The 144,179-nt window shown below is 43.1% G+C and overlaps 1 protein-coding gene across 1 annotated transcript; it reads left to right on the top strand.

Annotated features, from left to right (window-relative positions):
* Positions 1-12,521: 12,521 nt before the first annotated feature.
* VIPR1 (vasoactive intestinal peptide receptor 1) lies at positions 12,522-116,727 on the top strand. The gene is made up of 13 exons (XM_089533721.1): positions 12,522-13,357; positions 48,098-48,194; positions 69,829-69,936; positions 82,208-82,314; positions 85,896-85,993; positions 86,678-86,810; positions 98,351-98,504; positions 99,567-99,627; positions 100,371-100,437; positions 106,256-106,347; positions 113,653-113,791; positions 114,198-114,239; positions 115,951-116,727. Exons 1-13 carry the CDS (start codon positions 13,301-13,303, stop codon positions 116,140-116,142), a joined length of 1,347 nt encoding a protein of 448 aa, XP_089389847.1. The 5' UTR covers positions 12,522-13,300; the 3' UTR covers positions 116,143-116,727.
* Positions 116,728-144,179: the final 27,452 nt, after the last annotated feature.

Below are 144,179 nucleotides of genomic sequence, written 5' to 3' on the forward strand. Positions count from 1 at the left end.
AGTTTGCATTAAACTCAGCTGATAGGGAAAGGGCACACGGTGGTGAAACCTTGCCCTTCCCAGTAGACTTTGCAAAAGCAAACCACTGCAGGCTCTCCTAGCTTGTGTGTTCTTCTTTTGCTGTCTTGCACTGATGTTGTTTGGTACCAGTTTCCACCTGTAAAATGTTGAAGGGTATAAACCTTCTCTTCAGGTTTGAAGTGATTATCTGTTATTTGATGAGTGGGTTATATAATATAATGGTCATTGGTATAGTGGTTTGAGTGCTGGACTATGACTGGAGACCAGGGTTCGAATCCTGACATGGCCAAGAAACCAGCTAGGTGACCTTGGGCAAGTCACATGCTCTCAGCCTCAGAGGGAGGCAATGGCAAGCCTCCTCTGAACAAATCTTGCCAAGAAAACCCCATGATAGGTTCACCTTAGGGTTGCCATAAGTTGGTTTCAGCAGATGCCCTCCCATGCCCTTTTGTGGTGGTAGTTTTGGAACTACAGAGGTCTAGCCCTTCCAGAGGCTCAGTCTTTCCTTTCTCTAGAACATTGCTTCTCAAATTGCTATTCTTCAGCTACTTTGAACTTCATTTCCCAGAAACACTAGCTAACATGGTCCACGGTGTGGGATTTGGGAGCATAACAAACGCTAGCAAGCATAGTCCATGGCATGTGATTTGGGAGCAGAGGTTCTCACTTTTTGGCTCTCCAGGCGTTTTGGAGAACCAAAAAATTGAGAACCTCTGCTCTAGAAGCAACCCAGGTTCCCTCTTAAAGTCCAGATCCAGACACTTGAAGTTCTCAGTGAGCTGCAGTAGCAAAGAGAGAGAAGGGGGTTATGCTGGTGTATTAAATCCAGCTGGGGATGGAGCCAGCAACTATTTTCAGAACTCTAAGGAGCAAAACCACCATTGCCAACATCAGAGTTATCGGTGTGCAGTTAAAGCCATATTTTTAATTTTAATTTTATTTTGGGGGTAAAACCTCTTGCCAGCAACACAGAGAATTCATCATGTTAATGACAGCATTTATTTGGCCTACCATTGGCACCGGATGTGTGGAGAGAAAAACAGGGCAGTAGATATCCATTATTGATGCTGGGCAAAGATTCAAGCTAGATGTGCTGAGGAATCACAACAACTTTGTGAGTCCAGCTCACCCCTGTTGCATCCTTTGCATTACAGACTTTGCACTGGAGCAAGAAACATTGTTTTAGAAGTCCATCATACCAATTTAATATGTATCAAGTGGTCAACATGTCAGTGAGGCAGTAAATCTGATTCAAGTTTATCGTCCAAACTTTGAAGGAGCTTGCTGACAAGTTGAGCCTCTTCCTCAAATTAGGGTCAGTAGTTTGGATAGCAGTGTTAACATTTGGGTTCAATCCTGTTTTGCCATCCCAAGTGTGTGAGAGCCACAAGGTGCATTGACCATGAACATCTTTGAAAGTTTTTCCTACACCCTTAAAAAAAGCCAGTTGTAAAACAATTGTTAATCTGCCCTAGAGATCAGAGATGGGTGGATGATGTATCACTGGGTATTAATAAAGATAGAATTAAAATAAACCTAGAAGTATAGAGTTAAAAAGGCCACCCAATACAACCCCCTGCCATGCAGAAATATACAATCAAAGCACCCTCAACAGATGGCCATCCAGTCTCTGTTTTAAAACCTCCAAAGAAGAAGACTCCACTACACTCCAAGGCAGCGTCTACCACAGTCATACAGCTCTTACTGTCAAGCAGTTCCTCCTAAGGTTTAGGTGGAATCTGTTTTCCTGCAGCTTGAATCCATTGCTCTCTGTCCTACTCTCTGGAGCTGCAAAAAACAACAAAAAAAACCCCCAAAAAACAAGTTTGCTTCATCTTCAATAATGGATGAATAATATTTAAACACATCTATCATGTCGTCTCTTAACCTTCTCTTCCCCAAGCTAAAGAGACTCATGTTCCTGAGCCACCCATCCTTGGCACAATTTCCAGACCTTTCACCATTTTGGTCTCCCTTCTCTGGACATGTTCCTTCTTGGAATTGTGGTGCCCAGAACTGGACACAATCATAGTGGGGAAAACAGAGGAGAATTGAAAGCAGCTATCTCAGATACTTAAAACCATCCATACAACCATATCATATAATCACAGATTCATAGAGTTGGAAAAGACCTCAAGGGCCACCAAGTCTAATCTCATTCTGCCATGTAGGAAGACACCATCAAAGCACTCCCTGTTTCCAATGGCCATTCAGGATCTGTTTGAAAACCTCTGAGTAAGGAGACTCCACCACACTCCAAGACAAGGCATATTCTACTGTCAAACAGCTGTAACTATCAGGAAATTCATCCTAATGTTTAGGTGGAATTATCCCTGAAACCCAAAACAAATGCACAGCCATGGAAGCCCCCAACAGCCATTGCCAGGAGCTAGTTATGGCAAACAGTGCTAATCACAGATCCTACGGTTCTCAACCGAAAAGGACCCCTTCCTCTCACATCTTGCCTGTGGGCTTCCCACGGTCATCTGCTTGGTCATCAGCAGGAAATCATATGAGAGGAACCACTAGCCTGATCTAACAAGGCTCTCCTTGTATTCTTTCCCAAAACACTGAGGAGGCGGCCACTTAGAAGTGCTTGCAAGGGATGGGTTTTCTGTCCTACATGAACCTCCAGCTCCAGGATGCCTCTATATACAGAAAAGCATTATTTGTTTCAGCATTTGTCAGAGTTGTGGAAATTGCTGCTTTTCCTCTGTTCTTCTGCTTCCTCATCAAAAAAGCACAGAAAAATATTCTCCTTCCCCTCCTCTCCCTCCCCATCTCCCTTTCTTCTTCCTCCTCCTCCTCTTTCTTTTCTTTCTTCCCCCTCCTCCTTTTCCTCCGTTTTTCCTCCCTTCCCTCTCTCATCTCCTCTGCTTCTTTTGTTGTTGTTATCCACCCTTGAGTCTATCTCAACCCTGCAAATGAGACATCTCCAAGACTCCCTCTGCTCCACTGCTCTGCTCAGGTCCTGCAAACTCATACCCATGACCTCTTTAATAGAGTCCATCCATATAACATTGTGGCCTTCCTCTCTTTATGCTTCCCTCTACCTTTCCTAACATTATTGTTTTGTCCAGTGAGTCATGCTTCCTCATGATGTGGCCAAAGTACGACAACCTCAGTCTTGTCATTTTGGTTTCCAGCGAGATTTCTGGATTGATCTGCTGTAGGACCCATTTGTTTGGTTTCTTGGCTGTCCATGGTAACCTCAGCACTCTTCTCCAGCACCACATCTCAAATGGATTTATTCTCTTCCTATCCGCTTTCTTTTTTTAAAAAATTATAATTTTTATTTCCATTTTTTAAAAAAACTTCCCCTTTAAGTTCTTTCACTCCTCTAACCTTCAGGCAGCTCTCAAATTCTTTCATTGCCTTTTCATCCAGTTTTCTCTCAGCCTCTGCTTTCTCATCCTGTATTGTATTAGTAAAAATCACCTCCAGAGTTAATGTTTTTTCCTCTGCTTTGTATATTCTTTCCTTTACATTATTCATATCTTTTGTTACTTCTTCCAAAGATTGTCTTATGTCCTTCAGTTCTGCCTTCATATCTTGTTTTACATCAGCTCTCAACATATTTATTTCTTTGTTCATATTATTCTTCATCACTATTTGTATCCTTTTTATTTCCTCCAAAACTGATGTCTGCTCACTAGATTGTCTTCTTTGATATTGTCCTTCTGTTTGTGTGAGTGTTGTAGCCACTTTTTTCAATGAGACAGCCATTGTTTAATCTTTGAGTTTTTGTAGTCTTTAACAACTTTTCAGTCCCAGCTTTTCTTTTTCTTAATCTCTTCCAATCCAGGTCAATCTATCTATTCCAATTTAACATATATTTTTAACAGATGTTTTCTATCAGTTTTATTTTCGAACTGCAAGAGGAATTTTCTCCTTCTCCCTATCTCAATTTTTTGACTTCTTATTTCCTGGTCTTTATATAACTCTTTATGATTCCCATCATTGGTTCTTAATTTTTATATCAATTTCTCCTCCCCCCCCCCCCCCGGTCTCTTAGCTTTTCTTGCTGTCTTCCCTCTCTTTGACTTTGGTTTATTCTCACCTCTTTCTCTTTATCTTCTTCAAAATCTGTTTCATCTTCTCCTAAGAAAAGTTTTCTACTTCCCCTGCTTTTGTTCCTCCACCTCCACCTCCTCTTTCTCTTTCTTTCTTTCTTTCTTTCTTTCTTTCTTTCCCTCCCACCCTTCTTCCTCTCTTTCTTTTCTGGAAAACAGTCTGTTCACTCAAGACTTTCCTCTACGTTGGAACACGTTTTTAGTTCATGTGTTGCATCTTCGTGTGTGTGTGTGTGTGTGTGTGTGTAGAGGCAGGGAAGGATGCCGTGTGTATTCATGTTGTCTCTAGAATCATCAATCAGCATCCTTGTAAACTATGAGACAGGCCCTTGCCTGCTGTCAGCAATGCTCAGATTTCTTAATAAATGAACTACAACAAGAGCCTCAGCACTTCAAGTAAAACACACACACACACACATCTTCTCTGGAATATTCCACTCCACTGGAAGAATGAGCAAGGAGGATTGCCTATTTGGGAGACTGCAGCTGGAATTCAATCATCTGCAGCTTTCTTTCAAGAAGGCTATGCAGCTTTATATAAACACTGGGCCATCTTGTCACGATACCCCTTTGCAGTCTGTCATCGCTGGGTCCAGCTTCTGTTTTCCTTTCAAGCAAAACTTTCTTCTGTGTGTTGAGTTTGGAAAGATCTAACAACTGATGGCACTTGCTAAGTTGCTTATTGAGTCAAGCTGCTAAAAGACCTGCATTTATAACCTATTGCAAAGTGTGTGCAAGGCACACCTAAAATCATCAGCTTTTGATTTCTTCATGCATAGAACAACATTTCTTACAGTGTCAGTATGCATAGCCATAACTTTGTCAGTTACCTCCCACTCATCGTCTACTTTCTGAAATTGTGAAGCCGCAACCAGCAGCAGGACTTTCCATCTGTTTACCTGAGATGTGGCACTGTGCAATTCCTAGTGGCAAAGTGTCCAAAAATCAGTTCCTTCCGAAGTTGCTTTGGCCAACCAGAGTTGTTGCTGTTTCAAAGCACAAACAAATACAGAAGGGCAGGGTCTCATCCATAAATGCGTAAACCACAAAAGAGCATCACAAAAACCTCGATGAAACTATTACAGAATAGGAGAACAAAGATGATACTTACAGAGAATATGTATCACAAATAAATAGAAATTTTGGTAAATGTATGTATGTATGTTTCTATTTGCTTGTCATTCACGTATATACATTTCTATTTATTTGTCATTCATATTTTCTATAAGTATCGCCATTATTATTCCATTCTGTAACAGTTTCATCTGTGTTTTTGTGATTATCTTTTGTATTTTATGTTTTTAAAAATCACAGCAGAAAAGAGCAAGAATGACAAGGAATGCCCCAAATAGCCTATAAATAAGCTGGTTTTGATGACTTTGCGTTCGGGTTATTTTCGTGTTATTTCTCTTTCATACAAACGTTGTCTGAAAAAATCCCACAAATGCAGGTTTTTTTCAACTTTCTGTTTGGATCAATCCTGAACGTTGTCTGAAAAACAACCTGCAAATTTGGTTGTTTTCAGTTTAAATTTAGTTTCTGCATGGGATTCGTCCTGTGTGATAAACTCCATTGAATCTATAATTCTACATGTCAAAAATTTAATATCTCAGTCCACAGAGGAGAAGACAACTTAACCAAAAGCATAATTCAAAAAATTCAGCTCAGCAAGCATGGTTTACAGGCAAGCGACTGACATAAATTCAAGAGAAACAGGAGTCCAACAGAATGAGTTCTATTAAGTGATACCATGTACATAAATACTAAATACATTAGGTGCCAAACTTCTATTAAAGTCTTTGATGGCCAAAACAACCCAACTAATTAATGAGCTAAGTCAGCTGGAAAAATGTCAGAATGAGCATAAATCAAAAGGTACAATAGAAACAGTGTGAATGAAAAGGGGAAATATGAGACTCCGTGTACAGGTAAGTGTAAGAACAACTGTCAATCCCAGACCCTGAAGAGCCTACCACATGCTTGAGTAGTGTTACATCTATACTGGCATAATGACACAATGGTTGTGCTACATCACCATTCTGTTGAATATTGATGTTATGCAAGTGATCCCTGCCGTTTGTCTTGTTGTGATGTTTCTTGCCATGCCAGTGAATCAAGTGGTACATGGAAGGCACTGGCAAATAGCTATGCACCATCCAAGAATGCACCTGCATGGCCGGATTCCTGTTGGTCAGTCCCAACTAGAATGTGTCCACAAAAGGGTGATTTAGGCCCATGTGAAATTGTTACACCTGTGCAATTTCACTGATGCAACCAAGAACTGAATGTGGCCATTGCACAACAGCCAAAAGAGAAACAGTTTGCATGTATAGGGGAGCGCACACCAGTGTAGGACAACAATAGGATTCTGGCCATAGTCTATGAGAAATTACCACTCTGTGAAACTTTTAGCATCATTTCAATAGTCTTCATCAAAACAGATTTGAAAAGGGCCTACTCTTTTTAAAGCATCATCTGCAAGTTGCAAACATCCTAGTAAGATTCTCAGGTGTCTCAGATGTATCAGACAAGAGATAGTCCAGGAATTCTTGGGGTGGGAAATAAGGGACCACAAATGAGGCTTTTGGATCACCTGTGGCCACACGTTACGCACTCCTGTTCAAAAGATAGAGTTCTGCATTCTTCCTGTTAAACCCACTAGAGTAAACCCTTTGAATAATAGTTATCAGGTAATTGACAAACCAAAGATACAACAATATCCAAAATCCACAAAATTATTGTACTTTGTTATTGTACTTTGCTAAATGGCCAACACAGCTATTCCAGATATGTTTCCTTGTAAACCAACTACAACAGGGTCCTCTACATTTGAAATAGATACACATACTGTGTTTTCTGGCATTCCCCAGAAAGAATTGGTAAGGATACTTCTTTGGCAGGCTGCTGAATGATGCGTCAACATTAAGGCAAATCTCACTGATTCAAGGGGTTCACTCTAATAGAGATATATTAGTAGGACTCAAGCTAAACCTCTCACCTGTCACCCTCTAAACTGTTGTAGCTGAACTCTTGGGGTTTTTTGTTCATCAGTTGCGTAGGTGTGATGGTTTAAGTAGCCTTTGTTCTGCAAGTTGAAAATTCTTTTATGCACATTACCACTCTACTACTAGTAGTGTACTAGCAGTAGAGTATTCTACTGTTAGTACTACTCTACTACTAGTAGGAGTAGAGTAGAGTAGTAAGGTGCAACAAAGCATTTTCAAGCTGTGCAACAAAGGTCACTTAAACCATCAAACCAACACAACCTGTTAGCTTTTATTGCACAGCCTGAAAATGCTTTGTTGCACATTACTACTCTAATATCAGTACTGCTCAACTGCTACTACTAGTCTGCTAGTAATAGGAGTAGAGCAGAGTAGAGTAGCAATGCTCAACAAAGAATTTTCAAGCTGCACAATAAAGGCCGCTTAAACCATCAAACCAACACAACCTGTTAGCTTTCATTGCACAGACTGAAAATGCTTTGTTGGACATTACTATTCTACTAGCAGTACTGTTCAACTGCTACTATTACTCTACTAGTAGTAGGAGCAAAGTAGAGTAGCTATGGTGCTATACAGACAGGCCCTATGGGGCACTGTTGTTATGTGCGAGGGACGACACTTCCAGACGCGACTCGCCCCACGCACGTGACGAGGGCGTCAAAATGGCGGCGCCCTGTACATATGGGCGCCACCATTTTGACATGATGGACGCCTAGCGTCTGCACGTCCCAGTGCCTTTGTGATGCTGCAAGTGCGCCATTGGCGCCTTGCAGCATCACAACCGTGCCGCAGAAAGAAACGGCTTTTTGCGGTTTCTTTTTGCTGCACGAGGGAGCTGCGCGGTTCTTCCGCTGCGGCTTCCTCATGCTGCAAACCAGGGCGGCGGGAGACTGCCCTTTTTGGGCAGTCTGTATCCCGCCAATATTCAACAAAGTATTTTCAAGCTGTGCATCAAACGCTACTTAAACCATCATACCAACACAATAGTAATAGTAGTAGTAGTAGTAGTATATCCTGCCTTTTTCCCCGACAGGGACTCAAGGCTACATACAACAATGAAAAAATCACGTCGTATAAAAGTTAAGAATAGAACTGAACTATCAATAACAATAAAAAGAAATTAAAAGTATGACCATTAAAAAGAAAACGTTGAGGAATAACATTACGACACATTAGGGATGGTCCTTTCTTCCAGAACAAGCAACCTTCAGAGGCCAGGTGAAACCAAAAAGGAAGGATAGTAAAGAGGGCACTAGTCTGGTTTCTCCGGGAAGGGAATTCCACAGCTTGGGAGCAGCTACCAAGAAGGCCCTCTCTCATATTTCCATCACGTGGGAGGTGGAGTGGGATTGTGACAAGGGCCTTTTCCAGGAGATCTTGAAACCAAGGAAGTCTCATATGGAGGAATATGGTTCTTCAGCTAACCTGGAACTCAGCTGCATAGAGCTTAGAATCCTAAAACCCTAAGACTGGAAGAGACCCCAGGGCCATCCAATCCAACCCCCTGCCATGCAGAAATATAGAGTCAAAGCACTCCTATGTACAGCATAAGTTATGATCTATCTTTTCTGTACAGCTTAGTTTTAAACTGCTTTTTAGAATTGCTTGGAAAAAGAAGATGGGGGCAAGATTCTATTTGTAGTAAAAAAATATAAATATATTCCCATTTCCAAGCTCTGTTGTTGTTGTTCTAATATTATCAGCTGCTTCCTCCAAATGCCTTGGCACAAAAGAAGGGGCATAAATATTTTAAGTAAGCAAATAAACAACTATAAACTGGAAGAATGAAGACCTGCCCAGAACAGCTTCCAGTCATCCGTGACACCAATAGATCGTGAGCTATTTATTATGACTGAGATGAGAAGGGAGGGAGGGAAAGATGGTTTGTACACCTGTGTGTGCTATCTCACTTCACAAACCTGGTCGCTTCCAATAGGTATGTCAGCCATCCAGCAATCTTGCAAACGGAGCCCCTGGGTGCCAAGCTGATGAATGATAAAATCAATATGCTACCTATTTTTAATACCAGAGGAAGATGCCAATGCAGCTTGCATTCTAGCAACCCAGACTGTCTACCAATTCCAATAATAACAAATTCAGTAATGAGCGTTTGCTTCCCTTTTGTGGCAGCCAGAATCTGTGCTGTGGCTAATGCAAAGGTGGGCAACTGTGGAACGTTAGGGGGGTGCATTTGCACCCCACATGAGGCTTTGGAGAGCTGTACCTCTCCACCACACTTGTTTCAGCAAAATTTAAAAAAAAAGTTTTGCCCCCAAAAGTTTGCCACCTCTTCCACTTCTGGGGAGCACTGTGTCCAGCCCTGGTCTAAAGGTAGGTCCAGCCCTGTATCAAGAGCGGAATGGATTCCTGATAGGATCATAAGGAGCTGCCTTAGCCAAATCCTTGACCCATCTGAACCAGTATCGTCAGTTCTGATTGGCAGCAGCCCTCCAAGGTTTCAGACAGGACTGTTTTCCATGCTGTTCTTGAGGTGTGCCTTCCAATAGTTCTGCTGACTCTAAGTTGTGCAAACCTCTTCTGGGGTTTTCTTGACATGATTTGTTCAGAGGAGGTTTGCCATTGCCTTCCCCTAAGTCTGAGAGAGAGTGACATGCCCCAGGTCACCCGGGGGTTTCCATGGTCGAGTGAGGAATCGAACCCTAGCCTCCAGAGTCATAGTCCAACACTCAAACCACTATGCCATGCTGGCTCTCATGTTTTCCATGCCCTCCAACATTTCACAAATTAAAACTGGGACATGTGTGACCAAGCAACATCACAGGATGGTCAAGATAACAAAAGGTATTAAAGAGGAAGAAGACACAAGCTAGAAGAGGCTGCAGCAGTTTACTTTTGCCCACATTTACAGGGAAGGGCAAGATTCTGCCTCCTCTCTTCTGCCCCGTGCTGAGTGAACTGAGGGCAAACACTTTGGTGCTTCGAACTCAGTTTGCAGCAATGGAAGTAAACTGAGGCTGAAAGGGGAAAGCAAGAGAAGGAGAGAGAAACTGGGACATTTAAAAAGGTGGGACATCATAAGATTAATCAGGGATGTCTGTGCCAAACTGGGATAGTTGGAAAGTTTGCTTTGGTGGAGTAAAATCCTTAGCCCAGTACTGTCAACATCCTTCTGCTGAAAATTGGCATTGTGCCCCAACTGGTATATCTGCCAATGTGTCTGCTTAATGTCCTGTTGTGCCACGGGAAATCCCAGTGAGGACAGTGCTACATTAAACACACTGGCAAATAGTTATGCACCTCCTGAGGATGAGCAACTGCATGCAAAATGGTTACACTTTTGCAAGTCTGCTTCTGCAACCATGAACTGAATAGATTTGATGCACATTGTCCAAAAAAAAGGTACCGTACCCTCCAACATTTCATAGATGAAAACTGAGACACATGTGGCCACGTAATACCAGAATGTGGTCTAGAGACAGTGTGTCATAGTGGTGTGGGTGCTGGACTACAACTCTGGAGACCAGAGTTTGAATCCCTGCTCAGCCATGGAAATTACTGGGTGACCCCTGGGCAAGTCACATGCTCTCAGCCTCAAGGGGAGGCAATGACAAATCTCCTCTGAACAAACCATGCGAAGAAAACCTCATGATAAGTTTGCCTTAGAGTTGGCAGAAATTGGAAACAGCGTGAAGGCACACAACAACAACAACAACAACAAAAGGGAGGCTGTTTCAGTTTGCTTTTGCCTAAGCCCTACAAAGAAGGGCAAGAGTCCATGAGTCCTCTCCTCTTGCACCTTGAACTCAGTTTGCAGCAACTGGAGGAAACTGAAGTCAGATGAGGAAAGTGGGATTAAGAGAGAGAAATTGGGACGTTTTAAATGCAACTGAAAAGGTGGGATGGCAGTGGATTGATTGGAACAGTTGCTGCCAAATGTGGACAGTTGGAAGGTATGAAGTACAATTGCATGTGTAAAGGAACTTACACAGGTGTAGGATGCCAATAGGATTCTGGCCGTTGTCGTCACATTATTTTGCCCTGGTTTCTCCATAAATGTGCCCAGTTTAGACGCAGCATGTTATCCTGATGGCCTACCTTTGAAATGCAAACCTCTTAGAAATGTTAGCCTCTTGCACAATCGTCTTTAATACGAAATGAGTATTCCAGATCCATCATCTGCAGTCCAAGGTGGATAGGGACAGAATCATGTTGTGTTTTCCTGGGAGGGGATAGATGATGGAGTCTGAATGCATTCATCTTGGCTTAAAATAAGCTGAGCTAGGTCCCCAGCAGAAGGATGTAAATAGCTTGCTTTCTTCTTAGTCGATCCAGAACAAGGCTGGGGGAAGTCAGCCGTTACTAATTCATCTGCTTCAGAGAGAATGACTTCAGCCGAAGCCAATTCTTCTGTTTCAGCATTGTTTGTTGGATATTTGGTCCTCATACGGTAGATTAAGCTGGAAACGTTCCCATATTGATTTGTGCGTTGTGTGGTTCCCCCCTTCTTTTATCTTGAGAAAAGATTCCTGTTTGACATCATTTGTTCTTCCATCTTCATGCCCTTTCCTCCTGAGATCCTGAAGGCAAGAGGGATGTACAGTCTGGATTTGCCATTATGGCTCCACTTTAAGTGTAATGGTTCTATCGTATTGGACCTGACCAAGCAAGGTCAGGTCACCAGACTTACCAGGTTATATTCAGAGGAAGGCAAGAGGAAAACACTTCTGAATTAAGTTTGCTGTAAGTCAGACTTTGCTTGAGGGCACATAACAGCATCTCTAAAACATTGTCCATTGCACCATTAAAGTCACTTTCTTCTCAGACATAGAACCATAGAATTGGAAGAGATCTCAAGGGTCAACAAGCCCAACGCACTGCCAGGGTCGAAATCTAATGTTAAAGCACTCAGGAGAGATCACCATCCAAACTCCATTTCAAAACCTCCAAAGATCTCTTTCTACTTTCTACTTCTTTTACATTCATACATCCAATCTGAGACCACTTTAACTGCTCTGGTTCAGTGCTAGGGAATCCTGGGAAATGTAGTTTATTGTGGCACCAGAGCTCTCTGACAGAGGAAGCTCAATGTCTCACAAAACGACAGTTCCCAGGATCTCCTAGCATTTAGCCAGGGTAGTTAAACTGAGAACTGCAAAGAATGATCTGAGGAGGAGGATGACACGGTTCTGTGCTGGCTTAGGGCGTCCACAGAAAGAAAAGGGCTTTCTCTTTAGGAGCTGCTCTTTGCAAAGCTCCTTGTGCTTCTGTCGCCCTCTTCTGCTCCAGCCTCTAGTCTAGTCTTACCTGGCCCTCAGGTGCCTAAATGGGAGGCAGCTACGCCTCCTTTCTTCCTATTGGTCGGCCCGCCCACCTGGCCCCGCCCTCGGGGGCGGAGTCTAGAAGTGGGCGAACCATGCATCCAGGAGGCGCGCCGGTGAAATTCCCATTCAGTGAGGAGGCTTTGTGGAGCGGAAGGTGGGCTGGGTCGCTCCTCCGGTCCTGGGTGCGAATCCCGAGGAGATCTGGTTTAGTTCCTTTGGGAGTCTGCTGTCCAAAGAAAGGAAAGAAGAAGTAAAGGAAGGAAGGGAGATTCCGGGTGTCTGCTTTGGTCCTTTTGGACTCTGCTGTGGAAAGGAAGGAAGAGAAAGAAAAGGGAGGGAGGAAGGAAGGGAGATCCCTTGTTCCTTTAGCTTGCTGTTGAAAGAAGGAAAGAAAGAAAGAGGAAGGACGGAAAAGAAAGAGAGGGGGAAAAGGAAGCAAGGAAGGAAGATCCCGGGGAACTGCTTTGTTCCTTTTGGAGTCTGCTGTTGAAGGAAAGAAAGAAAGAGGAAGGAAGGAAGGAAGGAAAGAAAGAAAGAAAGAAAGAAAGAAAGAAAGATTCCGGGAATCTGCCCTGTTTCTTTTGGAGTCAGCTGTCAAAGGAAAAGAAGGAAGGGAAGAAACAGAAGAAGTGGCCCCTGGCAGCCTTGAACCCTTCTCTTCGCAGCCTCTGGGCTCCGCTTTGCCAGCGAGGAAAGGATGGGAAAGCTGCCTCTCTCTCCTCCTCCTCCTCCTCCTTCTTTTCCTTCTTCTTCTGCATGAACTTCAAAGTCGACGTTTGATTTTGTTTTTCTGCATCAGCAGAGAGAAGGAGCTTGCGGACTGAGTTTGATTTAATTCCGTACATATATATATATATCTGAAAGAGACGAAAAAAGGAGCCATTTTGCTTGTGTCGGCCTTCTGGCTCTAAGGCGCACGATGGGCCCTGCAGTGCTGGCGCTGGGGCTGACACTGTCCAGTGCCCTCCTGGCCCAGGTGAGTCTCCCTGCTTTCCTCTGCTGCTGCTGCTGCTGCTGCTCTCTTCTTGCTTTCTCCTCTGGCAAAGAATGTTTCTTTTTTCACAGCCCCCCCCCCCCCCCAGAGCTTCACTTCCTAGATCCCAGCTGACAAGTATAACTTTGGGGGACTACAGCTCCCAGCATTCCCAGGCCAGCTCCAAGCCTAATACAGTACTTACTTACTCTCAGCATCACCCAGTCCAGCCCATAGCCTAATTTTCACCTGCTATTGGTGCTAGGAAGGGTGGCTTAAGAGGATTTCAGTTCCCAGCATCCCCCAGGCCAACACATAGCCTAATCTTCACTTATTGTTGGTGCTAGGAAGTGTGGTTTAAGAGGGATTGCAATTCCCAGCATCCACAGGCCAGCCCATATCCTAATATTCACTTACTGTTGGTGCTAGGAAGTGTGATTTAAGAGGGATTACAGTGCCCAGCATCCCCAGCCCATAGCCTAATCTTCACCTAGTTGGTGCTGGGAAGTGTGACTGTGGAGTAATACACCTGCTAGCATCCCTAGGCTAGCCCATAGCCTAATCTTCACTTACTGTCAGTGCTGGGAAGTGTGACTTTGGGGACATTGCAACACCCATCATCACCTAGCCCAGATCCTAATCTTAATTTACTTTAATTGTAGCAAAGTGTGATTTTGGAGGCATTGCAACACCCATCTTTGCCCAACCTAGCCCAGATTTAATCTTAATTTACTACAATTGCTGGGAAGTGTGATTTTGGGGACGTTTCAACTCCCAGCATCCCCCAGCCTAGCCCATTTACTAATCTTCCCTTACTGTCAGTGCGAAGAGGTGCAACTTTGGGGCCACTACAACTCCCAGCACTCTCCTGAGGGATGCTGGGAGTTTTAGTCACACTTCCCAGTTCCAAGTGGCCTCTTAAAAGGTACCTTTTAGGTATTCCATTTTATGCCAATGGGACTGTCGGAGGGGCCAGGAACCCTATTTCCACCACTTGGAAAAAGTTACTTCTTTTTTAGACCACGATATCAGTTGCTCCAGTGTTTTCAGGTGTATGTCAGGTTTGTTTGGTTTCTTTTTTTCTTTTTCTTTTTTTTGAATGAAATATTATTTTCTTTCAACTACTTTTAAGGGTTTTATGACTTGGTGTGTGTGCCTGACTGAGAACCCGAGTCCCTAAAAGTAACTTTTCCAAGCCCTCCCTCTTTTAAACACTGGAAGAAGTGGGTAAAAACCGGGGCATCTTTTTAAAGTGTCAGAGAAGGATTGTCTCTAGAGGAGAGGCTGCATTGAACCTAAATATTGCACAGCGCCTGGCACATTGTTGGCACCTAAGGCCTGGCAACCGAAGCAGAAGTGTGTTGGCGTTTCTTCCGAGGCTTTAAAAGAGGCTGCTTTGGAGACATATTGCCAGGCTTGGTCTTTTCCCTTGATCCATTTCTGGACCGGGGGGGGGGGGATGGGAGCTCACGTTTTTCCTAATCTCAAAGCTTCTCCTCCCTTCAGGGGTGGCGAACCTATGGCACGAGTGCCAGAGGTGGCACTCAGAGCCCTCTCTGTGGGCACACACACTGTCACCCAGCACAGAGTTCGCCAGAGTTTGTTACTAGAAATCCAGAGGGATGTGGCACTTTGCGATAAATAAGTGGTTTTGGGTTGCAGTTTGGGCACTCGGTTTTGGGTTGCAGTTTGGGCACTCGGTTTTGGGTTGCAGTTTGGGCACTCGGTTTTGGGTTGCAGTTTGGGCACTCGCCCTCTAAAACGTTCACCATCATCAGTTTCCTCTTTGTAGTAACTTGGTTGTGGCAAGGAGGGGGGGGGAACTCTGCATGTGCCCTGAGGGCCTTTTGCATTGATTTTTCCTTTCTGCGCCTTCCAAGGGCTCTTGCTAGTATTGGAAATGACAGATTGGTCTTTGCCAACAGGAGCAGAAAGGCAGCCCTAGACTTTAGCCAAGGGATTCCTGCAGGCAACTTTTTAATTATTCCTCCTTCTAGTTGCAGCTAGAAGGGGAAGAGAATTTGTGTTCCTTCCCCCCCCCCCCCCCCCCCATGGAAGGAATGAGGCAAAGTGTTCCTTTTTCTACCCATTGTGCATGAGAAGTATATTTGCAAAATCAAGGTTCGCTTTTTGGAACCTTGTCTGAATATTTTCAAGCCGTGGATGAAGAATCTGTGGATACAGAGGGCTGACACTGGAAAGATTTAAACATGGCTGGATTGCATCCTATCATTTGCATCAGCCGTCCCCAACTTGGTGCTTTCTGCTGGACTGCGACTCTCATCATCCCTAGCCAACATGGCCCGCTGGGATGGGAGTTGTAATCCAGCACACCCGGAAAGTACTGAGTTGCGGACGGTAGCCCTGGAAGAGGAACAGTGGAATCCAATTGGAAAGCATTTTTTGGACAAGCCCCCATTGAAATGAATGGGCTCTGCATTGGAGTGTGACTGATCTCTAGCCTGGTTCCCTGATGATTTCAGCGGGAAGTGGTTGCATACAAAAATTCCCATATGGAGAGCATCAGAGTTTGGAATTTTTTCCTTTAAAAAGAAAGAAATGCAGTTGTAGAATATTGGTATTATTCCAAGGTTCTGCTGAGTTATGCCTCTAGTTTTTAAAGTATTGGTTGTTGTTATAAGGATACAAATTCATCATATGTGTGTACAAATTGCATACTACAGCGTGGCATAGTGGTTTGAGCCTTGCACTAGGACTCTGGAAACCAGGGTTCGAATGCTGGCTGGGCCACGGAAACCGATTGGATGCCCTTGGGCAAGTCACGCTCTCTCAGCCTCAGGGGAAAGCAATGGCAAACCTGCTCTGAAGAAAGTTGCCAAGAAAACCCCATGATAGGTTTTCCTTCGGGTCATCATAAATCAGAAATGGCTTGAAGGTATGCAACAACAAATAATGCACCATAATAAAATGAATTATAAAATAACTGCACCCTAAGCATAGGTAGAATTTAATCTCCAGTAATTAAATCCCACTAAGTTAAACCTATTTTCCATTTCCCCCCTATTATTTAGTCTATTATCCTACCTCATTGTCTGCCCTATTACATATCTCTTATATACTGTGGCAAGAAAACAGAAGGTCTCAGAAACTAAATACTATATGATTATAGAATGCCCAAGTAAATTTATACCAGCATTGTAAAGGTTCTGTGGTTGGTCAGAGTTATGTTTTTTTTTTTTCAAGTATCCAATAAACGGAATCAAATTGGGCATCTTTTGGGTCCAATGTAATGTACTTGAGCTTATGGGCTAGAATCCTATTGATGAGTCCCACTTGGAGTAAACCTGTTGAATCATTTGGGAATAATGACTTAAGTAAAGACGTAAGTAAATTAAGTTGACCTAACAGGTTGATTTAATTCTTCTAGTTGGGATCAAGAATAGGATTTACCAGTAGGCTTCTGGGCACTGGGTGACTTCAAGCAAGTAACACACTCTCAACCTCGGAGGGTGGCAATGGCAACCCCCCTCTGAACAAACTTTGCCAAGAAGACCCTGTGATAGGGTTGCCATAAGTCAGAAATGACTTGAAGGCATGCCACAAGAACAAGTCAGCTTTGCCACTAACCATACTGGGGTGAAGCAGGGATGCCTAACTTGCAGCTTTCCAAAGGTAGTTGGACCCTGCAGCAGCCTCCAGTGGTCAGGGATGATGGGAGTTGTAATATAGCAGTGTCTGGGTGGCTGCCGATTCCCTACCACTGCTACATGCCATACCTTGTGAAGCCATTCCTTTAAGGAAGGAATTCCATCTCAGTCCTTCTTTTTGCTGCTTTTAATAGTCGCCTCATCATATCCAAATCTCCCCTTTATAAGACTTCCTCGAGGCCACCCAGACATTGCTAGACTACAACTCCCATCATCCTTGACCACTGTAGGCTGTTGCATTACACTCAACAGGTTTGTGGGAATGGAATACACAGCTGTTTACTTACTCTATACCATTTACCCCAGAAACAGCATGGCGTAAGAGAGCCAGTGTGATATATTGGTTTGAGTACTGGTCTGTAACTCTGGAGACCAAGGTTCGAATCCTTGCTCAGCTACAGAAACCCACTGGGTGACCTTGGGCAAATCCCACTCTCTCAGCCTCAGAGGAGGGCCAAGGCAAGCCTCTGGACAAATCTTGCCAAGAAAACCCTGCCTTAGGGTCCCCATAAGTTAGAAACAACTTGAAGGCACGCAACAACAACAGCATTATAATTTTTCCAGAAACATCATTTAAAAACAAAACAAAACCCAAACGGTCAAATCTAGTATGAATAAAATCAAGATCATTTCACTCCACATTTCCAAGACATGTTAATGTATAAATGTTAACTTAAGCTGCAGTCAATTTTGGCCGGCTCTGTTGGACACAAAATATATTTTGATTTCAGAACATGCCAGGTGTTAAAGATGGTGTATTGTTATGGATAATATATAGCAGGGCTGGGGATTCGGTCGTTTTCCGGATGTTACTCAATTGCAAGTCCAAGCAGCCCTAACCAGTCGAAAGGATGCTGGGACTTGGAATCCAACAGCATCTGGACATCTGATTCCCATTCCAGAATTTCTCACCCTGTTTATCTTGTACACTGAAGAAATAATATGTTGGGATACAGCAGGTTTAGACTTTGAGGAAGGAGGCTTGAAAACTGGAGGAAGAAACATCTAATGCAGATGACACCATTCTGTTAGAAGAAAATAGCAAAGACTTGGAAGGATTGCTGAAGAAAGTCAAGAGCAAAAGTGCAAAGGCAGGTTTGCAGCTGAACATTAAGAAAAGAAAAGGAAAAAACCAAAAAGCATGACCACAGGTGACTCACATAACTTTCAGTGAAGACAATGAAATAGGTCAAGATTTTCCATACCTTGTCTCGGTCATGAATCAGAATGGAGACTGCAGTTAAGAAATCAAAAGAAGGCTAGGACTTGGAAGAGTCGCTAAGAAGGCACTAACAAGCCCCTGAAGTGTAAAGTTACAGTATACCACTGAACACTAAGGGTAAGATTGTCCATGCCATCGTATTTCTCAGTCTTTGTCATTCCTATTGGATATGATAGATATAGGAATGAGGGACACTTGGTTTGACAACAGTACATGATCTAGGAAGCCTAGTAGAACATGAGTCAACAGTGTGATGTGGCAGCTAAAAAAGCCAATGCAGTTCTAGTCTGTATCAGTAGAAGTATAGTGTCTAGATCAAGGGAAGTAATAGTGCCACTCTTTTCTGCTCTGGTCAGTCCCCACCTGGAATACTGTGTCCAGTTCTGGGCATCACAATTCAAAAAGGACGTTGAGAAGCTGGAGCGTGTCCAACGGAGGGCGGCTAAAATGGTGAAGGGCCTGGAAACCATGAAGCCCTATGAGGAGAGACTTAGGGAGCTGGGGGTGTTTAGCCTGGGGAAGAGAGAGTTAAGAAGGGACATGATAGCCCTATTTAAATATTTGAAGGGATGTCATATTGAGGAGGGAGCAAGCTTGTTTTCTGCTGCTCCAGAGAACAGGACCTGGAAGAATGGATACAAGCTCCAGGAAAAGAGATTCCACCTCAACATTAGGAGGAACTTCCTGAGAGTAAAAGCCATTTGACAGTGGAACATACTCCTCCCTCAGAGAGTGGTGGAGTCTACTTCTTTGGAGGTCTTTAAACAGAGGCTGGATGGCCATCTGTCAGGGGTGCTTTGAATGTGAGTTCCTGCATGGCAGGGGATTAGACTGGATGGCCCTTGGGATCTCTTCCAACGCTAACATTCCATTGATATGCCAGGCAGCAGTGACATCTGGAACCTGGAAATTTGAAGCCTATGTTCCTGAAGTGAGCTTCATTCCTGAAGTGAAGGAAAATCTGATGGGTGGTGGGAGTAAAAGGAAAAGAGTTTACAGTACTAAAAAAATGCTGGTTCTTAGACCGCAGAATCAGATCAAATCATTCAGCTGCTTTTAGGACAAGACCTAGAGAACAAAGGCATCTACGCTAAAGTTTTTCAGGGTGGCAAGGGAGGGAATGAGAAAATGGTAAGATATTTTAGAGCAGGAGAATTTCCTGGAAGTGTGAGATCTTGCACATAAGAAACAAACTCCCAAGAGAACATGATGCTTCCCTGCAGAAATGTAAACCTACTCTAGATAAAATATGAGGTTACGTAGCCTGGGAACCACACACAGTAAATCATTGGGCTTTTGGGCCTTTCTCTGCAAAGATTCTTGCATCAGGCAGAGATTTCTTTATCGTTTCTGCAAAGATCCCTTCCATAACCTCCAGGTGTGTTGGAATGCACCTTCCATCATCCATAGCCAGCTTGCTGTCTGGGAGCCTGAGGCTGATGGGGATTGTAGTTCATCCGGCAGCCCCCACTTTGGTGCAGACCTACATAAGGGCAACACAGTATCAGAGTGGAACAAGCATGGCTGCTGTCTCCATCTTGAATGGTTTCCATCAGGCATTAACAAAGTGTGTCTCTCTAGATGGCATTGGACTGCAGCACCCAATAGCTCTACTCAGCATAGGCAATGGTGAAGAATGCTGGGAGATGCCATCCAGTGACAGCTGGAGGTTCAAGTTTGACCCACCCCTGGTGTACCCCATTGCAAGAGACCATTTTTCTTCTTGGTTTTATTTTAGTTTCACTACCGTTCCTTTTTTCAAACATTCCTACAAATTAATGCTTTGAGCCGGCCCTAGCATTAGGCCAAGAGAGGCAGCTGCCTCAGGAGTCAGATTCTGGAAGTGGTGGCAGACTCTGTTCCTCTGAGCCATTCCTCCACCTACAAATTTGGAGAGCAAGATTTGAATCCCTGTTTAGCCATGAAAACCCACTCGGTGACCTTGGGCAAGTCACATACTCTCAGCCTCAGGAGAAGGCAAGCAAACCTCTGAACAAATCTTGCCAAGAAAACCCAAGTATAGGGCCACCATAAGTTGGGAAATAACTTGAAGACACACAACAACAACAACAACAACACAGCTTAAATGCAGCAAGGATGGCTTCACCAATCCATAGAATTATACTGTAATCCCATCACTATCCTTTGGGTGCAGAGGGACCTCTGTTCTGCCCTAGACCCAGAGTAGTAAAGTAGTCTAGTGTCTGAGTATGTAGCCACACTGCAGACATGAAATGGTTTGACACCACTTTCATGGTCATGATAACTGTCCAGTGGAATTCTGGGATTTGTAGTTTGGTGAGGTAGTCAGCCTGGTCAGTTGAATCCTCTGCTCCTTTCTTAATTAAAACTCCTTCCTGCAAATGCTGTTTCCATTGAGAAACAACAACTCTGTCCAAAAACTGCAAAATGTGCTTAGAGCCACAACGGCTTTGTCGTTTACTGAGGGGCTCTCTGTACACTTATAGTCTTTCTCCATATGTGGTGTTGTCCCTGAGTTGAACTCCAACATCAGAGCGTGGTCAGGGTTAGCAATGGTGATTTCAGTGAGAGGTGGGAGCACTCTGTGTATGCTCAGAAGGATTCTTCGTACGGTTTCTTAAAATTCAGGATGTTTCTAGGACTGGTCCTGGCACAGATCCCTTCTGTGCTGGAACTCAGCCTTGCTGTGTGTTGGCTCCAGTGAAACCCCTGCAGCTTGCCAAGTTAATGTTCCGTTTTTCATCTCCCAAAAAGTTGTGTTTAGCTAATTGCCTAATGAGGAAAGATGCCAGAGGTGTGTATGTAGGTTGTTGTTTTTTCCAAATGGAACCGTATTTTATTCTAGCACGTTCTGCTCTTTTCCTCCCTCTCTTAACAAACCTCAGAGATGGATGGCTTTCCTTTTCTCCTATTCTGACCATTTCTGTGTGTGTTGTGTGCCTTCAAGTCATTTCCGACATATGGCAACTGTAAGGCAACACTATCTTTGGGTTTTCTTGGCCAGATTTGTTCAGAGGAGGCTTGCCTTCCCTGCAGCTGAGAGCATATGACTTGCCCAAGGTCACCCAGTGGGTTTCACAGACGAGTGGGAATCAAACCTTGGTCTCCAAAGTCGTAGTCCAGTGCTCAAACCACTATGCCATACTGCCCATGGCTAGTGCTAATTGCTATTCAGTTTTGGTTAGTGGAATGTCACAGTCAGAATTGGGTGGCTTAAACCAGTTTGGTTTAAACCATGGTTTAAAGCAACCTGGTTTAAACCAGCCAACCCTGGCTGTGACATTCCTTTAGCCTAGGTTTAAACCAATGGTTCCCAAGCTTTGATCCTCCAGATGTTTTGGACTTCAACTCCCAGAATTCCTTACTGTTGGCCAAGCTGGCTGGGCCTTCTGGGGGTTGAAGTCCAAAACAGCTGGAGGGCTAAAGTTTGGGAATCGCTGGACCAAACGGCTTTTACTTTTTAATAAAACGACTTCCTATTTTTTAAAAATGGATTATTCTTGTTGGGTTTTTTGAGTCTGGCCATTATTACTCTTTTCCAACCCTCTTATTAGAACAACAATGATTGGATTTAAACCAATTAACTTTAATGGTTTATTGGCAATTGTTCATTGTTAGACCAGCGGTCGGTTGCTTCTTTTTCATCACTTTGTTTGCAAAAAATGCCATTCAGAAACAAATCCTTTAGTTATTGTAAATTCAACCAAAACAACATGCTTTAAAAGAGCATGTTTTAAAGAACAATTATTGTTTAAGCCAGTGGCTATAACATCTGAATTGTATTTTGCTAAAATGGGTATTTTGCTAAAATGGGAGCACTGCAACCTATTTTTAAAAAAGGTAAAAGTGAGGAGAGGCAATCCAAATTTATGTATGTATGTCAGAAAATTTAATTATGTAAAATAAAATGCGGTCTGGAGAGTCTGGAGAGATTTAAGGGCCAGAAAAACAATTTTAAAGGTTACCTTTTACCCATCCCTAGTTTAGAAGGTGAGGAGGGCGTTTTGGAAAGGTTGAGAAATGCTAATTTTATACCGATTTATGCAGCAAGAAATCCTGTAACTGTAGTTATCCCTTTTGTTCTGGGGATGCGGAGAGAGATAAGAGAGCAAGGGTACGATTGTGTTTTTTTTAAAGTAAAGAGGTAAAGGTGATTTATGTAAGTAAGCCAAGCTGCATGATGTGGGGGGGAGGCCTGGCTCCTAATTTATTGACCAATCTGACCTGCAGAAGTGGAGGGAGGGAAATTCCTTCTGACTCTTCCGGAAAATCATTCCCTTGTATTTTATTTTATTTTATTTCTCCCATGCAACACACCCGCGCAGAGAGTGTTATTTTCTCTAGCAGAGCAGCTTCTCGGCGTGATAGAACTGTGCAACAGGCAGCTGTTTGACAGGGAAAGTATTTCTCAGTATAGCTGTGCAACAGAGGCCCCATTCCCACTGGGCGAGAAAGCAACAAATCTTGCTGTGAGTCAGACTCGGAGGGAGTTCACGAGTCGTATTCGAATCACGTCCATCCTTCCCATTACAAAAGGGAGCAAACGGACTCGGTTTTTCTTGACCCATGTTCTCGTTCCCATTGATATTTCTCCGTTGTATTTTGATGCGGACTTTTTTGTTCCTCATTCCCATTGCCTGTCTGCAACCGGTTTTTCCTTTTTTAAGCTGTCAATCAAGCGCTTAGGCAATTAGATGTCACAGTGACGTCAGTTGCTTCGATGCATTGCGTCTTTCAAACCTTTTTTTCGAGGGGGGGGGTGGTTGTGGTCAATGGATCACTGAAGCGCCTGAGCACTTGGGTGGCTAGGCATCATTGTGATTGCCGTCCAGATTCAAAGTAGGATCGAATGCGAATTCAAATGGGAACAATGTCCCTATAATCCGATTCTTGATTCGCTTTATATCCCAGTGGGAATGGGGCCAGAGAGTGGTGCATTGACAAACCTTGGGAAATGATTTTTTTGGACTGCAAATCCCAGAATCCCCAACCACTAGAGTGTTCATGCTGGCTAGGGAATCTTAGGTCTTGCCATTCCCCAAAATTATTACTTTGGACTAGGACTCCCAGGATCCTCAAATAACAGGAGAATCATGCCAGCTGGGGAATTCTTGATAACCCCCAAAAATCCCTTCCTTGGATTACAACTCCCAAAATCCTCAAACAGCATGTTGGCCATACTACCTGGGAGATTCTGGGTGCTTTGTTGTTGTGTGCTTTTAAGTCATTTCTGACTTATGGCAACCGTATCATGGGGGTTTCCTGGTAAGTTTCTTTGGAGGGGGTTTGCCACTGCCATCCTCAGAGGCTGAGAGAGTGTGACTTGCCAAGGGTCACTCAATGGTATCTTCCTGAAACGTCAGGGTTGTGGATGACATCTTCCAGAATTCCCAACCAACATGGTGACCGTACCAGTTGGAGGATTCCGAATGCTTTCTTGCCACTCACCCACCCCAAGCCAGGTGCAAAACACACTGCAGAAATAATCCAGTTTGAGACCACTTTAACTGTCCTGGCTCAATGCTAGGGAGTTCTGGGAATTGTAGTTTTCTGAGATCTTTATCCTTCTCTACAGTTCATAGGATCCCGTAGCACTGAGCCAGGGCAGTTAAAGTGGTCTCAAACTGGATTAATTCTGCATTGTGTTTTGGACCTCAGGTTGCCAAGTTTTGTGATTCACCTGTTGAATTTCTGCTGGTTGTATTGGCATTCAAGACAAGAGAGGCTGGAGAACAAGAAGTGAACAAATGTTAAACCCAAAGTATTCTTGTTACGGGTCAGGATCTGACTCTTGCATTGTTCCTCTTGGGAACTGACGTGAACAGGCAGGAAAATCACACACAGCTTTCTGTGTGTGCAAGTGCACTTGCCAGCTTTCTTTCAGCAATCCTTTATTTTTAGCCTTTGCTCCTGCGTTTCTTTGCGTCCTTGGTTTCATCAGCAGCTTTCGCAGTCGCTCTGCTCTGCAGTTGTGGGCAAAGGGGTGAAAAGCTCACCCTCCTGGAACAATTGGTGTGGGTCACAATCCCAGAGTTTCAAGTGGCCGCAAACATGTTCCAGATGCATTCAGGGCAAAAAGCCAGGCCGTTCCTGCACCCGCAGCATGAGAGAGACAAAGGGGATCATGACTTTCTGATGGATTCTGGAAATTTCTTAGAGGCCCCTGCCTCCTGTGCATATTTCTAAATCCCGACGTGGAAGCCTTCTTGCAAAATAGACTTTCTGCAAATGGCAATTTGGTTACATCCATATCAGTGGAGTGATGAATCTGTGCTAGGTTTCAGTCCAAATCAGTGGCATCATTAGGGTTGGTGTTACCTGGTGCAGTAACTCATGGTGTCACATCCCTTCCCCCCATTTGCTTCCTCTCATATCACACAATTGTTATTGTTCACGTCTTTTCTGACTTCTGGTTATCCTAAGGCGAACCTATCACAGGGTTTTCTTGGCAAGTTTCATCAGACAGGGTTTGCCAGTGCCATCCTCTGAGGCTGAGAGGGTGTGACTTGCCCAAGGTCACCCAGTGGGTTTGCATGGCCAAGCCAGGATTCGAACCCTGGTCTCTAGAGTCATGACCAATGCTCAAACCACTATACCACATCAGTTCCTTATACCACACCATTCAGTATCCTTAGAAGACTGTAGATGGGACTTACTAAGTATGAAAAACAACAGTAAAAAAAACATTATTAAGGATTCTGTATGCCACACTATACAGAATCCTTAGTAATTTTTTTTGTACTAATGGCACTTGTAAATTGTAATTCCTATCTACAGTCAGCCCTTCATATCCACAGATTCATTGTCCATGGATTCAACTATCTGTGGCTTGAAAATATTACAAAATTATATACATTCCAAACAGCAAAACTTGATTTTGCCATTTTATATAAGGGACACCATTTTATTATGCCATTGTATATAGTAAAATATACTTGTGGATCCATGGATTTTGTTATCTACGTTGAATCCTGGAACCAAACCCCAGCAGATACCAAGGGCCCACTGTATCACTAAATGTAATGGCCATAGTTGCCATGTAAACATCTGTGTTTGGCAACCCTAAGGCAAACCTATCATAAGGTTCTCTTGGCAAAGAATTGTTCAGAGAAGGTTTGCCATTGCCTTCCTCTGAAGCTGAGAGAGTGTGACTTGCCCACAGTCACCCAGTAAGTTTCATGGCTGAGCTGGGATTCGAACCCTGGTCTCCTGAGTCCTAGTGTAACACTCAAACCACTAAACCAAGCTAGCAAAATTAAAAAAAAATTACCTTTAGCTTACAATGTTATATGCACAGTCTATATGTATTTACATTTGCATATTTTCATGTGGTTAGAAAATTCGGAAGAGGTGATGTTTCGAAAGAAAATTTGAAAAGATAAAAAAAATTAAAACCCTGAGGCCTCTCTTTTCTCCACCGACTGAGCCTCACTCATGCCTTCTCAGGGATTTTAATGGTACCCAGAAAAATGCCAGAGACCATTTTTGCCCAAAGGCAGACATTTGGGGAGCAGTGGTGTCACCCCTTCTTAGTGTCACCCAGTGCAGTTTGCATTCCTTGCACCCTCCTAGTGAAGCCCTGGTCTGAACCTTAAAAGAAATGTCCAAGGTGCTGAATCGATGCTGGGTATAGAGTTCCAATCTATGTTGGGATCAGGATTTCATCCCTTGGCTAGCTCATTTCAGTTTCATTCTGAAACCCAGAAATGGATTCAGCACCCCACTGACTTGGAAACCAGCAGCTGTCACTGTCCATGAGGAGGATCAAACCATAGCATAAACTGAGCCTTCTTATTACCATACAAGCATCCACCTCCCAGATTTGTTGGACTACATCTCCCATCTAGCACAGCTACAGCCATTCTCTCTTGGGTGATAGAAGCTGTAGTCCAACAGGTCCATGAGGCAGGCACCAGGAATGTACAGAAGTTTATGCTCGATTACGTATCACGTGTTCCTGTGGATGCTGTAAATTTATAGCAATATGTGGCAGGGTTGCCAAGAATAAGGATCCCCTGTTCTTTTAATATTGTATTTAGCAGATTCTTCACCAGGAGATTATTGTTGTGTGCCTTTAGGTTGTTTCACCCTAAGGTGAATTTATCACATGGTTTTCTGGGGGTGAGAAGGTGTGACTTGCCCAGGGTCACCCAGCAGGTTTCCAACAGTTACCATAAAATTGCCTTCTCCAGCTTTCCAGTGTTCAATAAATATTGTGAGTGAGCTGCAAGAGATAGCGAAATAAGGGAAGAGAAATCCCCTAGTTCTTTATAATGGAACTATGTAAGAAGTCTTCCAGATTTAGGATCTGCTAATTATTAAAGCCACAGGAGGGTTGGTCAATATTCAACTTGGCAACTCTAATAGGAAAGGGATTGGTGACTGCTTGAAAGCAGGGAGTCAGACAGAACCCATTGCAAGACCGAAATGCGGGTCTGGCATTGCATTATCTGAGCAGGGTACCTTTTGGGCCTTCTCTATAGCTTGGAGCACCATGCCTTGCCATTCTCGGCTCTTCTGGAGGGGTCAGCTATGTCACTGTGGCTGCTATTTTGGGTGGTGTTAAGTGACATTGTGTCACTCCTGGTTGCTATTGGAGTCCTGCAGTAGTGGGCTCTTTTGCAAGGATAGAAGCAAAAATAAAAACGCTAGGGTTCAGCATGAAGTCAGAAGGCTTTCATGGCCAGCCTCCATAGTTTTTTGTGAGTTTTTCAGGCTATGTGGCCATGTTCTAGAAGAGTTTATTCCTGACATTTTGCTAGCATCTGTGGCAAGTGTTTAGCATTGCATAGTGGTTTGAGTGTTGGACTACGACTATGGAGACCAGGGATCAAATCCGCACTCGGTCATGGAGACCCACTGGGTGCCCCTGAGCAAGGTGCACCCTCTCAGCATCAGAGGAAGGCAAAAACAACCCCCCTCTGAGCAAACTGTGCCAAGAAAACCTTGAGATAGGTTCACCTTAGACTGTCCATAAGTCAGAAATGACATGAAGGCATGTAACAACAATAGGGGGTAGGCCAAAAATTGGGGGTTGCTGGGTAAGGTAGTGGGGTCTGTGGGGTCTCAAGGGCCACCATGGATGGTAAGGTCTGTGGGGTCTCAAGGGCCACCATGGATGGACCCCAAACTGTTCCAGGTAGCAAGCTGGCCACACAGTTCCAACCTCTGTGTGAAAGCCAAGGTTACAGAGACAGTGAAATGTGCACATTGACTGGATGGCCTTTGTGGTCCTTTCCAACTCTACGAATCCCAACTTCCTAGGCTCTCTAGAGCAGGGGTGAGGTTGGCTTCCAGATGATGTTGAACTACAGCTCCCAGCGCCTGGGCATACTGGGGTTCCTGATAACCAGGTTTGGGCTGACTATGAGAGAGGGGCTGTGAAGTCAGTGAAGGGAGTTAGGTTCAGTAGAGTGGGGTTCAGCTCAAGTGAGTTCAGTGCAGAGCAATTGAGTGGGAGTTGAGATGAAGTTTAAGAGAGGTGCAGAGAATTAAAAGGAGTTGAAAGAAATTGAGTTGAGAGAAGGATACTGAATGAGAGAGAAAGTGTACTGGAGTTTGCAAAGAGGAAACTGAAATGCCTGCAACTGTATGTAACCATACAACCTTGGAACTGTTCTTCCTAATAAGTTACATTCTTGTTAAATGTGATTCAATAAAATCAGTGTTTATTTGTTACAACCGAAGCCGAAGCCTATGTAAATTCTAAGCTATATAGGCACATAAAAACACACTACCAAAGATAGCAAGCAATAGCAAGTTTCCCAGCAGACAATGGATCATTAATTAAATAGGTTCCCTGAGGCCTTGCCATTCAACAACAGAACAATACACAGATTAACATGCAAAGTGCTTCCTCTCAAACAACAGTATATTACCCCACTCTCTTCCATGCCAGCATTCTCAGAAGATGCCAGCCACATCTGCTGGCAAAACGTTAGGTATAAACAAACAAACAGCTTCATTTTATATACGGCTTCATACTGAACTAACAGTGTCTAAGCAGTTTACAACTGTAAGCTAATTGCCCCCAACAATCTGGGTCCTCATTTTAGCGACCTCCTCAGAAGGATGCAAGCCTGAATCGATCTTGAGCCTTTTTGCTGGTATTGAACTCGCAACCTCATGGTTTTGAGTGAGTGGCTGCAGTACAGGCATTAAACCATTGCGCCACCAGGGCTCCTCTTCTAGAACATGGCCTCATAGCTGTGAAAGCCTCTGACTTCACAATAGCAAGTACATTTCTACATGGCTTCTTAGTGAACTAGCACTCTCTAAGCGGTTGACAATCTATAAGTCAGTTGCCCCCAACAAACTGGGTACTCATTTTACCGACCTGTGAAAGGATGGAAGGCTGAGTCAACCCTGGAGCCCTGCCTGGGATTGAACTCACAACCTTGTGGCTGCAGAACTGGCATTTAACACCGTGCCACCAGGGCTTATTAAACTTATAAGAGGAAGACACTTATTTAGGGAAAGTATATAAAGGGTGGCAGCTGTGCAGGTGTGATTGACAAGGGGCCTTCTAATAAGAGGTGTAACCTCAGAGGAGGTTGCATGTCACAATGAGGAATGCTGGCAGTTGCAGTCCAACCATATCTATAGGGCCATGCAAGTCTCTGCCCTAGACGGATGACTGATCCACCATTCTTCCCTGCATCTCTCTCCCTGCACACACACATACACACAATATCCCAAAAGATCTCAGCTAAGAGGTTAAAAAAAGGAACTTGACGTAGTGCCATATTTCCACCAGGCCTCAGTCTGAGTGTGTTGTTTAAGGTTAAAATATCACTCAGCCTCTGCCAGTGGAATTACAACCACGTAAATCCACCCTGACTCAGAGCCAAGTTGAACACATTGTCTTCTGCATACCCAAAGTGTACAGTTGGCAAACTCAGCAGGTTTTCGAGCTCCTGACAACCGCCCTGGTGTCTTTGGCTTGGTTTTGAGCTCTCTTTTCCAGCTTTGTTTGTTCTGCCACCTGGTGTTACTTTCCCATGTGAGGAAGGGGCTGTAGCTCAGCTATAGAGCATCTGTTTTGCATCCAGAAGGTCACGGGTTCAAATCCCTGGCATCTTCAGGTAGGGTTGGGCTTGGAAGAAATTCCTTTCTGAATGCTTGCAAAACCTGAACCAGACTGTTTGAATAGTGAGACAGATGGCTGAGTGGCCATACCTCTCCCATGCTTGTTGTGTGTGTGGTGGTGGGATTCTTCTATTTGAATTTAATTTTGTGCAATTTGTCCTTCCCATGGAATAGACATGGTCCATCTGCAAAATTTAATGAAAATGTGAGAGTTTTAGTAAGAAGCTATTTAGCAATGCAATCCTGTGCAGCTTTGCTCAGAAAAAGCCCTAGCCATGGGTTTGTTGTTATGTGTCTTCAAGTTGTATCATGGGGTTTTCTTGACAAGGTTTGTTCAGAGAGGACTTGTGTTCCTTGGAGGGTGAGAGAGTGCAGAAGGTCACTAAGTGGGTTTCTATGCCTGCGTGAGGATTCAAACCCTGATCTCCAAAGTCAGAGTCCAAGCCTCAAACCAAGGCACTGCACTTTGTAATTGCCTTTAGAACACTTTTACACCATGGGATGGTGGGATGACTTTGGCAATGTTACTAAATGATATTCAAAGTTTGTGCTTGAGAAAAATCATGACTGGACTAATATAACAAACAGTAAAAAGGAAGACAAACAACAGTACATAATGATGCACAGCCCAGTAATAATAAACATTATGCAGCACTTTTCAAGCATTAGCTTAATCCCTTGGACTACAGTTCCCATAACCTCCCGTAAACTTGTCATGGATTGTGGGAATCCATAGTCCAAAATGGGGTGAAAGGATCAGATTACCCACCCTAGATCTAGCTGTACTCCTTTTAAAACCTTGTAAAGGTAATTCAGTATTATTTTTCTGACTGAGGCAGAGAAACAGCAGCTCAGCTCATGAGTTATCTAGAGCTTATCTATGTGGGTTATTTAACCCAAATTCCCCCTGGGCTTGCTGCATCCTTTTTACACGATGCAGGCCCAAAACCCTGAATCAAGTGCAGATTATCTTCATGACATCCACACCCAATTCGGCCTTTCCTCCCCTTAACCCAAATTTTAAAACCTTACATTTTGCTCTGGGCTTTTGGCTCTCTCCGCACTGATGATGGGTAGCTGCCTTCCCATGTGTTTTCCTGCAAATTGCCCAGCACTGTTGCAGGCATGCATTGCACCCGGCATCGATAACATGGCACCTCATTTTGACTTCAGCAGCAATGCCAGGCGATGAAAGAGGACCACATGGGAAAGCAGTCACCCATTACTGGTGCAGAGAGAGCACAGGTAATGGGAATTTGGGGGAATTTGGAGCCAGAATGCTTCAGGGACAACCTGGAATATTTTGGGCAATGAAGATAAGCCCTGAGTGAGTTCAAGGCAGAGGTAAGATTTGAACTATGGACTCCCTGACTTGCAGCTCGGTGTCTTAGGCAGCATGCTGCACCTGCGCTGATAATGTTTAGGTGAGTTATCCTTGCCTGAAAAAGGAGTGTGAAAACATCAACAATTCCCAGAATCCCTCTGGCAGGGTGGCCAGCTGGAGGGTTCTGGGAATCGGTCCAGAAAAAAAGAGCATTTCCAAGCTCTGCCAAAAAAAGAAAAGAAAGGAAATACCAAGAGAACTGCTAGAAAAGGAAAATGAACAGGAGGTTTTGATGGGAGCATGAACAAGGACTTGAAAGCCCATTTCGTTTTGGTCTCGGACGTGCTATCAGGCGCCTTTGATCTATGTAGGGGAAGATACCCGTTTAATAAAACATAATGGCGATCTAAATATTTATGAGCATCGTGCATTTCAAATGCTCCGACCCTCTAGTGGAAATGGGACTTGCTGACTGATAAATTTTGTGCCGGTTGCCTTTCCACCATTTAGCTTTGAGAATAAAAATTGCTGGCTAGGAAGCAGGTCGAAGGGGGGGGGGAATACAGCTGTCAAAATGAACAGCCGGGCTTTGACATAGGAGTGCCCAAGGAGCTGGCTTTATTCCCTTTTTAGTTCCACCTTGATATATGTTTGAAGTTATTGGAAATCAGCGCTTAGTAGGACCAGGATGGCCATGGGCAATGCACAGAGAAGCATTGGCAGGAGGCAGGAATGGGGAAGGATGGGGATTTCTATTTTGCATTTTGAGGAGTGGACAAAACATACAGAAGATTTCTTGAGACTTTCGAATGAGTGGCATCACCAGGGTTGGCATCACCCAGTTTGGCAACTCAGGGTGTCACTCCATGGGCCTCTTGGGGTGGGGGGCAGATGGGTGAGTGCTATGGAATGCTGGGAACTGTAGTTTGTGGTGGCACCAGAGCTCTCTGACAGAGAAGACCAAATGTCTCACTATACACAGCATCCCATAGCATTGAACCATGGTAGTTAAAGTAGTGTTGATCTGAACTAATCCTGCAGTGTGGATGCAACATTGTGCCACCTTCTGCCATGGATGCAGATTTCTGCTCTGGTGTCACAACACACTACAAATCCCAGAATTCCATAGCATTGAACCATGGCAATTAAAGGGGTGTCAAACCAGATTATTTCTGCAGTGTGGATGCAGCCAGAGGCCAGTCAGTGATGCTGTTTATGCTAGCCAATACACCAGTTTCCCATTCCTTAACTTAAGTTTCACTCTGGTGTCAGAACCATTCTTTCTGTCAAACTAGTTTTATCTAGAGATTCTTATAGCAAGGAAGGAGAAGAAAAAATCATTTTACAACTGGGCTGGACAGTCCATCTGTACAGATGGAGCCAGAGGCTGGTTAGTGATACTAAAAGTGATGATGATGATGATGCTAGCCAATACACCACAGTTTCCCATTCCTGCTCAACTCCAGTGGCATCAGGTACGATAACCCATGGCAGCACCGCCCCCCATTGACCTCCTCCCATATCACACCATACAAAATCCTTAGTCATGTTTTTTGTAGTAATGTTACTCATAAATCTTAATTCCCATATATCACTAAATGTAATGATAATAGTCATAACATGAACAATGGGCAAAATTAAAATTATACCTTTAGATTGCAATATCCTACATAGAGCCTAAATGTATTTACATATACATAGTTTCATGTAATTAAAGTGAAAATTTGGGGAAATGTGATGTTTTTACAGAAAATTTAAAAAGAATAATTTTTTACCAAAAAAATTATAAAAATTGAAAATTGAATTTTTTTAAATAACTGGGGCCTCTCCTTTCTTCTCCCACTGAGCATCACCCCACTTACACCATTTCTTCAGCATTTTAAAGGGACACAGGTGAATGCCACAGCCTGTTTCTGCCCAAAGGCAGATGTCTGAGAAGCAGAGGTGTCACCCCTTCTTGGGGTGTCACTGATGCGGCCCGAACCCCCCCTTATGATGCCACTGCTCAACTCAAAGGGAACAGAGAAGTCACAGATTGGAAGTGGCACATTTTGTCCTTATCCCTAATCATCCTAAAGTCCTGGGGTGCCGTCCATGCTAGCGATGGCATCGCTACACTGCTGCTGGTGATGCTCAGTCAAAGATTCCAGGCATATATTTTGCTGTGACTGAGCAAAACAATCCACACCCAGCTTTAGCAGCAGGTGTGCTGGAGGGGTTAAATGCCCCTTCATCCCTGATCTCTTTTCCCTTCCAAATCATCCCTTTTTCGCCTGTTTTGTAAACGTTCCCAAAATTTGCTCTCTGCCAGCCACACTTGAGCCTCTTTCCTTTGCCACCGGATACAGTCTAGCAGCTGTTATTTTAACTTTGAATTGGTGCAGTCCGGAGGGGAAGAGATTGAAAAGGAGCTTTCCCATACAAAGCAGGGGGCCAAAGCAGAGGGTGTGATCACAATACACCATTTTGATACCACATCCATTGCCTATGCCCTATAGGATTCTGTAGTTGATAGTTCCATGAGTTTCTTAGCATCCAGTACGAGAAAACATCAAGTTCAGGGAATGCACTAGAGAAATCTCAGTGCCTCCTCCTCCTCCTCCTCCTCGTATTCTTTCAAGTTGTTTCTGACTTATGGCAAACCTATCATGGGCTTTTCTTGGAAAGTTTCTTCAGAGGGGTTCACCATTGCCACCCTCTGAGGCTGAGAGAGTGTGACATGCCCAAGATCACCCAGTGGGTTTATTTGACTGAGCCAGGATTTGAACCCTGGTCTGCAGTCTACAGGAATGTCCAGTTGGGATATATTCTGATTTTCCACATTTTTGCCCAACAGTCAGGACTGGACTGTGTCTGGTCTTTTTCCAAAATCTGGGGCTTCCCCAAATCTGAGTTTCTATGGCTGAATGGGGATTTGAGGCCTGGTCCCCAGAGTCATACTCCACTCCTCAAACCACTACACAATGTTGGCTCTCCATAGTAATTTGTATTCAACCCTAAGTGCCAGAAAGAGAATTAAAGACAGCCTCCCAAGTGAACAAGCATTGAGGCTTCCCAACCTTATTTTCTGGAGGACACCTACAAAAGGAGGAGTTTTGTCTCGCTGTTTTGCTCAAAGCCTACAGAAGTTACTTTTTGGGGGACTGATCTTTCCCAGAAACCTCCCAGAGTGACAGATTCTGGCAAGAGTCACTCAAAAAAAGGAACTTTTTGCGCAGAGAAACCCAGCTGATCAGTGTGGGAAACGGGATGCTGAGAAACCAGACCTTTGGTCTGGACCCAGTGGGACTTCTTTTATGTTCTGACATCTCATTCCTGAGAGAAATTGTTGCATGTCACTGCCCTGCTTTGATCACTCTGTTTAGATCCCCCTTGGACATTGTGTTGTACTTTAGTATCTGCCCTTCTAAATAAAATCTCTTTCACACTATGCGGTTATAGGGCTAGGATGCCATTTGTACTGCCATAGCTGCATCCTACAGAAATCAAGGCTTTGTAGCTGAGGAAGCTGCTATTGCTGTCCAGCTAAGAATTCAAAGTACCATTCCCTAAACAGATCCCAGAATTCCATAGGATGGGATTATGATAGTTAAAGTGGGATCGCAGTGCTACAGGTGTGTAGTATGGAAGGACCCCAAGTGACAAATGTCAAGGGATGGCTGCAGAAAGATGCCATCCAATTCTGAGGGGCATATGCTGTTATTAATTGTTGTAAAGTTGACTTGAACCTATGGGGACTTTATGAAAGAGGGACCTCCAAGGGGTTATTCAAGTGTTGAAAATAATCCCTACTTTAAAGTCATGTAAATCATCTAGGGTCACTATTTTGGTTTTATACTATTCAGCTCTAATCCGGCCTTTCCATTTTCTTCCCTGACTTTCTTCAATAGTCCTTCCAAGGCTTTGCTATTAGAGACAGGATGTGAACTGCTAAATGCACTCACACTGCAACAACTACATTTGCCCTCTTCTCCGTTCCCAGTCAAGCCAACCTTGGGGTTTGTCAGCATTGCAAGCCTTTTCAAAGCCTTTCTCAAGTCAATTGGGATAGGAAATGTTTAATTGCCGCCTCTGATTGCCACGGCTGCTGTTTGTGCTAGTCTAGTATGTCATAATACACTAATTTAAAGGTCATGGTTTCCCAAGCTGATTTAAAATTAAATGTTATACCATAATGAATTAAAGCCACTCTGTAATGTTTTTTTTCTATAATGAATTAATTTTCCTCTTAAATGAACTGTAATTAATGCAGTACTGCTGAATGCATTGAAAATAAATTAATCGCTTGAAATATCAGTTTGTTAATTCTATAGGTGGGTTCAAGGGAATTTTATTTCTTAATACTGTTTTTCATAGAATCTTAGAGTTGGAAGAGACCCCAAGGGCCATCCAATCCAACCCCTTCTGCCATGGAGGGCTACACAGTCCAAGCGCTCCTGACAGATGGCCATTCAGCCTCTGTTTAAATGTCTCCAAGGAAAGAGAAGGAGATTTTCATTATAATAAAATAAATATTTCTGACTTGGTAAAAGACAAATTTTATTACACTGTTTCATTATAATGTTTATAATAATTTGCAGTAGTAGAATTTATAGTAAGGTAAAGATGTGATGTATTTTTGTCAATACTAGCTATCAAAAATCTCTGAAGATGCCAGCCACAGATGCTGGTGAAACGTCAGGAATAAACTCTTCTAGGACATGGTCACATACATAGACCATGGATGCTGGCCATGAAAGCCTTCGACTTCACATACTAAAAATTGGTTTAAGGAATTTGAAATTCCACTGATCCATTCCTCTAAGCACTGCCCACTTTCTCTTAGGCTACATTCCCTTTGGAAATCAAGCAGTCCTCAAGCAGTTGACTAACTGGAAAAGCAGTTGCACTCCTGCAAAATTTATTATTATTATTATTATTATTATTATTATTATTACCACCACCACCACCACCATCATCATTTATTTACATAGCACTGTTAAGCTGCATGGTGCTTTATGGGTACAACAACCGAAAACAATGGCTCCAACCAAAGGTGTGCGTTCTAAAGTGTGTGCATGCACACACATGCAGAGGGAAGGAAGGAGTACTAAAATAAAACTATACAATACAGTTATAAAAACAAATTATCTCAGTTGAAGATAATTTGCTCACTCCTCCCTTGAAGAGACGGTCTGCTTGAGATGAGATTAGCACACGCTCCAGATTTCCCAAACTTTGGTCCGCCTGGTATTTTGGACTTCAGCTCCCAGAATTCCTGACTGTTGGCCAAGGTGGCTGGGGCTTCTGGGAGTTGAAATCCAAAACACTTGGAGGACCAACGTTTGGGGAATCACTGCAAAAGGGCATGGAAAGCTTTTTCTGCAGAAATGGTATGTATCTAAGACTGGGCTAGGATTGCCAGTTCCGGATCGTGCCAATCCCTAAGGTTTCCTGTCCAAAACTTGAGATATAGGAATTATTCCCAGGGACAGCATTAAGTAGCAAAGTTGCTCACAGGTTGTCGTTCAAGCAGAAAGAGAGGTGCAGGGAGAGGGAGAACATATTTTCCTGTTTGGAAAGTAAGACTCTGAAAAATATGCTGTTCCCAGATCAAGGTGAAATGAGGACATTATTCCTTCTCATTTATTTAGGGAGATGGAATAAAGAACATTTAATCTAACCTATATGTTTCTATTCAAAATGTGGATAAAAAGCAGAGCGGAAGGTGAGCCCTGGCACCACAATGACTGGAAGCGAAGAAAAAAACTAAATAAATGCACAGAACCCCTCAGGAGTCGTTGCAAATCATTGCAACAAATCAATGAAGCCTTGGAAACTGTAGCAAGCTGCTGTGGTCCTAGCTGAGCTGGAGATTTGTGCACCACGTTTTCCTGTTGCCCAGGAATGAAAGTTGCAAAACTGGAGAATTTGCACCCTCTTCTCCCACCTGGAGATGACCCCCAAAAACTGGAGCTGCAGAGTGAGAGAGCTGCCTCAGATCCAAAACACGCTGAAGAAATAATCCAGTTTGAGACTACTTTAACTGCCCTGGCTCAGTGCTAGGGAATCCTGGGATCTGTAGTTTATTGCAGCACCAGAGCTCTGTGACAGAGAAGACTCTATGTCACAGAAATACAGATCCTAGAATTCCATAGCACTGAGCCATGACAGTTAAAGTGATGTCCAACCAGATTATTTCTGCAGTGTGGATGCAGCCAGAGGCTAGTTAGTGATACGATTGGTGCTGACCAATACACCAAAGTTTCCCCATTCCTTAATTTAACCCACCTTTTCAAACTAGTTTTCTCTAGAGATTCTTATAGGGGAGAAGAAGAAATGTCCACAAAACTCATGAAAATGTAGAAAAATGGATTTAAAAACTGATTGGGGATTGCTGAAATATATATTTATTTGGGCTTAGGGTTGCCATATCCCGCCAGGGGGCGGGACAATCCCGGTTTGGGCGGTGCCAACCCGGTCCCGGTCCGGTTTGGCGCCCAAACCGGGACGGCCCCGCCCACCGCGGCCACCTCAGGCCCCGTGGCGGCTCCAAGGCCTTGCTGAGGCCTGGGAAGGCTCTCCGCGGTTGGAGCTCCAGCCGCGGAGACGCTCCCTCCCGGGCCCCAGCGAGGCCTCAAGGCGGCTCCGCGGTCGGAGCTCCGGCCGCGGGGTCCTCAAGGCCTCCACGAGGCCAAGGAGGAGGAGGAGGCCGCTTCCCACCGCGGCGATCGCCACGATGAGGGGTGGCCCCCGCCTCCTTCCCGGCCTGCGAGCCAGGCCCAGGCTTCCTCCTAAGCCGGGGAGGAAGCGGAGGCTGCTCTCATCGCGGCGATCGCCGCGATGAGGAGCGGCCCCTGCCTCCTTCCTGGCCTGGGAGCTGGCCGAGGCTTCTTCCCAGGCCGGGAGGAGGAGGAGGCCGCTTCCCCTCGCGGCGATCGGCGCGATGAGGGGCGGCCTCCGCCTCTTTCCCGGCCTGGGAGCCGGCCTAGGCTCCCTCCCAGGCTGGGAGGAGGAGGAGGATGCCTGGCACCGCGGCGATCGCCGCGATGCCAAGCTTCCCCGCGCCCTTCCCGGCCTGGGAGCCGGCCTAGGCTCCCTCCCAGGCCGGGAGGAGGAGGAGGAAGCCTGGCACCGCGGCGATCGCCGCGATGCCAAACTTCCCCGTGCCCTTCCCGGCCTGGGAGCTGGCCTAGGCTCCCTCCCAGGCTGCGAGGAGGAGGAGGAAGCCTGGCACCGCGGCGATCGCCGCGATGCCAAGCTTCCCCGCGCCCTTCCCGGCCTGGGAGCTGGCCTAGGCTCCCTCCCAGGCCGCGAGGAGGAGGACGAGGACAAGGTTTAAAAATCTAGGACTTTTTTTTTTAATTTCCTAGCCAGGAAATTAAAAAAAAAAAAAAGTGTCCTACATTTTCAAACCTTGTCCTACATTTGTCCCGGTTTGGAGGTCCTCCATTATGGCAACCCTATTTGGGCTTATTTTCATTGCTGGTTTTCAGTAACTTGCAGAAGATATTCACATGGGGTGGGAAGCATACAGTTCACTGGTTGTCCAAAAGTCAGGCCTGCATGTCCATGGACACACACGCATTACTTTTTGCAGATTGTAGAATAATCCTGGATGGCAAAAATGCCTACCCTTTTTCTAGCTGCCCTCCCCTTGCTTTGGTGCAAAACAAAGCCCTCATTATGTAACTGTTTGCTTTTTGCTCCCATTGAGTGATTCTGTGCCCTTTTTTGGCCAGGAGTAGCATGAAATTCTCATGGGCAGAACATGAACTTTGGCTCCTCAGCTGAGAAAGTCACCCTAGAGTGCATCTCAGTTGGGGAGGTTTCAAGGGAAGCGTTGGCTTTTAACTGAGAAGTCTCTAAATCTGTGTGACTTTCTGATAATACTGGCTAAGCAGCCTTTCCTTCTGTTACAAGGCTGTGATCCCATACAGCAGAGGCATCAGGAATATTGTTGTTGTTGTTAACTGCCCTCAAATAGACTTCAACTCATGGTAACCCTGTGGTTGAGACATCTCCAAGAGTATTTATCCTCCATTGCGGTGCATAGGTCCTGAAGATTCAGGCCCAAGACCTCCCTGGCCCTGACTGAGTCCATCCATCTAGCATGCAGTCTTCCTCTCTTTCTTCACCCTCTCTACCTTTCCTAGCATTATTGTCTTTTCCAGTGATTCATGCCTTCTCATGATGTGGCCAAAGTACAACAACCTGAGTTTTGTCATCTTAGCTTCCAGGAAGTGTTCAGGCTTGATCTGTTCAAGGACCCATTTGTTTGCCTTTTTGGCCATCCACAATATCCTCAGCACTCTTCTCCAGCCAAATGCATTCATTTTCTTTCTCTCTGCTTTCTTTACTGCCTAGCTCTCACATCTGTACATGGTGATGGGGAAATACAATGGCTTGGACAATTCAGACTTTGGTGCTCAGTTGTATATCTTTACTCTTTAGAATCTCATCTAGTTCTTCCATAGCTGCCCTTCCCATGCTAGCCTTCTCCTGATTTCTTGGCTGCAATCTCCATTCTGTTCAGTGTTTGATCCAAGGTATGGGGACTCTTTAACTATTTCAATTTCCTCATTTTCTAGGTTGAATTAATGTAAATCTTCTATGGTCGTTATTTTTGTTTTCTTTATGTTAAGCAGTAAGCCTCCCTTTGCACTTTCTTCTTTAACTTTCCTTAGTAATTTTTCTAAGGCTATGGTGTTTTCCTCTAGCAGTGTGGTGTCATCTACATATTGTTAATATTCCTTCCTCCTCCTATCTTCACTCCTCCTTCTTCTGTGTCAAAGCCTACTCTTTGTATGATATTTTCTGCATACAAGTTGAACAGATAATTATTAATAATTTAATAATTAATAATAATTAATAATTAATAATTATAATTAATAATAATAATTAATTAATAATTTGTTTTATTTATATACCGCTATTCCAAAGATCATAGCGGTGAACAGCAAGTAAGCTAATTAGGAAGTAAGCTAATTTGCCCCCAACAGTCTGGGTACTCATTTTAGCGACCTCAGAAGGATGCAAGCCTGAGTCGAGCTTGGGCCCTTTTGCTGGTCTTGAACTCGCAACCTTGTGGTTTCCAGTGAATGGCTGCAGTACAGGCATTTAACCACTGCGCCACCATAGGATGAAAAGATGCAGCCTTGCCTGACCCCTTTGCCAATTGGGAACCATCTGTTTCTCCCTCTTCTGTTCTAACAATAACCTCTTGTCCTAAGTACAGATTTCTAATCAGGGCTATCAGATGTATTTATTTATTGTATTTATACCCTGCTCTTCAGCCAGAAAGGCTCTCAGAGCGGCAATTGTAATGTGCCTTCAGATGGTGAGCCTGTTCTAGGGTTTTCTTCTGAAGTTGTTTTCCCAAGGTGGCCCAAGATTACTCAGTGAATTTGTTTGCTTATTTATTTGATTTATACCCCACCTGTTGCCCTATATGAAACCCAAAGTGTCTTACAATATAAGCTAAAATAGCTAAAGCAATGTTCTAAAAAGAATTAATTAATCCATTCAATTTGATCATTGCCAGCATATATCACTTAATGTCTCAAAGTTCAGGAAAAGAGATTCCACCTCAGTATTAGGAGGACCTTCTTGACAGTAAGAGATGTTCGACAATGGAAGACACTGCCTTGGAAAGTGATGGACTTGCCTTCTTTGGAGGTTTTAAAGCAGAGGCTCGATGGCCATCTGTCACAGGAAGGGCTTGGATTGTGTCTTCTTTAATGGGGTTGGACTGCATGACCCTTGGGGTCTCTTCCAACTCTGGGATTCTATGATTCTTGGTAAGAAGCTATTTAGCAATGTGTGCAGCTTTGTTCAGAATCAACTCAAATTGTGTTCCATGATTTCGTTGTTCCTTCAAGACGTTTTTGACTTGTGGTGATCATAAGGTGAACCTATCATGGGATCTTCTTGGCAAGGTTTTTTTCAGAGGAGGTTTGGCATTGCCTTCCCTAGAGGCTGAGAGAGTGTCACTTGCCCCAGGTTTATGACCACCGAAAACTCTTGACAGGCTTGAATGTGTTCATCTTCCTTCCAGTTCTGTCACCATTGTCATCTGATGACAACTAATCCTCCTTTGGTTGACCAATTTTATTTTTATTGATACTGTGGCGGAAATAAATCTCTTCTGCAGTATCATTGCTGACATCATTTCCTTAGGTTTATGAGGTTGGCTTCTGTATGGCTTTGTTTCCAACTTTTGGAGTGGCGAAAAAAAGAATGATTTAAGGATAACAGGAGCCTGGTGAAGGGGAGAAGCAGGGAGAGACTTAAGAGGTTAAGGGTGTTTGTGTTTCTAAACATCTTGCCTGGGATTATAGCAACTGAACAAACAGCCATGATGGGAGGACAGAGGAGGATGTGTCAACATTGTTAGGCAAATTCAAATAAAGAAAGGTTGTAAATCACTGCTGGGATTGTGCAAGAGATTCTTGCAAGGGAACCAGGGCAGATTTAATGTCCAGGGCTAGAATCTCACAATTCCGGGCCATTTTCACACCTCTCTGTGCTGATTTATTTTTGCCCCAAAAAGCTGCTCCCAATAATTGGATGCCTCCAGAAGTTATGTTTTTGCATTGGGGGACATAGCATATTCCCAAAGTCCCTCCAACCTCCAGTCCCCAAAGTCAAAATTGGAAGTTAACATACATGCAGGGTTGCCAGAAGGAAATATGGAAATGAAATATCGAGGGGGTCCTGTATTAGGTTGGATTGTTCTTTTTGTTTTATTGTATGTGTTTGGGGGCAAGATTTGTTCAGAGGAGGCTTGCCATTGCCTTTCCATGAGGTTGAGAGCATGTGACCTGCCCAAGGTCACCCCATGGGTTTGCAAAGCTAAGTGGGAATTCGAACCCTGGCCTCCAGAGTCATAGTCCAACACTGAAACCACTACACCACACTAGCTCTCACTAAGTTGTGCAGAAGAGAAAATTTCAGCAGGTATTGCTGAAATTCCCTCTTCTACACAACCATCAAAGGTCGAGGAGCCTTCTCCACATTTCAATGTGGCACCCCTAAAATCCAATCAATTTTTTATGGATTTTCCCTTAATGGCCTAAATCCTGTTGTTACTAGAATTGTTAACTACCATCAGGTTGACTTTATGGCACCCCTAGGAGTGAGAGACCTCCAAGTCATCCTGTTATCAACAGCAGCAGGTCTTGCAAATTCAGGACCATGGCTTCCTTGACTGGTTCTATCCACCTATAATACAGTCTTCATCTTTTCCTACTGCCTTCTACCTTGCCAAGCATCATTGCATTTTCTAATGAACATGTCTTGTTGTGATATGTCCAAAGTATGACAGCTTAGTTGTCTTGGCTTCTAGGGGAGTTCAGGCTTGATTTATTTGTCTTTTTGGCAGTCTATGATATCCACAGTACACTTCTCCAGCACTGCATTTCAACCGAGTTGATTCTCTTCCTATCAGCATTCTTTCACTGCAGTGCATAGAAATCTGGTGGCATGGGCAATCCTGACCTTGGTATTCAAGGATATTTCCTTACACTTGAGGATCTTGTGTTGTCTTGTCATAGCTGCACTTCCAGGTCCTAGTCTTTTCCTGAGTTCTTGACTGCTGTCTCCATTTTATTAATGACTGAATTAAGATATAGGAAATATTTGACTATGTTGATGTCTTTGTCATAGTGGATCTTACTAACAATTTACATAACTTTCAAATAGCATAGTGGTTTGAGTGTTGGACTACGACTCTGGATTCTCAGTTTGGCCATGAAACCCATTGGGTGACCTTTGGCAGGTCACACTCTCTCAGCCTCAAAGGAAGGCAATGGCAAACCTCTGAACAAATCTTGCTGAGAAAACCCCACGATGGGTTGCCAGAAGTTGGAAACAACTTGAAGGCACACAACAGCTACAAATTGTTAGTAGAGCAGAGCCAATAAAATTGTTGGATTTTCCTATATGTTGACTCGCTATTCAACAACTGATTCAGTGGGCCTACTCAAGTTGGGACAACAAAAAGGTACTTGGAGACCACATTTTCCCTACCCCTGGTTTTAAACGAAAGGAGGTAGACGTTGTTCTGGAAAGGGGTGCAGATATGTAGGTTCAAATCCTATTTAAAATATCTTGCTTTCCCCTTTTGTGCTCAGCTTACCTCCTTTCCAAAAATACTGATTTCAATGCACATTAGTATTTGATCCTCAGTCATTTGAGCAAGATGGGGAGACGAAAGGAGAAGTGGAATTTTCTCCTTCCCAGTAATCCTAGGCAAAAGCAAATGGCTGCAGCCTCTCCAAGATTGTGTCTTCTTCCTCATCAGTAACTTTTGCTATCTTGAACACACTTTGATGCTGCTTCACTACATATTTGTGGCAGGATCCACACTGCAGAAATAATGCCATTTGATGCCGCTTTAGCTTCCATGGCTCCATGCTATGGCACTCTGGGATTTGTAGTATGCTGTGACACCATGGAGCCATGGCAATTATTGTGGTATCAAAGTGCATTATTTCTGCAGTGCAGATGCAGCCTCAGTTTCCAGCTGTGAAATGGTGGAGGGGATGTTCTCAGTGCCCCTCCCTCAACTGTCAGTGCCAAAAATTCATAGCTTTGAACCATGGCAGTTAAGGTGGAAGCATAAGGCTGTCATTTTGTGTAGTGTGAAAGGGCCCCAGGGCTTTTGGAAAAACCACCACCTTGCAGTTCAGTGCCTCACAATGATGGAGAGCCATCACACAGCATGCCAAGCATAAGAGAGCCCAGATTCTGCCCCAAGGAAAGCCACATTGCGACACTCACATTATTTTAAGCAAAGTAGGCTGGCATACCGTTTGTAATTTATGCTTCCACCTGCCATGATAGAAAGCCACCCCCCTCCAAAAAAGCGGAGCATCCCTGGACACTGGAGGTATTTGTGATGACAGCCCCTTTTTGGGAGTGTTTTAGAGTTGAGAATGAAAGAGGCAGTTTTGATCTTGCCCTATTTAAGCATCTGACCCAGTTCTGGTGGTTGCAGGGAGCTGAGGATGGCTCTGGTTTCATCTGACAGCTATGCCTGTTTTTTTGCTACACAGACATGTGCTTTCCTGAAATTAAAAATAAAAAGAAGAATGGAAGATTTGGGTCATAATAAGGGAAGGAACAAGTAATAAAAACACCATTTTATTTTGCCCTGGGCCGTTGCAGATATGGCTAATGTGCTGGGTTGTTGTAATGCTGTGCCATCATGTTGTTTCGACCTATGGTGACCTTATGGCAAACTTATCATGGGGTTTTCTTGGCAAGATTCATTCTAGTGGGGGGCTTGCTTTTGACCACTGAGAAGACCTTCTCGCCTCTTCCCACCAAACCAGACTGAGAAGGTTCTTTCTTTTCTTTACACTTCAATCTGGCTCCACCCACAGTATTTAAAAAGAAGGTATCTGCATTGTGCCAAACTGTAAAAGAGGAGCCATGTTTAAATGGGCATTAAAATGCACATCGTGTTCAAAGTGAGCATGGGGGTTGGAGGAACATTCACTGTCTAATGTCATTCTGGTGCAAAATCCAGTCTTAAATCTGAAATTCTGGATGTTGTAGTGAATGCATTTGCAGCAACCTGCAGAACCAGTTTGGGTCCCCATACCTTGAAGGAGACAAAACTATGATATTGCAAAGTGATGTTTTGATTTCCTCCAGAGTATGATAGTGATGGTTGGGGTGAGGGCTGAATCCAATCCACAGCTGCATCTACATTGCAGAATTAATGTAGTGTGATACCTTTTTAACTAGCATGACTCAATGCTGGGGAACTCTGGGATTTGCAGTTTTGTGAACTATTTAGCCCTCTCTCTCAAATTGCTCTGGTGCCGCAATGAACTACAGTCAGCCCTTTGTATCGGTGCATAAGGAGCCCTGGTGGCACAGTGGTTAAGTGCCAGTACTGTAGCCACAAGTTTGTGAGTTCGATCCCAGGCAGGTCTCCAGGGTTGACTCAGCCTGTCATACTTTTGTAGGTTGGCAAAATGAGTACCCAGCTTGTTGGGGGCAATTGGCTTACACATTGTAAACTGCCTAGGGCGTACTTGTTCACTGATAAGCAGTATAGAAATGTACTTACTATGGCCAGACCCCCTTCTCCACAGATGGCAAATATCGTGGGACCTCAAGTCCTGTTCTCCTCAATAATGGTTGACGTGCACATGACTGCATTGTCATGGCCACGTGCATGTGCCACCATTGAGGAGAAACAGGGCAGAGCCATCCATGGATGCTCCAATGTACAATTCCCAGGATTCCATAGCATGGAGCCACTGCAGTTGAAGCAGTGTCAAACTGCATTATAGTATACCCTCCATATTCACTGGGTTTAGGTATGCAGGATCCCCATGAAAGTAGAAAAATAAAAAAACCACCTTTCTTTTTAACCAGAAAGAATACCTCTCTAGGAATCTCTGGATGCTTCAGGGCAACTTTATGGTCAACGTCAGGTGGAGGCTGACCACTGAATTGCACTGGATGACCCAGAAATGCCTAGAGAAATGTTATCGTGAGGAATCTCTAAATTCTCCAGCATGACTCTATGGTCAGCTTCCAGCAGAGCTGAACTGGGGGACCTAAAAATTCCTCGAGAGAACATATGAGTCACTGCTACAAATGATCAACTCTACAAGGGTCAAAGCCACAACTGTGAAGGGCTGACTATATTTCTGCAGTGCGCATGCAACCCAGGCTTCTGTTTGGGCTGTTTGGAGGTATCAAAATTACTGAACCAGCTCCCACAAACAGTTTTAACACCTTCCATTAGCTCCTCTAAACCTTTTCAAAATCTGGAACCAGTTTCTCAAACCTTTAGAGTACCTACAGCAAACCTTTGAGAGAAAAGATCCCTTGAGCCTGGCAATATCCGTGGTGATCATTGCTTATTGATCTACCCCGTAAAAACCAGCAGGGATGTTTGATTCTGATTGAGTTTTGCCCAGGCATCACGTTTATTATAGTCATTTCGAAAGCTCTCCCATGCAGATTGAACAGCAATTGACTTTAAAATTAGATAGTGCCTTTCAAAGAAAGGTAAAATACAGTAGCAAGCTGCAGACGCCAGACAATTCCTTTTCATGATGCTGTGATCTTAGCCCTCCTTTTCCTTCAACATAAAAGAGTTCTTATTTTTTATCTTTTTGCTGAAGATATATTTACTGGTTTTGAGCTCCCAAGGCAGCTTGCACTTGAATAGCCTTAAAATGCTGAGATTAACCCAGAAATGAATTCCAAAAGAACCAGCAGATGTTATTAATGAAAAGGATCAAAACAATATCAGTAACATAGATGGCATTTCAGGGAGTAGCATGATTATGAAAGGCAGGTCTCTCTTCCAGTGGCTTACAATCTATAGCTTGTATCCTACTGAGAAACTCAACCAGAGTAAAGCCATAGAGCCATATGGGTTGATTCACCATTGTTTTGGGGGAATTACCAATAAAATCCAGACCCATATTTTGACATTCAGGGGTCAGGAGTACACCCCTTGAGGTCCTTCAGTGTCCTCCCAATTTTTCTTTGCAAAAACTTCAAAAATATTTCATCCCCAAAGCCCCCCCTCCCCAAGACTCAGGAGGTTGAGAAGGCAATTTTTGGCATATTTGGAGGTCGGGAGGCCTTGGGTAGGGTTGCCAGATCTCAGGGGCAGGCCTGGAGACAAGTGGGAGGTCATTGATGGGTTTCCTCTGTCAATGAAAAGGGACACCTTAACCACACTTCAGAGACACAGGTCAGAGGAGGCATCATGCGATAAGTATTGCCACTTTTCCCAGGCTCTAAACACGGTTTAAAAGCTGCATGAAGTTATCTTCTACATAGTTTACTGAATACAAAGCACAAATCAAAGATATATCTGTGTATACGCATAGATACGATATATGGACTTGATGAAGTAGACTGAAGTCTATGAAAGCTTACACTGCCAACTTCTTTCTTTCAGTTAGTCTCAAAGGTGCTACAGGATCTCTCTACATACTTAATACAGAGCAGTTACAGATCTGTAACTCTAGGTCACAAATGCATAGCTGCAGGCTATGAATCCATAAATGCTATACACAATACCCTCCAAAATCATCATTTTTTTAAAAAAAAAGTGAAAGAAATTCACCATAAAAATAATTCTGAGGCCACATGTGGCCTGGAGATTGGATGATTCCAAGCCCTGTTGCAGAAAGAGTAGGGAACCACATGCTGTAATGATGTTAGGACTCAGGCTAGATTAGATGAGACATTAGCGAGACAAAAGACAAAGTTGTCTTTTTCTTACATCCTTCTTAAAATGTTTAATATCAGCCTGGAGGGAACCCACCTAGAGAATTCCCTGCGGCATGTAGCCATCAGTGTTGCTTCTGATGCAGAAGGGATACAGAATCGAGTTTTGATGATTTGAGCAAGCAAGTACATTCATTTGGGAGACGTTGTTCTCTTGGGTACCTAGTGACCTAGTCTTGTATGATCTGATAGGAGGTGTGTTTGCACAACAGTCTGGAAACTACGCCTTGAAATTTCTTCTTTGTATATTTACCCAAATGTATTAATAGTCTAAGGTTCCACATCCCAAGTACATATTGACCTAATTTTTTATAATAGCACTGGGCTGTGGTAGGTATTTATTCAGAGACTGCAATGACATGTCAGGCTAACATATATAACCCACAAATGTAGATATTACAGCTTTTATTTCCCCCTCCCAAAAAAAGAACATATGGGAATTAAGAGCCACATTGCAGTTATCCATCACAGTTTAGTTTGGACTTGAACAAATACCTTAATGGACACTGAAATAATGGAGCTCATAATGGGAGGGTAGTGGAACATGCCCTTATTCTTGTTTATCCGTTCCCTTCTGAATCCATTGACCATTTTTATGCGATTGTATACTGCAGAATCAATTAGATACTCTGAGTAAGGATGGGTGTTTGGGAATAATAGGGTACATCTACACTGTAGAAACAATGCATTTTGACACCACTTTGGATGCTGTAGGTCCATCCTATGGAATCTGGGGATTTGTAGTTTTGCAAGGTCTTTCGCCTTCTCTGCAAAGCCCTGGATTCTGGAAGATGGAGCCATGACAGTTAAAGTGGTGTCAAACAGCATTATTTCCACAGTGCAGATGCATCCATAGTCACCGTCAGTGGTTTCACCACTGGCCTGCAGTGGGGTTGTGTCAGTGCAATAGTGAATCTGTTCTGAGTTTTAGTATGAACTTTAGAGAAGCTGTCCATGGTGCTAGTCCTATTTTGAGTACTTTGGGCAATCTTTAAGGACAGTTGATCATTTCACTGTCTGTGGTGGATCATGATAGTGTGTCTCCAGTGAGTGCACTATTAGAGTTTTACTGTTGTGTGCTTTCCTTTGCTGCTGCTGACTATGCTTAGCGTTTTCAAGGTGAGCATGTCTGGTTTTCAGTAATGGTGCACTAGCCTTTGGAAGACAAATCTCTTCTCTCTTTTTTCGCCCTGGGCTTCTTTTAGGTGTCGGGAACACCTCCCGAATGTTCCATCATGCTGGCCATTGAATATGAACGGGAGAAGTGCTTGAGACACTCCGACTTTGAGAATGAGACTATAGGTAAGATGGATCAAAATCAAATTGTCTTTGTCTCCTTCACTTTTGCGTGCCTTGATGTGTATCTATATTGATGTGCTCTGCTGGACTTGCTTATAATTCCAGGTTTCAAGAAGACTTGGGTTGGTGCCAAAAGCTGTCACAAATCGCTGTTTTTGCTGGTAAATGATACATCTGTGACTGATCTGTAGAATCATAGGGCTTTATCACACAGAGGTAAATTGGAGACAAATTGGTTAAATCCCATGCAGAAATGGGATTTTAAAATCCACTTTTGCGGGTTGTTTTTCAGACGCGTTACCATCAATGAGAAATAATGCAACATTAATCCAAACGCAAAGCTGACAAAACATACTCCTTTTTACTTTCGGGAAGCTCCCCCATGACAATGCACCACTGTAAATGCTTGGCCATGATGCCAACAAGGGCATCATCTGCATCCTGGGATTTGTAGCTTGTTGTACCACCAGAGCTTTCTGACAGAGGAAGCTCAGTATCTCACAAAACTACCAGTCCCGGGATTCCATAGCATTGAGCCATGCCCATGAAAGCAGTCTCAAACTGTATTAATTCTGCAGTGTAGATGCAGCCTAGGTCACAGTGAGTTGAGCCAGAATGTTTAGTTTGCCCGGGTGCCTCTTTGAGTCACCAAACTAGTTTTTCTCATTACATAGGAAGCTTAGGAACCCTGATAAGTTCATAAACAGAATAAACAAGCAAATCCATGAGCTGGAATCAGTTGCTGAGTAAACTTCCTTGACTTAGGGAGGAGTTTTCTTTTCAACAAGCCAGCCTTAAAAAGCCAGCTCAAGAGCATACAATGTTGGTATGTGTTGTGTGCTTTCACCTCATTTCCAACTTACAGCAACCTTAAGGCAAACATATCATAGGGTTTTCTTGGCAAGCTTTGTTTGGGGGGTTTGCCATTTCCATCCTCTGAGGTTGAGAGAGTGTGACTTGCCCAAGGTCACCCAGTGAGTTTCAGGGCTGAGATGGGAATCGAACCCTGGTCTTTGGAGTCATAGTCCAACACTCAAACCACAACGCCAGAGACTATTCCAGAGTCTCCTTGCTGCAAAAGCAGGTGGGAAATAACATGAGTAAGAATGGGGTCACCTTTCCTGAGCACTTATAAGCCTATGTAACATGCTGTCATGAATGATTATAATTTGTACACCTTAGGATATTATTATTATTGTTATTATTGTTATTATTATTATTATTATTATTATTATTATTTCTTGCCTGCCTCTCCCCATGTATCGAGGCAGGGAACAAAAGCAATTAATGAAGTCACAACATCAATTCAAAACACATCTGTTAAAAGCACACATCAGTTTAAAAGGACAAACAAGACAGAGATATATTAAAACAATTCATCATTTAAAAATTCACAGTTTAAAAATCATCTGGAGAAGCCTGCCAGAAGACACTGGATTTTGAATGCTGTTTTAAATTTGGGGAGCATATTCAGCTGTTAAACCTCTTCCGGCAGAGACATGTACAATGGATGCAAGAAATTAATTAGCAGAAGTGATGTAGCAAGAGGTAGACCCATGCTTGAGGATAATACAGTATTCTTTTGCCAGGAATGGGCTCTGCTGACATTTGGTATTCCCAAAGGCCATTCTCTACAAAAGATTAGCTTTGTTTGTCACGAATTGCTGGTGCTGTGTTTGGTTAGTAGCCATATGAATGCAACAAGCGAGGAAAACAGTAGCAGAATCTCTTACTAAGGGGTTAGTCACACTGTGAAAATAATCCAGGATTAATCCAGGTTGAATCTCTGTTGTTCACACACATCCCGAATGCATCCCGGTTTAATTTGAGGGGGCTTCCAAAAATCCACTTGGTCCAAGATGATTGATATTGGATTTTCCCCAGAGTTTTTATAAAAGTTCTGCATTGTCAGTAGTGTGAATAACTGATGCAAATAGATCTGAATAGACCCAAGATAAAATGCTGCATGCCTTGAATGTGTTCCGAATGCATTCACATCTTGACTCCATCTTTATTCAAATGCTTGCATGTGTGTGCAACAAGACTTGCAGAGATGCACACTGATGCAGCTCCATAGTGTGAATAACAAACTCAGAATGCGTCAGGGAGATAATTCGCATTGTCACACTAAAAAAGATGTCCGAATGATCCCTAAGCATCTATGAACAGCCATACAGAGAGAAAAGAGGAAAGCAGATATGCCTGCTACACTAACTGTTGTTGTTGTGTGCCTTCAAATTGTTTCTGACTTGAAGGCAACCCTAAGGTAAACCTATCCTTGGGTTTTCTTGGCAAGTTTCTTCAGAAGAAGCTTGCCATTTTCATCCTCTGAGGCTGAGACAGTGTGATTTGCCCAAGTTCACCCAGTGGGTTTCTATGGCCAAGCCAAGATTTGAACCCTGGTCTCCAGAGATAGTCCGACACTCAAATGCTAGCATTTTCTTTTTTAAATACAGATCTATAAGTTTGGCCTCCAAAATGGTAATGATAAGAAAAGTGGAAGTGCTGAAAGAAAATATTCATCTCTGGATGTGTTTTGACAGACCCTTTCATGTGGTGTGTACAAGGTTTGAAATCCCCCCCCCCCCCCCCCCCGTTACGCACAATTATATTGGTAGTTTTGAATCACTTTTCTGGAATATATTGGACCGCTCTTCCTTTTTGTGAAATAGGAACTTGCCCCTAGAGCATTAGACTACAACTCTGGAGATCAGGGTTTGAGTCCCTGCTCAGCCATGGAAACCTAATGGGTGGCTTTGGGTGAGTCACACCCTCTCGACCTCAGAAAACCCCGTGGTCAGATTGCCTTAGGGTTGCCACATGCAACTTGAAAGAGCACAATAACAGCAAAAAGCAAATTTTGAGTTAAATAAATAACACCCAATAACATCTACTTTCTTACATGAGGTATACCTGTATTTCCCATCTCTAGAACACCTTGTTAAGCCTGGCAAATGCCCAAATTTCAGAGACACAATCTGCTCCAGTTCTCTTGTGAGCCTTGGGCAAGTATCAAATAGATAGGTCTATACCGAAATGCAAAACCAGTCTATTTCTTTTCATCCTTTCTTCAAATGCAGGTCTTCCATTGCCAGCAGAAAATCCTCACCAAAATCTAATAAACCACTTAGTAGGCAGGTAGGACTATGAACCTTTATATCTTCTTGCAAGGTGGGAACATCGGTTCTAGTTAAAGAAGCAATTCATTATCCTTTGCCGATTCAATTAATGGTGCCTTTTTTAAAAAGAGAGAGAAAAGGAGTGTAATCAGAACAAACTACAAGGAAGAGTGTGTTGAAAACCTGCCCTTATCACTTGTGTTGATTAAAGGTGATTAATACGCTCCGGCATGTTTGATTTTGGCCAGCGACTAGCAATTAATCAATACAAGCCAGCCTACCACCGTTCCTCATCCATCATTCTTTTTGCAACGGAGGCTAATTGTAAAAAGCTGTTTCCTTTCATGAAACCAGAGGAAGAGCTGTTTGCAGTCAGAGACACTAAAAGCAGCAGGTGCAATTTAGCTCACTTGATGGCTCGGGGTGGAAATAAAATGTAACATTGGCAGGACTGCAGTTTGTGCTGCTGTCACACTTCCTAGACTGGATAGGCAAAGCACAGCCCTGGGGCCAAACTCAGGCCCCATGGCTGTGTTTGGGGCCTGTTTCCCTTGCATCTGTGGCAGAAGGTGGCATGATGCTGCATCTGCATGGAAAAAACCATCCAGTTTGACACCACTTTCATAGCCATGGCTCACTGGAATGAAATTCTGGGATCTGTGGTTTTGTGAGACATTTGGCCTTCTGTGTCAGAGAGCTTTGGGACCACAACAAAATACCAGAATTCCATAGTACTGAGCCATGGCAATTAAAATGGTTTCAGACTGGATTATTTCTCCAATGCAGATGCAACCAAAGTCTGTAAAGGAGTTTGGCATAGTTACTTTCTGAACTACAGATCCCAGAATCCTCCAGCCAGTATGGCTGAGTGCTGAGAGTATTTGTGGGTGAAAAATGTGTGTCTCCAGTTGCAGTCCAAAGTAATACAGCACAAATACAGGATCAGAGCTTGGAAAAGTTTCTTTTTTTTTTTTTTTTTTTTTTTTTTTGGTAGTGGGAGGAGGAAGGGGGTGAATTCCAAAGTCCCCAGCTTGCATGACTAGGGGATTCTGGGAATTGTTCAAAAAAGTAACTTTTTTGAACAATTCCCAGAGTAACACTCTATATGAATTGTGCGTGTGACCAAAAACTTGCAGCCAAAGTGATTTGCAGAGAAAATGCACTGATAGACAAAGATCAGTGTGGCGAGGGTTTCTTGAAAGTAGCAAACCGAAAAGCAGGCGATGCATAAGTGAAGATATGTTTTTGTCCTAATTTTGCTTCCTGCCGGTAGAAAGCATAACTCAGATCTTTTCATGCAGATTGCTGCAGGTGCTTTGAAACTTGGCTGCATAACACACAAACACAAAACACATACACACACACACACAACACACACGCACATACATATTTTTAAGCGCATTGCCGACACAGTGGTTCCCCGTTTTTTTTCCATGTGTTATGTAACGTTCCCAGGGCACAACAGAAACAGATATTTCGGGGAGATTCAGAAAGTATAGAAAGTAAGGGTTTCTCTCTTTTCAGGGACTGAAAGTTTTAATTTGAATTACAAAGAGCTTGGGACAGTTGCACAATGGGACAACTGATGGCCACATTGACAAATGCACACTCAATTGTACACTGTGGCATTCTGCAGGAAGATAGCGCAGCATAAGCACTGTGTAGCTATGAGAACCAGTGTGGTACAGTGGTTTGAGCACTGGATTCAAATCCCTGCTCAGCCATGGAAAAGCATTGGTTGACCTTGGGAGCAAATCATATTCTCAGAACCTCAGAGGAAGGCAAAGGCAAACCCCCTCTGAACAAAACTTGCCAAAAAACCCTTGCAATCAATTCGCCGTAGAGTTGCCATAAGTCAGAAACAACTGGAAGGCACACAACAGCAACCAAGCTATGTGAATGTCGGTTTGCAATGCAGAAACATGATGTAGATCTCACCCATGGTCTTCTATGGTGCTGGTTCTTCTACCCCATCATCAGAGCTGGGAAAGATCCTTTTGGAGACTGCATCTCCCAGAATCCCCCTGTCAGTGTGAACATGGAATCCCGCAGTCAGCACGGCCATCGGTCATGGCTGGCTGGGGATAATGGGGACTGTAATCCAAGCTCAACTTTCTAAGGCCATGGCGGACTCTGTGTGTGTTTTGGAAGTACAGAGGAATAACTGCAAGAATTAACAAATGGACATGAACCCTGACCCTTCATGTTATTTTCATGCAAATTTGCAGGAATGGGGTCTGGAAAAGATCTTATCTCAAATATTACAACATAAGATTCCTTTATGACAGCTTTCTACCTCTCCCTACCCCTTTTAAAACCAATCACATAGTGTCTTTTCAAAGCGGATATAGCAAAGCATTTGCAGTGGGGGGAGTTTTTAAAAAATTAACGCTGACAGAAAGGTTAATGGGATTTTAAATGAAGCATCTGTTCTATTCTATTCTGTGTCTTGTTTGTAGCGTGGCAAGATAAGAAATTAATTAATACATCTTTGCTTCCTCGGAGATGAGACATACATTTTCACACTTGCGATCTGGGGAAAGGCAGGACTGCTTTCTGGGGTACTGAAAAATTAATCTCGGAAACTTTTGAAGTTGATTTGTAGACTGAGAGATTTCACGTCTGGAACACATCATTTAAAAGAAAAAATCTCTATTAAAGGGAGGGTTCTATATTTGATGTCAGATGTTGGAAGTACCAAAAGCTTTCTCTATTGTCCTACCAGGAGAGAGCATAGTAAGGATGTCAGTCTAAGGATGAGACAAAGGAAGGACATTTTGACAAAACCACATCTGCCTTCAAAAGCACCCCCTCCATTTTTCACAGATTTTACTTTTTCAGAAACGCACAGTCAATTCTACAAATGAGGAATGTGTGTCTTCTCCCCAACTTTCCTTCCATGTCGATCCATGGTTGTAGTTTAAAGATGAACATGAAAGTAATATTATCTAGGGTTTTCCATGGCTGTGGCTCTGATGCCATTTTCTATGCTGGAATTGTCATATTTTACTCAGAGACAGGAATGAAATCACCTTAGAATCATAGAATCATAGAGTTGGGAGAGACCCCAAAGGTCATCCAGTCTAACCAGATGCCATCAGAGCACTCCCTGTGACACAGGGCCATCCAGCCTCTGTTTAAGAACCTCCCAAGAAGGAGACTCCATAACTCTCCAAGGCACCATATTCCACTTTTGTACAGCTCTTACCATCAGGAAGTTCTTCCTTGTTTGCAGATGACACCAAATTTGGAAGAGTAGCTAATGTCCCAGAGGAGAACATCAAAATTTAAAATGACCTGAATAGATTAGAAAGATGGGATAAAACTAAGAAAATGAATTTCAACACAGAGAAATGTAAGGTACTGCATTTAGGTGGAGAAAAATGAAATACATAAATATAAGACAGGGGACATCTGGCTTAACAAGATGACATGTGAAAGGGATCTAAGAGTCCTAGTAGACCATAAACTGAACATGAGTCAATAGTGTGATGCTGTAGCTAAAAAAAAAAGTCAATGTGATTCTAAGCTGCATCAATACAGGTATATTGTCTAGATCAAGGGAAATAATAGTGCCACTCTATTCTGCTTTGGTCAGACCCCACCTGGAATATTGTGTCCAGTTCTGGGCACCGCAATCCAAAAGGGATGTTGAGATGCTGGAGTGTGTCCAGAGTAGGACCAAAATGGTGAAGGGTCTGGAAATCATGCCTTATGGAACTGGGTATGTTCCACTTGGAGAAGAGAAGTTTAAGAGGTGATATGATAGCCCTGTTTAAATGTTGGGAAGGATATAATATGGAAAAGGAGAGTAAGCTTGTTTTCTGCTACTCTAGAGAACAGGACCTGAAACAATGGATTCAAACTCTAAGAATAGAGATTCTACCTCAACATTAGGAGGAACTTCCTGACAATGAAGATTTTCACACCAGCACTTACCATGGGTTAAGTGCCAGTAAAGCACTGGTAAAACATCCCTAAAGCACAAGGGTCTGAAAGCCAGTCACACTTCTGAAACATCAGTGAAGCATCACCTCACTTCTACCATCCTTGAATCGTTTGCAGAGCAGCCATTTCCTATTAACGGGAACTTTGCATTAATAGGAAATGGCTGCGCTGCAAATGATTCAAGGATGGTAGAGGTGAGGGGATGCTTCACTGATGTTTCAGAAGTGTGACCGGCTTTCACACCTTCATGCTTCAGGGACGTTGTTAAGATGCTTTACCGGGACATAACCCACTGTAAGCACCAGTGTGAAAATCTTCAGAAAGAGCTGTTCAACAGGGAAAGACGCTCCCTTGGAGAGTGGTGGAGCCTTCTTCTTTGGGAGTTTTTAAACAGAGGCTGGATAGCCATCTGTCAGGAGTACCAGTACTTTGATTGCATCTTCCTGCATGGCAGAAGGGGATTGGAGTAGATGGCCTTTGGGGTGTCTTCCAATTGTATGATTCTATGGCCCGGGACAGACTGCCTGAAAAGGGCAGCCTGCCAGTGGCCTAATTCCCTCCGGAGTAAAAAGAACCTGGAAAAACCAATGGCGCACTCACAACCTGTGCAATGTGTGTTGCCACACAGTGCTTACATCACAATGGTGTATACGGGATGCCGCCATTGTTACGTTGCCACTCCGTACTAGGGTTAGGGACCATGCAGTTGCCGCATGGTCCCTAACCCTAGTATTGCTGCCACCACACCACAAAGGGCCCATCTGTATCAGGCCTATGATCCCCTTTTTAGGTGGAATCTCTTTGCCTGTTGTTGCACCTATTGCTCTGTGTCCTGGTCTCTGAAGAAGCAGAAAACAAGCTTGTCCCAACCTTAATATAACATCTTTTAAAATATTTTAACACGGTTATCATGTCATGTCTTGACCTTCCCTTCTCCGGGCCAAACATGCCCAGCTCCCTAAACCAAACCTTGCAAAACCTAAGTACTGGTCTAATGAAGTTGTCAGAATGAAAGGGTGGATTCACTTAACTCAATGTTCCTTTATGTTCTTCCCATTCCTTTGCCATGGAATTATATGCAGGTTTGGGCATTGTACCATTGGGCAGACATGGCCTCTGAATCCCACTTTAAGTGGTGTAGTTTGACACCCTTTAAGTGTTGTAACTCTATCCTATGGAGCCCTGTGATTTGGAGATTTATAAGGTCTTTAGCTTTCTCTGCCAAAGACTACTGGTGCCCAAAACAACTAACTTTCCCAGTGCCTGTTGCAAGAATGAGGACAGGCTCATTTTCATTGTGTTCTTGTTGTTGTTGTGTGCCTTCAATTCATTTCTGACGTATGGCAAGATTAAGATGAACCTATCATGGAGTTTTCTTGGCAAGATTTGCCTAGAGGAAGTTTGCCATTGCCTCCCCTTGAGGCTAAGAATGTGACTTGCCCAAGTTTCACCCAGTGGGTTTCATGGATGAGCGGGGATTTGAACCCTGGACTCCAGAGTTGTATTCCTGCACTCAAGCCACTACACCATGTTAGCTCACCACTTTCATTGACCCTCAAGCTAAGCCTTTGTGAACCACAATTCAGATTTATGTTATCTGATGACAGGCTTGATATTACAGGTGCCTAAGTGACAAAATTGTGTTTCCGCTTGGCCCCAATTACTGGTTGTCTTTGAGGAGGAAAGCCAAGAGAACCAATTCCTCTCCATCAGGCCTCCCTCTACCACGTCGTAGCTTTGTTTTGTTTCAGGTCTCGTTCCAAAAAGGGATGACATTTTATTTTCTCAATTGCTGCAGTTGAACCGGGTGGTTTATTTTTGCTCCATCAGCTCCAAAGGCAACAGCGTACGCACGAGCCAAAAAGGATGAAGTCTCCCGTGTTTGTTTGACTGGAGGAAACCAGCTGTCCTCTAGCTTTTTGGGATCAGCAGCTGTTAGCAAACAATGCTCTCTCTCTCTCTCTGTTTTTTTTTTGTTTGTTTTTTTTTGCAAGGAAGGAAGATATTTTTTTTAATTTGGAGACTTGTAACATTTGGAAGGGCTGCCTACCACCCACCCACCCCTTCCTTCCTTGGAGAATAATATGCAGAGATGTTCAACCTTCACCCTCTCAACCAGTGGGGAATTAAATAGATGGATGCTCTTCATGCAGAGATTAATAGCAATATGTCAGAGGCGTGCGGTGGTTATCCCCTCTGGAAATCTGTACCTTTTTATTTTTATTTTAGGCAGATGGATTAGTTTTGCTCAGAGCTTGCAACATCCAGAGTCTTCCAGCCTGCTTGGTTGCCATGTCGGCTGGGAGAATCTCGGAGCTGTAGTCTAAACCAGTACCTTTTCCGAGTCTTGGTTTAGTTGCCAGCTTATACATGTTTTGACACACTTCTTTGCCATGTTCTGAAACTTAGCAGGAGTTTAATGCAGGGCAATTGAAGGTTTGGTTGAATTCTGAGTACTGTATTCATCCATTCCTCCATCAAATCACAGAATCACAGAGTTGGAAGAGACCACAAGGGACTTCCAGTCCAACCCCTTGGCTAAATATCAATCTAATACATATGTAAAACAGTAGTTTAAGTGATCATATTTGAGCCATAAACACAAAGAAACAATGTTGATCTAACCAGAATTTTAAAATTTGTTCCCATATAGTAAATTCCTGAAAAGCAAAAACAAAAGTATCCTTTCAGAATGACCACTGCTATCAGTAGCAGACAAATAACTAAAGGATTGTACCTGGCTAATCTGTGCTTTGGTTCATTTTTCTTTGCATAGTCCAGGGAGTCATAGATCATGCCAAAACCTGTTGTCTCCCCACCCTTGAAATGAAGCCAAAAACAAAAATGACATCTGGTGTTGTCTTGTACATTTTAGCCAACTTTTCAAAGTTTGGACTGAGAGCCTGGAACATATCTGCTGATGTGCTCAGTAACACAAACCAGTGGTGCCCCTGCCTATGGGATGGGCCATCTGCTCTGAATGTTAGTCTGAACTTATAAGCCTCTATGCAAGTTAGTGAACCTGTTTTGGTCATGGATTTCAGTACCTAAACTGTCTCTTTTAAAGTCTGGACTGAAACCCAAATCAGATTCACTGCCCCACTGACATGGAAGCCATCAGCAGCCACTGAAGGACAGCACACATATAGTCAGAAATTTGGTACAGATACCCATATCCTAGGGAGAGCCAGTGTGGCATAGCGGTTTGAGTGTTGGACTATGACTATGGAAACCAGGATTTGATTCCCAGTTTGGCCATGAAACCCACTGAGTGACCTTGGTGAAGGCACACTTTCTCAGCCTCAGAGGATGGCAAAGGCAAATCTCCTCTGAAGAAACTTGCCCAGAAAACCCCAAGATCGCTTCGCCTTAGGTTGCCATAAGTCAGAAACGATATGAAGGCACACAAGAACAACAAATTGTCATCCCCACTGCCAGAAGACCTGACTTCAAAATCTTTTCTCCCTGTACATAGATTTGGACTTGCCACAATTAGACGTATGAAGGATTGGGGAGCGGCGGGGACAGAAAAACTGGAGGAAGGAAGATGGCTTTTTAAAAATTGTTTTTCCATTATCCACGAAGCCTCTTTTTTTTCCCCTAGAAAAAAAATTGGAGCAGGAGGGATGGAATATGGATGGCAAATGAATGAATATTCATTCCATCCCAGCCTTGAAGACCCTAGATCTGTTCAGCCTCTGTGGAATATTACTGGTTAAATTGTGCAGGAAGATGTTGGAATTGTAGTTATGAAAGCTGTAGTTATTGTTGCTTCTGCATCCAAAGTAAATATTTGGCTTTTGATAAAGAAAAGCTTGCAATTTTTGGCTGGCGGGTGGCTTATTTTCCCCCCTCTCTCCCTGCTCTCTTCTAGTGGAACAGCCACAGCCAGTTGAATTTCACATCTCGGTTTGGCTGATGGTCTCCTTTCACACCGTATGCCAGATAGTGTAAGGCTTTTGCTTTTAAGAAGATTGTGACTATGAGCAGATCCATCCTTGCAGCCTTGATCTTGGAAGCGATCGATATCCAGGCAGACCGATCCCAAGCATGAGTGCTATTTATGCTGTTTTGCAAGAAACAATGTGTGTTATTCACGGCCTACCTATGATGGATGACTTAATGCTCAGATATTGATTAGAAGCTCAGAGAACCATTTTCAAAAGTGCTGTGTAGATTCCTTTGTCTCCTGGGCCAAAGTTTTGAGATATATAGCAAGCTGTTCTCACCTTTCTCTTATGGTGATGGGCCAAAGTAGACATGCTAGCCATAGTGATAGTCACATGGACAAATAATTATGGTATACCTCAGGCATGATATAGTGATTTGAGTGTTGGATCACAAGATCTGGAGGCCAGGGTTCGAATCCCAGCTTGGCCATGCTCTTCCCACAACCACCAACAAGACACCAGTCTTGTCTCCTCCTGGTTTAACATACCTAGCTCCCAACATTGTTCCTTATATCTTGGGTTGCATCTACACCAGTGGTTCCCAAACTTTAGCCTTCCTGATGTTTTGGACTTCAGCCCTCAGAATTCCTGACTGTTGGCCAAGCTGGCTGAGGCTTCTGGAAGTTGAAGTCCAAAACACCTGGAGGACCAAAGTATACAGCTAATGCAATTTGACCCCACTGTAACTGCTATGGCTCTATCCTACAGAATGCTGGGGCTTGTAGTTTTGTGAGACACCAGAGCTCTTTGGCAGAGAAGGCTAAACACATTGTAAAATTACTTCTCCCAGGATTGCGCTGGATGGAGCTACAACATTTAAAGTGGTGCCAAAGTGCATTATTTCTACAGTGTAGATAGACTCTTGGTTTCCAGATCTTTGATTATCTTGGTCACCTTTTTCTAGATACATTCCAGCTTGTTGATATCCTTCCTGAGCTGCATCATATTGAATCTCATTGATTCAAGGGATCTACTCTAGTTAAGCATCTTACAATTGTAATCAGGCCCAAATCTATCATCCCTGCTCCCAAGCGCCCGGGGTTTCCATGACTAGCTCCAAAACAAGGAACAAGATGGATTGACAGTGCTTTATTTTCCTAATGCACACACCATACTTTTTGCCAAGCGCATATTTGAAATGAGGCTTAGCGTGGCATATCTCCCACATAGAAGCCATCAAGATCAGGCAGGTTGATCCCTTTCTTTGAAAGTTTTTCTCCTCACCTGTTGTTTGAATAGGTGCTTGGGCAAGCACAAAGCGGATTTAGCAACCGGCAGCATATACCTCCCTGACTACACACACCAACCAGATCTATTCTAAGAATCTAAAACTAGCCCCACTCCCGCCAGCAAATAGGAATAAGCCAGGCATTTGAAAATAAACATTGACAACCTAGAGAGAAGGATTTCAAAAGCAAACATGAGCTCTCCGGTTGGTATGCTTTTGACAATGCTTCTGCTTCTGACTCTCACACCGGAGACTGTTGGTGGGAAGGGTGGGAATATCGGTCTGCCGCACCCCAATCGATAGGCCAGGTTTAGGGGATTTTTATGATCCCTACATATTCCCTACACCATTTCATTTGTAAGGATCATGAATATGAATCAGACTGTGTCTAGGATGCAGAATTAATGCAGTTTGATACAGCTTTAACTGCCATGTCTCAATGTTATGGAATTCTGGGATATGTAGTTTTGTGAGATATTTAGCCTTCTCTTTCAGAAATCTCAGGGAATACCCTTCCACAGGGCATTCAACTAGCTTCCTCTCTCCTCTCTGTTTTGCCAGCAAGCAAAGATCTTCTGCGCAGGAATACATAATAGAGCCAGTGTGGTGTAGTGGTTTGAGCATTGGAATATGGAGGGCAGGTTTTGATTCCCCGCTCAAGCATAAAAGACCACCTTGGGCAAGTCACACTCTCTCAGCCTCAGAAGATGGCAATGGCAAACCCCCTCTGAAGAAACTTGCCAAGAAAACTCTATGACTTTGAGGCACTTGACAAAAACAGTTTTAATCTGTTTTTAACTGTCCTCAGTGTTTCAAGAGGAGTTTTGTTTAATGCTTTTTAAAACCTTTGTACACTCGGTCCTCCGTACCCACAGATTCTTTAACTACGGATTCCAAGCATCCACGGCTTGAACATATATATTTTTAAAAAATACCAATTCCAATAAGCAAATCTTGATTTTGCCATTTTATATAAGGGATACCATTTTACTACGCCACTGTATTTAATTTAACTCCCATTGGTTTTGGTATCCACAGGGGGTCCTGGAATCAAATCTCAGTAGATACCAAGCCCAATGTAATCTCATTGTTTTAACATACATCGTAAGCCACTTTAGGTCCCATCTGGGAGAAAAGAGGAATATACCTTAATCAAATAAAACAAACCCCTTTAGAGTCTTTATCCATATCCACAGGCTCCAAATTCGCAGATTCAGCTCATCACAGACTTAAAATATTAAGTCTACGAAAGTTCATACTGCCAACTTTTTTCTGTTAACCTCAAAGGTGCTACAAGATCTCTCTAATCAAAATATTTATGTTGTATTACATTGTATGTTAGCAAATTCCTATCCCCAAGAGAACGGAATCAAATCCTTGGCCTTCAGTCTTAGTCGCATCTCTGTTTCCAGGCTCAAATTTTGTTGCTGGAGACTCTTGGATGGCTGTCTGCCTATCATTTCACAGAGTCATGCTCCTGCTTGAATTCTCTCATTGCTTCACTTCTCACCTTGAGGAACTGCCCTGAGCTTCAGATTGACAAAAGTCAGGCTGACAGGCCAAAGCACCAGATAGAAATGTGACCATCCAAGCGGAGTTAAACAGCCAATCTATTTGTGCTGACTCTGCTGTGGACTGAAACACCAGCACCCCAGATTCCCCACCACTACCATAAACAAACAAAGAAACCAGCTGCAATGAAAATTAATATATTTGGAAGCTGGGTTCACGAAGAATATACACACAAATATATCTGTATAATAGCTTAAATGCAAAAACCAGGGATCATTCAAACATTGGGGGTTTTTAGCGCAACAATGCGAATCATCTCACTCATGCATTCTGGGTTTGTTATTCATACTGTGGAACGGCATCGATCACATTGCTGTGAGTTTGGTTGTGCACATGCAAGCATCCAAATAAAGATGGAGCTGATGATGCAAATGCATTCGGAACCTCTTTTTTTGTATGCAGCATTTTATCCCGGTTCTATTCAGCTCTATCCACATTGGTTATTCATGCTATCAATGATGCGGATCTTTTTTAAACACTTGGGGGGGAAGCAGTATTGATTATCCCAGATTAAGTGGGGGTTTTGGCAGCTGTCCCCCAGCTTAATTGAGTGCATTTAGGATGCATGTGAACAATGAAGGTTTAACCCAGATTCATCCTGAATTATTTTCACAGGGGTAGCTGGTGGATCTGCTATGGGGAGGGGGGGTAAATCTACTCTGTCTCATAACACTCCTTTTTTAAAAACCAAAAAAATCATTTTTATTAAACTTAAACGGAACCATAAACACATTTTATACAGACAACTAAAACCTATATATACCAACAACAAGAATGAAAGGAAACCTAGCTGTACAGCTAAACAAAGACACACTAGTGACTCCCCCCACCTCTACTGATGGATATGTACCACTATTACTATGTCACTGTATTACTAAATTGTTATACAGTTGGCTTTCCATTTTCACAGAGGATCCATTCCAGACCCACCCCTCACCCCCCATGAAAATAGAGGCTCGTGCTTATTCAACCCCATAGGCTGTAAATAGCAGAGGTTGTCCCTCTGCACATATTCAAGGAAGCAGATCTCAGATCCGCGAGTTAGGAGGAGCAACCGTACTGTATTACTATATCACTACCATAATATATTATGTAATATCACTATATTGCTACATTACTACACCAACGTGGTGTAGCGGTTTGAGCACTGGACTACAGTTTTGGAGACCAAGGTTTGAATCCCTGCTTGGCCATAGAAACCCACTGGAGGTCCTTGAGCAAGTCACACTCTCTCAGCCTCAGAGACAAAGGCAACAAACAGCTCTTACCATCAGGATGTTCTTCCTAATGTTGAGGTGGAATCTCTTTTCCTGTAGCTTGAATCCATTGCTCCATGTCCTAGTCTCTGGAGCAGCAGAAAACAAGCTTGCTCCATCATCAATGTGACATCCTTTCAAATATTTAAACATGGCTATCATGGCACCTCTTAACGTTCTCTTCCCCAGGTTAAACATACCCAGCTCCCTAAGCCAAACCTTGCCAAATCAGGTCTTCCCAAATGATAGGGGAATTTGAACTCACCTCCGATGCTGGGAGAACAAAACAAAACATTTAAAGAAGCAAACAATACATTTGTAGAAATAAGCAACCAAACTGTACCATTTCTGTTCGATTTGAGTTTTTCCTATACCAAATGAAGATAGTTTTTTGTGGGTTTTTTGGACTGGAAGAGTTTATACCTGACGTTTCACCTGCATCTGTGGCTAGCATCTTCAGAGAATGGTGGCATGGAGGTGGGAGGGGGGTATATACAAATACAAAACAAGCAAATGCAACAAATACAAAAATAAACATTATTTCCCATCTTACCGTACGTTTTGGTTCATTTCAGGAAAAAATATTTTACAGTTTATTATTGTTTATATTTTGAATTTGATATTTATAGGGGCACCAAAAATCTTTTAAGTGCTTAGAGTCTCTAAAAGTCTTAATCCACCCCTGGTTGGTATAAAAATTAATATCATCATGATTATCATCATCTTCTTCAATTCATTCTCACAACAACCTTGTTAAGCAGGCCAGGCAACAGGGTGAGCAATCTGGGATTGAATTATAAAGTCCAGTTATTTAGAAAGACATCCATTTGTCAAAAGCCATCAATTAAAGCCCAGTTGTCTACACCGAAAGGCCAAGTCTCATGGAAGAGCCATAATCCAGGAGCATGTTTCCAACATGACATGCTATTCAACAGGACAATGATTTTGTTAATTAAGGTTGTTTGACAGCATCCTTTCATATTACATTCGGACACTGTGACAACGCAGCCTTGCTGTCTTGATCAAATTTATTACAAACGCTTTCACAGCAAGCCACCATCCATATTATATTAATGAATTTCCAAGAGCCCCAGTTAATAGCAGGCATTTGAAAATGCCTTTACTAATCAGAGTTTCTCAGCAGAGCTTATATGTCCAGCTATTCCGTTGCAGTGAAAAGAATCTTAAGAAGCCAAGGGATATTTGCACCGTGCCAGTTGCAGCCCTTTCTTCTTATATAAAGGTAGCCAAACTAGATAATAGCTTTACAGATTGCCAGATTCCCTCTGATATAAATGAGAGTGGTACTCAGGGGCATTGATCTGAGCCTCTCTCCTGACTGACTTCAATGAAGTGGATGTTTCTGCTTCATGCGGACAGATCGCTCTGTTCCTGGATTGTGTCAGCTTCACCTGTCCTCACTCATGCATCCATTCTACCTTGTTTTCAGCAAATCTTTTGAAAAGCATAAATGGTGTACTTTGGCTCTGCACATCTTATACACTGTGTGCATGTACACGCATAGTGGCATTGCATACACAGCTCTCTTTCCGCCACCTTGAATGGAGTGCAGATATTCCACATCAGACAAAGATCTCCAACTACTTCATAGGAGAACGTTTGCATGCATAAGTCACAACAGGATTCCAGCCTTTGAGTCCACAATTCAGATCCATCATTCCTTACCATTTTAGGTGTCAGGTCTGTCCCCTTTCCCACAATTTTCTGCTTTAAAAGTTCTCTTAATCGCCTTTGACATTTGGTGGTGCCTCGAAGCCATTGGATTTTGCGTCCCTCCATCACATGGAGATGGAAAGAAAATGATTGCCCATGTGAGGACACACAACAGGGGTGAACAAAGCATGGCACGTGGTCCCCATCTGGAGCCTTTGGAACACACCTTTGTGCCCCTTGAAGCCCACCAGCCATCCCCCAATCTGGCCTAAATTTTTTAAAATATCCACAAGATCTCCAGGAAACATTTGCCCCAAAATACCCAGAAGATTCCCCAAATGTGTAAGGAAATGCAAAAATGCCCACACAAGCACATGGAACCCCATTCTAACCCCCAAACACCCCTGTTTTCCTCTGCTATCCTTAAAATGGTGACCAGAATTGATGTTATACCCTCCCTCCATCACATGTTGCTTCCTGTCACCATTTTGAGAGGGACTGCAGAGGAAGATGGAGGTGTTTGGAGTTGCTAGAGGAGAGTGCATCCCATAGGGATGTGGGGAAATTGCTCCTTGGCTCCCATTCAGTTGCCCACCCCGACTTACAGCTTCTTAGCTACACTGTGGTTTCCCACTGGAGATGAAACACCTGGATAAGTTAACACGCCTCTGCCTGTATCACACTCAAATACTCCCACAACACTTGCAAACTGTGGAATTTTCCCCTTGCACAGTTTTTTCATGACTCATCTACACTGTATTTACTTTTCTCGCCTGAGGAGCAAAGATAATCCAAGTATTCATGTCTTTTTGTCTCTAGTCACACGTTTGGGATTGTGTTTTTAATCAAAAGGGATGTATTTTAGATCCAATGGGATGCATTTGTGATGAAGAAACCTGAGATCTTTAGTACAATTTGATGTGACTTTTAGAGTTCTGCAAATCCTGCAAATGAAGGACAGTTTTCCAAGTACATGCCATGTTTTAGATACATTGCTGGTCTGATAAGTTCATGGTGACCCTGTGGATGAGACATCTCCAAGACCCCCTGTCCTCCACTGCTCTGCTTAGGTCCTGCAAACTCATTCCTGTGACCTTCATGATTGGAGTCTATCCATCTCTTTCTGCTACTTTCTACCTTTCCTAGAATTATTGTCTTTTCTAATGATTCATGCCTGGTGAAAGTATGACAGCCTCAATTTGGTCATCATGGCTTCAAGAGATTTCCCATTTGATCAGTTCTAGGACCCATTTCTTTGTCTTTTTGGCTGTCCATGTTATCCTCAGCACTCTTCTCCAGCATCACATCTCAAATGAGTTGATATTCTTTCTGTCTGCTTTCTTTACTGTCCAGCTCTCACATCCATACATGGTGATGGGAAATATAGTGGCTTGATGCTCTGTTATATATCTTTTCTCTTTAAGATTTTGTGTTGTTCTTTCATAGCTGTCCTTCCCACTCCTAGTCTTCTTATTTCTTGACTGCAAATCACCATTCTGATCAATGTTTTAGCCTAGCTACAGGAACCCTTTAACTATTTAGTTAACTATGTTCAAACTTCTGCAGTTTTCTCTAGCTATTTTTCATCCTGGCTGAAGCGACCAGCTTCAAAATCTCTGAACAGTCTGCATCTTTGAATGTGTCAGAAACCAGGCTGGTTCTGTAGCAGCCATACCTGTTTTGGTCAGAAGGTTTTTTTCAGGAAACCAGGGACAAGATTGCATTTAACACTGCCAGAGCATCTGGTTTTACCAGCGTACTTACACAGAGGTCTAAGAATAGGGTGATGGCATGGGAGGGGTTTTACTACCCCCTCCAACCAAACTTTTGGTGTTGGGGAGCAGATTTATTGCCCAGCTGCCATTACACAGTTTGGGGAAAATGATGGCAGATGTAGGCACTACATACCATGTTATGTTATGTTGCAAAACATAGTGATGCTAACATAACTCCAAGGTGCAATAGTTCAATTCTCCAAGACAGGGGCATCATTAGGGTGTGCTAGAAGTGTGGACTGCACCAGGTGACATTTCAAAGGGGGGTGTCACCTAGTGCACTGGTAGGAAGGGGCTACCTTTTGGGTCTGATGGGTCCGCTGCCTGGGCAGGAAAGCAAATCTTCTGGCCAGCAGCTCTACCAGAATCAGAGAAGGCTGTTGAAGAGAAGATGGGAGGTATTAAAAAATGATCCACACTGGTTGTCAAATATATTAGGTACACCACTGCTCCAAGAGGGTTCTGGCCCATCTTTTCTTGTTTGCTCCCAGTACTGAAGCCTCATCCAGTCACCATGGAAAAATAGCCTGTGATCAGCCTGGAAAAAGGAATGGTTGGTTGACGGCCTAATGCTATGACAGCAAACATAGGTATCCTGTGTGCTCTTCCTCTTCCCTACAGGACAAGGCTGTGAGTGATTGCATGGATTTTGGAAAGCAATGCAGGGATAAAAGATGCAGTGCAAGTAGAGTTTAAATGCTGCATCAAAGTTTCGTGTGCGGTTTCGCATCCCTTGCACTTTGCTATCCTGAGTCATTTCAGGTCTCTTTTTTTAGAATGCCCGTCTCACTCTCTTTTCCTCTGAAGTCAAGATTGCCTAATGTAGTGACTCATTCCCTTTCTTATAATATCAACATGCTTTCTGAAAGCAGCTCTGGATAGCAAAATGAGACTGACTCAGCGGGAAAAAAATTAGAAATATCTATTTAGAGCAATGGTTCTCAATCTGTGGGTTGCGACCCCTTTGAGGGTCAAACAACCCTTTCACAGGGGTCACCTAAGACCATAGGAAAACAGCCCTTTCACAGGGGTCACCTAAGACCATAGGAAAACAGACCTTTCACAGGGGTCACCTAAGACCATAGGAAAACAGCCCTTTCACAGGGGTCACCTAAGACCATAGGAAAACAGACCTTTCACAGGGGTCACCTAAGACCATAGGAAAACAGCCCTTTCACAGGGGTCACCTAAGACCATAGGAAAACAGACCTTTCACAGGGGTCACCTAAGACCATAGGAAAACAGCCCTTTCACAGGGGTCACCTAAGACCATAGGAAAACAACCCTTTCACAGGGGTCACCTAAGACCATAGGAAAACAGACCTTTCACAGGGGTCACCTAAGACCATAGGAAAACAGCCCTTTCACAGGGGTCACCTAAGACCATAGGAAAACAGTCGCCAAATCAGAGTTATGAAGTAGCAACGAAAATAATTTTATGGTTGGGGGTCACCACAACATGAGGAACTGTATTAAAGGGTTGCGGCATTTGGAAGGTTGAGAACCACTGATTTAGAACATTCTGGGCTCCTCTAGTGAAGGGAGGAACTGAGGCTTCAGGGCTTTCATTCTCCGAGAACAGGAGCCCATCCACACTACACTACTATTCCACTTTAACTGTCATGGTTCCACTCTACAAAATCCTTGGATTGACAGGGTGTTGTTGTTGTTGTTGTTGTTGTTGTTGTTGTTGTTGTTATTGTGTGCCTTCCAGTCATTTCTGACTTATGGCAACTCCTGTCATGGGGTTTTCTTGGCACAATGTGTTCAGAGGAGTTGATTTTGCCTTCCCCTGAGGCTGGGAAAGTATGACTTGCCCAAAGTTATCCATTGGATTTCCATGGCTCAGCAGCGATTCAAACCCTGGTCTCCAGAGTTATAGACTAATGCTCAAATTCCTATACCATGCTGCCTTTCTGGTATATTGGCAGCGTACAGAGGAGCATTTAGAATTATCTGCCCAAGAGTTCTAGTGTTTCACCAGACTACAAACACCAGAATTCCATAGGATGTAGCTCTGGTAGTTAAGGTGGAATTGCACATGGAACAATACCTAGAGCCAGCTTGGTGTAGTAGTTCAAATGTTGGACTAGGGCACTGGGAGTGGATAGACATAAATATACAGTGGGTCCTTTGTATCTACTGGGGTTTGGTTTCAGGAACACCCCCCCACCATGGATACCAAAAGCCGTGGGTGCTCAAGTCCCATTGTATATAATAGCATGATAAAATCCTGTCCCTTATATAAAACTGCAAATTCAAGGTTTGTTTTTTGGAATTTTCAAGCTGTGGGTGGTTGAATGGATGGATGCAGAATCCATGGATATGGAAATCAAACTGTAACACAAAAATCCAGGAGCTTTCATACACTTTATTATTTGTTTGTTTGTTTGTTTCATTTGTATTCCGCCTTTCTCCAAGAAGGGACCCAGTATAGTAGCTGCAGTATAATTTCCATTCAGGGTAGCATAACTATCCATATGTGGAGATAGACTTCACCAGCACTAGGTCCCCCCCCCCCCCCCCAGAATAGAAATGTTACAGTTTCTAGATGTACTGTGAACAATGTGAAAATTGCAACCTGCAGCATTGCTATACACCCAATTCCAGCAGAATATGTCCATTACACTAGGGTGAATAATTCATCACACATGCCTAGTGTGACCTGACTCTACATATGTTATTAGCAAGATGCCAGCCAATTCTGGAATCTCTGGGCCACAGGCTCAAAAAATGTAAAGATCAGCTCCTGTATCTGTGGGGGTTTGGTTCCTGAACTTACCATAGGTCCTGGAAACCAAGGGTAATAGTGAATCCTATTCAAATAAAGGACTTCTGGTACAAGCATACCATAAAGTTGCATTGGAAGACTAGGAAATTTCTAGCGGACACTGTCTAGGCATTTTCACATACAACTCTATGGTGTCTCTTTTTCCCCTCAGCAGATATTGGTTCTGCAGATATATAACTGGAGGAAGGGTCCATATGTGTAGTCTATCTGTGAGAGTGTGTGTGTGTGTGTGTGTGTGTGTGTGTGTGTGGGCATGCTCTGAACATTAGGTCAAAAAGATTTCTTGGTTTCCATTTTGATTTAAATGGTTCTTCTCTTTTACAGGTTGCAGGAGTGACTGGGACAACATCAGCTGCTGGCCTGCAGCGCGTTTGGGCGAAACCAGAGTATTGCCCTGTCCAATTTATTTCACCTTCTTTTCTGAAACTCAAGGTAAGTGATATTGGGCAGCTACTCACACATGAAAATGAATGAGGGTTTTGGTTTGCAAGCTAGTTCATCTGAGCTCCCTTCCAGCTGGAGGTAAATGCTCTGAAAAAGTCCTGATGAGCAGGCACAACATCTGGTTATATACCCTTTGCATCCTAAGGCACCCAAAGTTGGCTTATACCCCACTGACATATTACCTTGGTTTGGACTCCAGTTCCTCAAATCCCCCAGCCAACAAAGTCACTGGCCCTGCTGGTTGTGAAATTCTGCTGGTTGCAATCCAACAAAAGTAACTTTCGCAAGTTCTGTCCATTGGCAGACAGTGGGAAAGGCTAGTGATGCTCATGAAACCTTCCTACATTGATTTTTAAGACTTATGCTTTGGAGCCCAATTACATGTTCAGAAATGTCACATTATTTCCCTGGAGCAGTAGTCTGTTCTACAAATACAGCACAATAAGGTAGTAGTCATTGTTATTGTTGTTGTATATCTTCAAGTCATTTCTGATTTATGGCAATCCTAAGGCAAAGCTATCGTGGAGTTTTCTTGGCAAGATGTATTCAGAGGAGGTTTTCCATTGCCTTCCCCTGAGGCTGAGAGTGTGTGACTTGCCCAAAGTCACCCAGTGGCTTTCATGGCTGAGTGGGGACCCAAACCCTGGTCTCCAAAGTCAACATCCAGTACTCAATCCACTACACCATGCTAGCTCTCAATGTGTTAGGCAGGTTGCACCAAAGTTCCTGAAATGCCTCCATGACCCTCAGAGAGATCATTTGGGGAAAATACTTTATTTAGGTCTCCTGAGGGTGCTAATGTGGCCTCCAAGCCTTTCACAGTTTCCCATCCCTTGTCTAAATCTTACTGTTAGAAGAGAGACATTGAATCTGTTGGGATAACCTTCATGTTGCTTTGCCCTTCAACAGTGGATCTCTGCTCCCAGATTCTTTTCAAATTCCACAGAGCTGGTCTTAGACTCAGAATTTGTGGCACATTGGAGGCTTTCATTGGAGGCATGAAGGCTTGTGAAGAAAGTTCACAAAGTTTCTCATCCTTGATGAGAAAGGGTGTTTCAGTGCATCAAGGTACCCTGCTGAGAAAATGGTATGAACCTTTTCACATTCCAGGGCTGTTTTTATGAAACATTCATCTGCAAAAAGAAGAAAGAAAGTAAGAAAGAAAGAAAGAAAGCTGAGTGTGTGCAAAAAATTCACAATCATTTTTTAAATGCAGGAAACAGTATTGTTTGCAAAATGCATTGACTTTCAACCAAAAAAAAATTGTAAAAATGAATTTTTCAGGGGGGGGGGGAGTTTCAAACAGAAAAAGCAGCCAAAAATGCAGCAAAAACTGTTGGAAACTTGCCCAGCATGTGGAGATTTGTACCTCCATGTAAGATTGAGATAAGCAAATATTTACATGCAAATGAACTACCTATTCCATACAGGACAATCCAGAACTAGAGCATGTTAGTTGGTTGCAGTAAAAACAAGTTAGCTTTATTACAGCATAAGTTTCTCTGGCTAGAACAAGTTTAATCACACAATTATGTCGCCTCAACATCCTTTCTTTTCAATAGTTAGAATTCTTTCTGCCTCTTGCAGCTGTTTGAAATGTTGTTCTTTAAAATTTAGGGCTTCAGTTGTGTGGCATTTTTCATCCCGCCTCTGTATATTTAAAGCAGTTTGATCCTGCTCTTCTATCAAAAAGGCACCTAGAGTGTCTTCTGGTGATTCATAAGAAAACATTCCCTGCCCACAGGCTTGCCGTCTATCTCTTTTAGCTGCAGTACTATCATAACATTTTGCAGGGTTTGGGCTTCCTGCAAGTTTAGAGATCTTCTGAGAGGCCTTCTTCTCACGAGATGCAATGGGTGCATCTGCACAGTAGAAATAATGCAGTTTGAAACCACTTTTACTGCCATGGCTCTATCCTACAGCACCCTGGGATTTGTAGTTTTCTGAGGCACCAGCCTACTTTGGCAGAGAAGGCTACAATCTTGTAAAACTAGCAAACCCAAGGTGCCAGAGGATGGCACTACAACACTTAAAGTATGTCAGTCTGCATTTTTCTACAGTGTAGATACAAGCTATAAAAGCCCTGCCTCACACATTCCAACTCCTTTTGAGCTGGTATCCATAAAATTGTAGCATGATGGAGCTGGAAGAGACCCCAAGGGCCATCCTTTCCAAACCTTTCTGCCATGCAGGAAAACACAATCCAAGCACATCTGACAGATGGCCATTGAGCCTCTGTTTTAAAACCTCCAAAGAAGAAGGTTCCACCACCCTCTGAGGCAGCATATTCCACTGTCTAACAGATCTTACATCAAGAACTTCTTCCTAAGGTTTAGGCGGAATCTCATTTCATGTAGTTTGGATTGTCTTCCATAACTCAATCTGTGGAGTTTGAGATCTGCTATGCAGAGGATTCAGATCTAGAAAGGACCCTGCCTCTACATGATGGATCCCTCCCCAAATCTGAGCAGCTGGTAACAGATATGGCTGATGAGCCACTTCAGCAAGATGGGTCCCTACCAAAGCTGGAATTGATCAGACACCAAAGAGACACCCCTAACATTTACAGCACATTGACAGGAAAAGGAGCAGTGGCAAGAGTCAATGCCTCTTGCAGAAGCTTCAATGAGAGACAATGGGCATTAACCACCTGGCATCTCAAGATCAGGGGGTTATAAATCTCATAACAGCTGCTGGGAATTTTTGTTGCTGGCCACAGCTTGTTGTCCCAGGCTTTCAGTGCTCTTCCTGCTTGTGGATTTATTTGAATACCAGGCCTCTAGCCTGGATTATGTTTTACATCTCCTTGCATTTCCCTTTTGGCTTCGGTCATCCTGATTGCTGGCTTCTCGTGACAGATGCTCGGATGGCTAAGACCTTTCTCCTGTGTCTTCCTTGCTCCTCAGAGAACTCTTGGATCCTGTCTGCACTGGCCAGGGACAGTCCAAAGTATCCAAGCCCTGGAGATGCCCTGACCCTCCCCACTTCCAAAGATCCTCTGTTCTGATGCCATTCAACTGACTGCAAGCTGCCTGGCATGTCTGCCACCATCACAGATCACTTTGCATTGAGATCAGAATGGTGTCCAGCAATGATCACATGCTGGGCTGGGCATCTTATTCTGACTTCAGAGTGAGTGACTGCCAGGCATGGCAGTGGTACTAGGTAGTTCAGTGAGACACATTTTAAATAGCCTCCCTGTGTTGGGATGGAGGGCTCTAGATCTTGTTGGAAGATCTGGAACAAATAGTAAACTTTTTAAGTCTGTTATAAGGGGGGGGTGGGTATTCCCCAGTCCTGGCGCTGAATGGGCTGGACGTCTTCTAGTCTGTTCATACCAGATTTGGGGTTCAGGCATGCATCTTCCAAAAGGAAAGGGGGAAGTTGTTTTATTTGGTCTGTACAGACAGGGCCTTGCTTACCCATGTATGACCTGGTCTGGTTTAACCACATATAACTATAGTCAGCCCTCTATTTTCACAGTGGACCCATTTTCAGACCCCCCCCCCCCATAAAAACAAAGACTCGTCAATATTCAAGCCCCATAGGCTTGAATGGGGTGTGTGTCTGTGAGCGTGCAAGGAGAGCACTCACTGAATTTAATGGAGGTAATTCCTCCATGAATATTCAAGACTGCAAATCTCAAGTTCACGAGAATGGAGGGGCGACTGTAGTATGGCCTGCCTCTCCTGCCACTTGCTGCCTATAAATGCAGTGTGCTACCCCAAATTACAGTTCTGAAAACTTGACAACCCTGTTAACAAGGCAGCATTACACAACTGCAGTACTGTGTAACACTTATGAATCTCTTCAGTGTGCAGTCTTTGCCATGCTTTGCATTGTAATGAAAGCTTACCTAAATGCATGCTTTCCAACCAGTACTTGAACTGATATTCCTTTATCCTTTGAAATTCATACTCTAACATGTGGTCACATTTATGTACATTTTTTCCCTTCTTCTGTGCATCATTTTCACTCCAACTGCCTCTTCTAATGCACACATTTTGATACATGGTTTCTCCTAAGGTATGCATCTGTATGTGCTTTTCTCTAACATAGACATTACTCAATACTGATACTGATCAGAGAAATGCAATGCAGAATTTGAAAAAGTGCAAAAAGCGAAGCCCGGTGGTGCTCCAGTTCACATATTAGTTGGAGAGCGTGAAGTAGGTCGGTTCATATTAAAATGCACACTAGACAAATTTCCTCTCCATTTCTAACCCTCAGGCTGCCTGACTGCAGAGAGGGGGTGTTTCTTAGCTTGGCAGGATAGAGTTATTTTGCCTCTGCAGGATCAAGGACGAGACGAAAGGAGGCCAGACTGAGCTAAATCGCATTTGTGCCGAGCTATTATCTTCCTTTTCATTGTCACCCACATCATGTCTGGAGCATAAGCTCTGTTTCCGCTTTTTGCAAAGGTCTTTCTCCATTTTCCAAGGCAGCTGGATTCCAAGCAGCCTTCTCTTTCCATCTGTCAGGTGAAGCTCCAATAAATCACTGTCTCTTTCATTTATGTTCTTTTGCAGACGGGTTAATCCACTGGGATTGGTTCATTCCCCCTCCCCCTGCATTCTCACCAAGCTATATTTCTGCACCTGGAAATTTAACTGGATGCATTTCAGTCCTAGAAAACCTGCCACATTCTAACAGAGGGATGGGAATTATGAAGCCCTGCAGGGTTTGGAGGATTGCATCTACCAGCAACCCTAGCCAGCAGAGGCCATGGTGAAGAGCACTGCTCTACAACATCCGTAGGGCTACTTTGTTCACCCTCCCTTGTTTAATTCAATGATAGATGGGGACTGTGTGGCCATCCAGAACTTGCTGAACTACAACTCCTACAATTGGCTAGGCATGGTGGAAGTTGTTGGCCAAAAACATCTGGAAGGCCATAGTTGCCGACCCCTGCTGTAAAAAGAAATATGAAAGAACTAGACAAGATTTTAAAGTGCAAAAATATGACACCAAACACCAAAGTTAGTATTGTCCAAGCCATTGTATTTCCCATCACCATGTACTCATGCGAGAGCTGGACAGTGGAGGAAGCAGATAGAAAGAAAAGCATGATAGAAAGAAGAGATATGGTGCTGAAGAAGAGTGCTGAGAATACCATAGATGGCCAAAAAGACCAAGAAATGTTTCCTAGAGCAGCTCAAGTCTGAACACTCCCTGAAAGCCAAGAGGACTAAATTGAGTTTGTCATACTTTGGCCTTATCTTGAGAGGAGATCACTCACAAGAAAAGACAATAGTTTTAGGGAAAGTGTAGAGCAGTAGACAGAGAGATAGGCCACAACCAGATGGATAGTCTTAGTTGTGGACATGGAAATGGAGAAAGACCTTTGCATTTTATTGTAGCTCTGGTTAACTTTTGTTTGTTTGTTTTTTGTTTCCTAAAGTCCTCTGTTGTTGTTAACTTTCCTTGTGTGGGTCTGGATTCATGGCAACCCCGTGAAGGAGACACCTTCAAGCCTCCTGTCCTTAACTGTCCTGCCCAGGTCCTCCTTGTTCATGGCCATGTCCTTGATAAGTCTATCCATCTGGTATGTGGTCTACCTCTTTGTCTATTGCCCTGCTAGGTCCCTTGGAGGGCCCCTTAGACAGCCCCCCAAAAACCAATAAAATGGAAAGGGGAGGAACAGAAATGCCTGAATGTTTGCTTCTGGTTGGTATTTAAAAATCTTAAATAGTACAGTAGACCTGCAGCCCATTGAAAAGGTGAATTCATGGACGGTTTCAAGAGATTGAGCTGACGCTTGTAGAGAGGTCTTGTAGGATCTTTGAGAATAACAGAAAGAAAGAAATTGGCAGCATGAGCTTTCATAGACTTAAGTCTACTTTCCCAGATGCATTTGGCTGACCTTAATGTGACCAGAAAAATGGTACTGAGAAATTTGGCACTGTCAAGGACCACCAAAACGGAACTGAAGACAACGGCTGCATCCGCATTGCAGAAATAATCCAGATTGACACTGATTTAACTGTAATAATTTAATTAATAATTTGTTTTATTTATATACCGCTATTCCAAAGATCATAGCGGTGAACAGCAAGTAAGCTAATTAGCAAGTAAGCTAATTTGCCCCCAACAATCTGGGTACTCATTTTAGCTCCCTCCTCGGAAGGATGCAAGCCTGAGTCGAGCTTGGGCCCTTTTTGCTGGTCTTGAACTCACAACCTTGTGGTTTTGAGTGAATGGCTGCAGTACAGGCATTTAACCACTGCGCCACCAGGGCTCCTAATGACTCAGTGCTATGGAATTCTGGGAACTGTAGTTGTTGTGGTACCAGAACCTTCTGATAGAGAAAGCTAAATGTCTCACAAAACTACAGTTCCTAGATTTCCATACCATTGAACCATGACAGTTAAAATGGCGTCAACCTGGATTATTTTTGCAGTGCAGATGTAGCCAGCGTATGGCCCCAGAGTTGAAACCTGGCTGACTCTTTGTGTAATAATAACTAATTTAGCAGAAGGTTTTAGCTTTGATTTATGTGAGTGTAAATGTGACCTCCCAAACTAAGCTGTTTTTCACTGAATCCACATTTTTTGCTCTCATTTCTTGGCCTTGAACGTTTCCCCCAAAATTGATGGCTGTCTCTGCAGCCCCACTTCTATATTGAACCATGTAGAGGAGAAACATTGTCCCCGGATCATTTTGTTCTCTTTATGCCTTCCATCCCAACTGCATCAATCATGCCGATTTGCAGAAACACAGCAACAAACATAAACATTTCTTTCCCCTCCAGCCTCCGGTCCCTCATCTTTGAACCATTCCTGGAGAGTAAAAATGATGGATTTTGGACTCTTGCTTACATATTGCCAGGGAATGTCGAGTAAACACTGCATTCAGTACGGGGCCAAATGAAAAAGAGCATCAAATCCCCTGAGAAAAGAAGAGCCAGAGTCTGAATGGATTAATTCCATTTGGTTGCAGTACCAAGTACTGTATAATGGACTGTATTCCTTATACTAGGTATTGCAACCTCCTGATAAGAGAAAAGCCCAATGGGAATCAAAGTTGAGGTGCTCTTATTTAGTGTGTTCTGTTAAGAGGAGCATAGTAAGAGCAATCAAGAACCTACTGAGAGTTGGCATAACATAATGCTATGCTGGCACAGGGTGCCACTATGTCAGCACAGAACAGTGATTCCCAACTATGCCACTGTGAATGTTTAGGACTTCAGCTCCCAGAATTTCTGACCACTGGTCAAGCTGACTGAAGCTTCTGGGAAGTGTAGTCCAAAACACCCGGGGGGACAAAGTTTGGGAACCACTGGCATAGAGTAATGTTACATCTGAATAGGAAGATGCTATGTTTTTGAGCCAGTGTGGTGTAGTGGTTTGAGTGTTGGACTACAACTCTGGAAATCAGCTTTCAATTCCCGCAAAGCCATGAAACCCACTGGGTCACTTTGGGCAAGTCACATGCTGTCAGTCTCAGAGGAAGGCAATGGTAAACCTCCTTGAACAAATCATGTCAAGAAGGCACCATGATGGTTTCACTATATGCAAATAGAACAATGGATTAAAAACTGGAGGAAAAGGAATGTAGAAAAGAAAAAGTATACACAATTTGAACAAATAGTTCAGAAAGGAAGAGAAATGGAAGAAAATGAGAATATAAAAGGAATTACTAGTTTATAAAATGTTGATGGAGAATAAAGGAGGAAAAATAAAAGGAAATATTTTAAAGGGACCATGGGAAGAAGAATTAGGATGTAAAATAAATGACAAGGAATGGGATAGAATTTGGGAACAAAGACATTTGAAAAATTTATCAGTTCGGATAAAAGAAAATTATTCTAAGTTGATTTGGAAATGGTACCTGACTCCAGTGAGATTACATAATATTAATAAGAATAACTCAAAAAATTGTTGGAGAGGCTGTCAAGAAGTCGGGTCATATATCCATATGTGGTGGCAATGCAAATATGTACAAAATTTTGGGGGGAAAGTGCTATTAGAAATAGAAAATGTTATTAATATAAAAATAGATAGAAGACCGAATATAGTTTTGTTATCATTATATAACTCAGAGAAATGGAAAAAAGAAGGAAAAGATTTGGTAACAAATTTGCTTACAGCAGTGAGATTAATAATAGCAAGGTGTTGGAAAACTAAAATGGATGTAGAAGTGGAGGATTGGTACAAAGAGGTATGGAGATTAGCTATTAATGATAAATTGACATGTAAACTGAAAGTAAAAAAAAGGACTATGGAAAAGAAATGATTTTGAGGGGATTTGGAAAGAATTTATTGAGAAAGTACTGAGAAAAGAAGAAGGAAGATTACCTCCAGAAGATGAACTGAAATTTTGGATGGAATATAAGGATGGAAATGGCTCTGGGGAAGAGGGCACTGAGGGGTATATAAAACAATGTGTTAAAATATAATAGTATGTAATACAGTGTAGGAAGATATTTGTTTATGGAAATATTATTAAAAAAATAATTTAAAAAAAAGAAAAGAAAGCACCATGATAGGGTCCCCATAAGTCAAAAATGACTTCAAGGCATACAGCACAATGTTAAGTCAGTATAAGGTAATGCTAAGTCAGTGTAGGATAGCAATACATTGGGATAGACTAAAACTATGTCAATAGTGGACTACAGTGGACCCCAGGCTGAACATGAGTCAACAATGTGATAACGAGAGCTAAAAAAAAGCGAATGCAATTCTAGGTTGCATCAGTAGGAATATAGTGTCTAGTCGAGAAATGTTATAGTGCCACTCTGTTCTGCTTTGGTCAAACCTCACCTGGAATATTGTATCCAGTTTCTGGGCACCACAGTTCAAAAGGGATGTTGACAAGCTGGAGCGTGTCCAAATGAGGATGACCAAAATGGTGAAAGGCCTGGAAACCACCAATCCTTTGAGGAGTGGCTTGGGGAGCTGGGTATGTTTAATCTGGAGAAGAAAAGGTTAAGGGGTGACATGATAGCAATTTTTAAATATTTGAAGGGATGCGAAATTGAGGAAGGAGCAAGCTTGTTTTCTGCTGCTCCAGAGACTAGAGACCTTATCGCACAGGGCTGACTGGAACGATACAAAAGGGTCTGGGAAGGGAACGGAACGAGTGAGGGATGCATTTTACCGCACACAGAATGCCACCTCCGCCGGAGGTCCCCGTTCTCAAAAATCTCCTCCTCTGGGACAAATGGGGAATGGAACGGAATGGAAGGGGGACTTCCTGTGTGCGGTAAAATGCATCCCTCACTCATTCCGTTCCCTTCCCCGGACCTTTTTGTACCATTCCAGGCGCCCTGTGCAATAAGGTAGTAGGACACAGAGCAATGGATGCAAGCTACAGAAAAAGAGATTCCACCTCAGCATTAGGAAGAACTTCCTGACAGGGAGAGCTATTTGAGAGTAGTATATGCTGCCTGGGATCATGGTGAAGTCTCCTTCTCTGGAGGTTTTTAAGCAGAGGCTGGATGGCTATCTGCCAGGAGTACTTTAATTCTGTATTCCTACATGGCAGGCGGTTGGATTGGATGGTCCTTGGGATCTCTTCCAACTCTATGATTCTGTGAATATAGGATAACCTTACATTAACATAAAGTAATGCTATGCCTGCATAGAGCGAAGCTACATTGTCATAGCATAACACTTAGGCTATGCTGTTAGCATAGTTGTAACACTACGTTGCCATCAGATAATGCTATGGCAGCATATGGTTGTATATTCTGCATATGTCCAAAAGTTTCTGATCATGACTCCTTTGCCTTATTTGTGGTTTCCAGCTGGAAAACATTCTTAGGTACAAATTAAACTCTGGAATTTTTTTTTTACCAAAAAAAGGGCCAAACCATCCCCCCAAGAAGAATAAATCAAAGCATTTTTGAAACTAGGATGTGGATGAAAGGACTTCTTTGAATGGAGGGTATGCTGGTCCATTTATTAAGCACAAAGAAGAAGGGAACAAAATAATGGAGGGGATGCACCTTAAGGAAAAGCAGAAATGGCTGCTAAGTGTGTTCCCAATTGATAGTTAAGCCCACGCAAGAGCACTAATAGCACCAAGCACTCCAGATGACAAAGCATTACCTGACCTAACACTGTTACTTTGTTGTCGGAATGTAGGCAGTTCATAACCCAATCCAACTTTCCAAGTATTGTACAAGTATGTAGGCTTTTAAAAATGTATATACATCAGGTTTGTACAGTGGGTTATGTCACAGATGCAAATGCTCTGAACAATGAGCACAGTAGAGGAGACTATATAGTGCTAGTCCCATAAAAAGGGGGTCAGCCATGGAGGTGGGAAATGCATGTTGTGCCAATTATTCACCCACACTGGTTGGCATAGATCTGAAGTAGGACTGCTGCAACCCCACTGACCTAATGTGTCTTTCCTGAAACCCTCCCTCCTCTAATCTCTCCTCCAAGGGGGAATAAACACAACTCAACTCCAAGGGGGAATAAACACAACTTCTGCCAGAGGTGGACCATAGAATCACACTGGAGAACCTAGAAATGTCTAGAGAATCCAACACGACTCTAAGCTAAAATATTAAACTGCTGCCTTGGGTAACGTGAAACAAGGAAATAAGGCATATTCTGGGTATTGTCAGCCCTCCTCAGTTGTGGCTTTGACTTTTGCAAATTTGATTATTCACGGATTTGATTTGTATGATCTCTCTAGGAATCTCTAGGTCCTCCGGCATGACTCTGGGGTCACCTTCCACGAAACATTGACCATAGATAGGGCCATGCAGGAGGACTTAGAGATTCCTAGAGAGAACACTTCTCTAGGCATTTTTAGGTTCTCCAATTCAATTCCATGGTCAACTTCTGGCAGATGATGACCATAGCCTTTTGCTGGAAGACCCAGCGTGTGCTAGAGAGGTGCTCTCCGAAGTAAAAAAAAATTGGTTTTTTATTTGAGGTTTTCCTACATTCATGGAGCCTTGCATCTCCAAACCCAGTGAATGGGGAGGGCCCATTGTTTCCTCCCCAAAGGGACTTTACAAAACTGGTAGTCAGTTCCTGTAGACTTTGTTTCTTCTTCAACACCTCCCCCCAAAGGGTTTTACAAACTTGTCCATCAATTCCTTTGTATCTTGTTTTTTCTCAACACCCTTTCTGGAAAAGTTTTTGTTACAAAACTGGTCACCAGCAGCTGTGCCCTTTGTTTTTCCCCAATACCCCTCTGCAAAGGAATGTCACCAAATTGGTACTCAGCTTTGAGCTTCTTTGGCTTTGGGTTTGGGAGAGCTGGTCTGGCATTTCCAGCAATAGAAAACTGATATCTCTGGCTGCCCACCACCCCCAGCTGTGCCACTGCTGGCACAGATAGCAACCAACTAGGACTACATCTGCACTGCAGAAATAATGCCATTTGACACTGCTTTAACTCCCATGGCTCAGTGCTATGGACTCCTGGGATTTGTAGTTCACTGTGGCACCAGAGCTATCTGACAGAGAAAGCTAAATATCTCACAAAACTACAAAATGGCTAGCATTGACCTGTGGCAAAGTAGTATCAAACTGTATTAGTTCTGCTTTTTTGCACATAACATTCCTATGCAGAAAATAATATTTTGTGCACTCACACAATAACCACACATGAAATTTTGTACAAGATATGACAACATTTTCTGTGCAGGAAATAGCTTTTGTTTTGTTTTGCAGGAAATGCTGATTATTTGCTGTATGTGACTTATTCTGCAAATTTTGTGTAGAATAAGTCAGGTACAGCAAATAATCTTTGAAAACGATGCAATTTTTCAAATATTTTCTGCTTAAATGGTTTGTTGCTTATTTCATGAATGAAATCAGCGGTGGATTGCATGCCTGCTCACTAGTCCTAATGTTTGAAAAACAAAAAACAAACAGGTAAATAACAAAAACCAACAACACCCAGTGTGAAGTTGAAGGTCTGTTGCCATTCAACAACAGAACAATACACAGACTGCAAATTGCTTCCCCTCAACCAACAATGTGTACGTGTGTGTGTGTGTGTGTGTGTGTGTGTGTATGCACACACACCCCACTCTCTTCCCTGCCAGCATTCTCTGAAGATGCCAAAGCCACAGCTGCTGGTGAAACGTCAGGAATAAACTCTTCCAGAACACGGCCTCATAGCCCAAAAAACCCACAAAAAACTATAACAACACCCAGCTTTGGATGTCGATTGTAAAAACATCAAGATGCATCACCAATTCCATATATCAGGCAGGTAGATTTTTCTCTGGCCTGTCAACAGCTGCAGCCATTGAGCCTGATCAATATCTTGTTTTATTCTCCTCTAGGTAACGTGAGCAGGAACTGTACCCCTGAGGGCTGGTCCAGTATGTACCCGGCTTCTTACGGAGCGGCTTGTGGGTATAACCCCAACAACACGGTCCCTGAGGAAGAGGTTAGTAATATATTAACAAGGTGGGATTCTATACATTTGCTTTTGAAGTACTTTTGGCCTTCAACTGCATCCATGAAAGCAATGATCTTAATGCATTAAGTACCGTATAATGCATTTTATGCTTTGGAGGTGGCTTCAAAAAAGGCATCACTGCTTGCAGATCTTAATCAACAGACTCTTTTCTTTCAGGACCTTTTAGGAACAGGGAAAATTCATTCCACAATTTTGGTTTTAGAAGTGTCTGTCAAAATTGGCAAATGTCTTCATATTCTTGATAGAAAGAACAGCAGAACTGCATCATATATGTATATGTGAAATGGAAGTTATGAACCCAATTCAACTCTGGATATGAAATAGCAGTTTGCCATCTGTGCTAAATCCTGCCATTTCTTATTTCTATTATTAGGCTAACCTTATTTTCCATTACTATCTCTTTACAGATATTCTCATTTACAAAAGCTACTGGGTAATCTAGGCGTCAGCATACCCTTTTGGGAAGTTTATGGGAAATAATGGTTTAGTCTTGATCTGGCCTGGGGGGAAATCTTTGCACCAGAATTGCCTTTTTAGACTACACAGTTGTAGCAGTGTGATTCCACCTTGACTGCTCCATCTGCATTCCATGCATTTTGTAGTTTAGTGAGGCACTGGAGCTCTCTGGTTGAGAATTCTAAGTCCTCCTCCCTAAACCACATATCCCAGGATTCTGTGGGGTGGAACCATGGCAGATAAAGTAGAATCGGTGAGCTGTAACTGTGTAGTGTGAAAGGGTGTCTTATCAATATTAAGATATCGGGAGGGGGGGGGTGATCTCAAGAGGGATTGAGGCCTTTACCCATCAGCTGACCGTTATAACTGGAGATGTCACAGTTTGAACCTGGGACCTGCTGAACTTCTAATTTTAGCCCCAAGTAGAATATACACATTAAAATCAACGAGCCATTTGTAATGAATAGCAACTCAAATAAATTTCACTTGCACTCAACTCTAGTTGGGACTAACACTGAATCTGGTCCAAAGTCTTTGCCACCTTGCACCAATCCTTGCCTCTTTGTGCCAATACAAAGCATGGGAACGAATTTTTTTTCGGACTCCCACTCTCAGAATCCCCAGGGAGATGGAATTCTGGGAATTGGCATCCAAAAGTTTCACTCTGTCATTCTCTCTGTGCAGATGTAGCTGTATCCAGATGCAGCTCTGCCTTCTATGCAGATGTAAGAGCGACATTAAAATGGCATGGTAGTTGATTCCTTTGCTCATTAATGCCCATTACTATGACTGCCTAAACCACATTTTCCCAAACTGGCATCTCTGATGTCTATGAGTTGAAAAGTCTCAAGAAGAATTAAGAGGCCATTGTTTGCGTTCTCTTGGCAACGGAGTATTTGTACAACGTGGTGATCCACTGCTCCTGGAAATCCACGCCAGGAGTCCCCCGAATCACTTTGTGGCCACATTGTGACCTTCGAAGAAGCAGAGCACCTTCAGCATTCCTGGCAGTAAACAGTCCCTTGAAAACCTTGGGGGCTGGAACTTTTTCTCCCTTGCACTTGGAGCCCTGGAAGGTAATGAGAATGGAAGTCAGCCATTGCAAACAGCCAAAACATACACTCTCTCCAAGAGATCGCAGTCACTACAAAAGGTCATTCTGTGACTTCCTGGTTAATGTTTCCATTCTTCCTAGAATGACTTTACAACAATTAAGAATTCTATTCTCTATTCTCTATCATACTTTGCTTGCAAAAGCTGTGATGTTCTTTGGCACAGCCCAATACAAACAGCAACTTCTAAACTCTGTTGATTATGATCGATAAATAAAATTAAGCCCATGCCTAAAGACCATAAAGTAAAATTTGATGATAGATCATATTCTTTGTGTGTACTATTATTTATCTGCATTCTACATCAGCTATTTAGTTACATAAGCATAACTAAATAAATTATCCTGGCCAAATGCACACACACCAGCCACCTTAACACCAAGTAGCCACATGCCAGCCATAGGTATTGTTGTTGGCATCATCGTTATTATTTCATTTATAACCCACCATTTCTAGAAGTAGAACACAAGGCAGCTTAAACCAATACCGTTTAAACTGTTTTAGTTAAACCCTGTAAAAAGTTATGATTAAATATGATTTGTAAAATCCATAGAGTTAAAGCCTTTTGAAAACCAGGCAAAAAGATAAAAATGTAGATGGTCCAGGTGCAATACCTGCTGTCTCTGGTTGATGGGGGGGGGGGGGGAGATCAAGTAGGGCAGGATAAGAAAGTTGATTAGAAACGATGAATTTAAAATAAAAGATGATATAGAGTACAATTGGCCCTCCTTTTTTGTGAGGGATATGTTTCAGATACCTCTCAGCACACACGGAGGCTCGCGCATATTCAAGCCTCAGAGGCTTGAATGGTGTGCGCCCCATGTATGCGCATCATTGGAAATAGTGGAGGTCATCCCTCTGCGGATATTTGAGGGTGCAGATCCCAGATGCGCAAGTTTGGAGGGTTGACTGCATAAGTAATATAGAATATAGATAAATCTATGGTTAAATTTGTTAAATGGTTGTAATGATTTGTATGCTTGTATATTTATGTGTGGTGTAAATAAAAATGGTATGTATACACACACACACACACACACACATAAACACTCCTGAAAAAAAGTCAAAAAGATGGATGGTCCAAGTTCAATACCCACTCTCTCTGGTTGAGAGGGGGGAAAAGATCAAGTAGAAAGGAATGAGAAAGTTACCCTCAGCTTGAGAAAGTTGCCCTCATAAGATGATATATCCACGAGACAGAATACTCCAAGAGCAGCCCTGGAGCTGGCCTGACATTCCCCCCATTATTTTGGAGACTCTATTGTGACGCCGGGCAGCTGTTTGCACACTCTGTGTGCAACCATTGCTGGGCACCTTATTCTGACCTCAAAGCAAGTGGCTTGCACCAGAGGTAGTAGTGCTGGGTGGCACAGTGGGACGTACATGAGAACAGCAACCCAGTGTTACAATGGAGGGCTAAGGGTCGATCCAGAGCAAAAAGTATTTTGTGGTTGGCTCTCCACATCCACTGTTTTTTTTGTCCATAGATTCAACTATCTGTGGCTTTAAAATATTCAAAGAATGTAGACATTCCAAGAACAAAGCTTGATTTTTTTCTTTTTATATAACTATTTTACTATGCCATTGTATATAATAGGACTTGAGCTTCCACAGATTTTGGTATCCATGGGGGGTCCTGGAACCAAATGCCAGCGAATACCAAGGGCCTACTGTGTTTTGACCTGTTTTAAGCATATTATACCTTGCGTTTGGCGCTGAACTGGCCGGATGTTGTCCAGACAGTTCACACTGGACCCAAGCTTTGGGCCCTCCAGACTAGTTGCTGTGGAAATGCAGGGAGGATGTTTTATTTGGCCCATGCAGACAGGGCTGTAGAGATCCTCTACTGCTTGCAGTGGGAGTGACCCCATATGCAATACATCACCCACCCCACATTTAAAAAATAATGAGTATCAAAAGACAAATGTCCCACTGCGAGAAGATGTAAGCAGGTAATTATTCACCTTTCTGTCTCTCTAGACTGCGTTCTATGGCACTGTGAAAACTGGATATACCATCGGACACAGTTTGTCTCTCATTGCTTTAACCGCAGCCATGATAGTGCTGTGTATTTTCAGGTAAGGGGTGTATGGAATTCCTTGGCTTATGAACTTTCCTTTGAGGGGTACAATATGGTAAACCAGTGGGGCATGGTGGGAAATGTTACATTTTGCTCAGGGTTTGAATTCCTCCTCAGAGCTGAGTAGGCAATCTTTGTGAATGTTGTCCTCTCTCAGCTTAACCCACTTTCCAGGTTTTAGGTTTTAATATAGGCCATTAAATTAATAATAATTAAAACAGAGCTTAGAGCAGTTACTTTTATAAACAGTGCACCCTTACCTTATGTGGGGTATCCATTCCAGGCCCCCACGTAAGAAAAATACCACATATGCTGGAGTATTATTGAAGAAGTGTGGCGCACCATTGCCTCTTCTGGCAAGCTGAAAGCTGCGTATGGCACATCTACATGTGACATGAATGCACTATAATACAGCTCTCGGGATCCTCTGGCCAGCATGTCCAGTGAATGATAACTTGGGAGTCTGGGTGTTGCAGTCTAAAACATAATTCTCTGAATAAAATTCATGCTTAATGTGCATTTGTTAATTTGTAGAAGTTCCGTATTACTTCCCAGCTTTCTCCAAAGCTGTGCATAATCGCACTCATAACAACATCGAAATCTCTTTTGAACTTAAACTGTACAACAAAACAGTTGTTCTGGCCAGCTTTCCAAATGCTTTTTTGTGTTCTCTTCCTTCCAGGAAACTGCACTGCACTCGGAACCATATCCACATGCACCTCTTCATGTCCTTCATCATGAGAGCGATTGCTGTTTTCATCAAAGATGTCATCCTCTTTGAGAGTGGCGAGTCGGACCACTGCTTTGTGAGCTCGGTCAGTTAATGGCTTTTGTCATTTGTCAAAGCTTCAAGAGGGGGGAACTTTCATTCCATTGATCTTTCCACGCTTCTGTTTCCTTCACCTGGTATGACAGCTACCATCACCCATGGCCAGCTCAGGCATATTGCCTATGGCTAATAGGACTTGTAGTCTCAGTTATCTGCAGAGCGCCGGGTTGGGAGAGGTTGACTTAGCCATATGTTTTAAATAACAGTTGTCAATAGGGTTGCTCTGATTGATACAGAATGGAGCTTCTGCAGGTTTAATCCTTAACAGATCATGGGACAGGATAAGATGATGATGATGATAATTATTATTATTATTATTATTATTATTTGTATCCCACCCCTCTGAGAACAATCGGGGCGGCTAACAAAGTTAAAAATACAGAACATATAAAATCCCTAATACCCTCCCCTCCTTAAAAAAGTATTAAATCCAATACAGTATTTAAAAAGGCACAAAACAAAAAATACACAAACAAACATACAAGTTAAAAACTGACCAAAAAGTCAGCAACATCACACCCGCAAACAATCAGTGGGAGCAGCAGTATCTTTTCCAGACGTTCTTCTAAGGCCGGGTTCTCTATTCTGGGAAGGCCTGCCGGAAGAGATTCGTCTTAACAGCCTTTTTAAAGCTGTCTAAGGATGTAAGTAGACGGATCTCATCCGGCAGGCCATTCCACAGTCTGGGGGCGACGATGGGAAATGCCCTCTGGGAGGTAGTCGAAAGCCTAGATTTTTGTGGCTGAAGTAGGCCTCTCCCAGAGGAGCGCAGTGCGCGGGGAGGATTATAGGGGAGAAGGCGGTCCCGAAGATAGTTTGGACCCAAGCCAAACTATGGGCTTTAAAGGTGATAACCAACACCTTGTACTGGGTCCGGAAGCTAATGGGCATCCAGTGGAGGGACTTTAGAACCAGCGTAATATGGTCCCTCCTGGATGTTCCAGAAATTACTCTGGCTACCATATTCTGTACTAATTGCAGTTTCCGGACTAAGCACGAGGGTAGCCCCATGTAGAGTGCATTACAGAAGTCTAGACGTGAGGTTACCAGCACGTGCACAACAGTCTCAAGATCCCTTACTTCCAGAAAAGGGCGCAACTGGCGTATCAGCCGAAGCTGATAACAGGCGCTCCTGACTGTCGCATTTACCTGGTTCAACATCAGGAGCGACGAGTCAAGGAGCACCCCCAGACTGCGAACACAGTCCTTGATGGAGAGTGTGATCTCATCCAGGACTGGAGGTTGCAACCCAGTTCTTGGTTTCGGGGCCGTTACCGTGAGCGCTTCCGTTTTGTCCGGATTCAATCTCAATCTGTTTTTCCTCATCCAGCCCATTACTGCCCGAAGACATTCATTGAGAGAGGAGATGCCATCAGAATTCGAGGCTGACGAACGAGACATGGAGAAATGGATTTGGGTGTCATCAGCGTACTGATAACACCCAGCTCCATAACTCCAATGATCTCACCCAGCAGCTTCATATAGATGTTAAATAACATCGGGGACAGAATAGCACCCTGCGGGACTCCACAGGTAAGCTCCCTTTTACTGGAGCAACTGTCCCCGAGCATCACCCTCTGGGATCTGCCCGAGAGGAAGGACCGGAACCACTGCAATGCAGTGCCTCCAATTCCCAGCCCCCTCAGGCGATCCAAGAGGATGCCATGATCTATCGTATCAAAAGCTGCTGAGAGGTCTAAAAGCACCAACAGGGTCACACTGCCCCTGTCGATACTCAGACGCAGATCGTCAGTCAAGGCAACCATGGCAGTCTCAGCCCCAAAGCCTGTCCTGAAGCCAGTTTGAAATGGGTCTAGATAATCGGTTTCATCCAAGACAGCTTGGAGTTGAAGAGCAACTGCCCTCTCGATTACCTTGCTCAAGAATAGTAGCAAAGAGACTGGCCTATAGTTGTTCATATCCAGGGGGTCCAGGGAAGGTTTTTCCAGAAGCGGCCTAACAGCTGCTTCCTTCAGACAAGATGGAACATGTCCTTCCCTGAAGGATGCATTGATGATATCCATAAGGAACTTCCTCAATACATCCTACCACCCCCCGGACGGCCAGCCATGATGGGCAAGGGTCAAGAGGGCAAGTTGTTTTCCTCACTCTACCAAGGAGTTTGTCCACGTCATTGGTACTCACAGACTGAAGCTGATCCAGTACAATCTCATTATTGTTATTATTATTATTATTAAGGCAATAGCCATGTTAGGAGAGGATAGCTGGAGCTAATAATTTGGATTTGGAAGGCAGTTACCTTTGTCCTGTTCGATGGAGATTTATGGTACCTTGCTCCAAATTCACCAGTTTCCCAACTGAGGTTGAACTTAAGAGTTCTCAGCCTCTCCAAAAGCTTATACCGGAAATAAAATGTCATCTCAAAACTCCCCACACAACAAACAATGCACCGTTTTTGAAAATTGCTCAGGAGTTTGGGAAGTTGCACAGGAGTTTGAGAAACTGCACAGTTTTACTGTAAAAAACAAACCAACAACCCTATGCCCCTTCTCTTTTCACTCTGCTCAGAAAACTGCACAGCTTTCTGAGAAATAAAAAGGCCCATCCACTTCATGTTGTTTTTCTGTGTGCAGTGGGCCCTTGTTATCTGCTGGGGTTTGAATCCAGGACCCCATGGATACCAAAATTTGTAGATATTCATGTCCCGTTATATACAAGGGTATAGTAAAATGTGTCCCTTATATAAAATGACAAAATTGAGTTCTGCTTTTTGGATTATTGTTATTAATATTTTCAAGTCATGGGTGGTTGCATCTTGTAGATTCTATGGATGTGGAGAGCCAAATGTACATAGCACAAACAGGGCCACAATGGGCAGGATTTATCTAGTAAGCAGGTCCATGGATGGTTAAGATGGGTTACAACATCAGGGACCATTCCAGCATTCTGGTTCAACTTTAACTGTCATGTCAACATCCAGTGGATTCCTGGGTTTAGCAGTTTATAATTCTCATACAGAAAGCTCTAGAGCCTCCCCAAACTACAAATCCCAGGATTGCATAGGGTAAGAACCATGGTAGTCACAGTGGACTCATGGTGCTATCAGTATGTGGTGTGTGTTTAGAAATTTTGTGTGGACTGTGGTTGGTTGAATCAATGGATGTAGAATCTGTGGATATGGAGGGCTGACTGTACTTGCAGACAATGTGGTTGCAGCCTTTGCAGGTTTGAAAGTTTGCACAAATAAATGTTATGCCCCAGAAAAAGAAACTGGCTGACTGAGTCTGCAAACTTTGCTGGTTTGAATGTTGTGCAACCCAAATATTATGCAGCAAAAAAGAAACTGGAGTTGGCTGAAGCTGCAGCCATTGCCATTTTGAACGTCGTACATTTTTCAGTTTCTGTAGTGAAATATGTAGTTTCTAGGAAGTTATGCAGTTCTCTGCACAAGCGGCACCATTTTGTAGAAAACCTGCCCAGTTTCCTGTCATTGCGGGGGGGGGGGCAGTGTGGAATCCTGGGTGTCCTAACTGCATCATAGTTCTCATCATGCATTGGAAATCTGAAAAATCAAGTTGTACTATCCCTAATTCAGGATTAAAGTCCCACCCTGCTTCCAGCCTGGCAAGCCTAGGTAACAAAGTCCATTTAAAAGAGAAATGATGTTCCAAACTCTGGCAAAAAAAAATGCATTGGGGAAAAGACCCTTGGCTTCCGTGGCTCCAAGCCTGCCTAGCTCTGCACAGCATCAGCCTCTCAGAATAGGATGTTGATTTTAGCTGTCAGCATTCAGAGCCTCTAAGCTTCTACAGACTTAACAAATGTTGACGAGTAATGCTAACCAGTACTTCCAGTTCATCAGGTGCCCTGCAGAGTCCCGAGTTGGACAACATGTTCTTTTAGCATTTCGTTTTTGAGTCAGTTCAGCTGGAGTTGTGCATTTAAGTTGTCAGGTTGACACAAAGACAGTTCTGCTCAGACTCTTGACAAACGGAGTGTGGTAGAAATGGGTCTCTCTTACCAGTGTATCCAGCTCTGAAAGGTTTATATCCAGTACCTATTTGATTTATTTCATCTTATTAGTTGAAATTGTTGTTGTGGAGATATGGTCTTTAACTGCTTTGCGATGGGGCTTCCTTAACCTTCATAGCCTGAAGGAGGGTGGAGTGAATCAGTAAACTCATTTACAGTGGTATCTAGGTCTTCTACATGCATCTAGGTCAGCGTGGCCCTTGTTTCCACAATTCATGACTTCTCCAAAAACCTGATGGACACTAGATATGAATTATGAAAAACCCATATCAGGCTACAGGGCTGGAGGGTAGGCTAACAACCCTCCATTCCCATGCCGGGGTACCTGTCTGCACACATCCCACTGAGCTGTCCTACACGTCTCTCACTGTTGCCAGTCGTGTGCTCTGAGCTCAGGACAATGTGCCCAGCCATGTGATTGTAATGGGCACCTCATTCTGACCTGCAGTCTAAGTGAGTGACCTGTAGCAGTGATAGATGTGCCAGTTGGCTCAGCAGGACATGTGTGCCACCCCAGTGCAGGAAAGGAAAGCCAGATAACAGGGGAGGTCAGGACAGCTCCGGGGCTGGGATACCAGGCTTGTTGCTGTTGTTGTGTGCCTTCAAGTCCAATTTCCAACTTATGGCAACTCTAAGACAAAGCTATCATAGGGTTTTCTTTGTAAGAGCCCGAGGGCAGGGAACCGTCTAATTAAAAAGATTGTATGTACAGCACTGTGTAAATTTACAGCACTTTATAAATAAAGGATAATAATAATAATAATAATAATAATAATAATAATAATAAGATTTGTTCAGAGGAGGTTTGCCATTGCTTCCCTTGAGGCTGAGAGCATGTGACTTGCAAAAGATCACCCAGTGGGTTTCATGGCTGATCAGGGAATCGAGAGTCGCTATCCAACATGGCTGTCTTCTCCCAGCCATTGCAGACAAAGTCTCAATCTTGTTAAGAAAACCCTAGAAGAGGGTCAGAGATGATTTGAACACACTTAACAACAAGCTTCAAACAGTTTTGATCCAAAAAGTCTCATTCTCCCTAGTCTTTTTCATAAGCCATGAAAGTTTAGAGGGCATTTCAGCTGAACCAGAGTAGCATTTGAACTAGTTGAACCAGTTCACTGCAGAGAACTCCTCCTGGAGTCTCTCAGTGGAGTGGCCACTTTCTTTTGCCACAATGCTCTTGGAACAATGGCGCATCCTCCCATACCATTATTCCCAAGGGGTTTGTGAGAAAGAAAAGAGATGGGTGGCAATGGAAATTTGGAATCCCATGCCATCATTCAATCTCATGTTCCTCCAAACTGAGGAACCCTTCACCCCACACGCATTTCACACCCTGCACTCCCACTTCCAAACTCAAAGGAAAGATTTCCATGCAAGATCTTTCAGTTCTGCTCTCAACAATCATTTCATACCGAGAAGCATGTGCACAATGGGCTCGGTAGGATGATATCACTGAAGCCTTGGTGGAAACATTTTCCGCCTCGACATTTCCTAGGAAAATGTGGCTTTTTGGAACGCTGACTCTAACAAAAGCAATACAAAAGGATGCTATAAAAAAGAAAGATTATATTAATAAGGTTTGGACCATTGTGTTCTTTCTGATTCATATCTAATTCTCCTCCCCCTCTGTTTTCAAAAAAGACAGCGAACTACATGGTGAAAGGAAGGGATTCATTCTGGAAGTACAAGAAGGGGAAGGGAGTCCTGTTCCAATGTCTTCAGTAGCCGCCATAGCTTCCAAATTGTTTCAGCTTTCTATCTCTCTCTTTCTCTCTCTCTCTCACACACACACACACACACACACACCAATTTCCCCCACAAGTCTCTCATTTCACCTTTTCTGAGCCTATATCCTCATTCCAAACATTTATCCTTATGATTCCTGTTTAACCGTCATGGTTGCTCCCAGAAAATCTTGGGAGGTGATGGTGGCAAATTTGGAGGGGGGAGGTCTCAATCAGGAGTGTTGCCAAATTTCTAGAAAACAGGATTGCAAAGCAATTTAAATTGCATTGGGGTCAAACGTATTTGTGTCTTGATGTTTTATCTTGCATTTCCATTTATTTCTTTTAAAGGCCCTCAAGGCAACTGACAATAAAAACAGATCGCGATCCTGCATTATACTTGGGTAGTGTACATTTACACTGGTGTAGTTTAGTGGTAGTTATGCAACACTTTTTGCTGAATTGTAAAACAGGAGTGGACAACGGGGCAAAGGGCGAGGGGTCACTTTGGGCTCCTTTTTGAATGTTTTTTCTTCTTCTTCTTCTTTTGGTGTTTTGTGGAGGTTTGGCAGGCTGTGGAGGGTCAGGGGAAGCAAACAGGCTGCATTTTTAGCTGGTTTTGGAAGATTTTGGCAGATTTTGAGGGCAAAATGAATTGCACAAAAATTACCAATCGAAACATTTTTATGTGGGGGTTCCAGCACTGCACTTAGTCATTCTGAGGGCTACATGTACCCCAATACATGCTCATCCCTGTTATAAAAGAATCAAAAACTGGGAAGCACCTAATGACATGTGCAGCAAAAATAGACAAATCTCAGTTTGCTCAATTAATGGATATTGCATTGGTGGAGCCACCAGCTTCAGGTATTTCCAAGCCAAATCACAGAAACCCTCTGCCACTGCATGGCCACTGAAAGCCTTGTTTGTGATCAGTTGGACATCTCCAAACTCTCCTGAATTGTGCCACTGAAGGGATGAAGGGAGTGGGCAATGATGGGGGGAAAGCATGTGGGAATGATCCTTCCTACACACTATCCAAATTATGTTTTATTACTGAGCTTGGGGATGTGAAAATCATGACTGCAACTTTCAGAAACCCCTTGCTTACTGGGGGATTCTGGGGACTTGTAGTCCCCCAACAGTGAGTTTCTTGAGCGCTTCTTCCCCATGATGAAACAACTTCATGCTCCTTTCGGGCAGTCCAGGCTTCTGCACTATCTCACCCTTATCTTGGCCGCATGCTTATGTAGTTTTCTTGTTTTTGCAACCGGGTGTGTAAATGTGTTAAGGCTGGAAAAGAAAACCAACAGACACACGCCACCTTCTATTCTAGTGTCTTGTAGAGTTTCTTTTGGCAAGGAACAAAACAGTCTCAAAAAGGCATTGAGAACAACCATTCTTGATTTGCAGAAAGAACAAGAAAATGAGCCGGACAATTGACACCATTCACTGCCGCAGGTGGAGGGGATTGTACTGTTTTTATCTGGCTTTCTAGACTTGGTTGTATGTGTCAGCTCAGGAGGTTGATCTCTTGGCTGACTTCACTGAGCCAAGATCATGGAATGAAAGGAGGGGGAAACAGAGCTAGGAGGTGCCTGAACTGGGACAGTGTGGTTTGGGGGCTTGGCATAATCACCATTGCATATCATTGGGAGAAACGTGGATCAAGACAAGGGCTACTGTTGAAGGCTAGCAGGTTGCATTACCTTGCCAAGAGAATTTTGGGGCCATACACGCATGTGGAAGTCACTTTGTGTTCACTTCCTCTTTCAAAAAAGACCTGTTCTGGTTTCCTAGGCAGCATCTGCACTGCAGAAATAATCCAGCTGTACATTACTTTAACTGCCATGTCTCAATGCTATGGAATTATAGGAACTATAGTTTGTTGTGGCATCAGCTCTCTGACAGAGAAGGCTAAAGGTCTCACAAAACTACAGTTCCTAGAATTCCATGGCAGTTAAAGTGGTGTCAAACTGGATTATTTCTGCAATGCAGATGCAGCCTAAAGACCCTATCATATGGGGTAAAAAAGCCAGCTGACCTTTCCCGAATTGAATTATAATTTGGGCTGCATCCAGGTCCTATCATATGTAAATTGCCCTGGTCCCCAAAGATACTTCTGTGGCCATTTTTTAGATTTGGAAGCTTCCATTTTCAAAAAGAGGCCAGCTGGGTGCAGTTTCAGCCTGGTCTACATCTGGGTTGCATCCAGGCAGTGGATTTGGTGGTGATTTACATATGGTAGGACCATGAATGGTAAGCCACATTTTTTACCCCATGCGATAGGGTCTTAAGTCACAATTGTGACACTACTGCCACAATCATAACCTCCCCTCCCAACCTACTTTACCAGGCTGCCTGGGGAAAGGGAGGTCCATTTTGCCAACGCTCAGTGCATAGGTGAATGATGTTGCCATCAGGCTTGTGGAAATAAATTAGTTTGGCATCACTTTCAGTGCTGTAGCCCCATCCTGTAGAATCCTGGGATTCGTAGTTTTACAGTTCTTTAGCCTTCTCTGCCAAAGTGTGCTGGTTCTCATAAAACTCTGAATCCCAGCATTCTGTATAATGGAGCCATGACATTTAAGGCAGTGTCAAACTGCAAATTATTTCTACAATGTAGATGCACCCTAGGACAGGTTACCTAGTTAAGTGCAGTATAACTAACTATACTATACTTGGCCCATGCTCAAGTCTACGAAAGCTCATGCTACCATTTTCTTTCTTTCAGTGAGTCTGAAAGGTGCAACAAGATCCCTTTGCATACTGATTTTCCAGACAAACACAGCTATGCCTTTGAATTGTACTTACTTAGTTAAGTATATGTAGCTTTTTAGACTGTACTTAACTAAGCGGCTGATACAGAAATTCTAGCCATTGACCTTGGAAACCCCTTTGTGAGAACTGGGGAGCTGGCTTGGAGGAAGAGATAGATTCATAAGGTAAACACATCATGGATCGAGACTGTTGTTCTTGCATGTTGTCTGCTCAGCACCCTCCACAGATCTAGGCAAAATTCTGTTTGGAATCTGACATATGATGGCCATGGGTTTGCGCATTGTGTGTAGCCTGTCTGTATGGGAAAATGAGCTTTAAATGTCTTGACATTTCCATCTTGTCAGAGGGAATTATTGAGGCAGAGAAAAGAGAAATGCCAAGGGTGTGTAAATGGGAACATGAGACTTTTAGGGCCAAAGGACAGACGTGGTTAGGCACTGTAAACTTAAATTTGCACCCTTCCTGAGAACCCAACATGAATCCTATACTTTCATAACTAACCTTCTAGTTACCTGAATTGTGCTGGGAATCAGCCATGAAGTGACACCACTACAGATTTGATATTCGTTGCAGGTCCCTTTGCATTTCGCCACTGGTCATTTGTTACTATATTTAATGTAGCACAAATTGAGCGATGCCTATTGGCGAGAGTCATTGGCATGACATTTAGTCAACCCTACTGGATGACAATGGAAAAGCAAAAACAATGTTAAGAAATGACAGAGAGGAAAATCACAGAGAGGCAAAATAATGATCTCTCCATTCCCAGTCCCCCCAAAATACCTTAGGCACATGAAGTACTACTTTAAGTTCAAATGCCCAAGGCTGACCAACTGTTTACATCAGACACATAGAGGCAAACTGTGGTCATCTGTGCATGAAAAGTCATTCCCTATATTTGGAAAATGAGGCAACATCTTAGATAAGTGGTGCTGGTTGTGTGGGGACAGAAGACAGCTAATTATTGCAACGCTTGGAAAGGTTACTTTTTGGACTACAACTCTTCCAAGTCTTCCAGCTGGTTGTTGGGAGCGGTAGTCCTAAAAATTAACTTTCCCAAGTTCTGGTTTGCAACTTTCATAGTTAAGGTCCATTCAGCCCTCCAGAATTTCACTTGAAAATATTTAGGGAATCAATATTATTTCTACAAAAGATGCTGGCTGAAGGATGGTGGTAGTTGTAGTCCAAAAAAACCCAAAACTTTTCCAAGCTCTGAAGAGAAGAGAAGTGTCATCAACTATCTGAAGGACTGTCAGCTGTTCTCTGTTGCTTCACATGGCATGACCAAAACCAATGGGTGGAATTTACAGGGAGGCAGTTTACAGCCAAATATTAGGAGTTCAGCAGTGAACCCTTTCACATTACACAGTTATAACACTGTGATCCCAGTTTAACTGCCATGGCAACAGTCTATGGAATCCTTGGATTTGCAGTTCAGTGAAAAGTATTTCAAATGCTCAGCCAGAGGTCTCATGTGCCTCACCAACATACAAAATACCTAAACATTAGGACAAACCTCCTGAGGATAAGAGCTATTTGATAGTGGGAGATACCGCTTCAGAGTGTGGTGGAGTCTCCTTCTTTGGTGGTTTTTAAGCAGTGGCTTGCCCTTGCGCTCTCTTCCAACTCTATGATTCTATGATTCCATAGGATGTTGCCATGGCAGGTGAAATGGAATGATAGTGCTTTTATTATGTACTGTGAAAGGGCCCAGTGGAATTGACTTGGTTGGTAATGGGCTCTCCTTTGCAGAATATGTGTAAGTGGAGGGTTGTTGGCCATCTGTAAGATGCTGCAGTTGTGTCATGTACAGCAGGACTCGCACTAAGATGTCATGGCCTCCCTATTTGTCACAAGCTCCACTGAGCTAGCCCAGACTCCTTTCCTTGTAGTCATTGTCCTCATATTATCCTGCTGTTTCTGCACCATCTGAAAATCCCAGTTGACTTGGCATGCAAGGGCTGGGAGCCAGCTATCAGCTGTGAATTTCTTGGTTTGATTTCGGTTGAATTGCCCGCTCCAAACCTGAAGGTAGCCTTCTGTTTACTCCTTCTGCTTTCCTCTTCTGTCCTCTGGGTGGTTTCATCTGCCTTTGCTTCCTGATTATCCACACAATTTTAAAACTTGGCAGAAGTTAAGAAAACACTAGGCATATCCTGGCTAAGGTGATTTTTGCATGGACAGTGCAAAAATAAAAATCCGTTCTTGCTGCAGGATAGTGGTGGTCCCAGAGAGATCTGGTCCACTTTTGGGAACAGCTTTTACAGCTGAGCAGTTGCTCCAGCAATCTTAGGAGCTCCCAGTCTTAATGGGAACAGTGCAGAGGAGAGACAGCACTGGAGAGGGAGTTAAGGGATGGACACAGCTAAGAAAAGGTGCATCTACATTGTAGAAATAATGCAGGCTGACACCACTTTAACTGCCATGGCTTCATCCTACAGAATCCTGGGATTTGTAGCATCAGCATACTTAGGAAGAGAAGGCAAAAGACTTTGTAAACTACCAGTCCCAGGATTCCATAGGATGAAGCTACAGAACTCAAACTGCTTTATTTCTACAGTGTAGATGCACCCTTAGGTAAGCCAGTGTGTAGTAATGATTGGAGTGTTGGACTACAACTTTAGGGACCAGGGTTCAATTCCCAGCTCAGCCATGAAACCCACTGGGTGACCTTGGGAAAGTCACATGCTCTCAGCCTCAGAGAAGGGCAATCGCAAGCCTCCTCTGAACAAATCTTGCCACAAAAATCCCATAATAGGGCCACTGTAGGGTCTCCATAAGTCAGAAATGACTTGAAGACAGCAACAAGAGTCACCCTTACTCCAATGCACAAACCACTACACTACACTGGCTCTCCTGAGAGAAGTTTTATTATCCTATATTTAAGGATGTATGGGTGGGTGACTGGGCTGTCTATTGCCTAGAGGAATTGGGTTATTTCGTTTAAATTACTTAATTCATCGATCAACAAATAGCAAGCAATTTTTCCAGCTCAGTAAAACGTTGGGCTTGTCTTTCTCTGCAGGTTGGCTGCAAGGCAGCAATGGTTTTCTTTCAGTACTGCATCATGGCCAACTTCTTCTGGCTCCTGGTTGAAGGCTTGTATCTCCATACGCTTCTGGTTATCTCTTTCTTCTCAGAGAAGAAGTACTTCTGGTGGTATATTCTGATTGGCTGGGGTAAGCAATCTCTTCCTTGCTCCTTCCTTCTTTTCTTCCTTTTAATTATTAACATTGATCTCTATTCTGTGGGTACGGGTATATTGTAGTTCCGGCCTCCTTGAATCACCATTTGTATATCTAATATTTAGTTTCAGTGGGTTGGAACCTGTATGCTCCATTGAGGTCCCCTAGAAATGAATTAGAAAGGTTAGCCCCCAGCAGAGCTTGGGAAAGTCATATTTTCAAACTATAGGTCTCAGCTGCTGCATCTGCACTGCAGGAATAATGCAGTTTGACACCACTTTAACTCCCATGGCTCTGTGCTGTGGAATCCTTAGAGAAAGCTAAATATCTTACAAAATTACAAATCCCCGAATTCTATAGCCTTGAGCCATAGCAATTAACGTGGTGGCAAGATCCTAAAGTCTAAAGTCATAAAAGTGAGGACCATCCACACCATGGTATTCCCCAACACCATGTACAGATGCGACATCTGGACAGTGAAGAAAGCCAAAAGAAAGAAAATAAACTCATCTGAGATGTGATGCTGCAGAAGAGTGCAGATGTTACCGTGGAAGACAAACAAATGGGTTCTAGAACAGATCAAGCCCAAACTTTTCCTGGATGTCAGGATGATTAAGATGAGGCTGTCATACTTTGGCCATATCATGAGAAGGCATGAATTATTAGAAAAGACAATGATGCTAGGAAAGGTAAAGGGCAGTAGAAAAAGAGGAAGACCACATGCCAGATAGTTGGACTTGATCAAGGAAGACATGGGCCTGGGCCTGGGCCTGCCAGACCTGGGCAAAGCAGTGGAGGATGGAAGTCTTGGAGATGCCTCATCCACAGGGTCTCCATGAGTCGAGGGCAGTTAACAACAACAACAACAACAACAGGCTGGAATAATCCCTGTGTCTGAGCAGGTTCGCTTGGTTTTACTCATGTTAGGTTTCTGACCAGGAGTGCTTAAAATCTAGATCAACATGTTTTGCCTTATTCTGGACTGAACACTGTTTTTGTAGCGTATTGTTTCCAAAACCTCATCTAATCATTAGATATCTAAACCTTCATTGGCAGGGGCACCGACACTGTTTATTTCTGCCTGGACCATCACTAGGATCCACTATGATGATATTGGGTAAGTGGACAATTTTTTCCTAACATGTTCCTTATACCAGGATTCAACCTGAGAGACCATTTTGGATTGTGTAGGAGAAGGATAAGAACTGTGCACTCCTCTAGATGTTGGGCTGCAAGACCTATCAGCCCTAGTGGGCATAGACCATGGTGGGGAATGCTGGGAGCTGTTGCCCAACCCCATCTAGAGGAATGCACAACTTTCACTCCTGATTTAGGCTAGAATGCTTTGTTGACCCACACAATGATGAAGACCCCTCCCAAAACCCACTTTTTTCTTACCAAATCCCCCTTCAACACAACCTTTTACTGGCTGGTGAAGAATGATGTGTTGCAGAGATGCATCCAGTTACATTCCTGCAGCTGTGTGCATAGCAACAATATCATCTTCTAGGACCTCCAGAACACAAAGAACATAGCTGGATGTTAATTTATGATCATAATGTAATTTAATTATAAGGCTTTTTCCAGGGCAAGGAGTCAAATCACAAGTAAATAGTTTTGTGTAACAAGTTGTTTCCAGCTGTATACCTTAATCAAAAGACTGTATTTGTCATGCGAAAGATTTATGTCTTGTTCCCTGAGCCTAATTTTGCACACAAGGAACGCAGGGCTGGGATGTTTCATAGGACTGCTGTTACGTTATTCCTTTTCAATTTAGTTCCTCAGAGATTCTTCAGACTCTCCTCAGGGAAAATACCAAGTGTCAGAAGACACTCTTGATACATAGTTATTTCTTTTCAGTTGCTGGGACTTAATCGAATCTCCTTACTGGTGGATCATCAAGACTCCCATTTTGGTTTCTATATTGGTAACGTATCTTTATTTTTTTCAACAGCTAGCAAAGCCTCACTTGCATTAAATTTCGGTCGGTTGCTGTTGTTTTGAGGATGCATGCAGAGACACAGGAATAGTAACCAGAGTTTTGTTCATAGAACCTAGCTGTGATCCTGGTGTCATGTTTTAATTCTATACTGTTGAGAGAAAAGTGGAATAAGAAAGGATTGATTGATTGATTGATTGATTGATTGGAGTGTCCTAGGCAATGCAGAGGCTTGCTTGACAGCAACAGAACTGTCATTTCAAGTTCACTGATTCTTGCCAGGCAATTTATGATCCAGATGCACCCTTCATCTCAATCTTCGCAGCATCTTTGCAAGTTGTCAAAATGCCACTATATGTTGTGCCAGCCCAACAGATAATTCTGACAACAAGCAACTATTCTCTCCTACTGATGAAATTGATCCATCAGTGGAATTGGGACAGGTGAAATTCTCCCTGATGCGCCTCCATTTCCCTTTAAAATCTGCTCTTGGAGGCTAGGGGACCATCTGGAACAGATTTTTAAGAAGGTCTAAGAGTGAGGAAAAGCTCCATCACCCAAGTGGACGTTGCTGGGTTTGGTTCCAGGACCCCCCAATGGATATCAAAACCTGAGGATGCTAAAGTCCCATTGTCCTAATGGCCTAGTAAAAGGCAACCTTTTTATAAAATGGCAAAATCAAGATTTGCTATTTGGAATTTATGTATTTTACTAATATTTTCAAGCCTTGGATGGTTGAATCTGTGGATGAAGCATCTGTGGATACTGGGGACCAACTGTAATTATTACAGATTCAAAATGAGGTTCACTTGGGAATGTTAGCATGTGGTGGGTTTTCTGCGTCATAAACCATCAGTGGGTTTGCGCTCTCTCTCTGATGGAACCAAGCATTTACAAACTGAATTCACAAATTTCTGGAAGGAGATTGAGATTCAGGAAAGAACCATAGGCTTCTGGGTAGCAGAGGCTGGAATCCAGAGAACATTTCCTCAGTGAAATACTCTTGTGCATGAGAGAGAAATTAAGGATTACTGAAAGCAGAGAGAAGACTGAAATAGGCATGAAGTGCCTTACATTCACACTGATTATAAGAATTAAAGGTATTACTGGGATTTGCTATGATTGTTAAAAGTAGGAGGGGGGAAGGAACTAGGACACCAAAAAGAAAATCCCGAGGCATTAAGGACATTGGGCACTCATAGGGATTGGGTTAATGCCAAGAAACTCAGCATTTGAGGTGGAGAAAAAAATGATTTCGTGGTGTCTTCATTAACTTTCTCTGCAACGAGGAATGGGGATTTTCAAGGTAGAAGAACAGGCACTACATGGGATGGCTATTTCATAACAAATAAAGACAGAAAGCAGAGAAAATAATCCATAAAACATGGGCTTCCACCTTATGTTCCTCCAGAGATAGTTTGACTATAATTCCCAGCATCCCTCACCATTAGCTATACCAGAAGGGGCTGATAGATTAGAGCCTCACAACATCTAAAGGGCCATATTAGATCTAACACTGCAGATGGAAGGAATTTATGCCTCATGTCAGATATCCTTAGCTGTTTTTGTGGTTAGCACTCACCTCATGGACTCACTGGAGGTTTCATCAATCCCAAAGCACATATGTACATATGTTTGAATCAAACCTGTGTGTCCGATAATTGTCTAGGTCAACTATATCACCAGCATCCTTCTCTCTTGGAGTGGATCCACACTGTAGAAATAATGCAGTTTGGTACCAGTTTAACTGCCATGACTCCATCCTACAGAATCCTGGGTCTTGTAGTGTTGTGAGGTGCCAGAGAATGATAAAGACATGGTAAAACCACAAATCCCAGTATTCCATAGGATGGAGCAACAGCACTTAGAATGGTGTTAAACTGTATTATTTTTACAGTGTAGATGCCCATGCATCCCTGGTTTAGTAAATGATGAACTTCAGATCCATTTTAGCAAGATGCTTAAATCAGAAGCGCATGTTGCATCTTGTGTTGTATTTGGCATCTCAAGTTCTTCGCACTGATTTCTCTGTTGGATGTTGGAGCCCTATTCAGATGTACCGGAAGCATGTTCTTTAAGCACAGGAGGAACAGAATCGTCTTTATTCCCCCCCACCTTTTAGCAACATTTCTTCCCGATCCCCTGCAAAGCCATGGCTGAAAAATAAGATGATTGAGTAGTCTTTCTCGCATAGTTCAGGGATAACCTGCTGTTCGCACTGCCCTCAAGTCAAAATAAAATGAGTATTTTTATTTTGCTAGCCTGCCTTCCAAGAACAGCAGGCTTGAAAATGAGTGATTTTTCTTCCCCGTGGTGCAAAGTAGAGGTGTGCTATTCTTGCCTGCAAAATTAGTCTAGCAATTGTTGTTTTTTATGCCATTATAAGATCAGCAAGTGAGGAGTAAGTTCTTTGACTGGATTCGAGAAGCTTTCCTTCTCTTTGTTCAAGTCCTCAAACTTTGCCTCCCAGGCCACATTCAGAGGAATGGTGAATCTGCTCTGGGTTTAAAATTTGAAAGGAGTCATTGAAAGCGCCAAAGCCTACCTGCAAAATCTGGTTTCAGCACATTTGATAGGTCCTTTAACATGCAGACTAAAACCCGGAGCAAATGTACTGCCACAGTTGCCTGAGGAGCAGCCACCAGCTGCCATGAGGGATGGGAAGAAATAGTTTAAAGTAATCATACCCATGTTTGAAAAATGTCTTTCATAACAGTCAGGAAACTCTGTTCAGAAGAATAATAGACCAGGGAGAATTGTGTATAATTTTCTCCTTGTATTCAGTATCTTGAAGTGTTGTGGAAGAATTACTCGGTTGAGAGAAAAACCACATGGAAGTTTTTGTACTAAACCTGCAGAAAATGGGTTTCCATTTTCAGAAAGCCACTTTCCAAAGCAGGATGCATGTTTTCTGTGCAGAAAACAATTTTTCTTGCAGGAAAAATAAATTTCTCTGCAGAATAATTCTTCCAAAACTCTTTGGGATAGTCAAATCTGGAGAGACTCCTTTTCTTCTGCATAATAAACTAGCATAATTTTTCATCCCTGGATTCAAAGATGGAATAGTAAAGGATATAGATCCGTAGTTGCCACTTCTCCTAGTCAAAATGCTATAGAGTTGGCAGCCTTCAAAAATGTTTGCATCTTCTGGCTTAGGGTGTATCCACACTGCAGAATTAAAGCAGTTTGACCCAGCTTTAACTGCCGCACCTCTGTCCTACACAATGCTGGAATGTACAATAACACCCAAACTCTGCAAATCAGCCAATGCAATTTTAGGCTGCATCAATAAAAGTATAGTGTCTAGATCAAGAGAAGTAATAGTGGCAATCTATTCTGCTTTGATCAGGCCCCACCTGGAATACTGTGTCGAGTTCTGGGCCACATAATTTAAAAAGGACGTTGAGAAACTGGAGCCATGTGTCCAAAAAAGGGTGACTGAAATGGTGAAGGGTCTGGAAACCATGCCCTATGAGGAACGCCTTAGGGAGCTGGGGATGTTTAGCCTGAAGAAAAGAAGGTTAAGAGGTGATATGATAGCCCTGTTTAAATATTTGAAGGGATGTCATGTTGAGAAGGGAGCAAGCTTGTTTTCTGCTGCTCCAGAGACTAGGACCCTGAGCAATGGATGCAAGCTCCAGGAAAAGAGATTCCACCTCAACATTAGGAAGAACTTCCTGACAGTAAGAGCTGTTTGACAGTGGAACCACACTCCTTCCTCGGAGTGTAGTGGAGTTTCCTTCTTTGGAGGTCTTTAAACAGAGGCTGGATGGCCATCTGTTGGGGATGCTTTGATTGAGAGTTCCTGCATGGCAGAATGGGGTTGGACTGGATGGCCCTTGCGGTCTCTTCCAACTCTATGATTCTAAGATGTTTATTGGAGCAAGCAAAACGCACAAAATACATGATGCATGCTTTTGAAACTCCAGTGGCTTCTTCATCATCAAATCATACAGGATTTTTTTTGGGGGGGACGATGTTAGTCACAGGCCTGCTTTTTGTCAAAATGTTGTTCATGTTGTTCTGAGTTAAGATGGTCTGGAGGGACATATGGCATAGTGGTTTGGATGTTCGAGTGTAACTCTGGAAACCAGAATTTGATTCCCAGCTCGGCCATGAAAACCACTGGGTGACCTTGGGAAAGTCACATTCTCTCAGCCTCAGGGGAAGGCAAGGGTGAACCTCTGAAAAAAACTGCCAAGAAAACCCCATGATAGGTTCACCTGAGAGTAGCCATCAGTCAGAAATGACTTGAAGGCACAAAACGCACATATGCTATGCAAGCAGGCCAGTGCTCCTTCTGGCCATGTAGGTACTGAGAGCATTTCAAAGTCCCCAAAAAATTTAAACTCCATTAGCAACACAGAAAGGTGCTTCCTTTGAAATTCAATTAATTCTGATTAACTAATAAATTAGTTAAGATTAATTAATTCTGCAATGTGTAGACATTCCTGTTCCTTTAATTGGCTAGAAATATTTTGAGGAAATGTGACGAAATAAAGTTTCTTCCCAAAACCAGGAAAAGCGCAGCCGACTAAATGACTTTGTGACACATTTCAGTCTGTCTCAACAGGTTTGGATTCCACAGTCAGTCATGCCTGCTTTTTTAATCTTTTAAATTTTTCTGGCATGAGGCCATAACGTGAGACCATGGGAATGACTTGTGGTAAACGCGTCGCCTTGCCGTCTCCTCCTTTGAGCACCGTCCCTCTTGGTTAACTGAGGGAGGCTCTTTGCCTGTCTGGGCCCTCGACGTTGTGCATGGCTGTGCTCTGTGGGCTTGACATCATCATACTTGTGATGTTATGTAATGCAAAGTCCCAAGCAGGCTGATGTCAGGCCCAAGATGGCTGCCGTCCTGTCATGCCTTACCTTGTAATGCCCCAAGGCGCATGTCTTTGCGGGTTGATCTCTATGGTTTTTTGTGGGTTTTTCGGGCTATGTGGCCATGTTCTAGAAGAGTTTCTTCCTGACTTTTTGCCAGCATCTGTGGCTGGCATCTTCAGAGAAAGAGAAACTTTCCCAAAAGAGAAACTTTCCCCAAAGTTTCTCTCCCTGATTCTTTATGTGCAGCTTTTTTACCACAGATTCTGTCCACAACTGAAGTGCAGTAAATTCTTCCTCATCTTTCGACAAGACAATAATGGAGGACTAGGCATCACTTGGGGCTTGTCTGTACTATTAAAATAGAGTGGGCCCCTGGTATCCTCTGGGGTTTGGTTCCAAGACCCATAGATACCCAAATCCAAGGATGCTCAAGTCCCATTATATACAATGCAGTAGTAGTATGGTGCCTCATATATAAAATAGCAAATTCAAGGTTTGAGTTTTGGGGGTTTGGGGGGGAATTTCTATATTCTATATGGATAAAGGATCCATGGAAATGGAGGGCTGATCATAATCCTCATTTTATTCTAATAGAATGTAATCACATGCAATTTGAAGGAGTTTGGGCTTTTTGTAAGGTACAGGGGAACTCCACAAACTGCAGCAGAAGCCTTCATGGTTTTTACCAAAGTATCTGCAAGTATCCATAGGGGTGTATATTATGAATGTGTGGCTATCCATCTGCTACAGATGGATTTGGATGACTGCACATTTTCGACAGAAGGAGGGTGAAGAAATGCAAATAGATGCGAGTTTGCACAGGAAAGTGAAACAATTCAACATTGATGCAAATGTGTGAAAATCCACAGCAGTTCACATGATACATTTCCATGTAGATTCCCCCTTGGTGGTTTGGCCCTGTTTACCAATTCTTCTTGGAATTTGATTGCTCCTTTTTTCTGTTTTCTCTCTCCAACAGATCAATTTTGTGCTCTTTATCTGCATTATCCGGATCCTGGTACAGAAACTGCACTCTCCAGACGTAGGGAGAAATGAAACAAGCCAATATTCGTAAGTCTGATGTACCTGAATGGCTATGTGTCTACAATTAAACCTCAGTTTTGTCTTTAGCCTTGGTCTGGGTTCATCCTTCAGAATGTCTCAGGATCGGAAAAATAAACAAAATAAACAAATCTATCATGGCAAGGAAGGGTCCAACATCCCCTTGCAGGAGGAGAGTCTCTGGAGGACCAGCTAATGATATCCTCAGAAAGAATATTTGAAAACTGCGCTTCTCAGGAAAAAATGAGAAGAATCCTAGTCTGATGAGAAACTTCATAATTCAGGGGCTATTCTGTGCAAATTGACACATAGGGCTCTTTGCACAGAAAGCAGCTCTTATTGTGTGGAAAACAGCATTTACTGTGCCAAAAACCACTGTTTTCTGCACACACACAATTTTGAATTTTGTACAAAGTAAGTCCTGAAGTGCAAATAGTATTTGAAAACTGAGCTGCTTTTGAAGACATTCTCACAGGAGGAGGAAGACTGCCAAAAATCATTCATTGCTTCTTTTGAGAATGAAATTCTTGGGGGGGATCTATCCCTCACTAACACAGATGTAGCTGATAAGCTTCTACTCCTATTATGTCTCTTTATTGGTAACTGGTTACTTTCAAGCTCTGGTAAAGAATCTAAACCCAATATCACTTCTAAACACCAAGTCCAAGCAAGCAGGTTTAGAGATATCAATTGCATTTCCTCCATCTGCAGATAATTAAGTGTCATCATTCCCCGTTGTTTCATAATAGTCATGAAAACAAAAGCAGTATGTGGCTTCTAAGTGGAAAGGTGAACTCGCTCTTAGTTTACATTTTAAAGGAGCTTTCCAAGGTTTTGCACCACTTTTCCAAAAGAGGTTCAGGCATGCTGGCGGGGAGATTCTGATAAGCTGTGATTCAAAGAAGTAACATTCCCAAGTTCTGGGTTCAAATTCTATGAGAAAGAGGCTGCTGGACTGGCTGATCCTTGGATCTCATGCCAGAAGACTGTTGTGATGTTCTGGGCTGCATCAGCAAAAGTAGTCTAGGCAATTCTAGGCTGCATCAGTAAGAGAGTAGTATCTATCAAGGGAAGTAACAGTACCACTCCATTCTGCTTTGGTCAGACCTCACCTGGAATATTGTGTCCAATTCTGGACCCCACCATTCAAGGGGGATATTGAGAAGCTGGGACATGTCCAGAAGAAGGCAACCAAAAGGGTGAAAGATCTGCCCTATGAGGAGTGGCTTAGGGAGCTGGATATCTTTAGCCTGGAGAAGAGAAGATTAAGAGGTGATATGATAACTATGTTTAAATATTTGAAGGAAAGTCATATTGAAGATGGAGCAAGCTTGTATTCTGCTGCTCCAGAGAATATGATATGGAGTAATGGATTCAAGCTACTGGAAAACAGATTCCATCTCAACATTAGGAGGAACTTCCTAACAATCTTTGACAGTGGAAGATGCTGCTCTCTCAGAGGGTGGTGGAGTCTCCTTCGTTGGAGACAATCTGGATAGTTATCTGTCAGGGGTGCTTTGACTGTGTATTCCTGGATGGCAGCGCATTGAGCAGGATGACTTGGTGGTCTTTTCCAACCCTAGAATTCTATGACTCCTGATAGCAGCCTTCCGAAACAACAGTTTTTTGTTGCTCACCCAGCAAAGGTAGCTACAGCTAAAACCATTTTCTAAGCTTTGCCTGTCACGGAAGGAGAAATGAAGGTGATGTGATGCAGAAATGAGCTTCCATCAAAGTTGTCAGGCTGATCTGGATCCCTCACACCTGCATGCATTCAAACGCAAAGCTCTCCAAAATTCATTAGCGACTGCTGACTTTGTCAGGCCTTCGGGGAACTCTCCCGCTAATCAAGAGTTTGGCTTGTCAAGCTGCCATCCTGTCAAGAGCCCGGCTCCCAAGAATAGCGATGAGCAGGTAGGCTCTCAGAAGGCACTGCCTGCTGGAGGAGCCAAGGCTTAATTTCTTTAATCATAATAATACTACTAATAATAGTGTTTATTTATAAGACCCTTTCCACCAAAGGATGGAACTTCAAACATATACAATCAGACACAAAGGCCATGTCCGCACTGATGGGCAAACCCGGCTTACCATTGGGGCTTCCAGATCTTCAGGAAGGACATGTTGTCCACAGAAACAGTGCCCACAACAGCAACACTGTTTACACACTCAATGGCCATCTTATTTAGCACCAGTGCACTGTACTGTATATTTTTGCTGATGTGGACTTGTTCAATCAATTTGCGCACCTGCAAAAGGAATGGCACCACAGGAACCATGCAAACTCAAAAATGTCTAAAGTGCAGAGGCAGCCCTAGTCTACAAAGTATCTCCAGAGGAGGGCAACTAAAATGGTGAAAGGTCTGGAAACCACCAAGCCCTATGAGGAGCAGCTTAGAGAGCTGGGTCTGTTTAACCTGGGAAGAGAAGGTTCAGGGGCAACATGATAGCCATGTTTAATTATTTGAAGAAATGTCATATTGATGTAGGAGCAAGCTTGTTTTCTGCTGCTCCAGAAATTAAGACTCATAACAATGGATTCAAATTACAGGCAACTTATTTTGCACAGTTAGTGTCAAAAGTACCTTTTGCATACTGATATTACAGACGAGCACATCTATGCCTGCCACTTAAAGTGGGGTCAAACTGCATTCTTTCTACAGTGTAGATGCACCCAAAGTGGCACATAATGCTATAACTGGGTAGTGTGAAAGGGCTCCTAGAAAAGAAATAAGAGGAAACATATTGGTCTGTTAGCAAAAAAAGAAAAAAGAAAGGAAAAAAAGAAAGAAAGAAAGAAAAAGAAAAAGAAATGAAAAGCCACTGATCAAACAAAATAAAATACTTGTAAGACCAAGTCAAATATCACTGAAAGAATGTCTTAATCCTCAAGTTCAGCCCAGCAGAGTGAATAGATTTAACACTTTCTTTGGCGCCATTCAGTTTGTTTGAGGAACAGACAGCTTGAAGGAGCAGAGTCCTTGGCAGTCGCAAGACACAAAGATCTAGTCTTGTCCTGAGGGAATAATTAGTGCTGCTTCGGTTTCCTATTTGAATACCAGTTTTATAAGCTTAGCCCCAATCGTCTCCTTCTTCCTTTCAGATCAATAAGTAATTCTACCATTGATTTCCCTACTGGTAGCAAGTTACCACTTTATGATTATGGAGTTTGTTTTAGGATGTGATTCTGTGGAGTCAGTATGCTGAACATCATCATCTTTATTATTATTATTATTCAGTAAAAAAGTTCAATTCCAACTCCTCCAGCTTTCTTCTTGCCAACTCTTGATTCCTTCATAAATGGTCAACACGTTTTCCTCATTATGTATGAGCTTCTTTTTTAACTGAGTTGGAATGTGTCTTGAAAACTGAGATTTTTTATTATTATTATTATTATTATTATTATTATTATTACTAGAGAACTAGGCTGCTGCCACACTGCAGAATCAATGCAGTTCAACAGTGCTTTATCAGCCATGGCTCCATCCTATGGAATCCTGGGATTTGTCATTTGTTGTGGCTCCAGAGCTCTCTGACAGAGAAGGCTAACTATCTCACAAAACTACAAATCCCAGGATTCCATAGCACGGAGCCATGCCAGTTAAAGTGGTGTCAAACTGCATTAATTCTGAAGTGCAGATGCAGGACTAAATATTAGTGGTAGTTCTATCTGGCAGAGCTTTACCCTTCACTAATTCCATCTTGGATTTCAGCCACTGTATCTATTCCTGGGGCTCTTGTTCACAGCTGCAGCACCGTAATTCCCCTGCCACTCTCATGCCTCCATCCCATTAAACCCTGGGATTTGTAATTTTGTCATTTACTTAGAATTTCCTCCTAGAGACGTCTGCTGCCTCACCAAACTACACATCCCAGGATTTCATGAAAGTTAAAATGGAATCATGATGTTATAGCTGTGTAATGTGAAGGCATCCTAGAGGCTTTCAGCATTGGGGAGGTCTGTGGCTCCCAAAAGACCCCAGACCATAGAAAAAGGAAAGCAGAAGAGAAACGACAGCTACTCCAGAGTTCGGCATAATTTACAGAGTATCCAAGATCCTGCAAATTGACCCGGGGTGTTCTGAGGTTGTCCACTCCTGCCCTGCTTCAAACCACCTCTGTAAATGTGTTACTCACTGTGGCCCCCAGGTATTTTGGATCACCATTCCCATAGTTCTTTAGCATTGACCATACTGGGCAAGACTGGTGGGAGTTATAGACCAAAACAACTGGCAAACCAAAGATTTCCCCTCATTCCTGTATGCCTAGCAGGTGATTCCCTCCACGGCTTTGGGGTCATAACAACCATATAAAGTTGGCTTGATTTTCATGTTTTATTAAATCGCCATATGTTACCCATCTTTAGTTAAGTAATTGCTCTCTTCTTTAACAAGGCCTCATTAGCTGAGGTCCATTTAGGAATCTTCTTTTTACCTTTAACTATATTCTTAACAGAGATCTTCTTCTTATATGATTGTGAAAGTCCTTAGTTACCTTTGATTTTTCATAACGTAAATATCTGTGCCATCCTAACCTATTTGCCAAATCTTCTAATTGTAACATCCTTATTCCCCCCCCCCCCCAGTTTTATCCAGTCTGTTGTCCAGCCTAGATTACATGCATAGTAGTATAATTTGAGGTTATGGTGGGCCATACCCCCTTTTCTAGTTCATCATTCATAAGTTTCATTTTCACTCTCGGTCTCTTACCTGACCAAATAAAAGAAGAAATATCCTTATGTCATATTTTGAAAGGGGTATTGTTTGCGATAATTTGAAAAATTTGGAACAAAAACAACTTGGAAAAGCACTGATTAAATCAGCATATGGAAAAATGTCCCCAATCCCAGCAATGTCATCATATTGGAGATAATGTTGCTCTCTTAAGAGCTTCATTGGAGAATGGACAAGTCCGGCTGTAGACTAGTCATTAGATATTCATTAGCTGTAGACCTTGCGCTCCTGGCTTCCATCCCAAATTTGCAAGTGATGTGGGACTAATGGAAAGAGGAGGACTCCAGGTCCTTTGCTGCACCACAAACCCATGAATGATTCAAAAGAAAAAAGGACAACCAGCAGGACAGAATGAGAGGAACTGGGAGAGGAGAATTGATTTTAAAGAGGACTGAGACCCATTGGCTCCAAACGGCAGGGACACAAAACATGTGAAGTGGCCACAGACTAAGACTGTAGAGAAGGCGTAGGCAATATGTATCCCTGGAGCTCTGCAAAGCCCCCACACTGTGTTTGTGTTTGTGTTCCCTAAAAAAAGTGAGTAGCCTGACTTCAAAGCCTTACACTGAAAGGGTTTTTTCCCTTAATGTAGATTCAGTCAAGAGTTTGTTGCTAGCAAAGTACCATTTGAAGCATTTGTCTTGCTCAGAGTTCTGTAAGTATATTGCAAGCCAACAAGGCACTTCAACCAAGATAAGTTCGTCACAAAAATACAGTTGAGGACGTAATAAAATACAGTCTATGGAATATAGCTGATAAAAACCCCTATGAAATGAATTTATATGTATATTGGTGCTTTTAACTTTTATTTTGGAATTTATTTATTTTGGAATGTCCTACAGTTCTCTTGAATGTCCTACATTTTGCAGTGCCTTGTCCTGCTTTTTGGTTATGACATCTGCTCACCCTGTGAAAAGTTCCTTGCCACCTCCATTTCCCCCTGAAGCCACAAAGACCATGGATTAGAAGACCCAAATTTAGTGAGAGGACTTAAATTTAGAAACAGTCACCACTGTGCTTTAAAGCATTTCACATTAGCTGCTTTGTAAAGCACTTCCATAACTGAAAGGGATCAAGCTTGGGTCATCACTTACTCAGAGCCCAAATATTGTGGCATAGTAGCTACAGCAGCTTTCTCCAACCTGGCATGCTCCAGATACATTGAACGACAACTTCCATCACCTCTAGTCATCCTGGTCACTAGGCAGCTGGCAGGGAATGTTGGAGGCATGGCACACCTAGAATGGCACCAGGTTGGAAGAAGCTGTTGTACTTCAAGTAGAATAACTAAAAGAACTGGTGGGTCTCTCCTTAGGAAGGAGTTCCATGAACAAGCCACTTTTCCTCTCCACTAACCAGCTCTCCAGCTGGCCAAAGGGAGAGTACTTGTAGAAAAGCCAATAATAACAATATTCCAAATATGTATTTATGCCTTTAATCCTACCATTAGTCTCAATCAGAACAGTTTACCTATTAACAGTGCATTGTTGAATATTCAACAATCAGTTCAATGGGTCTGTTCTGGTTGAGACTCACCAAAAATGGTTCAGGTCAGCATCTTTTATTATTCATTGCTTTCTTGTGAGGCATGAGGGCAGTGGATAAATATTTTTATAAGGTAATTATAAATAATACAGTTGGAATAGGCAACCTCTGGCCCTAGGGCCACCTGGGGCCATCAGCCGAATTTCAGAAACCATCTGCTAGTAATCCATTGGGAGCCTGGCCAAAGCAAGCTATCCCTCCCCTGCCAGCCTAGGAGGAAAGGAGACAGAAGGAAATGTCAGAAAGGGAGGGAAGGAGAGAATCACAGAAAGAAAACAGAGAGAAAGACCGTCATGAAGCAAGTAAGAATGATGGAGATAGATAAAGGTGTATAAGAAAGAGAATGGGGTAGAAGGAAGGGATGGAGGGAGCATCCAACTGAGAAAAGGGTGTCGCAGTTCAAGACACACAAACAGGCAACAAGAGAAAGTGATGCCAGATAGAGAGAGAATGAAAAAGAAAAAGAAGGAAGGAAGGAAGGAAGGAAGGAAGGAAGGAAGGACATAGAGAAAAGGATGTCAGGGAGAGACAGAGGGAGGGAGAAAGGGAAGGAAGGAAGGCTCAAAGAGAGAAAGTAGGAAAAGGTGTCAAAGCATGAGCTTTTGTAGACTTGAATCTACTTTCTCAAATGCTTCGGGTGGAGTAAAGAGTCCAGAGACAGGCCTATATTCAACCGCCTTGAATCCCACTGCAGGAGAAAGGCGGGATATAAATCTTGGAAATAAATAAAATAAAATATATGACACACACAACTGGCTCATATGGGTCTCTCTCTGGATTCTCCACCCCACCCCATGCATCAGAAGAAGTACGTTCTGTGAAAGCTCATGCTGCCTGTTTCCTTCTTTTGTAGGTGTGAACAGATTTTTGCATTCAGTAGGTAGTTCTGGAGAGCTTGTCCAGGGCAAGTTGCACTGTAGGCTTCTATTCTAGCAGCTGTAGATCAACTTCAAGTTGACAGGTCTGCCTCCACACAGCCTCTTGCATCCTTTCCACGCTGTGGATCCATTAATTTTTTTGTTGTCATTCCTCTCAGGAGACTTGCGAAATCCACCCTTCTGCTGATCCCACTGTTTGGCATCCACTACACCATGTTTGCCTTCTTCCCAGACACGGCAAAGAAGGAGGTGCTAGAAGTGAAGTTGGTCTTTGAGCTGGTCCTGGGGTCCTTTCAGGTAAGCCATTCCCCCAGGATTTGGCTCCTTCCAGGCTTGCAGGCCAGACTATGTGGGTAGCTCACGGCCGAGGGGCAAACATGTGGCCTGTGAGCCAAATGCTGGAAAAGTGAGAGAAAATTGGCCAAAAAGGCAGTGAATGCTGGTGTATTCCTGGTCAGTGGGAAAGTGAATCTGTTTTGGAATTTTGGTCCAGAATTTAAAGGAGCTATCCCCAAAATAGCTTCAGCATCCCAAACAGCTCCTGTAAAGTTCAAACTAAACCCTGGCACATGCCTAATGAAATGGGAACAATAGCTGACTCAGGTAAAAGAGTGCATATTTAAATTTGTCTTTACCTAAATGAAGACAATAGAATAATAATTTCTTTGCTCCTTGTCTTTTTCTCTTTCTCTCCTCTTTCTAGGGTTTTGTGGTGGCTGTCTTGTACTGCTTCCTCAATGGAGAGGTGAGATGGGGGAACCCTTTCCAAAAAGCATCTCTAGGATTTGCAACCTGTTAAAAGTGTTTAGCTAATTAATCATCTGCCTTCCAAATGCAGTGGGTCCTTGGTATCCGCAGGGGTTTGGTTCTGTGACCACCCGTCGATACCAAAATCCATTGATGTTCAAGTCCTGTTAAATATAATGGCTGAGTAAAATGGTGTCCCTTATATTGAATGGCAAAATCAAGGTTTGTTTTTTGTGAGGAAAAAAACTGAATATTTTCAAGCCGTGAACAGTTGAAACCGTGGACGCAGAATCTGTGGGTATGGAGGGCCGACTGTACTTTGTCAACTAATCCATTGGCTAAATCCATTGACTTTAGTTTCTTTTATACACAATATAGCCCACTAACTGAGGCACAGCAGAAATGAGGATTTCTCAAATATTACATAAAAACATACCCCAAATTAGATTTAGCCTGGAATCTTGTTAGTTAATCTCAAATCCAGTAGATCTATTGAGTCAATTGTTGAATTGTGAGTCTAGGTCAATCTGGTTGATTCAATAGGCTGTACTCTATTTGGGACTAACAATAGGATTTAGACCCATAGTATAATACTCATGATTATGAGGTGATGTCTAGGGATGCGGAAAATATATTCTAAAATATTCTAAAAATGATTTTTAAAAAATGTGAAACCCTGATGAGAAGAATCCTGGTCTAATGTAGTTTGGGACTTATTCTGTGCAAAATTTACACATGGTTTCTTTTCCTTGCACAAAAAGCAACATTTTCTGAGCAGGAATCAGTTTTTTTCTATGCAAAAAAAAAAATTCTACACAGAAATATGTAGAAAAAGTGTAGAAAAAGTGGTTTTCTATGAAAAACAACCATGTGTGAATTTTGCGCAAAATAAGGCCTAAATTATTAATGGGCTTCAAAAAGCTTCAAAGTCTTTCTTGAAGTGGAAAGAAGATTGTTAAAATTACTTTCAAAGTCTTTCTTGAAGTGGAAAGAAGATTGTTAAAATTACTCCTTCTTTCCTTTGAAAAGAAACTAGGGCCCGTTATAGACGGGCCTTTGTGGCACCCCCGTCACGTGCTAGGAGTTGGCCAAGGACCTAGTGTCCGTACCGGCCTCACCCCAGCACGTGACGAGGGCGTAAAGATGGCGTTGCCCTATACACACGGGTGCCGCCATCTTTACGTGCTGGATGCATAGCATCCGCACGTCGCGCCCTGGATGTGACACCACGAGTGCGCGAGTAGCGCCTCACGGCGTCCCATCCAGGGCGGAAGAAGAAGTGCCATTTGGGGGCTTCTTTTTGCTCCGCGAGGGAGCCGCGCAGTTTAGCTGCTGCAGCTCCCTTGTGGAGCAACCGGCAGCGGCGCGAGACTGCCCCTTCTGAGTGGTCTGTAACGTGCCTGAGTGTTGAATTACATCCCTAGTGATGCCCTTCAAAAAGTACTGATGTAAGTTGCACTGGGATCCAAATATCAAGTGTTGTTATTATTGCTATGTGGTTTATTTTAAGGTTCATGTTAGTTCCACAAAACAAAAAATGCTGACCAACTACTCATGGGAGGAAAAGCAGGGTGTGAATATAGCTGATAAGTAAAGAGAACACACATCAGGCTGTTTGTGAAGAGATAAGTCACAAGCAGAATGCCAGCCAGGCATGTTTCTTTTCCCACCCAAATTAATCTACTGGTTTCTTTCTTGTTCCTCCTTAGGTTCAAGCAGAGCTGAAGCGCAAGTGGCGCAGGTGGCACATGGAGAGGTTCCTTGGCTCCGACATGAAGTATCACCACCCATCCTTGGGCAGTAATGGCACCAATTTTAGTACCCAGATTTCCATGCTGACCAAATGCAGCCCAAAGACTCGCCGATGCTCCAGCTTCCAAGCGGACTTGTCTCTGGTTTGAGACCTGGAAGCAAATGACCAAAAGGCAAAGGGATGGGGTGGAAAGCCAGGAAGACAGAACCAGCCAGGGATCTGGATTAAAAATGAAAACTGTTCTTGGACTGGGTTTTATTTTTATTTTTTAAGAATGGGGCAAAAAACCTCACTGTTTGATCAATCAAACCAGGGCAAAATACTGGAATGCTGGGACCAAAATGATCCTAACCAGAAGTAGTACATCTGGATGGATTCTTCTTTTGCTCTTCTGAATACTTCAGCAAAAGGTGTTGGAGATGCTTGTGAATGTTACAGGATAGGTAGCTATACCCAACAGGGAAGAGAGCACTTTGTTCTGGCCTCAGTAGACTTCACATCAGGAGCCAGTTCTGCTTCCAGTACACAAACAGAAAAGGGTTTGGTGGAAAAGAACTCATTGTTTTATCACCAAGAGCCTTTATAGGAAAGGATTCATGAGGAATTGGTGGTGAGAAATGTTTCTGTGCCAGTAGCGCCTTAAGAAATAGTTTTTCCCTCCAGGTAAAACTTCAGAACCCAGAGAGTCATGTCAGTTTCCAGAGCCCAGCATCTTGACGGTTGGTTGGTTGGTTGGTTGGTTGGTTGGTTGGTTGGTTGGTTGGTTGGTTGGTTGGTTGGTTGGTTGGTTGGTTGGTTTTCTGAAGGTTTTACTGTAACCCAAGAAGCACTTCTAAAATGTAGTCCTCTAAACTATTGATACTAGAAGTAATTGGTCTGTCAGGTTCAGTATCATCTATTCTGAACCCCAGCAGTTCTCAGGCCACTTGGTCCTTGACCTGGAACACTTTTAATTGTGTATTAATTGTGATGTCAGGAGCTGGTTTTGTGCACGCATAGCATATGTTCTGCCCTTGATCTGCAGCCCCTTCCAAAGTGGGATGTGGGACTTGTGGCTTGCATGCTGCTTTTCAATCGGCTCCACTGTGGGCTTCTAAGTCAGTAGACATCCTTCTCATCAAGGAACGAGATCTATCACATATCCAGGTGAGCAACTCCTGGACAGTGGAGAAGAAGTGTCTTCCTGGTTGGTCAACCAGGAAGGCAGGCTTTTTGGAAGTTGGGAGTTGGATTTCATGCTAAAACTGCCAAGGGCTGATGTTGACTTCTTCACAGGCCTTACTGTCCTGTGTCAGACATCACAGCAGTGGAGAAACTACAGATTTAGCCACTGTCAGTACTGGATTCAACAATGAGACAGTTCCAAATCCAGAATGAAAGATGGACATGCAAAGCAAGGTTTCCAGCCAATCCGAAGTCCAAGCAAAGAATCAGCATGAGAATTAAGATTGGAAATACAAGGAGAGGGGAGTTAGTGAAGACCTACCTAGCCAGAGGATTTTGAGACTGAACCTTTAGAGACCCTGCAGAGAACATTGTTGCATGTCCTCAGGGCTACATGTGGGATTGGGTGACTCTTAAGGTATGCACTGCTCACAACTGTTGCTTGACTCATTTCTGTATCTCATAGTGGGCGAAGACTCTGAGCTCCTAAGGGTCTGGTCATCAGCCTCGAATGGAGAGAGAGGCCTCTATATACCATGAGAGGAAACTCTCCTGTTACCTCCAAGTCTTCAGGATCTGCTTCAGAGTCCATCAACACAGGCTGCTTTTCCCAGATGGTTGGCTGGGAATTGTCATCTGATGGGAATTTCTCCAGTGGTAGCTTGGATCAGTGGTTGTCTCTAACCCATTTGAATGGGGAAATGGTGGGATGGTCCCCAAACTGAAGGGGTCTTCTTTCTTTGTCCTCAATGTAGGATTAGGTACTTGAATCTCACCCAGATACTACCAACTGTTTCTTCTGGAACAATCACTGTTGCCCCTGTTTCCCCACTCTTGATATTGCAGACTTTGTAAGAGAAAAAGCAAAAAAGAGAGAGACTTGTCCACTTGAACTTGTACATGAACTCTGTTGTTGCAAGAGCCTGTTTTCCACATGGTTGAAGTTGAAAGCCAAATCTGTCCTGCCCTTGACTGCCTTCACTTGAAGTGCCATCATTCTTTTCTCTGCTATCTTGTAAATATTCCTGGGCCTGATGTTTTGAAAATGGAGCGGACTGAACATTCTGCAGGGCAGCTCACTTTCCAGAGAGAGAGTACATCTTTCAGTGTGTCAGTTCTTGGGATCTCCTTTTCTCTTAGGGAGGAACCTGCCTCTTCCCCGCCCCCAATGACCTTTTAACCTGTATTATTTATTCAACCACACTTAGAATTGTAAATATTGTCTCCTTACCTTTCCAAAGGTTCATCTCAAAAGAATGTTATGTTTGTTTCATTTGAAAATGGTTGAGTGGGGTAGAGGGAGCGAAGAATACTTCCTCTCCGACTACGCTGCTGAAAGCAAATAATAAACGGGTCTGGAAAGTTATGGTGTGTAAATTCTGCTCTTCTCTCCTGAATTGAGCTCCCATGATAATAAAGAATTTCTTTGCTAAGTGCCTGTTTGCCTCGGTACTTGGCACAATATTGCAAGGCTTCTCCTCAATTCCTCACAATGTTCATCTGTACAAAAACAGGAAAACATTATGGTCTGAGAATCTGTGGCAGGGAAAGGCTGTGTCTCCACTACATATTTGTTATCGGTTTCATACCACTTCAGTTGTGATAGCTCCATCCTGTGTAGTCTTGGCATTTGTAGATTCATGATCACCTTGGAATTCTTTGCTAATCCATTCTCTGGAATGACAGTTCATAAAATATCTGGAGGAAAGAGGGACTAAAGAGTAAAGTGTGAATGCTGGTCTAATGAAAATCTTTGCAGTTCAGGACTTGGTCTGTAAAATTTGTACATGATTGTTTGGCACAGAAAACAGCATTTTCTCTTCAGAAAACAGCTTTTACTGCACAGAAGATTTTTCTACCCAGTTCCTAAGATACCAAGAGAAGAAGCAGACTGGAGATTAAGATGATTCCTCCTAGTGTTTCCAAATAGAGTAGACGCACTGAATCAGTAGGATTTGCAAAAGTGTTGACTCACCATTCAACTGTTGATGCAACAGATTTATTGTGGGCTTAAATGAGTTTTAATTCTGTTGAGAAGCATTCAGAAAAATGATTGAAGTTCAAAGGATTGGACTAAAGCCTTTCTGAACATCAGAGCTTGGAATAATTGTGGCTGAGAGCCTGCATGGGACAGGTAGCTGTGATGCTATGCCTCATTTCCTAATCTGACCTCTAAAACCCACCTTAAAATCCAGGTGATATAGTGAGGAAAGAAGTTCTCTGGGGCCAGTGAGCAGGCCACTAAAGGATGACATATGCCACTCGCTTCAGCAAACAACAGTGTGACCATTAGAAGCAGGGACCCTATGGGATCCTATCATAACTCCATATCATGCAGCCACTAACTGGAGGGAAGAAGCTGGATATATCCTGCTTCAGTATCCTGCTCACAAGAGGGAACTCCTTCCCTCAGTACTGCTGCCTTGACTTTAAGGTGGGTCTTGTGGGCATTTGCAGTAGCAATGGTGCCACAACTGTGAAGACCAAACATTTATGAAGTTGTAAGTTTAACTGCCTAACATGATGCCAGTCAACCTTTTTGGAACATAGCTCCCAAAACTGCCCAGTAACCATGTTATCTAGGTAGTCCTGGAATTTGCAGTCCAAAAAGCAGTAACTTTTTCAAGGTATACTTCAGAGGATTTTTGGTAGCTTTGCGTCTGAGGGCATGTCTACACAGGCTGTTTATGCCAGTTTTCTGCTAACCTCACGTCGCCTTGTCTACACAATGCAGGGCCGGCCCCAATTCAAGTGTGGACTCTGTCCATGTGGGAAGGCCAGTTCCTCACCAGATCTGGGCCATTCCTGCCGTAAATCAAATTTTAAAAACTCATCTTTTGCTCAAGATTGTCCAAGAAAATCCAGACCACTCTAGAGCAACACTGGGTGGCTGTCTACGCAAACATCCCACTGTGACACCCATCAGTGCTGGCACAAGTCACTCTCTCAGGTCAAAAATGAGTCACTCAACATTGATTGCATGGCTGGGTGCCTTATTGGGAGTTCAGACAGAACAAATTGCACCAAGAGCAGAGACACCGGGTGGCACACATGTAGACAGCCACCCAGTGCACCTTGGAGTGCAGAGGTAATTGAGGGGAATTCAGGGCAGCTTCAACACCAGAATTCTTGGAGCAGCCCAGAATAGTCTGACCAGTGCAGACATGCCCACCGTTGGAATTTGAACTAGGCTCTTTTTGGTGCACAAGCTCAGGTTCTTCGTCACTGAACTGCCTCCGTCTCCCAAATATAAAGTGTAAGCCAGCTCTTTCTTGGCTCCACTTACCATTTGCAAGCAGTGAGGTATGCGTTTCAAGGCCCAGAGCTTGAACAAATGAGACCTGGAGGCTGGCGTTAATGGAGCACTCAGCCACATGCAGAGAGTGTTTAGCAAAAGGCAAGCGTTAATCGTTGAAGATGAAATGGGGCTTTGATATGCTTCCCATTTTTTTTTTATGAAGTGTTTTTTTCACCCATCTCATGAAACACTCTCTAGGCAGCTGTGTTCAGGAGACGGTGATGATGATGATGGCAATGACAATGATGAGGATGATGATGGCTTAACCTTTTTGCTTGATTGAGATTTGGATCAAGAGCTTAGTTGCCAAGGTGCCAAAGTCAGTAATACCTGGAAACATGAACTTTTTCACAGAAGCGCAGGTGGTGGGGACTTGAGCGGCTTTCCTCAATCTCCTCTTGCTGCTAACCAATTAGGCCAGCAGTTTTGTTGTTGGCAACAGGCAACATCAGCTGCAGGCCATTTACAGGACACTTTTCTCTCTAGATCTGGTTGGGCCTTGGCTAGATCTCAGAAGAAAGAAATGGAGCACCGTTCACTGGCAAGGGCTTCCATGCAAAAGGGAGTGGTTGTCATATTGGTCCAAAACACTGGAGAAATAATGCAATTTGAGACTGGTTTAACTGCCCTGGCTCAGTGTAGGCCTTAATCCCACTACCTTTTAAACCGGATTGCAAATCAGTTTGAAGCGGTTTAAATAACCATGGTTCACACTTGAACCAAATTGGGGGCCATGCGCTAGACCCATTTAACATGCATCTTTTTGATGCTGATTTTTTCCACGTCTTTTTGGATAAATCAATTCTGCACAAGTGTGAACCAGATGCAGATCAGAATCGATTTAAATTTGCCCTTTGGCCAACTGGAGCAGGTCCATTTTGAATCGATTCATTTGTCAATGTGAACCACAAGTGGGTTATTTTATTTTATTGTGCAGCAAGAAAATGCAATTGGGGTAAATGTAGTGTGAACCATGCTCTGCTATCAAACCGATCCATTGATTTGGATCGCAAAGCAATTTATTTGTAAGTAGGAATGCGGCTGTAGTTTTGTGAGACATTTAGCCATCTCTTTTGGACAGGTCTGGTGCCACAACAAACTACAAATCCTAGGATTCAATAGCATGGAGCCATGGCAGTTAAAATGGTGCAGTTTGCCAAGTGACAATAATGGCAAAAAAGAAGAATTCTGTTTTACTGGGGCAAAATAACCCAACTTCACATAATATTAGGTCCAATGCTGTCCATGTTAGTGGGTAGATTTTGTGATCTGTAGTCAAAAAGGGAATTTTTTCCAAGCTCTGGGCTTGGGAGAGGAAAGAAAGTGATATAAAGCAAGCCAGAAAGAAGGGAGAAAATGGAGTAAAAGAAGAGTATCCAGAACAAGCACAGTTTTAATTAAAAAGAAACTCTCAAAGGTATATTTTTAATTAGCTTGCCAAAGAGCAAAGCTACTGCTTTTCATCCTTACCCTCAAATCTGAACTAATAAAACAAACTGCTCCCGACTGTGAAACAAGCAGAGAAGATAGGGGGAAAGCAACTAAGACTACATCTGAGCTGCAAAAATTAATGCCATTTGACACCGCCATGGCTCCATGCTATGGAATTCTGGGATGTGTAGTTTCATGGGCTCTTTAGCCTTCTCTGTGAGAGTACTCTGGTGCCACAACAAACTACAAATCCCAGGATTCCATAGGATGGAGCCATGTCAAAGTGGTTCCAAACTGCATTATTTTTGTGGTGTGGTAACAGCCTAAGGATCCTTTCACACTACAGAGTAATAGTCCTGTGATTATGCTTTAAATGGTAAAAGAAGAACCTATGGGATCCTGAGATTTGTAGTTTGGGGGGACACTAGAGCTCTCTGGTAGAGGATTCCAAATGTCCCTCCCTAAACTGCAAATCCTAGGATTCCCTGGGATGTTGTCATGGCATTTAAAATGGAATCATAGTGCTGTAGCTGTGTAGCCTGAAAGGCCCTTAAGTGAAGGACAGACAAAAAATGGTATCCAATATTTTGTCTAGGAAATTCTCATCCTGCAAAAGAAGAAGCTTAGAGACCGGTCTTATCCAGGTTTACTCATAAGTATGACTCCTGAGTTCAAAAAGGACTACTTTTGTATCATGGTGCACAATATCCAGAGCTTGGCAAAGTCCTATTTTGGACTACAGTTTCCAGAACCCATGCAGCCAGCATATTCCTGCATCTAAGGCCTCATCTGCACTGCAAAAATCATGAAGTCAACATTTTAAATTCCATGGCTCATACTATGGAATCCTGGGATTTGTAGTTGTGGCACTAGAGCGCTCTGACAGGGAAGGCTAAATAGGTCACAAAACTACAAATCCCTGATTTCCATAGCACTGAGCCATGGTAGTTCAAGCGGTGTCAAACTGCATTAAATCTGCAGTGCAGATGCACCTTAAACGACAAGGATGACAATCCCAGCTCCCCTTTTGGAACCAAATTAAGAAGATGGAGGAATTCCTCTAAATTAAGAAGTTTCCCAATGCTCTTTCCCCATTGCAGATCACTGTTTGTGAACTCAGACAGGGATTGCTCTATTTTGCCAAGCAAAGTACCAGAACCTGCTGAAAACTTGCAAGAATTCCCAGCGGCCGCTGCACAAACAAATGGATAGTGCAGGAGGTCACATTTTGCTTCAGTCATGACCATTTGTTTTAGGTTAAGCCTCTTGAAGAGCTAACATTTACACCTATCGAGCCTCGATGTTTGCAAGAGATACAAAGACCTGGCTCCAGGTTTTGTGATGGAGTTGTCAAGGAGACAAATCTCTATTCAAAGAAGCCAGAATCCTCAAAGTTTGTGAATCTCGTGAAACAAAACCCTGTAAAGTTTCTGTTTTCTGTTCCCTTGTTATTCCCACCCTTTGCTTTTGGGAGACCTTTAGAAGAAGCAATGTCCCATACTGGTTGGGGAGTACTGGGACTTGCAATCCAAAAAAGGAACTTTTCCAAGCTCTTGATCGTGTGCATAGCGTAGGCTGCATCTGCACTGCAGAAATAATGCAGTTTGACACTGCTGTAACTGCCGCGGCTCAATGCTATGAAATGTTGGGAGCTGTCATTTTCTGGGATGCTTAGCCTTCTCTTGAGAGCTCTGATGCCACAGCAAACAGCAAATCCCACAACCCCATAGCATTGATCAATGGCAGTCTCAGCAGTGTCAAACTGCAATATTTCTGCAGTGCAGATGCAGCCCTGGTCTCTGAAGCAGCAGCAAAGAAGTTCGCTCCATCTTCTCCATCACATAGAGCCTTATCACACGGAGGTTTTTGCAGCTTTTTGCAGCTCAGATCCGACACGACTGCGGGTCCAATGATGCGAATTCACGTGATAACGTGATGTGCTATCACACGTGATTCCTTTCTATGGGGGCTTCTTCCGTGGCTGTTCCGCAGTGAATCCAAAGTGACTCCTCATTTTGATGAATTCTGAAAAAAATGAATTCACAGAATTCGCTTCCAAACTCACTTCGATTTCACTCCGACTTGGTCTGGTATGGAATGCAACTTTGCTTCTGCTCTGTTACACCACCGCAACCCCCACAGGTTGCAAATTTCCCATGTTGCGGTGCTGCAATTTCCCCCCATTTCCTTTCGGTGGTTCTTTCACTCTCAGGGCAACTTTCAGGGCAACTCATTTTTTGGGTATATATATATGTGTGTGAATGTGAATATACAGATATGTATGTTTATCTATCTATTTGTATATGTGTGTGTTGAAATTGCTGAAATGGAAGGGAAATTTAAAAAGGGGGCTGAAGAAGACACAGAAATATTCACAAGGCAAATATTCACGCAATCACGCAATTACACGAAACAGGGAACAAGAACTTGCACCCCTTTTTACCCCGGAAACGTACAAAGTCACAATGCGTTCAGAACCCCACTGAGCATGCGCAAGGGTGCCAATTTGAATAGTTGAATCCCACCAGTGTGGTAATACAATTTTCACTAACTCCACTTTGCCTGAATGTGCATCACGTGACTTGCCATGGATTCGATTCCCCCTCGATTTGGAAGGGCAACGGAAGGGCAACCAGGTGTCATAAAACACTCACGTTATAATGTGAATTCGCATAGCTGAACCAGGAGTCACCCCGGATCTGAGCTGCAAAAACCTCAGTGTGATAAACACCATAGTTGCTTTTTCCATCTTCCATTGTTGGTTTCACAATCAATACCATTGGAAGACAGCAGAGAGGCAGCAGTTGGTTTTATTAGTTTAATTTGGAAATCAAGGATGAAAAGAAGCAGCTTTGCTCTTTTGCATGCTAATTAAAAAATATACCTTTGAGAGCTTGCTTTTAATTAAAATCACACTCATTCTGGATCCTTTTTTTTTTCTTTTCCTTTTTCTGGTTTCTACTCCGTTTTTTTTTTTTCCCCTGAGTGCTTGTTGGTATTCTTGTGTGCCTTCAATTCATTTCCAATTTACGGAGAGCCTAAGGCAACCTTATCACAGGGGTTTCTGGGCAGGATTTGTCCACAGGGGGGTTGCCCTTGCCTTGACTGAGGCTGAGAGAGTGTGGCTTGCCAAAGGGGGAAAGGGGGAAAACTTCATTACAGATGGATTGCTTTGGCCAAGGAAGCCATGGTCCTACATTTACAAAACCTGAGAGAGGCATTTGGCAACCAAGGCTCTTGGGCGTCTCCCATTCATGGAATTGTCTCAAGGCTGGATTTGACTGCAAAAGAAATAGATGTGGGGTGAAATATGCTATGGTTTACTCCCTATTCCTAGTATTCTTCTCTATTGGCTGTGCTACAGCCCGCAATTTCTAGGAGGCCACCCTTCATTGATCCACATACTAATACGTTACCAAATATACCCTGAGTTGCTGCTTTTTGCATAGCTACTGAGCCCGGGTGATGGTGTGCTCTGAGCACTGGTCTATGACTTTGGAGATCAGGGTTCAAATCCCCATTTGGCCATGAAAACTGATTGGGTGGCTCTTTGTCACAGACTCTCAGTCCCAGAAATCTTCATGTTCCCCTTACGGTTGCCATTAGTTGGAAACAACTTGGAAGACACACAACAACAAAGCTGCTGTTTGATACACATGTCCAGGTCCATTGTGAAGGTAAACATGTTAGTGAAGATTTTTAAGAACTGTGAAAAAGAACTGCCTAGGAGTCAATTTATTAACCTGTTGGTTTCAGACATCAGTATGAGCCAACCAAATGCAACAGGGGTGAATACAGGCGGAGAAGTAACTTCTGGGTGGAGGGAAACGTCAGGGAGAAGAAGGGAGTAGACTGAAAGAAGGTATTGCTGACTAGCTGACGAGTTCTGAATGTGCTTCTGCACAGGAGTTGGACAGAACTCTGTACATTTTATTACGCAGCAAAGGCTTGAATGATAGTCACTGTTCCTTGCAAGGACTTTATCACACCACAATCACACTAGTTTAAGGATGGATGCACACCACTTTGGCATCATTTCATATCATACTTTCCCCCGCAATAGCACTTTGGCAGTCCATGGTCATGTAAGCTCTTTTCCACAGCACCAAACGCTACCTTCAAGGAGGAAGGGGGAGTGATGCCGGCTGCTGGTTGCTGTGCAAATGTTCACACAGCAGCTGGATTTGGGAAAATGTTGGCAGATGCAATTGCTGTGATGGGGGAGAGGAATGGAATCACGGCCACTCACATCACATGCCTGTCTGAGAAGTGGAACTGCAGTGGAAGGGACCTATCGCACACAGGCAGTAATGGAACAGCAGAGAGAGTGCGAGCCTATTGATGGGTTTTGCTCATCAATGAAAAGGTGCACTGCAATAATGAATGGAATCACAAACTGCAAGGTTGTGAGTTCAATCCCAGCCCTGGGCTCAGAGTCAACTCAGCCTTGCATCCTTCTGAGGTCGCTAAAGTGAGTACCCAACTTGTTGGGAACAACTAGCTTGCCATCGTAAACCACTTACAGGCTGCTTATGCAGTATGAAGCGGTATATAAATGAAACTACTAAGCTGCTATTGCTAATGGAAGGTAGTAGTAGCAGGATGGACAAGACATTGTGTGGTAAGTACCATCGAAAGATGCTTTTATCCTGTAAAAAATCTGCATTTTAACCTTGTCTGATAAAGGTCCCAAGCCTATCATCTTCCATTCAGCTCACAACAGAAAGTAACAAAATCAAAACCACTGCCAGGGACTCAAAATGCAGTCAGGCCAAGCCTTATCTGTGCTTCTCCACCTGTCTCTCAGCAGTGAGATGTAAACTTTCAAAGGAATGTAGGCCAGGTTGCTAACAAGAGGAATGCAATATAAATAAAACACGAGATTGCAGAACCCGCAGCTGTTGGAACAGAGAGAGACATCATCCATCTGAGTTGGCATAGGGAGGGGTATCAAACGGACCCTGCCTCACTCAGGACCAATGCTGGATTTAGCCCTTTTGCAACATAGACACTAGATGGTGATTAGAGCAGAGGAATGAAACAGACATCCTCGCTGACACTGATGAAATTCAGAGCTCTGCCAGCATAAGTAGAGGATGAAACCTGTTCTATTTTCCACATTTGGGAAAAGCTGTTATTGCATTTCTCTGACTGCTGTTGCACAGCCAGAGACAAACTGATTTCAATTGCTGCAAACTGAGTTCAACATAAAAAGCAGTTTGCACTCAGTGAACTCAGAAGAAGGGTTAGAAGAGAGAAGGAGGCAGAATCTTGCCCTTCCCAGTCAGTTCAGGCAAAAGCAAACAGTTGCAGCCTCTTCTAGCATGTGTTTTCTTTATCATTTAGAACATATTTAATGGCATTATGGGTCTCCTCATTGGCTCTCCTTGATGGAGTCATTTAAAAAAACAATAATTCATAAATAAGAACCCATTGGTAGACTTATTTCCTTTCTTCTAATAATCAAATGTCCACTTATACAGAGAGTTCAGACAGCAACTCCAGAAATTTCTGAGGACAGGTATAGGTGTGTGTGTGTGTGTGTAATAGAAAGTGTTTTAAAGAAAAAAAATACATATATCTATTTTGGTCAATGACCAGCAAAAGGGGAGTAAAATAGGACAGATAAAACACAATACAATACATTAATATATAATATTAGATACACAGTTAAAAGCAAAATTAAATATAAACTATTAGTATTACAGTTATTTAAAAACGAGCATAAATTGGTAATACCTTTAATAGTAAGACAGCATCCTACACCGACAAGCTCTTGCTGCCACACAAGAACTAGCTCCCTTGGCTGTACTCTCCGGAAATTGGTCAGCCAAAAGGTAATCAATGTCAAACAAAATTTTAAAGAGATGTTTTATGTGTCGTCTCAAACATTACATGCATACAACATGTGTTTCTATTTGTTTTAGAGTAACCTCCCAAAATGGCCAATTGGTGATAAGGCCAAAACTAGTTGAGCTTTTTCAAAAAATAAAGATTTTTGACCATCGCATAGTTTGTGGGACTCTATCTCCCCTCATTCTTCCACCATTAATCGCTTTTGCCATCTTGATCACATTTTTATGTTGCTTGGGCATACGTATCACAGTTTTTATCTGCAAAAATGTTGGAGGGTATGTACAGAGGGCCCTTGGTATCCACTGGGGTTTGGTTCCAGGACCCCCTGTGGACAGCAAACTCCATGGATGCTCAGGTCCCATTAAATACCATGGCACAGTAAAATGGTCTCTTATATAAAATGGAAAATCAAGCTTTGCTTTTTTGCAATTTATACATTTTTAAAAATACTTTCAAACTGTGGGTGTTTGGATAAAAAATATCTGTGGAGACGGAGGGCTGAGTGTAGTGCTCATTTAGTAAGGAGTCCAATGGCACCCAAAAAGAGAGGTACAGAGAATACCTAGTGACACCACTCCCTTGAATCCCGGTGTTCATGAAAGAGATGCACAAGAGTCAATGACTTTCTCCCTCCACTACTCCTCCATCAGTCTACATGAGGGCAGAGAAAGTGCATCCACACGCATAATGGACCGTGCAGGTTTCTGGCCTCAGAGATTAATAGTAGTTCAATCAAGGCAATTGCTTGCATGTGAGAATTTCATTTATTCCAACTCCTGCTGGTCTGATGATTTGTTTTGGTGGAACAGCTTTGACGTGAGTTCAGCCCCTTATCTCTTTCCATCTCTGACTCCTGTCTCCCTGCCTCAAATCTTCTCTTCCTTGTGTTCTTTGTTGTGTTGCGCACAGCCCATGCACATGCATAAATATCAGCTAAAAACAGTAAAATTTTCAAACACAATTAAAATCATCCTCTAAAATGATACCTTATAAACACTATACAAACATTTATTTTTAAAAATGCCTCCCTGCAAGTAATTGCACATCAAAAGCCTACTTGGGCTGCATCTGCACTGTAGTAATAATGTAGTTTGACACCACTTTAACTGCCGTGGCTCAGTGCTATGGGATCCTAAGATTTGCAGTTTGTTACGGCACCAGAGCTCTCTGATAGTGACAGCAATCTTACAAAACTAGAAATCCCAGCATTCCATAGCATGGAGCCCTGGCAGCTAAAGCGGTGTCCAGCTGCATTAATTGTGTAGTGTGGATGCAGCCTCAGAGGAAAGAAAGGGTTTTGCCTGCCAGTGAAAGGAAAGCAAGGGGAGACCAGCTTAGCTTCCTGTGGAAGGGAGTTCCAGACGGCAGGAGCAGCCACAGAGAAAAATCTCTCCCATGTCCTCACCAAGTGAGGCTATGATGGTGACTGGACATAGAGAAAGCTTTCTGTTGATCTTAAGATGCTGGAAGGTTCATAAACAAAGGTATAGTCTTTTAGATAGTTGGACCTAAGCTGCTCTCCTTCAGACAAAATGTCTCCCATAATCGTCTGAAGGTGGGACTGGTGGCACAGTGCTTAAATGCTGGTCCTGCAACCACAAGGTTGTGAGTTCGATCTCAGGGCTCCAAGGTTGACTCAGCCTTTCATCCTTTCGTAGGTCAGTAAAATGAGTACCCAGTTTGTTGGGCACAATTGTCTTACAGATTGTAACCCGCTTAGAGAGTGCTGAGTTCACTATGAAGCGGTATAGAAATGTAAATGTTATTGCTATAATGGAAGTTCACAACTTCCATGGAAACTAGGGTTGCCATACGTCAGGACTGCCAGACCGGGACAAATGCAGGACAACATTTTCAAATGTAGGACACTTTTTTTTAATGGAGAACACCCCACGTCCTTTCCCGGCCTCTAAGGAGACCGAGGCCTCCTTAAAGGCTAGGAAGGGGCACGGGGCATCCTCCATTTAATAAAAAAGTGTCCTACAAAAAAAAGTGTCCCTCCTTCCTGGCCTCTGAGGAGACCAAGGCCTCCTTAGAAGCCAGGAAGGAGAGCAGGGGCCGGCCACGATCACCGCAATCCCGGCCGGCCTCCTCCCTCTTCCCTGGCCTTTAAGGAGGCTCAAGCCTCCTTAGAAGCCAGGAAGGAGAGCGGGGGCCGGCCACGAACGCCGCGATCGCCATGATCCTGGCCGGCCTCCTCCCTCTTCCCTGGCCTTTAAGGAGTCCCAGGCCTCCTTAAAGGCCAGGAAGGTGCGCGGGGGCCCGCTGCGATCGCTGCCCCTGGCCCCTGCTGACGCCCAGGCAGCGCACACAGAGGAGCCCATCCCTTTTGGCCAGCTGGCCAATGGCTGGCTGGCAACAAAGCAGGGGACGAGCTCCTGCTTTAGAGGCCTGTGCATGGGTGCGCACGCAGGAGGTGCAGTGGCGTTGGCGGCGGCGCTGCCACCGCCGAGGAAAAAAAAGGCAGAGTCAGAGGAGGAGATGGGTTGGCGCTGCCCACCACTCCAGAAGAGGAGGAGGAGGTGGGTTGGCGCCATGGCCAGCCGCATTAGAGGCAGCGGCAATGGCCGCAGGAGCGGGCCCCGAACTGGGACCAATGCATGGCTGGGGGCCAAACTGGACCGTGACCGGGAAGGCCCCCCAAAAGCGTGATTTTCCCGGTGGCCACCGGGATATGGCATCACTAATGGAGACCCAATGTCTCACAAATTAGAAATGGCATGCCATACACTCCCAATGGCTGCATCCCAGATTCACACCAAGGTAGAGTTTTCCCAGGGTTTCAAATAATAACAGTGAAGCCTTGGCTGGGCTGCTTTTGGCTGGGCTGCTCTAAGAAGATGGGTTCATTGAAGGGAACAAAACCCACCCTTGGGGCTGTTGGGAATGCCTCAGTCCCAAGTGTTGGACTTTCACTGCCTGAACGCCTCAGTCTTCTGAATGATCATCTAATAGGTCTGAAATTGAATGAAATTATCAAAATTTCTGCTCCTAAGGTTTCTGCTTCTCCCAGCTGCTTTTTTGTTTGTCTGCTAACTTGCCGTAGAGAGAAAAAAGAGAAAGGTCTAAAAGCTGCAGTGGTTATTGGAGTAATTTGGCATTTTACTGTCATCATTTAGATACTTGTTGTCCACTGGGAGCTTTGCATGCCAAGGCTCATGCAGAGAGCAGAACAGAAAGGGGGGTGTTTCTTTGGAGGGGAAATAAATTCTTCCGCAGTGGCAGGAACTCTCTGTGGTGCAAAAGTATGGCAGAACAGCCTCTTTCTTCACTATAAAGCCCTAACCATCTGGTATACCCTCCAACTATGCCAATTTGGCTGGGACAGTCCCAAGTAGTCCTCTGTCATCCCACTTTCTCAGCTGCTTTTAAAATGTCCCAGCTTCCTTCTCCTCCTCCCATTTCTCCCCTTTGTCCTCAGCTTAGTTCAGTTGCTGCAAACTGAGTTCAAAGTGCAAAAGGAGTTTTCCCTCAACTCAGGAGGAGGGAGAGCAGAGCAGGGGGCTGGATCTTGCCCTTCCCATACAGCAAACTGTTGCACCTTCTCTTAGCTATGTGTTCTTCCTCATTATTAGTGTTTGCCATCTTGGCCATGGTTTTATGTTGTTTGGGCATATGTGTACTGGTTTTCATCTGTGACGTATTGGAATGTCATCACGGTGTAGTGGTTTGAGCACTGGGTTACAACTCTGGAGATCAGGGTTCGATTCCCCACTCAGCCAAGGAAACCCACTGGATGACCTTGGGCGAGTCAACCTCATTAAATTACATGATAGAAACAACAGCAACAGCATCAACATGGGGAGGGGCAGAATGAGTTTTTCCCCTTCAGAAGAGGAAGAGAGGTCTCCACCCACCAACTCACCCACCCATTTTCAGTTCTACCACATCCCTTTTGCAATGATACAATCTGTTGTGTGGATGAAATTGTGTCTGGCTATAGCAACATAGTCAGATGCTTCTTAATACATTCTCTGCTCTGTATTGGCCACAATTTGGAGAGGCAGCATGAAAAAGCAGGATTTAAAGGGAGAGGAGGCAGGAGATGTGCAGAATATTTGCTCTATCTGCAGAATATCTGCTCTATCTATCTATCTGCTCTATGAGGCAAGAACTCAGCTTTGGTGTGCAGAAAACCTCTGTGAGGGAGGATTCCCCCCTGGGGCCCTGAGTTGATAATATATCATGTGTTGTTGCCTTAATGCCCTTGTGATTAATGAGATGCTTTTTTATTTTCCAACACTAGTTTATTTAATTTTGGTTTGTTTTCCCCAAAGTCAGGTTGAGTCATGCAAGGAGGTTGTGCAGCTTATGTGAACTCCTGACCCAAGCCTTCCTTCATTTCCCCAGTTCAATGGTTCCTTCTCCTTTTCTTTCAAACCTTGGGCAAGTCACACTCTCTCCATAAGTGTATTTACACATGTTGTGTGTGTTGTATGTTTTTGAGTCATTTCCAACTGGGGGCAATTCTCAGGTGAACGTCTCGCCAGATTTTCCTGGCAAGATATGTTCAGGAAAGTCTTGCCTCTTCCTTCCTCTGAGGATGAGAGAGTGTGACTCGTCCAAGTTCATCCAGTGTGTTTCCATGGCTGAGCAGGGATTCAAACTCTTTCCTCCAGAGCCATAGCTCAATGCTCAAACCACTAGACAACACTGGTTCCCCCAATAAATGAATATATTCCTCTTTGTTTATCAGCAGGAGCATTAGCACCAGTTTCAGACATGAGTTGCAAAATAGGCCAAAGCTAGGTCATGTGGGGGGGGGGCAGATTTGGACTTATTATAGATGATTCCAGATCACTATTATTTCAAAAAAAATCCTTGAAGGAATGCAAACAGAACATAAGTGAATCATTCTGGGTGAAGTTCAGACCTTTGAGCTATTTGAAAGATGTCTCACAACCTTTGAAAAATGGGATAAAAGAATTATTCTGGGCCAAAGGGCAGCCTTCCATTCCATTGTTTGCAATTGTAATTGTTTGGAGGGTAATTTCCCTCCAAGACCTGAACAGCTTTAGTATCTCATATGTGACTTGGAAGAGAGAGAGTGTGTGTGTTATGGGAAGGAGGGTCAGGTTCTGGTAATTTCTGGAGGTACGGATTCCATCTTTGGGAGCTGAAGACCACAACACTGTATTATCATTTGAAAAAATCTCACATTCTTTCCATCCCATTTATTTACTGGAGTGGGGAATATGAATTTTGCCAAATTCTAATCAAAAATGAACCAAAAATGTCTCCACCTTCTGGGATGGCCAAATGCAAGAGGTTTGATCAGAGGCGTAGCATTGCCCCATCCCATGAAGTCTTCCTTCACTCCCCAAGTTTCTGGTATTGCAATAACTTACGAAATCAGCTAAGCATTTAGAAATAGAGTTCAGCCATCACAGTTCCCGTTTCTATGGACTTTATTACATGGAGAAAATCAGGGGTTTAAACAGTCATAAAAATCAGGCGATCGTGGTTAAGATTTTCACACGACATCGTGATTAAAGAGCCATTATCCCAGGAATAACCAGCCAATAAACAGCAACAAATCATTCATGGGGAAATCCTGTTATTCCCAGGATAATGACTCTTTAATCTTGATGTGTGTGAAAATCTCAATCGTGATTGTGCAATTTTCACAGGATAATCGCTGCTTAAACCTCCGATTTCCCCCATGTGATAAAGTCCTATGTATGTGGGCTGCGAAAGCTGGACAGTGAAGAAAGTGGACAGAAAGAGAATCAACTCATTTGAGATGAAATGCTGGAGAAGAGTTCTGCAGATTTTGTAGACAGCTAAAAAGACAAATAAATGCATCCTAGAGCAAATCAAGCCCAAATTCTCCCTAGACTAAGCCAAGACTAAGCTGAGATTGTAATATTTTGGACATATCATGAGAAGACAGATTCACTAGAAAAGAGAATAACGCTTGGTAAGGTAGAAGGCAGTAGGAAAAGAGGAAGACCCCATTAAGATGGATGAACTCAGTCAAGGAAGCCACAGTTTTCCTCAGCAGGGCTGTTGAAGTTAGGATGACCTGGAGCTCTCTCATTCATAGGGTCATCATAACTCAAAGTTGGCTTGACAGCAGCAAACTAAAATATATTGATGCACTTTTCACTTAAAGCCAGACAGTTTTGAACCATAGTATTATGTGGCATTTTCAGGCTATGTGGCTGTGTTCTGGGAGAATTTATTCCTGACATTTTGCCTGCATCTGTGGCTGGCATCTCCAGAGAATGGTGGCATGGAGATGTCAGAATAAGTTCTTCCAGAACATGGCCACAGAGCCCAAAAGACCCACAAAAAACTATGGATGCTAGCCACGAAAGCCTTCAACTTCACCATTTTGAATCAGGTAAAACCATGATAGCACACGCGCATGTCAGATAAAAACAGACAGGCCCCAAATAAAAAGCCATTTTTGCCTTGGTATGGGAATGATTCACGCATTGGCACCAACTGGGCCTCTGCGGGAGAGAGCCACAGCAGAGAAGGTCCTGTCCCCTGCCCTCAGTTCTCAGGCAGGAGTATATTGATTCAAAATATGAATCAATGGGTCTACTCTGGGTAGACTAATCTAGAGCAATCAGATCGTTTTTTAAAAAAAATCTTGATTTTTTTCCTATATTAATTATGTAGCAATTTGCAAAATTTGGGCAGATCTTAAGAGGAAAGAAAAACAAACCAAATGAAATTCTTACCCAACCCAAATGCAACCAGAGCAGATCTCAAGTTGAGGACACTTCATAGAATCATAGAATCATGGAGATGGAAGAGACCACCAGGGTCATGCAGTCCATCCCTGCCATACAGGAATACACAATCTGATCAGGTGGCAATCTGACCTCTGTTTATGCACCCTTCAAGGGAGCGTATTCCACTGCCAAACAGCTCTTACTGTCAGGATGTTCTTCCTAAGGTTTAGGTGGAATCTCTTTTTCTGTAGTTTGAACCCATTGCACCATGTCCTACTGGTCCCTGGAGCAGCAGAAAACAAGCTTGTTCCTTCTTCAATATGACATGCCTTCAAATATTTTAACATATCACTTCTTAACCATCATTTCTCCAGGCTAAACATACCCAGCTCCCTAAGTCACTCCTCATAGGCCTTGGTGGTTTCCAGACCCTTCTCTATTTTGCTCGACCTCTTCTAGACACCCTCCAGCTTCTCAACATCTTTTTTGGTGCCCAGAAATGGACACAATATTCAATGTGAACTCTGACCAAAGCAGAACAGAGTGAGACTATTACTTCCCACAATCTAGCACTGAACAGACAGATGATGCTCTGGCTAATGAAGCTTTTTAAAGAGCACCGTGAAACTTTCATTACCTTTCTCTCCCTCCCTCCTGCACTGGGCAATGTTTCCCTGACATCCGCCAGCTGTCTGGAAGATCACAGTCCGTTCATCTTTAAGCTTTTTAATCAGAAAGGGGGACTCGAGAGATGCACAAGGCCTGGAGGCTGGGTGTTTGAAATTCACAGCTGCTTCCAGGAGCGTTCATCAATGTTCTGCTTTATTAATGCTCCCAACTGCCATTCAGAGAGTGAGGGAGAGCCCTTAGCAAGGCAAAGTTTCAGACCTCTGGTTGATTGAGCATATCAAAAATGCCTGACCCAAATACACAGGAATATCCCAGTGCTTGTATTGGATTCCCAGGCTGAAGCAAAGGTGCAGCTACAGGGCAGGCAAAATGAGAATCCGGGACTCCAAAAGAAATTTTCCTTCAGCCCACAAATTTCTAGTACTGCTGTAACTCACACTTTCAGTGCAGCATTTAGAAATCCAGTTTAAAGAAAAGGGGCAGGCCAAATGATCCAGGGAATAAGAACACAGCAAAGGGAAGATGTCTTGCAGCTCTTCCACACTGCAGAAGTAAAACAGTGCGACACCACTTTGATTGCCATGGCTCCATTCAGTGGAATCCTGGGATTTGTAGTTGTTTTCAGCCTGGTCTTTCACAGGCCTCTGGTGCCTCACCAGTCTACAAACTCCAGGTTTCCACAGGATCGTGGAGCTATGACAATTAAAGTGGTGTCAAACTGCTTTATTTCTTCACTGTAGATTCCCTCTTCTTCACAATCAGTAAATGTATAGAACCAGTTTTCATTCTTGCAGTCCTATCCCTTCTGGACTTCAGCCTTTGCAGAGTAGTCCTGCAACAACACAAACACTACTCAGATGGGGATAGCAGTGAAGACCTTTACTATCAGGGAGATCTGGGCCTCAAACCAAGAGCCATCTGGTACATGTGCTGAGGCCAAAACCACTTGAGGCAAGCCATTGGAAACTACAGAATGGAATCACATTGTTCCTTCTTTGTGATGAGCATAGCTTTGCTCTCCATTGGTTGTTCCTGAAGTGGGTCAGCTATAAATACATCAAGGTCAGGCCTGGATTTTTCCCGGGGCAAGGGACCACTTGGCTGCCTGTTCAGTGTGTCCTATGTGTTGCAAGCCCACTGTTGGGTAATCTGGGAAAAGAAGGTGAAACCAACCCAAATCCTACATATACAAAAGTTTATACATAGTAAAATATTTCTGCAGTGCTATGTTTTTACTTTTATAATGGCTAATGCTTTTAAAACATCCCAGTTTCTCTTTCCTCCTTCCACTTTCCTGCTTTGTCCTCAGCTTACTTTAATTGCTGCAAACTGAGTTCGAAGTGCAAAAGCAGTTTATACTCCTATGAGCCTTATGAAATGAGAAAGCAAAGGGGAAATGGAGTCGAATAGTAGCAGCTTTCTCCATGACGTACAGCATGACACTTGAGTCCTCTTCCCACAGGAGATAGTTATAAAACTCCATCTTTTGTCGCACTGGAAAAATCTGTTTGACAAAAGACATGCTTTTATGACCATCTCCCATGGGAAGTTGTAGCACCATTGAGACTAACTGAAAGAAAGAAGCTGACAGCATGAACTTTTGCAGATTTGAGCCTAATTCCTCCAATGCACACACAACTATGTCTTTGAATTCTCTCATGGGAAGAGAGCTCAAGTGCTACAATCACCATGTGGTAAAGTATCAAAAAAGCTGCTGCTTTCTGGCTCCACTTCTGCTCTGTTTTTTCATGTGATAAGGGTCTAAGCAAAAGGGAGAGGAGAGGAGGGGAGATAATCCTGGGCTTCCCAGTATGCTCTTGCAAAAGCAAACTGCTGCAGCCTCTTCTAGCTAGGATGGGCTTTCTCCTTAAAACACTAATGTTGCTTGGCCACGTGTTTTGGTTTTTAACTGTGAAATATTGGACAAAATGTCTTTATGGTTGGCAGAGTGAAAACTGAAGAGGGCTTCTATACTTTTAATGGTTGTATATAAGAGGGAATTTCACCAGGTCTTGCTTGTCACGCAACCAGGTAACAAACACCTGCTGAAATTCTCTTTTTGCTCAACCATGAAAGCTATAGAAACTGTCTCCATTTTTTTTTTTTTGCTCTTGCAATCCTATCTCTTTTAGTTTTAGATGTCCTGACATAATGCAAAAACTAACCTTGCCATCAAAATATCTGGCCACAGTATAATGAATGTTTGACAACTCCCCCTTTCTTCTGGTTCTTTGTCAAATCCAGCCCTTCCCAGGCCCTCTCATCCAAATGACATCTATTAAGTGCTAGCAATTAATAAAGAAAGTAACAGGGCTCTTGGAGCAGAGAATATGACTTCCAGACAAGCTTGAATCCTTTTTCCTTTTCAAGATATTAATTACAGCAATCCAGCCTTTGAGAGTAACAATGCCCACTGTTGCAAACTTCAAAGAATATCACTCGGTGCAACAATCCATCATGGAAAAGCTTTGGTTTCACGGGGATTGAGCCACTCACCAAATATGCAGAAATGTGAATTCTCGGATGCTTTATTACAGGCTGGACGGCACATATCACTTTATTCCAAAGCAGTCTGCTTTTCTTTAAATGTGTGCTTTCAATAACATTAAAGTGCATACCATATCTTGACTTTTATAGAGAGCAGATCACAGAATTGTTGCTGCATGCATGAGTGCCTGAGAAGTTACAACCAGCAAGTTACATTCGAGGGAGTAACTGCGGATGTTATGAAGCTGTATTTCACAAGCAGTGTAACAAAGAAGTGTGAAGTTACTTGACTGATGCTATGTGTAACCATTTAGAATCAGGCAACAAATAAGTGTGAGGTTACTTTAGTGATGCCATGAGTATTTATTTATTTTCACCCACAACGACCAGTCTGATCCCTTGGACTCACTGTTTAGCTGCTGCCATCCCAACCCATGGTCATTCAGTACCTGCTGGAGAGCCAGGGTGGGGAATGATGAAAGAATATGGTTCTGGCTCTGTTTTGTGTGTGGTATGAGCCTTCTATTTCCTGGCTTGTCTAAAATGGAAATGACTTCAAGTCATTTCCCTAAGGTGAACCTGTCATGAGGTTTTCTTGGCAAGATTTGTTTAGAGGAGGTTTGCCACTGCCTTCCCCTGAGGTTGAGAGCATGTGACTTGCCCAACATCACCCTATAGGTTTGATGGCCAAGTTGGGAATCAAAATCTGGCTCCAGAGTCGTAGTCCAACACTCAAATCAATACACCTTACTGGCTTTTGCTGGCTCTATAGCCAGATACAAAAGGACTATATCATCCACTAGAAACTCTGGGGAACCCCACAGATCTCAGTGGATTATGTCACTGGTTTGCATCTGGCTACAGAACATAGCCAGCCTCTCTGCCTATTTCTTGTTGTGTGCCTTCAAGTCATTTCCTACTTAAGTTGACCCTCAGGTGAAATCTTAAAGAGTAAATATATACAACTGAGCACAAAAGTTAGAATCGTACAAGTATTCGCCATCACTATGTATGAATTCAAAGATATAGCCATATCAGTTTGTAGAATCAGTATGTAGAGAGATCTTGTCACACCTTTTTAATTGGTGTGACAATTCGCATTGGATGCGCCATCGGCGTTTGAAGCTCAACATGTCCAAGATGGAGCTTCTTGTCTTTCCTCCTAAGTCCACCCTTCAACACTCCTTTTCTGTCTCTGTGGACAACATTTCTATTCAACCAGTCCAGCAAGCCCAGTCTTGGTTTTATCTTTGACTCTTCTCTGTTGTGTATCCCTCAGATCGAGACCACAGCCAAGGCTTGTAGATTCTTTTTGTACAATATTGCCAAAATCCGATCTTATCTCTCCACCTCTACTGCCAAGATCCTGGTCCATGCCCTAGTGGTCTCACGACTTGATTACTGTAACGTCCTCCTGGCTGGGCTTCCTCTTTCTCACCTCCGTCCTTTAATCTCTGTTCAGCATTCAGCTGCACGCATTATCACTTCCACCCACCGCTCTGACCACATCTCTCCTGTGTTGGCATCCCTTCACTGGCTCCCCCTCCCTTTCCGCATTCAGTATACGCTCCTGCTGTTGACATTTAAAGCCCTCCATGGGCTGGCCCCTCCTTACTTATCAGACCTTCTTTCTCCTCACCTTCCCACTCTGTTGTTCCCTCCGTTCTGGTAGTCAAGGTCTGCTGTCCCAGCCCAGGATTTCCTCTGCCCCATCTAGGATTTGCCCCTTTTCACTTGCTGCCCCTCACTCCTGGAACCTTCTTCCCCCGTGAGACACAAGGGCCCTTATCACTTCTTTAACCAGCTTCAAAACGGAGTTGAAGACCATCCTGTTCAGGGCAGCGTTCCCAGGCATTGCATAATTGTCACTTGCTATTTGATGTTCTTTTGTTGCCTGTTTTATTGAATCATTTCCTGTATTGCTATGTATTTTATATGTATTGTATTGCTATGTATTTTATATGTATTATCCTACTAGAGAGGCAGGCTAGCTCCAACAGGCCTCCTTGGAAGAAGATTAACTAACCATCCATTAAGAAGCCAAGCCGTCCCTCCAGTCCATCTGCCTTGGTCCAGGCCTCGGAAGTAGAGAGGAAATGCTGGACCTCATCCCCTTCCCTACCACCTTTCCCTTCTCCTTTTGTGTCGTGTCTTTTTAGATTGTAAGCCTGAGGGCAGGGAACTGTCCAATTAAAAAGATTGTATGTACAGCGCTGTGTAAATTTACAGTGCTTTATAAATAAAGGTTAATAATAATAATAATAATAATAATAATAATAATAATAATAATAAACCTTTGAGACTAACTGAAAGAAAGAAATTGGCAGTATGAGCTTTCGTAGACTAAAGTCTGCTTCTTCAGATGCATTTGGTGGAGTGGAAGCCAGGCACAGGCGTATGCATATATATATATATATATATATATATATATATTCAATGCTAGCCTCTCTTTTCTGATGCATCACAACTTTCTCCCCAAAGGTTGATCAGCCTTTTTGATCTTGGAATGAAAACGTTCCTTTAAAATAATAAATAAATAAAATTATTCATATTTCCCCACCTCTCCCAGGATGGATCGAGGCCAGATTACAAGACAATAAAATACATACAAAAAAAAGTTTTGAAAACAAAACATTTGATGTAAGGTTTTGACAACTTTCTTGGCGCTTCGGTAAGAACTGCTGGACGCAGGCCATTCCTTTTTGGCACAAATAACCATTCTTTGGTTTTTGGCTTTCCCCTGCCTGCATTCACTTGCCCAGGGCCTTTTTAGAAGCTTCTCTATGAGGAACAAGACAAGCTTTTTGCATTGCAGCCCTTGCCTTTGGTTCAGGACTTGGAGGAGACTTTTGAAAAATTTGTTTCTCGCCTCTTTTGAAAAGATAAAAGGAAAAGAGCAAGAAAAGAACAAAGGAGTTCTTGAGGGAAATAATATAATGAGAGGACTTTATTTTATAAGGGAAAGGACAGCAGAAAGAGGGGAGGAGATGTTAACCCCCAAATATCTGTTGATTTGTATCCAGAAAGCCCTGTATCATTATAAATTCTCCAAACTTCTCTCTCTCCCTTCCTTTTCCCCTGCTGGGTAAGAAAGAATAGGAGTGCAGCTGGACACACTGATAGCCAGAGGATGCATCTGCACTGTAGAAATAATGCAGTTTGACACCACTTTAACTGCCATGGCTGCAGGCTACAAAATCCTGGGATTAGTAGTGTTGTGCACTCTTTGGCAGAGACGGCTACAGATCGTGTGAAACTACAAATCCCAGTGTTCCATAGAATGGAGCTACAGCACTTAAAGTGGTGCCAAATGGCACTGTTTCTGCAGTGTGGATGCACTCAGCGTTTGCAGATCTTACCAAAGTGGATTTTTAGTCTCCTCTTTTGCCATGCAGGGCAATGGCAGATGGGTTGGTGAATCTGTTTCAGCTACTATTGTACTTATTATTATTATTATTATTAACCTTTATTTATGAAGCGCTGTAAATTTACACAGCGCTGTACATGCAATCTTTTTGGTTAGATGGTTCCCTGCCCTCGGGCTTACAATCTAAAAAGACATGACACAGAAGGAGAAGGGAGCGGTGGAGGGAAAGGGTAAGAGGTCCAGCAGTTCCTCTCTACCTCCAAGGCCTGGACCAAGGCAGATGGACTGGAGGGAGAGCTTGGCTTCATAATGGATGGTTAATCTTCTTCCAGGGAAAATACATACTCTCAAGTAGGATAATACATATACAGTACATAGCAATACAGGAAATGGCTTGATAAACAGGCACCAAAAGAACATCAAATAGTAAGCGACAATTATGCAATGCCTGGGAAGGCTTCTCTGAACAGGATGGTTTATACTTTATTTTTATTATTATATTTTATTTATATAGTGCTTGACAGAGGGAAGTCAAAGCCAATTACTGTCAGGATGTGTCTGCACTGCAGAAATAATCCAAGTTGACATCACTTTAACTGCCATGGCTCAATGCTATTCAATTCTGGGAACTGTAGTTTTGGGGGACATTTAGCTTTCACTGTCATAGAGCCACAACAAACTACAATTCCCAGAATTCCATAGCCATTGAGCCACGACAATTAATTATTATTATTATTATTAATTAATGTGGTATCAGCCGGATTGTTTCAGCAGTGCAAATGCAGCCTCAGACACTTCTTGTAAGCACAGGCTTTCAGGGCCTTATTCATCTTCTCCCTTCTTTAGAAACTTTTGGGGCCTCTTCCAAGTCTATAAGTCTATGATGCATTGTGCCACACTTAGTTGTGCATTTGAATACACATTCAATTGCACAACAATTGCCATCCAGAACAAGGTTTTGTGTTGCACGGTCAGCACATAACTCTGCGTGTGGAGGTGTACTGACACTGTAAATGGAAAAATCAATAGATTGTTTATGTAGTCAACACAAGTTACGCAGTCCCTAATACAAAGGCAAAATGATGCACATGTTGGATGGGAGACGAGTTAATGACAACAAAGTTCAATTAGAAGAAATAGCAAGAACATTTGTATTTCCAGAAAGTGAACAGAGAGAGGCTAATTAAAATGAGAAGCTGGCAGAAACACAGGATTTCCAGATGTTCTCCTGTTTTCAACGTTTCTCCTTCAGATTAACCATAATGTGTGGATAGGTAACTACCTCCCATGTCTTATCCAGCCTTTATATCCTGGTAGGGAATATCTTAGGCCAGGATAATCAGAGCTGGTTTTGCCACTTCTGAAATATAGCCTACAGTGCATAGAATTCATTGGTGGTCTCCCATCCAAGTACTAACCAGGGCTGGCCCTGAATAACGTCCAAAATCTGATCGGATCTAATGCATTTAGCATATTTACACAGGTGCAATTTCCTCATCAGAAGCAACTGAATTTTTTAAAATTTGTTTTGGTCCAATGGACAATTTCCCCTTTCAGTTCAAGCAATGAAGTTTATTTATTTATCCGCTTATTAAAATATATCTATTCCATCCTTTATGACACGATATCGCTTGCAGAAAACAGCAAAGACTTGGAACAGCTACTGACGAAAGTTAAGTAAGAAAGCTTGAATGTAAAGTTACAGCTGAAGATTAAGAAAACAAAAATAATGGCTACAGATGATTTTCTTAACTTTCAAGTGGCTAATGAAGGCATGGAAATAGGTAAAGATTTCCTATACCTTGGCTCAGTCATTAACCAAAATGGAGACTGCAGTCAGGAAATAAGAAGCAGACTAAGATCCGGAAAGGCGGCCATGAAGGAACTTAATGAACTCCCCAAAGTATAAAGACAAATCTTTAAATACCAAAGTGGGAATCATCATCCAAGTCACAATATTTCTGATTGTTATGCAAGGCTGTGAATGCTAGAAAGCAGGAGGACACTCAGTTCATTTGAAACATGGTGCTTGAGGAGAGTTGAGTGAACACCCTGGTCTGCTAAAAAGGCAAACAAATGGATCTGAGAGCCTGGACTCTCCCTAGAAGCCAAGATGACAAGACTGCCATATCTTGGATATATGCTGAGATGAAATGACTCACTAGAAAAGACAATGCTGCTTGGTAAAGTAAAAGGCCACAGGAAAGGAAGGAGACCACACTGCAGGTGGATTGAATTGATCAAAGAAGCCATGGCCCTGAGTGTGAAGTCGAAGGCTTTCATGGCTGGCATCCATAGTTTTTGTGGGTTTTTTGGGCTACGTGGCCATGTTCTAGAAGAGTTTATTCCTGACATTTCATCAGGAATGGCATCTTCAGAGAAGAATCATCCTGCTTCTAACATTTCATTGCTTAAATGCACCTGGGGGTGTATCAGTCTGCTTTTCTTTTAGCTTCCCTCCCCTTAGTCCTCAATTCCTCCCATCCTCTGCAATATGGGGCAGTCTAACTGTAGTGTCTTGCTTTCTAGCCGTTCTTAAAAGAATGGGTGCAAGGGTCTAGTGGTTCCCAAACTTTGATCCTCCAAGAGTTTTAGACTTCAGTTCCCAGAACTCCTGACAGTTGGCCAAGCTGGCTGGGGCTAATGGGGGTTGAAATCCCAAACACCTGACGGACTGAAGTTTGAGCATACCTTCATTTATCATGTACTTGATCAAGCACTGCGTAGCAAATGCGTCCATCCACAGCTGACCAGCGGGGAGGGGGTATTTAATTAAGGGACACCATTTTCATTTGCTGCAACAAACTTGTCAGCATTTCCTCTTAATAAAAAAATTTAAAGAGGTTTTGAAGTCAGCATTTAATTGGAAGGCCAAATTGATTTCACGGTGGTGGACCAGAACGGATAAACACAGCCACAGTGCAAACAAGCTGCGTTTTCTCCCATAAATCCTCTTCATCTGGAGTTCATTAAGAGAGACAGAGAGAGCGATGCAATTAACTTCCAAGGCTGGGCATCTCTCAATTGCAAACAGAGAGTTGGGGGATGGCTGGCTCATGGAGTGGACACAGTTAAGTGGGTCACAGGCCCAGATGATCCACGCTGGAACTAAAATCCGTGAGATTTTTGCCAACAGCCTTGCGGAGGAAAGAGTTGGAAGATTATATAAATATCAATGAGGAACAAAGCTGACCCTTTTAATGTCATTGTTTGTGTCCTTAGTACACAAGGTGTGTGCAGAGTTGTTGTTTTGTTCTGGGTTTTGC

Source organism: Sceloporus occidentalis, unplaced genomic scaffold (assembly GCF_023333645.1).
Source record: "Sceloporus occidentalis isolate IW3139 unplaced genomic scaffold, rSceOcc1.0.p SCAF_7, whole genome shotgun sequence".
Classification (NCBI taxonomy): domain Eukaryota; kingdom Metazoa; phylum Chordata; class Lepidosauria; order Squamata; family Phrynosomatidae; genus Sceloporus; species Sceloporus occidentalis.

What these genes read in the sequence shown, in the direction of transcription:
- VIPR1 (XM_089533721.1), top strand. Translation starts at nt 13,301, where the DNA reads ATGGGCCCTGCAGTGCTGGCGCTGGGGCTGACACTGTCCAGTGCCCTC. An exon ending in CTTTGAGAATGAGACTATAG is followed by an intron (nt 48,195 to 69,828) that starts GTAAGATGGATC and finishes TCTCTTTTACAG; the next exon opens with GTTGCAGGAGTGACTGGGAC. An exon ending in CCATTTTGGTTTCTATATTG is followed by an intron (nt 100,438 to 106,255) that starts GTAACGTATCTT and finishes TCTCTCCAACAG; the next exon opens with ATCAATTTTGTGCTCTTTAT.